The sequence below is a fragment of the Ranitomeya imitator genome, chromosome 3 (assembly GCF_032444005.1).
Source record: "Ranitomeya imitator isolate aRanImi1 chromosome 3, aRanImi1.pri, whole genome shotgun sequence".
NCBI classification, from domain to species: domain Eukaryota; kingdom Metazoa; phylum Chordata; class Amphibia; order Anura; family Dendrobatidae; genus Ranitomeya; species Ranitomeya imitator.
The window spans coordinates 321121910-321266088 of NC_091284.1; the positions used below are offsets into that span (position 1 = coordinate 321121910).

At 45.8% G+C, this 144179-nt stretch overlaps 1 protein-coding gene across 2 annotated transcripts; it reads right to left on the reverse strand.

Moving 5' to 3' along the window:
* Positions 1 to 13010: 13010 nt before the first annotated feature.
* PTAFR (platelet activating factor receptor) lies at positions 13011 to 107025 on the reverse strand. Of its 2 annotated transcripts, none has more exons than XM_069756648.1 (3): positions 107005 to 107025; positions 16770 to 16892; positions 13011 to 14780 (listed from the first exon to the last, which is right to left on the reverse strand). In XM_069756648.1, the coding sequence occupies exon 3, from the start codon at positions 14732 to 14734 to the stop codon at positions 13679 to 13681; it is 1056 nt and encodes a 351-aa protein (XP_069612749.1). In that variant the 5' UTR covers positions 14735 to 14780; positions 16770 to 16892; positions 107005 to 107025; the 3' UTR covers positions 13011 to 13678. The 2 variants fall into 2 exon arrangements, with proteins under 2 accessions (XP_069612749.1, XP_069612748.1); XM_069756647.1 differs by lacking the exon at positions 107005 to 107025 and adding an exon at positions 106718 to 106992.
* Positions 107026 to 144179: the final 37154 nt, after the last annotated feature.

Genomic DNA, 144179 nt, shown 5'->3' on the forward strand with positions numbered 1-144179 from the left:
ACCCAGTTGCGGTGTTGAGCGCTATTAGTCTAAACGGACTTCCACCCCGTGTCTTGGGACTGAGTTCGGTGACTCTTAGCTCGCGCTCTTTAGTGCGGTATTGCGGTCCTGTGACTTAACAGGGTTCGCTTCCACCGCCATATTGCGCTGCCATTTACTAGCAGCAGGTTTTCACCTGCACGGTGGACCTCGGACTGCGAACGCACCTATTAATATTTCATCTTATACTTGGTGCGTTCCGCCAGTCCTAACAGGGTGAGCTGACCAGGTGCCCCCTATATAGGGATATATCCCTATATCCGTCGCTGTGCGTTTTTTCGCCGGACAGAAAAACGTTCCTCTGTATGTGCTTTCCGTCTGGCGGAAACAGCTTTTTTAACGCATCCGGCAAAAAAACGGATGAAACGTGTAGTCATCAGGCGCAATCCGGCATTAATACCACTCTATGAGAAAAAATGGATCCAGCAGAAAAAAACTGATCGTTTTTTTCAAAACTCGCCGGATTGTGCCTGATGGCAAAAACCTGATGTGTGAAATTAGCCAGATAGATCTATGGATAGAAACATCAATGTATCTATAGACATATCTATAGATAGATATCTCCATAGATAGGCCGATGATGATAAATGAACATAAAGGAAAAAACGGGGAAAAAAATGGCGTGGGCTCCCGCGCAATTTTCTGCGCCAGAGGGGGAAAGCCGACGGCCGGGGGCCAATATTTGTAGCCTGGGAAGGGGTTAATACCCATGGCCCCTCCCAGACTATGAAAATCAGCCCGCAGCTGTCTGCGTAGCCTTTACTGGCTATTAAACTAGGGGGACCCCCAAAAAAATGACGTGGGGTCCCCCTATATTTTATAGCCAGAAATGCTACGCAGACAGGTGCGGGCTGATATTCATAGCCTAGAGAGGGGCCATGGATATTGCCCCCCCCCCCCCCCGGCTACAAATACCAGTCCGCAGCCGCCCCAGAAATGGCGCATCTGTAAGATGCGCCAATTCCGGCACTTAGCCCCTCTCTTCCCACTCCTGTGTAGCGGTGGGATATGGGGTAATAGGGGGTTAATGTCACCTTGCTATTGTAAGGTGACATTAAGCCGGGTTAATTATGGAGAGGCGTCAATAAGACGCCTATCCATTATTAATCCTAGTGTAGTGAAAGAGTTAAAAAATAAATAAATAAAGACACAGCCAGGAAAAAGTATTTTAATATTCTTCATTTAACCATACTTACCATACTTCAGCGCCTGCAAAAAACATAAAATAATAAACCGTATACTACCTGTCCGCCATAGTCCAATTAATAATGAGTGTCCCACGACGATCTCCCCTATAGAACAGTGACATCGGGTGATGCCACTGCTCTATAGGACCTTCAGTGACACACTGACAGGAGACAATGGCTCCTGCAGTGCATCATTGAGAGGTTACTAGAGTTCAGAGTCTCACTTTATGGCAAAAGCTGCATGGGAACTTTCTCACACAGCAATGCCAAAAGTGAGACTAGGGACTATTTTTTTACAGCGGCAGAGGAATACAGCGCGGAAGGATACCTTCCTCCCATCATTTACTGTATGTCTATATGTATGTATTGTATGTAATGTATGAGTGTACTGTATGTAGTATGTATGTTGTTTGTATGTAGTATGTATGTTGTATGTACTGTATGTAGTATGCATGTAGAATGTTGTAAGTATGTATGTGTATGTATGTATGTATGTAGTATGTTGTATGTATGTAGTATATATGTTGCATGTAGCATGCATGTAGTATGTAGTATTTTTTTTTATTATTACATTCAGCACATTAGCCGGATGATGGGACTACTACTGTCCCATCATTGGCTAATGTGTCAATCACTGTCATTGTAGCAGGCATAGCTCAATGGGACTTGTAGTCCCATCGGACGATGCCTGTACACAGACACAAAGACCCCTAAGAGGCCCGTACAGATCCCCGGCAGGCCCGCACAGACCCCCGAGAGGCCCGTACAGGCCCCGACAGGCCCGCACAGACCCCCGAGAGGCCCGTACAGACCCCCGGCAGGCCCGCACAGACCCTTCGAGAGGCCCGTACAGGCCCCCGGCAGGCCCGCACAGACCCCGGCAGGCTCGCACAGACACCCGAGAGACCCGTACAGGCTGCGGCAGGCCCACACAGACCCCCAAGAGGCCCGCACAGACACCGCCCGCACACACAGGCACGCACAATCTCCGCCCACGCACCGCCCACACTCTTCCCCCCTCCAGAACAGGATGTGCAAGGAAAGAAAGGGTTTATTTTAATTCCAATATTTGTGTCCCATTGACTTGCATTGGTTTCCGGTATTGGAATTAGCGATACCCGATATTTTTGGGTATCGGTCCGATCCAATCCGATCCGATATTTCCCGTTATCGGAAGGTATCGCTCAACACTAGTAATGAGTCTAAAGAGCATGATGAACTGTCAAGAAATATATATAAGGCAAAAGTGCATCTACATACTAAATGAATATTGGCCCTCCAACCTAAGGGTACCGTCACACAGTGGCATTTTGATCGCTACGACGGCACGATTCGTGACGTTCCAGCGATATACTTACGATCTCGCTGTGTCTGACACGCTACTGCGATCAGGGACCCCGCTGAGAATCGTACGTCGTAGCAGATCGTTTGAAACTTTCTTTCGTCGTCAAGTGTCCCGCTGTGGCGGCATGATCGCATCGTGTAACAAAGGTGTGCACGATATTGTATACGATGTGCGCATAGTAACCAACAGCTTCTACATCGCAAACACGTCATGAAATTATCGCTCCAGCATCGTGCATTGCGAAGTGTGACCGCAGTCTACGACGCTGGAGCGATAATGGTGCGATGCTGGAGCGCCCTAATAGAGGATATAGGTGTACACTGTGGAAATCTTGAATGAGTAGCCTCTATCCTGTTTGTGACCTATCATTATCTACATATGTACACAACTTCTGTGGGTTTCCATTATAAACCACTGCTCTTGAGATAGACATCCTGTCTTCGGGCTATGGATATGTATATTGATACACAATGCCTGTGGTGTTTGGGTGACAAACCATTTTTCTTTGAATGGACAACTTGTAGCCAGCCCAAATGGAGTTGAACCTGTCCTACACAAGAACTTTCTTCCAGGAAGGTGATGATTACTGCAGCCAATGGCAGTGTTCACATTGCCGGAAGATGATTGGACATTTGCCACAGAAGATACTGGAAGCAAGGGTGAAGTCATGGCTTGTATGTGGGTGTGGATGTGTATTGGTTTAATAAATATGTAAGGATCAGTTATGTATCTTCTCTTTCCCACATCCCAGTTTCCTCTACCCTCTCCTATTACCTCTTCCCTTTAATTGTACCCTTGTCCCTTAGTTAGACTTACCTTATGTATGTGATTGTAAATACCTTGTTTGTAATAAACCCCCTTTTAAAGATCCAGTAGTTCTTGTTAATTAGTATTAACTGGCACCCCAAAACTCAGCAGATTCTACAGAGCCCCACATGAAGACCCATCCTTTTCCCCCTTAACCCCTTAAGCCCCGAGGGTGGTTTGCACGTTAATGACCGGGCCAATTTTTACAATTCTGACCACTGTCCCTTTATGAGGTTATAACTCTGGAACGCTTCAACGGATCTTGGCGATTCTGACATTGTTTTCTCGTGACATATTGTACTTCATTTTAGTAGTAACATTTATTCGATATAACTTGCGTTTATTTGTGAAAAAAACGGAAATTTGGCGAAAATTTAGAAAGTTTCGCAATTTTCCAACTTTAAATTTTTATGCCCTTAAATCACAGAGATATCTCACGCAAAATACTTAATAAGTAACATTTCCCACATGTCTACTTTACATCAGCACAATTTTGGAACCAAAATTTTTTTTTGTTAGGGAGTTATAAGGGTTAAAAGTTGACCAGCAATTTCTCATTTTTACAACACCATTTTTTTTTAGGGACCACATCTCATTTGATGTCATTTTGAGGGGTCTTTATGATAGAAAATACCCAAGTGTGAGACCATTCTAAAAACTGCACCCCTCAAGGTGCTCAAAACCACATTCAAGAAGTTTATTAACCCTTCAGGGGTTTCACAGGAATTTTTGGAATGTTTAAATAAGAATGAATATTTAACTTTTTTTCACACAAAATTTATTTCAGCTCCAATTTGTTTTATTTTACCAAGGGTAACAGGATAAAATGGATGCCAAACATTGTTGTACAATCTGTACTGAGTACGCTGATAGCCCATATGTGGGAGTAAACCACTGTTTGGGCGCATGGCAGAGCTCGGAAGGGAAGGAGCGCCATTTGACTTTTAAATGCAAAATTGACAGGAATTGAGATGGGACACCATGTTGCGTTTGGAGAGCCACTGATGTGCCTAAACATTGAAACCCCCCCACAAGTGACACCATTTTGGAAAGTAGACACCCTAAGGAACTTATCTAGATGTGTGGTGACCACTTTGACCCACCAATTGCTTCACAGAAGTTTATAATGCAGAGCCGTAAAAATAAAAAATCATATTTTTTCACAAAAATGATCTTTTCGCCCCCAATTTTTTATTTTCCCAAGAGTAAGAGAAGAAATTGGACCTCAAAAATTGTTGGCCAATTTGTCCTGAGTACGCTGATACCCCATATATGGGTGTAAACCATTGTTTGGGCGTATGGCAGAGCTCGGAAGGGAAGGAGCGCCATTTGACTTTTCAATGCAAAATTGACTGGAATTGAGATGGGACGCCATGTTGCGTTTGGAGAGCCCCTGATGTGCCTAAACATTGGAACCCCTCACAAGTGACACCATTTTGAAAAGTAGACCCCTTAAGGAACTTATCTAGATGTGTGGTGAGCACTTTGACCCAACAAGTGCTTCACAGAAGTTTATAATGCAGAGCCGTAAAAATAAAAAATCTTATTTTTTCACAAAAATGATCTTTTCGCCCCCAATTTTTTATTTTCCCAAGGGTAAGAGAAGAAATTAGACCACAAAAGTTGTTGTGCAATTTGTCCTGAGTGCGACGATACCCCATATGTGGGGGTAAACCACTTTTTGGGTGCATAGCAGAGCTCGGAAGGGAAGGAGCGCCATTTGACTTTTCAATGCAAAATTGACTGGAATTAAGTTGGGACGCCATGTTGGTTTGGAGAGCCCCTGATGTGCCTAAACATTAAAACCCCCCACAAGTGACACCATTTTGGAAACTAGACCCCTTAAGGAACTTATCTAGATGTGTTTTGAGAGCTTTGTGTTTCACTACAGTTTATAACGCAGAGCCGTTAAAATAATTTTTTTTTTTTTTTCGCAAAAATTATTTTTTAGCCCCCAGTTTTGTATTTTCACAAGGGTAACAGAATAAATTGGACCCCAAAAGTTGTTGTTCAATTTGTCCTGAGTACGCTGATACCCCGTATGTGGGGGGGAACCACTGTTTGGGCGCATGGCAGAGCTCGGAAGGGAAGGAGCGCCATTTGGAATGCAGACTTAGATGGATTGGTCTGCAGGCGTCACGTTGCATTTGCAGAGCCCCTGATGTACCCAAACAGTAGAAACCACCCACAAGTGACCCCATATTGAAACTAGACCTCCCATGGAACTTATCTAGATGTGTTGTGAAAACTTTGAACCCCCAAGTGTTTCACTACAGTTTACAACGCAGAGCCGTGAAAATAAAAAATCCTTTTTTTTCCCACAAAAATGATTTTTAGCCCCCCAAATTTTTATTTTCCCAAGGATAACAAGAGAACTTGGACCCAAAAAGTTGTTGTCCAATTTGTCTCGAGTACGATGATACCCCATATGTTGGGGTAAACCCCTGTTTGGGCGCACGGGAGAGCTCGGAAGTGAAGGAGCACTGTTTTACTTTTTCAATGCAGAATTGGCTGGAATTGAGATCGGACGCCATGTCGCGTTTGGAGAGCCCCTGATGTGTCTAAACAGTGGAAACCCCCAATTATAACTGAAACCCTAATCCAAACGCACCCCTAACCCTAATCCCAACTGTAACCCTAACCACACACCTAACCCTGACACACCCCTAATTCTAATCCCAACCCTAATCCCAACCGTAAATGTAATACAAACCCTAACCCTAACCCTAGCCCTAACCCTAGCCCTAACCCTAACCCTAATGGGAAAATGGAAATAAATACATTTTTTTTAATTTTATTATTTTTCCCTAAGGCTAGGTTCACATTGCATTAGGGAAATCCGTTTAGCACTAGCGGATTGCGCTAACGCAATGTCTTTTTAGGTGTCGTGTTTAGTGGTCGCGTTAACGTCCCCGCTCTGGAAGATCGGGGATCGGACCTCGGGCGCGCCGCGGATGCTGCAAGCAGCGTCTGAGGCGCGCCACAAAAGAACGGCACCTTGCTAGCGCGAGCCGAAAATGGCACGCTCTAGCGATGCGCTACACCCGAAAATCACATTGCTGTCAATGGTTGTGCTAACGGACCCGTTGCACGGCGTTAATTGTGACATTTTCGCCGTGCAACGCTGTCCGTTAGCGTTAACCCATTAACGCAATGTGAACCTAGCCTAACTAAGGGGGTGATGAAGGGGGGTTTGATTTACTTTTATAGCGAGTTTTTTATATCGGATTTTTATGATTGGCAGCCGTCACACACTAAAAGACGCTTTTTATAGCAAAAAAGTTTTTGCGTCTCCACATTTTGAGACCTATAATTTTTCCATATTTTGGTCCACAGAGTCATGTGAGGTCTTGTTTTTTGCGGGACGAGTTGACGTTTTTATCGGTTACATTTTCGGACATGTGACAGTTTTTGATCGCTTTTTATTCCGATTTTTTGTGAGGCAGAATGACCAAAAACCAGCTATTCATGAATTTCTTTTGGGGGAGGCGTTTATACCGTTCCGCGTTTGGTAAAATTGATGAAGCAGTTTTATTCTTCGGGTCAGTACGATTACAGCGATACCTCATTTATATCATTTTTTTTATGTTTTGGCGCTTTTATACGATAAAAGCTATTTTATAGAAAAAATAATTATTTTGGCATCACTTTATTCTCAGGACTATAACTTTTTTATTTTTTTGGTTATGATGCTATATGGTGGCTCGTTTTTTGCGGGACAAGATGACGTTTTCAGAGGTACCATGGTTATTTATATCCGTCTTTTTGATCGCGTGTTATTCCACTTTTTGTTCAGCGTTATGATAATAAAGCGTTGTTTTTTGGCTCGTTTTTTTTTTTTTTTTCTTACGGTGTTCACTGAAGGGGTTAACTAGTGGGCCAGTTTTATAGGTCGGGTCGTTACGGACGCGGCGATACTAAATATGTGTACTTTTATTGTTTTTTTGTTTTTTTTTTATGTAAAGAAATGTATTTATGGGAATAATATTTTTTTTTTTCTGCTTTATTTAGGAATTTTTTTTTTATTTTTTTTTACAAGTGTGGAAATTTTTTTTTTTACTTTTTCACTTTGTCCCAGGGGGGGACATCACAGATCACCGATCTGACAGTGTGCACAGCACTCTGTTAGATCGGTGATCTGACATACAGCCGGGCAGGATTAGAGCTGCAGCTGCAGCCTGATCCTGACCCGGAAGTGCTCCCTGCAGGACCCGGATGCAGCCCGGCGGCCATTTTGGATCCGGGGACTGCAGGGAGAAGACGCTCGGTACACGGTGAGCACATCACCGTGTACCGATCGTCTCAGGGAAGCCCGCAGGGAGCCCCCTCCCTGCGCGATGCTTCCCTGCACCGCCGGCACACCGCGATCATCTTTGATCGCGGTGTGCCGGGGGTTAATGTGCCGGGAGCGGTCCGTGACCGCTCCTGGCACATAGTGCCGGATGTCAGCTGCGATAGGCAGCTGACACCCGGCCGCGATCGGCCGCGCTCCCCCCGTGAGCGCGGCCGATCGCATATGACGTACTATCCCGTCCATGGGAATTAAGTCCCAGGTCACCTGGACGGGATAGTACGTCATATGGGATTAAGGGGTTAAGGCCGCTCCAGAGCCCGAGCATATCATAAACTCAAAACTGAAAATAAAGATTAAACAACAACCACAAGGTGGATTTCATCAACTCAGGCATCATTTTAATCAGCATAATGGCGCCGATCTGACACTGTCTGAAGGTTACTGTGTGCAATCCCTTTAAGCCAGAGTCATCAAGCAGTTGCAGGGGAAACAGTGGTCTCTTATGGTTGGTGATTAGTACTGCAGGCAATAATATTGTCAATTCTACATTACTAACAAAATAGGAGCTGCAAATTACATGCAAACGGTTAATGGTAGGTGACACATCCTCCATCACCTCCATCACATATAAAAGTTTTTTTTTTGGGTATTTGGGTTTTCATTGCTTATTTTTTGTATAATACATTATTTTTTTTCTACAGTATTTGAGTTCCACGAGATGACTTGAACATGTGATTTTTTTTAACTTACCTGTGCAGTGCAGTATATTATTCCTGTCTGTTAAAATTTTTCTCAAGAAATAATTTTGGCATTTACTCAGGTCAAAAAATTGGGGTGCTGGTGAAACTGACTGTCAAAGTCTCAGTAACAAGAATCCCAAAAAATTCACCGCACTCTCAAATAGATACTATGCAAAATACAACGTGGTTTATTTAGCGAAAATCCAAGCAGAAAACATGGTGCCACACAAAATATAAGGTTCAAGATGACGTAATAACACTGTATTACCCAACGTTTCGACCCTCCCGGGATTTACTCATGGGGTTACTTGGTTGTATGAGATCTATAGTATAGAATAAGTGGAAATAAGGCAAGGAGTGCCACTTTTGTCCTACACCACGCCACGAATGCAGACATATTCCCATATGAATTACCAATTCTCTTAAGGAGCTTATGTCATGCTACTGCAGCGCCCCAGGGTCCTGGTCGTTGCAGTAATGTCATTCTCCTCTAGGGGGAGTGATGTTACGTCTGAAGGCACTAAATGAAATCACTTTACCAGGTATCACAAACCATTCAGCACACTTCACACTCCAGTCCACCAGGGGGAGCTATGCTCCTATTTAGTAGGGCACTCTTCACAATTAGGTAAAACTGGTGGTCTGGATAGGAAGTTAGGCAGAGGTGAGCTGGGCTTCACCCAGTGAGCAGCTATCTGAGCTCCGCTCAGGTAGTGGGTCCCTGACAGGGGTGGGATCCTGTCAGAGGCCTGGACAGAAGGCCACAGAGCTGCGCCTGCCCCACGTGTGGCAGCATCCTAAGAAAGAGACATTGAAGGAGAATTGTATTGTAGAGGGTGAGAAACAAAGTCATAGCAAAAAGAGAGGAAACCAGAAGGAGTTCTGCCCTGTAAAAGGCTGCCTCCTTTCTGAGGCGCAGGATCTGGTAGCCGGAACACCGAGGGAGTAATCGTCTCCAAGCCTGGCTCTAGAGACCGGCAGGACAGCTAATTCCATATTAGTTGCCCGACCCTTACCCAGGAGGCACGGTGGCCCCTATGGGAGGCCGGGGCGTGCTAGAGTCCCTGTAAAAAGCCTCAAGCCACCAGTCATACGGGTTGTTCCTATCCATCTGGGGGACAGAGAGAGAGAAAGACCCAACCTCTAGAACACCAACATCAGTTGTGAGGACCTTATGAGACGCTCAGCAGTAAGGTACTACATATTCCAGGCGCTAGAGGAAGGCTACTGATTTCCAACTGGATAAGGGGACTCTGGATTTGCCTTCAGACCGGCCGGACTCTGCCTGCCCTGTGATCTGGTGCTCTGGACTGTGGATACTGAAGCCTTCAGTAAAAAGTAAAGAGACTGCAATTTTGTGTCCTCGTTCTTCACTGTGCCTCACACCATCCACCATCTACACTTCTGGGAAGCCCTGGGGACATACTTCACCTGTGGAAAGGTATACGATCTAGCTGCCATACCATCACCCCAGCGGACCCCTACGCAGCGTCGGTCACCTTGACCGAATACCACAGGTGGCGTCACGAACATTTCCCCTTTAAAGACCTTTCCCCTTTTATCAACGGACCTCCCGAGGGCCACGGACCGGGTCAGCCACCGTGACATCCCCCTTTAAGAACCAAAGGGCCCGGTACCGAGTACCTCACTGCCCTACGGGAGTGCTCCACTACCAATGCAGATTTACCTTAATAAGGATTACAATCTTTACTGAGGGATATTAATTACGCCACCAATGCAGTTTTATCTACACATGGACTGCCACTTATGTTGAAGAACTTACACTGTACCTAAGCACCAGGGGCACCCACGATAAGGGTCTCTGCCTTATTTCCACTTATTCTATACTATAGATCTCATACAACCAATTAACCCATGAGTAAGACCCGGGAGGGTCGAAGCGTTGTGTACTACAGTGTTATTACGTCATCTTGAACCTTATATTTTGTGTGGCACCATTTTTTCTGCTTCGATTTTTGCTAAATAAACCACGTTGTATTTTGCATACTATCTATTTGAGAGTGTGGTGAATTTTTTTGATTCTTGTTAAAATTCTGCTGACATGCAGACCCACTGTTAGGCCTATAGTTGCCATACCAACCAATTGACAAGTCACGATCATGTCGTTGGGGTGGGGCGATGGGGTGACAGAGCCAAGGCAGAACTTCCTTCCTCTTTCAACGACTTTGATGCCACTGCTGATTATGGCTGCTAAAGCATAGCATAGAAGTTTCAAGCAAAAAAATTACTTTAAACTTACTTTTTATTTCCACAAGTATAATCACAGAAATGGCTCACTTAAATGAGTGTTTAACACAGATGGAATCAAGGGGAATAAGAGGGCACCACCATAAGTAACCTGGGATCTGCCTGTCACATGCAGAAAGAAATGCAAATATATGTAGAACTCGGATGAGTGGAATAAAAAAAAAAAAGGAAATGCACTCGGACCAATGCTATTCAGTGAGGCAGTGCAGATCTGTGTTTTTTTAAATCTTTCAGCTGTATTTAGCGTGAAAAAAAAATTGCAGCATGCTGTGATTTCATGCGAAAATCGGACAATGGAAGAAAAAAAATCACATGTCAGTGTGGCATTCGAGTTTTATGGCATTCGAGTTTTATGGATACATTGCAATTCTGTAACATAGGAACTTTAAATGCTCCTTTAAATGATTAACAGCTGCTGAGTGAAGAAGAGAATGGGACAGATTTACATGCTTGTGTGACCTCAGCCAAAGAATGGAGACAAGCGTGTTCAACTAGATTACTTCTTTTCACTTTTTTCTTCTTTAATGGAACTAGTATATGAAAACAATATTACATCAGTAGGCTTCAAATTTTATTCCTGCATTGCAACTATAAAAACATCTAGCATAAAAATTGTAACAAATACGTAATGTTGCCATGGTCTCCTACAGAATTGCTGCATATATTAAAGCACTTAAAGGGAACCTGTCAGCAGGATTGTGTTCAGTAACCTACAGACAGTGTCACGTCGCAGCCGTTTTGTATTCAGTAATCCTACAGAGTGTCAGGTTGGAGCCGTTATACTGATTATAATGATACCTTGGTTGTTTAATCTTTATTTTCAGTTTTGAGTTAATGATATGCTCGTGCCCCGGGGCGGCCTGTGAGGGGTCTTCATGTGGTGCACTGATTAGGTATTCATCTGTATGGCTTCTGACAGTTCACCAATCCTTCAGTGACTTGCCCCCTATTTTACATAATGAACAGCATGATCGCATATCTATTGTGCATATAATTATATTGTTTGATCATATTCTTATATTCATAAAAAAAACTGTTTGAAAATGGTGGCGGCGGTGCCTGCTCAGTACCAGCTATCTGTGATCCAATATCTGCTACTGCGCAGGGCCAGTGGAGCCATCTTACTAGAGAAAGAAAGATTCCTCCTTCAATATAGCGCCGCTTGCACAGTAGCATCTATCGGCGATCACCAATGGCTGCTAATGCGCAGGCGCCATCTTGGAGGAGGACATTTTTTTATCTAGCAAGATGGTGCCTGCCCAATAGCAGAGATACCCAATCACTGCTAATGTGCAAACGCCGGTTGTGCCATCTTGGAGGATGAAATTTTTTTCTTGCCTGTGATCACCAACAGCTGCTAGTGCGCCGGGGTCGGCGGTGCCATCTTGGAGGAGGAAATTTTTTTTCTTGCCTGTGATCACCGACAGCTGCTAGTGCGCAGGGGTCGGCGGTGCCATCTTGGAGGAGGAAAATTTTTTTCTCTAACATGGTGGTGCCGTCAGCGCCTGAGCAATAGCAGCTATTGGATCACCGGCCAGCGTCATTTTCAAACGGATTTTTATTTTTTTTAAGACTATAAGAACAAGATCAAACAAAATAATTATATGCACAATAGATATGCGATTATGCTGCACCGCTGGTGCTACCACCAGTGCCTGTCTGCAGAAGGTTTTTTTTCCAAGCTATGTCTAATATTCATTATGTATACTAGGGGGCAGGTCAGTGAAGGATCAGTGGCATGTCAGCAGTCTGCATTATGAATACCTAATCAGCACCACAAGAAGCCCCCACACAGATCACGGGCATGTCATTAACTCAAAACTGCAGATAAAGATTAAACAACCACAAGACAGATTTCATCACCCAGGTATCATTGTAATCAGTATAACAGTGCCAACCTGACACTGTCTGTAGGTTACTGTGCACAATCCTGCTGACAGGTTCCCTTTAAAGATGTTGTCCATTACAAAAATACATACATATACTAAATAAATTAAGTTATATTATTTAGTAATGCAATTCAATTCTGTCAGGTCCCCTGTTTGTCTCGTATGTACTCCAGTTCACAGTGTGGGAGCTCCACTTCTTACCCTGTACTGAACACAGAAGAGCATTTTTGTGTTTTCATGTGACTAGTGTTTTATGTGATGAGGACTGGTTGACTACTCAGTTCAGTAGCCAAGCCAGCCCCCTTCATTGTTGCAAATGATATATAGACCGATATTTAGGCTGACTTAGCTATTGAAATGATCATTTACATCACCAAAAGTTCTCTCGTGTAAAGCACCAGATTATAATCTAGAGAGGGGGACATTTGGAATAATCATATATTTATAAACAGGACAATCCCTTTAATGTTTCATCCTATAATCCACAAAAAATACAATTTGAGCATTTGTAATACCAGCTACTATAGAGTTCATAGTCTTCATTTTCAGTTAAGAAAAGCTTTTTCATAAGATGAATCTATTTATACAGATCCCCACATGCAAAGGAAGAAAAAAGTCCCAGTTTTTACCCGATAACAATAGTTACTCATTTTTAAATGTAGTTCTCGATAAAGTAATCAATTTTGGAAAAAAATAATTTCCTCATGTTCTTCAGGTATCCATAGGTGCTATACTCATTTTCTGGGCTTCTTCCATCACTGGGGGCTTATCTCCTCCTGAAGACACAGATAAATAATGGTGTATGGAAAATAAGACAGCTCTCAAAATAGCTACATTTAGTAAATTATGCTCGGTCAACATACAAATAAGAATAGATTTGAAACTTTAGTTGCGAAATGTTGAGACCTATACATTTAAAAATACTTAAAAAGCACAATCTATTTGCATACATTTAACTATAACTCTTAGTTAAAGTTTAATAATAGTATTCCTTATACATTTACCTATTTGATTGATGGCTAAAAACCTCAAATACTGTTGCAGTTTTTGAGTAAGTCAAATGTCTGCACTAGACGTATCTAAATAGTTTTTAAATCATAATCCTCATTCTAGAGAACAATTGAAGCAGACTGCTGGTCTTTGAGAGGAAAGGTACCATCTATGTGTGTTTCTGTTGTATTTCTAGAAAACTTACGAGTTCTTCTCATGCTCTGGAGGCTTTCAGAGAGGTGCTTCCTGAATTTTTTGGTGAGGAAGCAGTAGATGATGGGGTCAAGCATGCAGTTGGTGCTCATGATGCACAGAGTTACTTGATGGGCATCATTCAAGGTTTGCAGAAATCCACAGTCATTTTCATGCCACAATCCTAAAACGGTCAAGGTCCAGGGTCCATGAACAATGTGATGTGGGACAAAGCAAATCACAAAAACACCTAGAACAGTGGCCACCATATACACAGCACGGCGCTTCATTTCTGCACTCTGTCGGGCTTGCACTGACTGGATGACTAAAGTCTTAAAAATCACTAAATTGCACACTAAAATAAGGAGGAATATAAGAAAGAAGGCAGCAATCAAAACAAAGTTAATGGCAGCCACAGGAGTCCTGTTTTTAGTACTGTATTCTTCAAAGCAGCGGGTGCTGTTCTGACCATCATTGTTTACTGTCTGGTTGGTCCCAGGAATTATAAGGAAGTACAAAGAGGCGGAAAATATGAGTATCCAAACACATGCTGAGATACATTTTGCTCTGAATCTGGCAGTGGACTGGGCAGTCTCTACAGGCCTTGTAACCGCTTGATATCTGTTGTAACTGATGACTCCAAGAAAAGCAATAGAACAGTACGTGTTAATAAAAAAGAAACAGCCTGCCACATTGCAGAGAAAGTCTGGCATTATCCAGTTCCCTCTATTTTTGTAATATACAATCCAGAGCGGCAGTGTCACCAAAAACAGGAGGTCAGCGACTGTTAAATTTATCATAAATATTTTAATTTCACTCAGTCTGTTAGTTGGGTAAACTTTAGCAAAAACCCATAGCACGTAGCTGTTGGCAATGAATCCAATTACAAAAATAAGGCTGTATGATACTGTAAAAAGTGAGTATCTGAAATCTGAATCCACTCTGCATTGGTCCTGAGCACTTATGTTTTCTTGTGGAGACATGTCGCTTATATTTAGATTCAAAAACTTCAATAGGACTTGTGTTCACCTTAAAAGGAAAAAAAACAGAAATAATGAATTAACAGTGATAATTATAGTGTATGTAGAGATAGTAACAAAAAAATCTGAAAATATGTACAATAAATTGGCAACATTGTTTGTCTCAAATCAATGTCTTAACTACTTGATTTCTATAGTAAATCAATGACGAGAAGTTGGTGACCTCAATGACGTCACCACTTGCATAATATTTCCCAACATTGCTTGTTCATGATGATTAAAGAATATTAACTTCAGGCAGAGATATTAGCGATAGTGATATCTGGAGGAATTCTGGCAAATAAGTGGCAGCCCTGTTACTTCTTTCAAGCGCCCTGCAGAAGATTGCTCAGAACATATCTATCAGGTGCTGTACAGCAAAGTGGTCTTGTAGTAACACAGTGCCCAGTGTATAATGAAAAGTACATTATTGCATCAGTTTTCTCAAAACTATTATTTTCAAATAATTATTTTAATTTTTTTTTATAAATAGAAAAGAGAAGAAATTCCCAGAATTTCTTGTTTGATTTTTTTTAAATTCACCTTTGTCTTCAATTTATCAAAATGACCTAATTTTTCCTCCTTTTGGCAGATTGTCTGCTTATTGCTGAAAAATGTCTATGGTTGGCTTCATGTGTGATTAAAGGGGACCTCTCATGTGACCAAATGCTATTAACCCGCTGATATAGGGTTAATCTGCAGGTTAATATCATTACAATGCTATCTGGTCACCTTACTGAAAAGTATAGCTACCTGGAGAAAATGAACTTTACTCCTCCCTCCAGCATTCAGTCATAGAGGCATTCATGGAATAGAACATATTGTCAACTATTAAGCATGGGGGTGAATCAGTCATGCTTTAGTGTTGTGTTGCAGCCAGTGGAAATAAGAAAATATCACTGGTAGCAGGAAGAATGGATGCAAACATAACAACATTTGTAAAAAAGCTGAAGTTGAAAAGAGGATGGCTTCAACAAATAATATTAATGATAATAAACACTCAAAATACTAAACGCAAGTCAAAATTCACAATAATCATAGTCCCCTTATGTGATCATCATTGAAAATCAGGGGCTAGACCTGAAAATAGCAGTGAATGCAAGACAACCCAGAAATCTCACAGAACTGGAAACCTTTTCCAAGGAATAATGAATGAAAATACCTCAAATAAGAATTGAAAGACTGTTGGCTGGATACAAAATGTATTTACAACCTGTGATTCTTGCAAAAACAGATACTAATAGGTACTAACCATATAGGATACCCATTTTTCTTTGTGTAATTTTTTACATGTAAAAGATGAAAATATGTATATTGTTTTCCCAAAATACAAAGGAAATGTGTAATCTTTCACTTTAGGCCTTCTAGAAATCATTTCATCTTCAACTTGCTTAAGTGTTCACAATAACAGTCATTTTGACAAGGGGTGACCAAACTTTTACATGTCACTGAGTGTAGGGAAAGGTTAAGTAAAATCTCTCCAGAAGACCACTTTTCTAAGAATACCCAAGATTTAGACCAGATGATTAAGTGACATCTTTTCAATTAAAACCTTTTTTGGGAACAAATAAAATACGTACAATTTAGATATATTGAAGAATGAGTCTGGATTTTAAAAAAGCAATTTCTATTTTTGAGAAATTCTGTTATAAAAATCTATAAAATTCAAGCAAAGAATTAGTGTAAAAATGGATCTATCAAAGCATAGATACTTGTAGCAACTTCTAGATGGCATAATATGGAGACTGAAATTAATTGCAGACATAGTTGGAGCAGTCTTAATTGCCCAATAAGCTACAGAAGCAATTATATACAAATAAAAGAAGCCAAACAATATATTGCAATTTCATATATTTTAACAACGGCAATTAAAACTGCACATTTATTTAACAAAATACCCTACTAATATATTGTCATAACTGTTAGTACCAGAACTATATATCACATGCTTTTTTTCCTAATACATCACAAAATGCGGTGATGACAATGAAAGTATTACCTTATCTGTGATTGACTTCCAGTTTACTAAAACTGTCTTCGGTTAACTGTTGTCTCTGCTGTACTGATATAAGACGACTCTATTCTTTTTCTGATCATGCCACTGGCAGCTGTCTGCAAACAACTAAAATGAAAATGTATTAGGAAACAGAAGAGAACAGGAAGCCTGATACTTCTAGTTAAAAGAAAAAAATAAATAAAAACAGAAGTGGTAGGACGGCATAAAAATTTCACAAATCCGGGTTTTTGTAAGAGTAGGCGAAAACAAAAGCAACATCACCATGATCAAGTTATGAAAATAATTTTCTGGAGCGTTTATAAAGTCATACAGTAGCAAAAGGCATGTTCAAAAATGTGAACTCTGAAGAAGCTCACAAGGGAGAATTTATCATAGGGGGAATTTTTAAAGTCAGTTTTGCTTATCAAATATGTTCGATGAATTTGATGCATTTTAAATATCAGATTTCTGTCTATGTATTTTACTCAACTATTTATACCCCCCTACTAGAGTGAGTTTTTTAACAGTTTTAAACAACTAGAAGTCATATGTCTCAGGGTTCATTCGACATCAGTTTTCACATGAGTTTTATCCATGTTTTTCATGGATAGTACTCGTACCTGTAATAGTATATAAGGCTGTTCACATGTCTGTGTATTTTTGCGGACCAGTGGTCCGCACAAAATCATTTGAGCATGTTAGATTTTGATCCTATGTCCAAACATAGCAGAATAAAATGTCAGATTGACTTTTTACCACTATGTGAGGCGCTGTCTTTTGATCTCTCAGATTTTTATCCTACTTTTGGATCAAACTTGCCAATGCAAGTCGGACAGCATTTGTACACCATAATTGTGGTGTCCGTTATACACTCACTGTTTGATAGGAGAAATCTGAAAAACCTACATTTTTTTCTCAAATGAGAAAATCTTATGAAGTTCCTACCAAATTCTGATGAAAATCTGATCAAAACTATTGAAACTCATACTGTTTTTTCTGCATACAAGAAAAGTCACTAACGTTTGAATGTTCCCCTTACATCTTTTTTGCATACCTAATCATACCTAACCACTCTCCCTTCTTTATAGTGGCAAAATCAGAGCAAAAGTTTGAAGTTTGTGCACAAAAAAAAACTAATTCTCCAACTTCTCCATTCTGTGAGGCCGAAAACCAACTGCACTCAGATGTCATCAGCAGTGCCGCCGTCATGGCATTACTGCCCTTAATGGAGTTTGGGGCCCGGTGATCAGAAGCAATTTTTTTTCACTGAAAGCTGCATAATGGGGACAGGATGGAGACACATGAGACCAAAATGGGAGAACATATGGGGCCAGGATGGGAAAACATATGGGGCCAGGAGGGGAGATCATATGAGGGCAAGGTGGAGACACAAGAGGCCAGGATGGAAGAACATATTGAGGCAAGGATGGGAAAATATAAGGATCAAGATGTAGACACATGGGGCTAGGAATGAGACACAATGGGCCAGTAATCAGACACATGGGGCCAGGATCTTATTACAGGAAGGGGCCAGAATGTAGGACATTAGTGGTTAATCAAGGAATATTATTTCTGTTGTGATGCATTTTATATTTGAGGATACAGTTTTCAATGTGAGTGAGATACTGTTACTGTGCAGGGATACACTATGTAGCTTTATTTCTTCATCTGCGTAGTGTAGAAGTTGGTGAAAAAATGGGGCATGTCCTCTGAAAGCTGTACTCTATATAATTGTGTGTTATTTTCTGCAGAGACGAGATCTGTTATGATCTGGTGGTTTAGGAACAACATGAGACAAGCTCTGAAGGAGGTGGTATCTGTACTGACCGCAAACCCTGAACCTAGCAGCGCAACTAAAAATAGCCGTGGGGGGTACCTGACGCTCCCTAGACCCCTCGGCACAGCCTAAGATCTAACTTCCCCTAAAGATGGAAACAGGAAACCTATCTTGCCTCAGAGAAAATCCCCAAAGGAAAGATAGCCCCCCACAAATATTGACGGTGAGAGGAGGGGAAAATAACATACGCAGAAATGAAATCAGATTTTAGCATAGGAGGCCAGTCTAGCTTGATAGATAGGACAGGAAAGGATACTGTGCGGTCAGTATAAAAACTACAAAACAATCCACACAGAGTTTACAAAATCTCCACACCTGACTAAAGGTGTGGAGGGTAAATCTGCTTCCCAGAGCTTCCAGCTAACAGAAATAATCCATACTGACAAGCTGGACAAATATAGAATGCACAGAACAATAAGTCCACAACATGTGGACTGAAATGAGCAAAGCCAGAACTTATCTTTGCAGAACTGGTCAGGAAACCAGGAGAATCCTAGCAGAGATGTGAATCCAGCCAGGAAACATTGACAAGTGGCACAGGCTGAAGAAAGAGCCAGACTTAAATAGCGGAGCAGAAGAGACGATAAGTGGAGGCAGCTGATGACAGCTAACTCCAAGGAGCAGCCATACCACTAGAAACCACAAGAGGGAGCCCAAGAGCAGAACTCACAAAAGTACCACTTACAACCACCGGAGGGAGCCCAAGAGCGGAATTCACAACAATACCCCCCCTTGAGGAAGGGTCACCGAACCCTCACCAGAGCCCCCAGGCCGATCAGGACGAGCCAAGTGAAAAGCACGAACCAAATCGGTAGCATGGACATCGGAGGCAACAACCCAAGAATTATCCTCCTGGCCATAACCCTTCCACTTGACAAGATACTGAAGCCTCCGCCTCGAAAAACGAGAATCCAAAATCTTCTCAACCTCATATTACAACTCTCCCTCAACCAACTCCGGGGCAGGAGGGTCAACCGAGGGAACAACGGGCATCACATATCTCCGCAACAAAGATCTATGGAAAACATCATGACTGGCAAAAGAGGCAGGAAGAGCCAAACGAAAAGACACCGGATTAATAATTTCAGAAATTTTATAAGGACCAATAAACCGAGACTTAAACTTAGGAGAAGAAACCTTCATAGGAACATGATGAGAAGACAACCAAACCAAATCCCCCACACGAAGCCGGGGACCAACACGCCGACAGCGGTTAGCAAAACGTTGAGCCCTTTCCTGAGACAGCATCAAATTGTCCACCACATGAGTCCAAATCTGCTGCAGCCTGTCCACCACAGAATTAATACCAGGACAATCAGAAGCCTCAACCTGCCCTGAAGAAAAACGAGGATGAAAACCAAAATTACAAAAGAAAGGAGAAACCAAAGTAGCCGAACTAGCCCGATTATTAAGGGCAAACTCGGCCAACGGCAAGAAAGACACCCAATCATCCTGATCAGCAGACACAAAGCATCTCAAATAGGTCTCCAAGGTCTGATTAGTTCGCTCAGTTTGGCCATTAGTCTGAGGATGAAACGCCGAAGAAAAAGACAAATCAATGCCCATCCTAGCACAAAAGGCCCGCCAAAATCTAGAGACAAACTGAGAACCTCTGTCAGACACAATATTCTCCGGAATGCCATGCAGACGAACCACATGCTGAAAAAACAATGGAACCAGATCTGAGGAGGAAGGCAACTTAGGCAAAGGTACCAGATGGACCATTTTAGAGAACCGGTCACAAACAACCCAGATAACAGACATCTTCTGGGAAACAGGAAGATCCGAAATAAAATCCATGGAAATATGCATCCAGGGCCTCTCAGGGACTGGCAAAGGCAAAAGCAACCCACTAGCGCAGGAACAGCAAGGCTTGGCCCGGGCGCAAGTCCCACAGGACTGCACGAAAGCACGCACATCGCGAGACAAGGAAGGCCACCAAAAGGACCTAGCAACCAAATCTCTGGTACCAAAAATCCCAGGATGACCAGCCAACACTGAACAATGAACCTCAGAAATTACCTTACTTGTCCATCTATCAGGAACAAACAGCTTCCCCACTGGACAGCGGTCAGGCCTATCAGCCTGAAATTCCTGAAGCACCCGCCGCAAATCAGGGGAGATAGCAGAAAGAATCACCCCCTCCTTAAGAATGCCAACCGGCTCCAGGACTCCAGGAGAATCAGGCGAAAAACTCATAGAGAGGGCATCAGCCTTAATATTCTTAGATCCCGGAAGATACGAGACCACAAAATCAAAACGGGAGAAAAACAGGGACCATCGAGCCTGTCTAGGATTCAGCCGCTTGGCCGACTCGAGGTAAATCAGATTCTTATGATCGGTCAGGACCACAACACGGTGTTTAGCTCCCTCAAGCCAATGTCGCCACTCCTGAAACGCCCACTTCATAGCCAAAAACTCCCGATTGCCGACATCATAATTGCGTTCTGCAGGCGAAAACTTTCTGGAAAAAAAAGCACACGGTTTCATCAAAGAACCATCAGACTCCCTCTGAGACAAAACGGCCCCTGCCCCAATCTCAGAAGCGTCGACCTCAACCTGAAAAGGAAGAGAAACATCCGGTTGACGCAACACAGGGGCAGAAGTAAATCGGCGTTTAAGCTCCTGAAAGGCCTCAACAGCCTCAGAGGACCAATTCGTCACATCAGCGCCTTTCTTCGTCAAATCAGTAAGGGGTTTAACCACACTGGAAAAGTTGGCAATGAAACGGCGATAGAAATTAGCAAAGCCCAAAAATTTTTGAAGACCCTTCACAGATGTGGGTTGGATCCAGTCATGAATAGCTTGGACCTTAAGAGGATCCATTTCTATAGACGAGGGAGAAAAAATAAAACCCAAAAAAGAGACCTTCTGAACTCCGAATAGGCACTTAAACCCCTTCACAAATAAAGCATTATCACGAAGGATCTGGAACACCATCCTGACCTGCTTCACATGAGACTCCCAATCATTGGAAAAAATCAAAATATCATCCAAATACAGGTCCTTCTCAAAAAATTAGCATATAGTGTTAAATTTAATTATTTACCATAATGTAATGATTACAATTAAACTTTCATACATTATAGATTCATTATCCACCAACTGAAATTTGTCAGGTCTTTTATTGTTTTAATACTGATGATTTTGGCATACAACTCCTGATAACCCAAAAAACCTGTCTCAATAAATTAGCATATTTCACCCATCCAATCAAATAAAAGTGTTTTTTAATAACAAACAAAAAAACCAACAAATAATAATGTTCAGTTATGCACTCAATACTTGGTCGGGAATCCTTTGGCAGAAATGACTGCTTCAATGCGGCGTGGCATGGAGGCAATCAGCCTGTGACACTGCTGAGATGTTATGGAGGCCCAGGATGCTTCAATAGCGGCCTTAAGCTCATCCAGAGTGTTGGGTCTTGCGTCTCTCAACTTTCTCTTCACAATATCCCACAGATTCTCTATGGGGTTCAGGTCAGGAGAGTTGGCAGGCCAATTGAGCACAGTAATACCATGGTCAGTAAACCATTTACCAGTGGTTTTGGCACTGTGAGCAGGTGCCAGGTCGTGCTGAAAAATGAAATCTTCATCTCCATAAAGCATTTCAGCCGATGGAAGCATGAAGTGCTCCAAAATCTCCTGATAGCTAGCTGCATTGACCCTGCCCTTGATGAAACACAGTGGACCAACACCAGCAGCTGACATGGCACCCCACACCATCACTGACTGTGGGTACTTGACACTGGACTTCAGGCATTTTGGCATTTCCTTCTCCCCAGTCTTCCTCCAGACTATGGCACCTTGATTTCCGAATGACATGCAAAATTTGCTTTCATCAGAAAAAAGTACTTGGGACCACTTAGCAACAGTCCAGTGCTGCTTCTCTGTAGCTCAAAAGTGGCTTTACCTAGGGAATGCGGCACCTGTAGCCCATTTCCTGCACACGCCTGTGCACGGTGGCTCTGGATGTTTCCACACCAGACTCAGTCCACTGCTTCCTCAGGTTCCCCAAGGTCTGGAATCGGTCCTTCTCCACAATCTTCCTCAGGGTCCGGTCTCCTCTTCTCGTTGTACAGCGTTTTCTGCCACATTGTTTCCTTCCAACAGACTTACCATTGAGGTGCCTTGATACAGCACTCTGGGAACAGCCTATTTGTTGAGAAATTTCTTTCTGGGTCTTACCCTCTTGCTTGAGGGTGTCAATGATGGCCTTCTTGACATCTGTCAGGTCGCTAGTCTTACCCATGATGGGGGTTTTGAGTAATGAACCAGGCAGGGAGTTTATAAAAGCCTCAGGTATCTTTTCCATGTGTTTAGAGTTAATTAGTTGATTCAGAAGATTAGGGTAATAGGTCGTTTAGAGAACCTTTTCTTGATATGCTAATTTATTGAGACAGGTTTTTTGGGTTATCAGGAGTTGTATGCCAAAATCATCAGTATTAAAACAATAAAAGACCTGACAAATTTCAGTTGGTGGATAATGAATCTATAATATATGAAAGTTTAATTGTAATCATTACATTATGGTAAATAATGAAATTTAACACTATATGCTAATTTTTTGAGAAGGACCTGTATACGACCATGAATTTATCAAGATAATTGCGGAAAATATCATGCATGAAAGACTGGAACACCGATGGAGCATTAGAGAGCCCAAATGGCATCACAAGGTATTCAAAATGGCCTTCGGGCGTATTAAATGCAGTTTTCCATTCGTCACCCTGTTTAATACGAACAAGATTATATGCCCCTCGGAGGTCAATCTTAGTAAACCAACTAGCCCCCTTAATCTGAGCAAACAAATCAGTAAGCAAAGGCAAGGGGTATTGGAATTTGACCGTGATCTTATTAAGAAGACGATAATCAATACAGGGTCTCAAGGAGCCATCCTTCTTAGCAACAAAAAAGAAACCCGCTCCCAATGGTGACGAAGAGGGCCGAATATGCCCTTTCTCCAAAGATTCCTTAACATAGCTCCGCATGGCGGCATGCTCTGGCACAGACAGATTGAAAAGTCGGCCCTTAGGGAACTTACAACCAGGAATCAAGTTAATAGCACAATCACAGTCCCTATGTGGAGGAAGGGAACTGGACTTGGGCTCATCAAATACATCCTGGAAATCCGACAAAAACTCAGGGACCTCAGAAGAGGGGGAAGAGGAAATTGACATCAAAGGAACGTCACTACGTACTCCTCGACAACCCCAACTAGTAACAGACATAGTTTTCCAATCCAGCACCGGATTATGTTCCTGTAACCATGGAAATCCCAGTACAACAATATCATGCAGGTTATGCAACACCAGAAAATGGCAATCTTCCTGATGTGCAGGAGCCATGTACATGGTCATCTGTGTCCAGTACTGAGGTTTATCCTTGGTCAAGGGTGTAGCATCAATGCCCCTCAAAGGAATAGGGCTCTGCAAAGGCTGCAAGGAAAAACCACAGCGCCTGGCGAATTCTAAGTCCATTAAGTTCAGGGCAGCGCCTGAATCCACAAATGCCATGACAGAAAAGGATGACAATGAGCAAATCAGGGTCACAGATAAGAGAAATTTAGGCTGTATAGTACTAATGGTAACAGACCTAGCGACTCTCTTAGTACGCTTAGGGTAATCAGAGATAACATGAGCCGAATCACCACAGTAAAAACACAGCCTATTCTGACGTCTGAATTCCTGCCGTTCTATTCTAGTCAAAATCCTATCACATTGCATAGGTTCAGGACTATGCTCAGAGGATACTGCCATATGGTGCACAGCTTTGCGCTCGCGCAGACGCCGATCAATCTGAATGGCTAGAGACATAGATTCGCTCAAACCGGCAGGCGTAGGAAAGCCCACCATAACATCTTTAAGGGTTTCAGAAAGACCTTTTCTGAAAATAGCAGCCAGAGCCTCTTCATTCCATTTAGTGAGCACAGACCATTTTCTAAATTTCTGGCAGTATAATTCTGCCGCTTCCTGACCTTGACACAAGGCCAACAGGGTTTTTTTCTGCATGATCCACAGAATTAGGTTCGTCATACAATAATCCGAGCGCTTGAAAAAATGCATCTACATTCAATAATGGCGGATCCCCTGTTTCTAGAGAAAAAGCCCAGTCTTGAGGGTCACCACGCAGCAAGGATATGATGATTTTCACCTGCTGAATGGGATCAACAGAAGAACGGGGTTTCAAAGCAAAAAACAATTTGCAGTTATTTTTAAAGTTCAAAAACTTGGATCTGTCCCCAAAAAACAAATCAGGAGTAGGAATTCTGGGCTCTAAAGCAAGAGTCTGGACAACATAGTCCTGGATACTCTGTACTCTTGCAGCAAGTTGATCCACACAAGAAAACAAACCCTGAACATCCATGCCAAAACAATATCAAGAGGAAAAAAACACAAACCAAAGCACAGAAAAAAAAATGGTTCAGAACTTTTATTTTCCTTCTTTTGAGATGCATTTAATTCATTTTTGGCTACTTGTACTGTTATGATCTGGTGGTTTAGGAACAACATGAGACAAGCTCTGAAGGAGGTGGTATCTGTACTGACCGCAAACCCTGAACCTAGCAGCGCAACTAAAAATAGCCGTGGGGGGTACCTGACGCTCCCCAGACCCCTCGGCACAGCCTAAGATCTAACTTCCCCTAAAGATGGAAACAGGAAACCTATCTTGCCTCAGAGAAAATCCCCAAAGGAAAGATAGCCCCCCACAAATATTGACGGTGAGAGGAGGGGAAAATAACATACGCAGAAATGAAATCAGATTTTAGCATAGGAGGCCAGTCTAGCTTGATAGATAGGACAGGAAAGGATACTGTGCGGTCAGTATAAAAACTACAAAACAATCCACACAGAGTTTACAAAATCTCCACACCTGACTAAAGGTGTGGAGGGTAAATCTGCTTCCCAGAGCTTCCAGCTAACAGAAATAATCCATACTGACAAGCTGGACAAATATAGAATGCACAGAACAATAAGTCCACAACATGTGGACTGAAATGAGCAAAGCCAGAACTTATCTTTGCAGAACTGGTCAGGAAACCAGGAGAATCCTAGCAGAGATGTGAATCCAGCCAGGAAGCATTGTATCTTAAATAACCAGATGTCTATTTTCAGCAAGCCAGGAAGAATAATCTGTTTTCTATATGTTGACTTTTGAATTTATGTGTTTTTTTCTGGATGGTCAAGAAAACAGACTTTTGCTTGTGTAAGCCTGTAATATTGACTTTTAAGTTGACGTTTGTTGTAACACATTGTGCTCTTATCCTGGATGGCTAGTGATGTTTTTTGATATGCTGATTACACATTGTTCAGGCCAGCCTGTTTGTTGGCTTTGAAAATAGAGGAGGAAAAACTATAAAAATAGATTACATCAAACAATATGAGTTGGTCTTATTAGCATTCTTACCCTTTACCTGTAAATACTGAATGAAGCACAAGTGTTAACTACAAAAAAGAGGTCATATGGCTCTGCGTGAGAGCCAGAAATTCAGCCAAGACATTCAGACATCCAAACATCCAGAGACTTTCTACAGGTCAGCAGTCAAGACATCATGGCTCCATCATGAGGGACATAGATTTGTCATTCTACAGGATGCCAGCTTAGAGGACCATGGCCCTGGCTGAAAGAACACAGATCTGCTCCATTGACCATTGCTGAACCATGAATACATTTGTGAAAGCTGGAATGGGACCCGCAGGTTGCCTGGCTTCATGGAGATGTTTGGAGAAGCCAGGTTGTGACCTTCTGGTCAACTGGTCTTGTACCTGAATGGACTGTCATCTTCCTAAGCATGTCATTACCTTCTCTCTGCATGTCATAGGTGGGGTTGTCGGCCCTGGAAGCTGAAGCCAAGTTGTGACCCTCTGATCAACTTTCCTTGTATCTGAATGGACTGTCATCTTCCTAAACTTATCGTTATCTCCTCTCTGTGCATCCCACAGGTGGGGTAGTCGGCCCTGGAAGCTCTGAAGTAACAGATGCTCTTATCCTGGTGAGTCAGCAGAAGAGTAAGACTCTAATGTGAACCATGGTGGGTATTTTGCTTGGATTGTTCTAAAGTATTGCCACACTGTTTTACCCTCACCCTGTGTTCTTTGAGTAGCGTTATGCTCATGGTAAAAGCAAGCGGGCATTCGGTGGGATGATTCCTGGTCAATGCGGTTTTGGCTAGTGGACCAGGGTGCCAACTGACCCCCCGTGTCTCCACAACTGTACCCTGGCACTATATATACCAAGCTCCTTTGTATAAAGTCACTGTTGATCCCTGTACACTATACATTATTGTGAAGATCTGAGGTTGTGGATTGTAATGATCACCTAGGGAGGTTAATGATGCAACTATTTTTTATTACATACGTCCATGGGTTTTACATAAAATCCAGGTAGATATCCAAAATACAATGTCCCCAGTCCACAAGATCCCCTCCCCGGGGAGGATAGTCCCATTGCCCCCATACCAGGTGATACTGTCTTCCACTGTCTTTTAGTCTGTAGTCACAGTCCAGGCTACTCCAGATGAAAAATAACACAACCGACACCCATGTATCGAGGACCAACAATCCTTAAGAAAGTTTGTGAAATCCAGACAACAGATCCCTGAACTGTAGCAGGGGGATCCTGCCAAGCCGGCAACTGATCTCCAAAACTCCATAGGCCATTTGTCCACCTCAGCCTTGATCCTCGCCTATCAACATCACTCCATCAACATTTCCTTGTCAGTTCTCAAATCCCAAGCTGTGATGAAAATGTATGTCACGATAATGTAAAAACCATTGCTGAGGGATTTTTGCACTTCTAACCATGGTCTCAAAGGTAGGGCAGCTGTAAAACTCCCCTCTCTTTCCCCCCCTGAATACAACAAACCAGCCCTATGGCAGACACTGGGTAATTTGAAGCTAGTGTGTGAGCAGGGTGTGGCTTTAAACTGCAGGTGACCAATCCTGCAAAGCCACCTGTGATTCCTCCCTTCTCAGCCAGGAATTTCTTTGTCTCCAGGGTCTGAAAACGTAAAGATCTCTGAGACCTCAGTGAATATCATTAACCCCTTCACCCCAAAGCCTGTTTTCACCTAAGTGACAGGGACAATTTTTACAATTCTGACCACTGTCACTTTATGAGGTCATAACTCTGAAACGCTTCAACGGATCCTGGTGATTCTGACACTGTTTTCTCGTGACATATTGTACTTCATGATAGTGGTAAAACTTCTTCGATATGACTTGCATTTATTTGTGAAAAAAACAAAAATTTGTCGGAAATTATGAAAATTTAGCAATTTTCAAACTCTTAGTTTTTATGCCCTTAAATTAGAGAGTTATATCACGTAATATAGTTAATAAACAACATTTCCCACATGTCTGCTTTACATCAGCACAATTTTGGAAACATAATTTTTTTTTGTTAGGACGTTATAAGGGTTAAAAGTTGACCAGCGATTTCTCATTTTTGCAACAAAATTTGCAAAACCATTTTTTTACGGACCACCTCACACTTGAAGTGACTTTGAGGGGTCTACATGACAGAAAATGCCCAAAAGTGACACCATTCTAAAAACTGCACCCCTCAAGGTACTCAAAACCACATTCAAAAAGTTTATTAACCCTTCAGGTGCTTCACAGGAATTTTTTGAATGTTTAAAAAAATTGAACATTTAACTTTTTTTTCACAAAATTTTTACTTCAGGTCCAATTTGTTTCATTTTACCAAGGGTAACAGGAGAAATTGGACCACAAAAGTCGTTGTACAATTTGTCCTGAGTACGCCGATACCCCATATGTGGGGGTAAACCACTGTTTGGGCACATGGCAGAGCTCGGAAGAGAAGGAGCGCCATTTGACTTTTCAATGCAAGATTTGCTGGAATTGAGATCGGAGCCCATGTCACGATTGGAGAGCCCCTGATGTGCCTAAACAGTGGAAACCCCCACAAGTGACACCATTTTGGAAAGTAGACCCCCTAAGGAACTAATCTAGATATGTGGTGACGAGCACTTTGAACCTCCAAGTGCTTCACAGAAGTTTATAATGTAGAGCCGTAAAAAAAATTTATATTAATTTTCACAAAAAATGATCTTTTTGCCCCAAATTTTTTATTTTCCCAAGGGTAAAAGGATAAACTGGACCCCAAAAGTTGTTGTGCAATTTGTCCTGAGTACGTCGATACTTCATATATGGGGATAAACCACTGTTTGAGCGCATGGCAGAGCTCGGAAGGGAAGGAGTGCCATTTGACTTTTCAATGCAAAATTGGCTGGAATTGAGATCGGACGCCATGTCGCATTTGGAGAGCCCCTGACGTGCCTTAACAGTGGAAACCTGTCATGATCCCAATGGCAGGGAATCACAAAATGACAAGCACAAAAAAGAAAACAAACTCTAGGGTGATGGAAACTGAGCTGACCGCAATCCTGAACCTCAACACACAACTAGCTGTAGCCGGGGAACGTGCCTACGATGATTCTAGACGTCTCGCGCCAGCCGAAGAACTAACTTTCCCTATTAGAAGAAACACAGACCTCTCTTGCCTCCAGAGAAACACCCCACAGAAATAGCAGCCCCCCACATGTAATGACGGTGAAATGAGAGGAAAGCACATACGTAGTTATGAAAACAGATTCAGCAAAATGAGGCCCGCTAAAGCTAGATAGCAGAGGATACAAAAGTGAACTGCGCGGTCAGCGAAAAACCCTACAAAAAAACATCCTGAAATTACTTGAACTCATGTTCCAACTCATGGAACATGAGGAGTAATATCAGCCCACTAGAGCAACCAGCAAAAAGGAATCACATATCTGCAAGCTGGACTAAGACAAAAATTAAATAAAACGTGGAACAGGAAAATCAAAAACTTAGCTTGTCCTGAAGAATACAGAAGCGGGAAGCAGAGGTAACAAGACACACTGATTACATTGATAGCCGGCGAGGGAAAGACAAGAAAGCCAGGTTAAATAGGAAACTCCCATATCCTGATAGAACAGGTGGACACCAGAGACCGCAGAGAACACAAGTCACCCAGTACCATCTGTAACCACCAGAGGGAGCCCAAAAACAGAATCCACAACAGAAACCCCCCACAAGTGACCCCATTTTGGAAAGAAAACCCCCTAAGGAACTTATCTAGATGTGTGGTGAGCACTTTTAACCCCCAATTGTTTCACTAAAGTTTAGAATGTAGCATTGTGAAAATTAAAAAATCATTTTTTCTTTCCACAAAATGATGTTTTAGCCCGCAATTTTTTTTCCCCAAGGGTAACAGGAGAAATTGGACCACAAATGTTATTGTCCAATTTGTCCTGAGTACGCTGATACCCCACATGTGGGGGGGAACCACCGTTTGAGTGCATGGCAGAGCTCGGAAGGGAAGGAGCACCGTTTGAAATGCAGACTTAGATGGAATGGACTGCAGGTGTCATGTTGCATTTGCAGAGCCCCTGATGTACCTAAGCAGTAGAAACCCACCACAAGTGACCCCATATTGGAAACTAGACCCCCCAAGGAACTTATCTAGATGTGTTGTGAGAGCTTTGAACCAACAAGTGTTTCACTACAGTTTATAACGCAGAGCCGTGAAAATAAAAAATATTTTTTTTCCCACTAAAATGATATTTTATCCCCTATGTTTTTATTTTCCCAAGGGTAACAGGACAAATTGGACCCCAAAAGTTGTTGTCCAACTTGTCCTGAGAACGCTGATACCCCATATGTTGGGGGGAACCACTGTTTGGATGCACGGCAGAGCTCGAAAGGGAAGGAGCGCCATTTGAAATGCAGACTTAGATGGATTGGTCTGCAGGCGTCATGTTGCATTTGCAGAGCCCCTGATGTACCTAAACAGTAGAAACCCCCCACAAGTGACCCCATATTGGAAACTAGACCCCCAAAGGAACTTATCTAGATGTGTTGTGAGAGCTTTGAACCAACAAGTGTTTCACTACAGTTTATAACGCAGAGCCGTGAAAATAAAAAATATTTTTTTTTCCACGAAAATGATATTTTATCCCCTATGTTTTTATTTTCCCAAGGGTAACAGGACAAATTGGACCCCAAAAGTTGTTGTCCAACTTGTCCTGAGAACGCTGATACCCCATATGTTGGGGGGAACCACTGTTTGGGCACACAGGAGAACTCGGAAGGGAAGGAGCCCTGTTTTACTTTTTCAAAGCAGAATTGGCTGGAATTGAGATCGGACGCCATGTCGCGTTTGGAGAGCCCCTGATGTGCCTAAACAGTGGAAACCCCCAATTATAACTGAAACCCTAACCCCAACCCTAACCCTAGCCCTAACCTAGCCCTAACCCTAGCCCTAGCCCTAACCCTAGCCCTAACCCTAGCCCTAACCCTAGCCCTAACCCTAGCCCTAGCCCTAACCCTAGCCCTAACCCTAGCCCTAACCCTAGCACTAATGGGAAAATGGAAATAAATACATTTTTTTACATTTTATTATTGTTCCCTAACTAAGGGGGTGATGAAGGGGGGTTTGATTTACTTTTATAGCGTTTTTTTGGCGGATTTTTATGATTGGCAGCTGTCACACACTAAAAGACGCTTTTTATTGCAAAAAATAGTTTTTGCATCACCACATTTTGAGAGCTATAATTTATACATATTTTGGCCCACAGAGTCATATGAGGTCTTGTTTTTTGCGGGACGAGTTGACATTTTTATTGGTAACATTTTCGGGCAGATGACATTTTTGGATCGCTTTTTATTCCGATTTTTGGGAGGCGGAATGAACAAAAACCAGCTATTCCTGAATTTCTTTTAGGGGGGGCGTTTATACCGTTCCACGTGTGGTAAAATGGATAAAGCAGTTTTATTCTTCGGGTCAGTACGATTACAGCGATACCTCATTTATGTAATTTTTTTTATGTTTTAGCGCTTTTACACACTAAAAACTATTTTATATAAAAAAATAATTGTTTTTGCATCGCATTATTCTGAGAGCTATAACTTTTTTATTTTTCTGCTGATGATGCTGTATGGTGGCTTTTTTTTTGCGGGACAAGATGACGTTTTCAGCGGTACCATGGTTATTTATATCCGTCGTTTTGATCGCGTGTTATTCCACTTTTTGTTCGCCTGTATGATAATAAAGCGTTGTTTTTTGCCTTGTTTTTTTTTTTTTTTTTTGCGGTGTTCACTGAAGGGGTTAACTAGTGGGATAGTTTTATAGAGCGGGTCGTTACGGACGCGGCGATACCAAATATGTGTACATTTATTGTTTTTTTTTTTTTTTACATAAATAAATGGATTTATTGGGAAATGTTTTTTTTTTTTTTATTTGGGGATTTTTTCTTTTTTTCTTTTACACATTCTATTTTTTTTTTTTTTTTTACTTTCTAACATTGTCCCAGGGTGGGACATCTTTGTATTTGATCAGATCGTTGATCTGACACTGTGCATAGCACACTGTCAGATCAACGATCTGACAGGCAGCTTAGCTGGCTTTCCAGCGCCTGCTCTCAGCAGGCGCCGGCTAGCCAGGTCACTTCATGACCCGGAAGGAGTCCGGCGGCCATCTTGGATCCGGGGACTCCTTCTGGGTCACCGGAGCAACGCGATCTCATTGCGTTGCTCCGGTGGGAGAGCGCAGGGAGCCTCCGTCCCTGCGTGATCCCCCTCTATGCCGCTGTCACTACTGACAGCGGCATCAGAGGGGTTAAATGCCCGCGATCGGCGATAGCGCTGATCGTGGGCATTGCTGCGTGGTGTCAGCTGTCATATACAGCTGACACCCGCACCCGATCACCGCGGCGCTCAGCGCGAGACCACGGTGATCGGTGCGCCGTACTAGTACTGCTGCTGGCACTAATGCAGTGCCGGCAGCGCAGTACTAGTTCGGCGCATGTCACGAAGGGGTTAACCAGCCCTTTAGTGAAGTCCCGAGGTTGGAGTATATAAGCACAGTCACAAGAAAGAAGTCAGTCGACCGGCACTGAGCGAGCTCTCCCGAAATTAGACCCCGACGATACACTCCTCGGAGACCAGACGGAGAAAGCTTCTTCAGAAGATGGGGAGGTGCATGCACTGGGAACAGCTGAATCACCGGTAAATGAAGGAATGAATGAAAGCAGCACTCACCCGTAGTCTTCAACGGTATGATAGTCCTTTAATGACCATGGCACAGCGTTCCAAGCTAGGAACCAGACAGGCTACGACTTGAGGAGGGAGCGGTGAGGGAGCGTGCAGAGACGAGACAGACGACGGCCGTTTCGCGAACAATCGCTTCAACGGGTCCAGTGGACCTAATCTGACCTGAGGGTATGGGGGCGCCAGAGAGCTGCAAGTTCAAGTAGAACTGTAAAGCGGGATATACATAAATCCCCGCAGTTCGTGGTATATTGAAGAGCAGTGGGATACCTAAAATAAGCCCCTGCTGTAAACTAAGAGGTCAGTAGCCTTGTGTGTGTTTTTTCATCACATTGTAGCAGTGGAGGGGTAACTAAGATAAGCCCCCCTGTACATGTGATAGCCGTCTATTGGCTAAAAGTCACCCTGATCCGTGACGCAGGGGTGACGGTCACGGTGTGAATCGTGACATATTGGTGACAAGGCGGTGAGATCTTAGAGCATTAGTGATTTGGTTTGAGCAATCATTCCTCTCACTAAAAACTTCCAAAGTTCTTGCGAGGACTCTGCGCAAATAAGTTTGGAGAACGAACTCAGTGTTTATTAGTCCTGAGACAATTGTGTGTACTGGTAATTATCCCCTTCCTTTCTCTTTGTTTTTCTGTCCTATCTTTTATTTGGCAACCATGGTTGTGCTGGGAGAAACCTTTTATAAGCAGCAGACCAAAGACACCCTTATTGCCGTATGCAGGTCACAGCATATTGACTTTGCAGGCAAAAACAAAGCCCAACTGGTCACAGATCTGGTGCAATGGGAAGACGGTCTAGACCAAGCCAGGCCACAGAGCCCAGTGGCCGCAGAAGCCAGCACAAGCGAACATGGTGCTGCAGCAAAGGTCCAACCACTGAATGCCGGCCCTATTAGCAATCAGGGCAAATTGGACCCCCACCTGCTGGCGGTCTTGGAACTACTCCCCGCCGATGACCGTGATGGACGTCTGCAGCTGATCCAGCAATACCAGGAGCGAGCCGAGCGGGAGGCTGAGAGAGCCGAGCGCCAAGCCCAGCGAGAACATGAACGGGAGATGCTCCGGCAGGGGGTGATGCCCTCCACCGCCCGGAGCCGTGAGCCCAGCAGCGCTCAGATACCGAAGCCCCGGCCCAATCACTTTCCTGTTATGGAAAAGGACGGGGACTTGGACACTTTTCTGCGGGCCTTTGAGAAAGCCTGCAGGCAGTACCAGCTGCCTACAGAAGAATGGGCATGATACCTGACTCCAGGGCTGAGAGGCAAAGCTCTGAAGGCGTTTGCTGCCATGCCTCAAGACGAAGATGGTGACTATGAGGCCATCAAGCAGGCCCTGATAACAAAGTACCAGCTTACACCTGAGGTTTACCTTAGAAAGGTCCGGAATCTCCAACGTGGCCCACACGACAGTTACAGTGATGTGATGCATGGACTCAGGACCCACTTTAACCAGTGGATCCAAGGATTGTCAGTGACCACCTTTGAGCAGCTGGGAGACCTGATGATCAAAGACCAGTTCTTACATCTTTGCCCAGCTGAGGTGCAACAGTTCGTGATGGACAGAGAACCCAAAGACGTGACAAAAGCAGCACAGATTGCCGACGCCTATGAGGCCAACAGTAGATCGGAAGTGCGGAAGCCAGTCACCACCAGCTGGAGAGGGGGTAAGCCTGCAACCAACACCAGTACCTCTGCCAGCCAGCACACCAGAGGTCCTGTCCCCGTGGCCATCAGCACCAGACCGTCCACTGAACCTTGCCAGTGTTTCTTCTGCAAGCGGACTGGCCATATAAGTCCCTACTGTCCAGACAAGCAGAAGAAACCCCCAGCCAAAGCCCCAGGGTCTAACGCAGCAGTTCTTTTGGTGGGTGGGGTGGCTGGGAGGGTGTGTGACAACGTACAGCACGTCACTGTGGGAGGCCATGTTGCTACAGGCCTCAAGGACACCGGGGCTGAACGAACCATCATCCGACCCAAACTGGCGGCCCCTGAAGAAATCATTCCAGGGAAAACCCTAACTGTCACTGGGATTGGGGGCATCAGCTGTCCCTTGCCAATGGCCCGGGTTAATATTGATTGGGGTGCCGGGAGCGGGGTGAAGGAAGTGGGGCTATCTGATAATTTGCCCACTGATGTTTTGTTGGGGACTGATTTGGGGAGGATGGTTGCATACTACGTCCCTGACATCCCTCCCCCATCTGCTAATAAGGGAAACGTTAACCCTGATGATGATGATGATGGGAAATCGCATGTGATACCTGACCATGCTTTATCTTGTAATTATGCATCTAATAACCATTTTTTCCCTAGGATTGATGGTGAAAATGTTGTACCTGTGCCAACTGAACCTGATAATAATTTTTCTGCAAAGGTTAATGTGTCCATAGGTACAGGAGTGCTCAACCACGTCGCTCTGCGGAGTGAGACGGCTGAGAAACCCCTAGCAGGGGCAAGTGTCGGTGCTACAGGAAATGGGGAGATGCATGAGAACCGTGAGAAAGATGATGCCATGAGATTGACCAGTGCCACCGAGGAAGGTTACTGGCCCATAAGTAGCACTGCCCCTGGAGTGTTGGGGGTGGATGGGGAGGTAGAGCCCATAGCAGCGTCGGCTGATGGGTCAGTAGAAATCCCCGGGGAGACAGCCTACGTAGCTGCTGTCACCCGCAGTCAGAGTGCCCGGAACACAGATAACTGTCTGCCTTCCGGACCCTCCTCAGTCATCATTGTGACTGAACCAGAGGTGGACCCAGAGCAGGTCCAAGAGGGTTCCCGTGGGGAAGGAACCCTGACATCGCTTCTGGCTTCCCCTAGTCAGGAGTTTCAGGCCACTCTGTGTGCAGTTGCGAGCCTAGAAAGTTTGAGACAACTCGCCAAGAAGCCCACCTCCGGGACTGAGAAGGAGAGGGTGTTCTGGGAACGAGGAAGGTTGTACCGGGAGACAGTACCCGGAAAATCGCAAAAGGGGTGGTTGAGGGAAAGACAGCTGGTCATCCCGCAGCAATTTCGGGGTGAGATGTTATGGATTGACCATGAGATCCCACTAGCTGGACACTTGGGGATCAGCAAAACTAAGGCCCGGCTGTCCCAACACTTCTATTGGCCTAAGATGGGGACAGATGTGTCAAACTACTGCCTCTCCTGTATCACCTGTCAAAAAGTGGGCAAGGTGGGGCCTACTCTAAAGACTCCCCTGATCCTCTTGCCAGTGATAGAGGAGCCTTTCAAGGGGATTGCGGTGGACATTGTGGGCCCGCTGGCCGTCCCCAGCAGCTCTGGAAAGCAATACATCCTTACTGTGGTAGACTACGCTACCCGGTACCCAGAGGCAGTAGCTCTGTCATCAACTAGGGCAGATAATGTGGCGGATGCCCTGTTGGCTATCTTTTCATGTGTAGGATTTCCCAGGGAGATGCTTAATGATCAAGGGACCCAATTCATGTCTCACCTAATGGAGGCTCTCTGTAAGAGTATGCAGGTGAAGCACCTGGTATCAAGTGCGTATCACCCACAGACCAATGGCTTGTGTGAACGCTTCAATGGTACCCTCAAACAGATGCTACACATGCTGGTTGAGACCTAAGGGCCCAACTGGGAGTGGTACCCCCCACACGTGCTATTTGCTTACCGAGAGGTTCCGCAGGTCTCAACGGGGTTCTCCCCCTTCGAGCTCCTGTATGGCAGGCGAGTCCAGGGACCCCTTGGGTTGGTAAGGGAATCCTGGGAAGAGGAGCCGAACCCTTCTGAAGTGTCCATAGTGGAGTATGTCATGCGCTTCCGTGACAAGATGCAGAGCTTGACGCAGTTGGTGCATGACAACATAACACAGGCTCAGGCTGACCAGAAGCACTGGTATGACCAGAACCCCCAGGAGCGGACCTACCACGTGGGTCAAAATGTTAGGTGCTGGTCCCCATGCCAACGAATAAGCTTCAGGCAGCCTGGGAGGGCCCGTACGTCGTTCACCAACAGCTCAACCCGGTCACCTACGTGGTCACGCTTGACCACGCACGGGGTAGGCGAAAGGCCTTTCACATCAACATGATGACGGCTCATCACAAATGTGAACGTTTCGTCCTACCGGTCTGCAGGTTACCCGAAGACGGGGAGGAAGACACCCTCCTGGACATGCTGGCCCAAGCAAAGGCCGGTGGGTCCATTGAGGACGGGGAGGTAAGCACCTCACTAACCGAACCCCAGCGGTCGCAGTTGCGGACCAAGCTGGAACCCTTCCGGGCCATTTACTCCAACCGACCTGGAAGGACTGAGTTAGCAGTCCACAAGGTGGACACCGGGAATCATGCCCCACTACGGCAAACACCCTATCGAATCTCCGACCAGGTGCAGCAGGTTATGCGCTAAGAGATCGATGAGATGTTACAGCTGGGGGTGATTCGACGGTCAAAGAGTGCATGGGCCGCGCCTGTAGTTTTCGTTCCAAAGAAGGACCGGACCACCCGGTTCTGCATGGACTACAGGGGACTCAATGCCATCACAGCTTCTGACGCGCACACAATGCCGCGCATCGAAGAGCTGCTTGAGAGGTTAGCTGGTGCAAAATACCTGACAATAATGGATCTGAGTCGAGGATACTGGCAGATTCCCCTGAGCCCCGAGGCGCAGGAGAAGTTCACCTTTATCACACCCTTTGGACTGTACGAGTCCACGGTCATGCCCTTCGGCAAGAAGAATGCTCCTGCCACTTTCCAGCAGATGGTCAACCTCCTGCTTCAGGGACTGGAGAAGTACGCAGTGGCGTACTTGGATAACATTGCCATCTTCAGTTCCTCCTGGAAGGAACACCTGCAGCATCTCGAAGAGGTGCTCAGGCGAATTCACCGAGCTGGACTGACTATCAAGCTGGGAAAGTGCCAGATGGGCATGAGTGAGGTCCACTACCTGGGGCACTGGGTAGGTGGGGGCACCCTAAAGCCAGAGCCTGAGAAAGTGGGAGCGATCATGAACTGGCCCACCCCCAGGACCAATAAACAGGTGACGTCCTTCCTGGGCACTGCAGGGTACTATAGGCACTTCGTACAGCACTATAGTAGCCTGGCAAAACCTTTGAGTGACCTCACCAGGAAGAAGCTACCCCACATCGTTATCTGGACCGATGGCTGTGAGGGGGCCTTCCAGGCATTGAAAACAGCACTGTGCAATGCCCCAAAGTTGAAAGCAGTCAACAGCAGTCGACCGTTCTTGGTACAGACTGACACCAGTGAGTTTGGCCTCGGTGCTGTGCTCAGCCAGGTTGACTCGGAGGACCAAGAGCATCCCGTGTTGTACCTGAGCCTGAAACTTTTGCCAAGGGAAGTGGCCTACTCCACCATCGAGAAGGAGTGCCTGGCCATCGTCTGGGCCCTGCAGCGCTTGCAGCCCTACCTATACGGTCGCACCTTCACCATGGTGACCGACCACAACCCTCTGCGCTGGCTAAACGCCATGTGTGGAACCAACGACAGGTTGCTACGCTGGAGCCTTGCCCTTCAAGAGTTTGACTTCACCATTGAACACAAAACGGACAGGGAGCATGGGAATGCAGATGGACTGTCCCGCCAGGGTGAAGCTACTAAGGTGCGCATAAAGGCATACCATGGGGTTCTGCCTCCCTAGCGCAGACCAAAGGGGGAGGTGTGAGGAAAATGTATGTCACGATAATGTAAAAACCATAGCTGAGGGATTTTTGCATTTCTGACCATGGTCCCAAAAGCATGGCAGCTGTAAAACCCCCCTCTCTTTCTCCCCCTGAATACAACAAACCAGCCCTATGGCAGACACTGGGTTATTTGAAGCTAGTGTGTGAGCAGGGTGTGGCTTTACACTGCAGGTGACCAATCCTGCAAAGCCACCTGTGGTTCCTCCCTTCTCAGTCAGGAATTTCTTTTTCTCCAGGGTCTGAAAATTGTAAAGATCTCTGAGACCTCAGTGAATATCGTTAACCAGCCCTTTAGTGATGTTCTGAGGCTGGAGTTTATAAGCCCCCACACTTAACCCAGCAGTCAGTCTGAGTTTTTGTCCAAGGAGCTGTACTATGCACTGGGATAATTGGGAGCTCTGCCTGCAGCATGGTTTTGCCTGACATGAACTGAGAACATGTGAGTTGTACCTTTCTTCTTTATTCCATGTTATTTTATAATTGCTTGTACATATTTTCAATTGTCTCATGTTGTAACATCTTTTATACCTTTTTATAAACACTGCCTTAATCTTTAACGGAGTAAAATATTTAAAATACTAGATTCGTTCTTCCTGCTCTAAAACGTACCCTAAGTCTTCTGAAGGGAATTACGCTACTGTTTTGGGTTACCTTCGGACCCGTTTAATCAAAGCTGGTGGCAGCATACAGTGTGCTGTGCCTTTGGGAGTCATTATAGCGACTGCGGCGTTGATAATTATTGTTCCTGCCTGAGTGGGAGTAGTTAAAATGCCTCGTTGCAGTGTGCCCAATAGCCAGTACATAGCAGGCAGCCTTTCTGGCGACTAATTACTCTAGGTGCAGTACCTAATCTGACCTGAGGGTAAGGGGGCGCCAGAGAGCTGCAAGTTCAAGCGGAACTGTAAAGCGGGATATACATAAATCCCTGCAGTTCGTGGTATATTGAAGAGCAGTGGGATACCTAAAATAAGCCCCTGCTGTAAACTAAGAGGTCAATAGCCTTGTGTGTGTTTTTTCATCACATTGTAGCAGTGGAGGGGTAACTAAGATAAGCCCCCCTGCACATGTGATAGCCGTCTATTGGCCTGAAGTCACCCCGATCCGTGACGTAGGGGTGACGGTCACGGTGTGAATCGTGACCCAAGCCGACCCTGAAATTGAGCCCGTCACTTGGGAAACACTCCCTTCTCAAAGCTAACTGTGTATTGATGGGAGTGTCTCACTCAGGCTGTGCTCCATCACCTGGGATTGCATGTGAGACCCCCTGTAGTGATGGCTACCCCTGGGTCTACTATCCCCATCCACACAATGGGCCTAGTTGTAGGGAGCACAATGGCTTGAGGCACTGAGATACTGGTGAGCTTAATAGAATGATTGCTTTACATTTACCTTTAGCAATCTCCTGTCTGGCCTTAAGTATATATAAGATCCAGCCTGCAAGTCTTCCTCTGCTTGATGTCACTGAATGGAAACATTGGGTTCTGAGGATGATCTGACAAGCAAGCAAATCTCCAATAAAATACAACAATAATATCTATGTAACTGGTTCTCCGTGCTGGAAAAAGTCTGCATCCCATAGAGCCGTGGACTCCACTCTACATGCATAAATAATAATAATAAATAATAATAATAATTGGTCCAATAGTCTTTAGTCTGTGGCCAGCTCTTCACAACTATATACAAAGCTCCTGTGTATAATGTCACTGGAGATCACTGTATTACCTGTATACTATACACTATACACAAAGCTCCTGTATACAAAGTCACTGGTGGGTAACTGTATTACATGTACACTTACACTATACACTGTATACTATGTACAGAGCTCCTGTGTATAATGGCACCTATGGTAATAGTAGTATTGTGCTTTTTTAAAATAATGATCAGTATTGAGGTATTCGGTCACTATGGGGTGGTAATATGTGATCTGCTCATGGTGGGGCAGTATTTGTTCCCTGTTTGTGGTATTATTCCATCATTATGTGGTAGTAATATGTGGTCTAGCCATAGTGTGATGATATTTGTGCTGTCACGAAACCCCAGTGTACCTGCCGCAAGGCGGGCAGCTCGCCGCAGTAAGGGAGACACAAGCAGAGCGGCGGAGAACTCACCGGGCAGCAAGCAGGACCTGAACCACGTGACTGAAAGAGAGTGGCCAAGGGTGGAGACAGGCGTCGGATGGCACTAGAGAGAAGTCAAATGTGCTGAGGTCAAAATCGGGAGGTCAATGAGGTGAAAGCCGGAGATCAGGGAGCTGAACCAAGCAAAGAAGTACTGAAAGAGACGCGAGGTGACAAAGTCAGGACAGGGCAAGAGGTCAGAACCAAGGAAAGCAGTCAAACGCAGAATGCACACACACACACACCAGGGGGTCAGACAAACAGACAGAATGAAAATATAACTGACAGGGAATCCAGGTTCAGAGTGGGTATAAATATCCCTCCCAGATCCAAAAGGAGGCCAAATACAATTAACTCTGAGAGAGCAGGGCATGAACCCTGTGCAAACCATGACAGTACCCCCTCTTAACGGGGGCCACTGGACCCCCAGGCTTCTCTGGGTATCTGGCATGAAAGGCCTGCACCAGTCGATCAGCATGCACCGAACTGCCGGGTCCCATGAGTGATCCTCAAGAGAGTACTCTTTCCAGTGTATCAGATACTGGAGCTTCCGACACACCCTCCGAGAGTCAATGATGCTCCCCATCACCCGACCAGATGGGAAGAAAATGTGCGGTCAGTTATATTGTCATGAACCCTGGGTATACCTGCTGCAAGGCGGACGGCTCGCCGCAGTAAGGGAATAAATATCCCTCCCAGATCCAAAAGGAGGCCAAATACAATTAACTTGGAGAGGGCAGGGCGTGAACCCTGTCCAAACCATGACATGTGCCTTGTATATGATATTATTCGGTCACTATTGGGTGGTAATATGTGATCTGGTCATGGTGTGACGTTATTTGTCCCTTGTATGTGATATTATTGGTCATTTTAAAAAATGTATGTGACACATTCCCTTAAAGAAAAATAAAGAAAAAGATATACCTAAAGAGAGTATTGAATATTTTAAGACTTTAATAGGTTAGATTAGAGTAGGGCCCTGCCAAAAGAGTCTACCTTGTCGTGTTAACAGGCTTAAAAAATCTTTCAGCCAAAACGAAAGCTGATGGCCATGTACTGTATGTAATATGGTGTTCAATGGGAACTGTCAATGTGCGATTGTTGAGGACGTGGTGCAGAAGTGGAGTTTTTCCAAGAATGGGTGGTGGGACTGTGGCAGCTTTGAGTGGTGGTGGCGGAGCTGGGATGGAGCCTGGTTGGAGTCTCATGGAGGCATGAAAATTTTGCCAGTATGGGGCCCTGAAATTCCTGGTGGCATCTCTGGTCATCAGAGTGCAGTCTGATGGTTTTAACGGACTCATTGACTTTCACATGGCCATCTGTGATCCAAATATTGGATCAAACTTGGACATGTAGCAGTTTTTTTTAAAAAAGACTGACATCATCCGAAGAAAAAATCTGATATGCACGGCCCTATAGACTAACCGAGTGCGATCGAATGTTTTGTCGTAACACACTAGGACCGATATTACTAGTGTCTACACGAGGCCTAATACTCTAGTATTGCAGTACATCCAATAAAACCTGACATGTGCATAACCCCATAGACTAACGTTGGCCCGAATGCGATACGATGCTTTGTTGTATCGCACTTGGACCGTAATAGTGTGTCTGTACGAGCACTGAGACTGTAGTATTGCAGTACCTAGCATACTCTGACAATTGGATGTTGAAGTCTCTTAAGAAGACGAACAAAGTAAAAATAAAAAATAAAAAGTATTAAAAATATACAAAAAAATCTAATTCTAATCACCCCTCCTTTTTCCCCATTAAAAATAGAAATTAAAAATAAAAAAAGCATATCAACACATCCATTAAAGCCCGATCTAGCAAAATATAAAATTAGTCAACCCAATATGTAAACGCCGTAAAGAGAAAAAAAACTTGAAACGTCAGAAATGTGTTTTGTTCAGTTACCACATCTCTCTAGAAAAATACAGTAAGAAGCGAGCTATACATCATATGTACCCCAAAATGGTATAAATGAAAACATCAACTTTCAATGCACAAAAACAAGCCCTTATACAAGTGGTTCTCACAAAATTAGAATATCATCAAAAAGTTAAATTATTTAAATTCTTCAATACAAAAAGTAAAACTCATATATTATATAAAGTCATTACAAACAGAGTAATCCAGTTCAAGTGTTTATTTCTGTTTATGTGTGGCATGGAGGCAATCAGCCTGTGGCACTGCTGATTTGTTATGGAAGCCCAGTTTGGTTTGATAGCAACCTTCAGCTCGTCTTCATTGTTGTGTCTGGTATTTTATCTTCCTCTTGACAATACCCCATATACTTTCTATGGGGTTAAGGTAAGGCGTTTTTGCTGGCCAGTCAAGCACAGTGATACTGTTGTTTTTAAACCAGGTATTGGTACTTTTGGCAGTGTGGACAGGAGCCAAATCCTGCAGGAAATGCTCTATAAATTTCCTGATAGACGGCTGTGCTGACTTTGGTCTTGATAAAACACAGTGGACCTACACCAGCAGATGTAATGGCTCCCCAAACCATCACTGTTTGTAGAAACTTCACACTAGACTTCAAGCAGCTTGGATTGTGTTCCTCTCCACTCTTCCTCCAGACTCTGGAACCTTCATTTCCAAATGAAATGCAAAATTTACTTTCATCTGAAAACAACACCTTAGACCACTGAGAGACAGTCCAGTTCTTTTTCTCCTTGGCCCAGGTAAGATGCTTCTGGTGTTGTCTATTGGTCATGAGTGGCTTGACACAAGGAATGCGACACTTGTAGCCCATGTCCTGGATACATCTGTGTGTGGTGGCTCTTGAAGCAATGACTCCAGCAGCAGTCCTCTCCTTGTAAATCTCTCCCAAATTTTTGAATGGCCTATTCTTAACAATCCTATCAAGGCTGCGGTTATCCTGGCTGCTTGTGCACCTTTTTCAACCACACTATTTCCTTCCATTCAACTTTCCAATAATATGCTTTGATACAGAAATATAAAGGTCCCGAGTTTTGGAAAATGGAAACACTAACTCCCAACTTTTTTTGTTACAAACTTCAGAATTTTTAATAAAATCAATATGTAAATAAAACGAAATGCAAGTTAGGTATTGCCATAATTGTACTGATCTAGAGAATAATTTTTACAGGTCATTTTGAATGCCGTAAAATCAAAACCCAGAAAAACAATGGTGGTATTGAATTTTTTATACATTTCATCACAATTTTTTTAGTACATTTTACGGCAAAATGAATTGATTCATTCAAAACTATAACTTGTCCCACAAAAAAATATATAAATTATATAGCTATGCTGATGGAAAAATAATAAAAAAGTTATGTATCTTGGAATAAGGAAAGAAAAAGAATCAAAAATTCAAAAGAGAAAAATCACCCCTTCATACCCCTTAGTCTGATTTCACCTTCATAACCAAGCCAAATTTTAAAATTCTGACCAGTGTCACTTTATGTGGTAATAACTCTGGAAAGCTTCAACAGATTCCCCTGATTCTGAGACTGTTTTTATGCGACATAATGTACGTCATGATAGTGGTAAAATGTGTTCAATATGACTTGCATTTATTTGTGACAAAATCAGAAATTTTGAGAAAATGTAAAAATTTTTAATTTTTATGCCCTTAAATTAGAGAGTTTAACCCCTTAACCCCTCCCTGCCATCCAATGAACTATTCCGTCCATGTGACCTGGGACTTACTTCCCATGGATGGAACAGTATGTCATAGGCGATCAGCCGCGCTCACTGGGGAAGTGCGGCTGATCGCAGCCGGGTGTCAGCTGATTCTCACAGCTGACACCCGGCACTAAGTGCCAGGAGCGGTTGTGGATCGCTCCCAGCACTTTAACCCCAGGAACACTGTGATCAAACAAGATCGCAGCATTCCAGTGGCATAGAGAAGCATCACGCAGGGAGGGGGCTCCCTGCGTGCTTCCCTCAGACCCTCAGAACAAAGCGATGTGATTGCGTTGTTCTGAGATTCTCCCTGCCTGCAGGCTCTGGATCCAAGATGGCCGTGGGGTCCTTCCGGGTCCTGCAGGGAGGTGGCTTATCAATGCCTGCTGAGAGCAGGACCTGAGAAGCCTCCTTCACTGCTTGTCAGATCGCTGATCTGACACAGGCTGTGCAAAGTGTCAGATCAGTGATCTGACTTTATACAGTGATGTCCCACCCTGGGACAATGTAAAAAAGTAAAAAAAATATATACTGTGTAAAAATATATTTTTTTAAATTCCTAAATGAAGAAAATAAATAAATATTGTTCCAATAAATACATTTCTTTGTGTAAATTAAAAAAACAATAAAAGTACACATATTTAGTATCACTACATCCGCAATGACCCAACAGGGTAAACCGTCTCACTAGTTAACCCTTTCAGTGAACACCGTAAAAAAATAAATAAAAACGAGGCAAAAAATAATGCTTTATCATCATACCGCCAAACAAAAAGTAGAATAACACGCAATCAAAACGATGGATATAAATATACATGGTACCGCTGAAAATGTCATCTTGCCCGACAAAAAAGAGCTGCCATACAGCATCATCAGCAAAAAAATAAAAAAGTTATAGCCCGCAGAATAAAGCAATGCAAAAATAATTATTTTTTATCTAAAAAACTTTTTATTGTATAAAAATGCCAAAACATTAAAAAAATATAAATGAGGTATCACTATAATCGTACTGACCTGAAGAATAAAACTGCTTTATCAATTTTACCACACACGGAACGATATAAACGCCCCACTCAAAAGAAATTCATGAATTGCTAGTTTTTCTAAATTCTGCCTCCCAAAAATCGTAATAAAAAGCGATCAAAAAATGTCATGTGCCCGAAAATGGTACCTATAAAAACGTCAACGACCTCATGACTCTGTGGGCCAAAATCTGGAAAAATTATAGCTCTCAAAATGTGGTGATGCAAAAACTATTTTTTTTGCAATAAAAAGCGTCTTTTAGCGTGTAGCAGCTGCCAAACATAAAAACCAGCTATAAATAGTAAATCAAACCCCTTTTTATCACCCCCTTAGTTAGGGAAAAATAATGAAATAAAAAAAAATATTTATTTCCATTTTCCCACTAGAGTTAGGGTTAGGGTTAGGGTTGGGGCTAAAGTTAGAGTTGGGGCTAAAGATAGGGTTAGGGTTGAAGCTAAAGTTAGGGTTAGGGTTGGGGCTAAAGGTAGGTTTAAGGTTATGGTTGTGGCTAAAGTTAGGGTTAGGGTTTTGGCTAAAGTTAGGGTTAGGGTTAAGGCTAAAGTTAGGGTTAGGGTTTGGATTAGGGTTAGGGGTGTGTTGGGGTTAGGGTTGGAGCTACAATTGGGGGTTTCCACTGTTTAGGAACATCTGGGGCTTTCCAAACGCGACATGGCATCCGATCTCAATTCCAGCCAATTCTGCGTTGAAAAAGTCAAACGGTGCTCCTTCCCTTCCGAGCTCTGCTGTGTGCCCAAACAGTGATTTACCCCCTATATATAGGTAACAAAAAAAATAATCAACACCTACAAATAATGGCAACGCCAGAAAGAACCATATCATAAAAAGATATAACTTTATTGGACATAATACAGAAAAATATATTAAAATACAAAGGTATACTGCAGGTGAGGGTCACATAAACAGGAAAAGAAAAGGTGGATAACGCCTGGAAAGAGTCTGTGTATAAACCACAGCTGACCTGTCATACAACAAATACAAAGATACAACAAGTTGGAAACAAAGTAAAAGAGACCTTATGTCTAATAGGCCTGTATACGTATGGGAAATTTAAGCCAAAACATACACCAGTAAAGGCCGACAGGGGTCCTGTGAGTAGTTAAGATAGCATATAACAAGTGACAACAAAGTTACATTGTATACATATTTACCAGGTCAGGTGCAGGATAACCAGGCGTCCACCACACCCGACACGCGTATATAGGGTATCAGCGTACTTGGGACAAATTAGACAACAATTTTTGGGGTCTAATTTCTCCTGTTACCCTTGTTAAAATAAAAAATTGGGGCAAAAAGTGAATTTTTGTGAAAAAATATTTATTTTTACGGCTCTACGTTATAAACTTCTGTGAAGCACTTGGAGGTTCAAAGTGCTTACCACACATCTTGATAAGTTCCTTAGGGGGACTAGTTTCCAAAATGCGGTCACTTTTGGGGGGTTTCCACTGTTTAGGCACATCAGGGCTCGCCAAACGCGACATGGTATCCGATCTCAATTCCAGCCAATTTTAGCTTGAAAAAATTCAAATGGCGCTCTTTCCCTTCCGAGCTCTGCCATGCGCCCAAACAGTGGTTCTTCCTCACGTATGGGGTATCAGCGTACTCAGGACAAATTGGACAACAACTTTTGGGTTCCAATTTCTCCTATTACCATTGGTAAAATTAACAAAGGAGCTGAAATACATTTTTTTGTGAAAAAAAGTTAAATGTTCATTTTTTGTAAACATTACAAAAATTCCTATGAAGCACCTGAAGGGTTAATAAACTTCTTGAATGTGGCTTTGAGCACCTTGAGGGGTGCAGGTTTTAGAATGGTGACACTTTTGGGTATTTTCTATCATATAGACCCCTCAAAGTGACTTCAAATGTGATGTGGTCTTTAAAGTGAATCTGTCACCCCAAAAATGGCCTATAAACTAAGGCCATCGGCATCAGGGGCTTATCTACAGCATTCTGTAATGCTGTAGATAAGCTCCCAATGTATCCTGAAAGATAAGAAAAAAAGGTTATATTATACTCACCCAGAGGCAGTCCCTCTGCGGTCCGGTCTGAGGGGCGTCGCAGTCCGGCGCCTCCCATCTTCATACGATCACATTCTCTTCTTGTCTTCTTGCCGCAGCTCAGCGTACTTTGTCTGCCCTTGAGGGTAGAGCAAAATACTGCAGTGCGCAGGCGCCGGGCCTCTCTGACCTTTCCCGGCGCCTGCGCACTGCAGTACTTTGCTCTGCCCTCAACAGGGCAGACAAAGTACGCTTGCACAGGAGCAGCAGCAAGAAGACAAGAAGAGGACATGATCGTATGAAGATGGGAGGCGCCAGACCCAGAACGCGACACCCATCAAACCGGACCGCAGCGGGACCGCCCCTGGGTGAGTATAATCTAACCTCTTTTTCTCATCTTTCAGGTTACATCCGGGGCTTATCTACAGCATTACAGAATTCTGTAGGTAAGCCCCTGATGCCGGTGGCCTTAGTTTATAGGCCATTTTTGGGGTGACAGATTCCCTTTAAAAAAAAATGGTATTGTAAAAATGAGAAATCGCTGGTCAACTTTTAACCCTTATAACTTCCTAAGAAATAAAAATGTTGGTTCCAAAATTGTGCTGATGTAAAGTAGACATGTGGGAAATGTTACTTGTTAAGTAGTTTGTGTGACATATTAAGGGCAGATCAAAGTACTGCAGTGCGCAGGTGCCGAGCCTCTCTGACCTTTCCCAGAGCCTGCGCACTGCTGTACTTTGCTCTGCCCAAAACAGGGCAGAAAAAGTACGCCTGCGCCGCAGCCGCGGCAGGAATACAAGAAGAGTACGTGTGTGGTGAATTCTGCTCTTGGGCTCCCTCTGGTGGTTATGAGTGGTAGTGCTGCTGTCTTTGGATCGCAGCATTTATCAGGTGTGTTCACTTTTTGCAATTTGGACTCAGCTATTTAGTCCTGCTTGATCCTTTAGTCAGTGCCAGTTGTCCATTGTTTTTGGAGGATTCATATCCCTTACTGGTCTCTCCTGTTTGCTGTGCTTTTCAACAAAGATAAGTCCTGGCTTTCTTTCTGCTGTCCACATGCTGTGGGCCTTATAGTTCAGTGCATTTTCATGTTTTGTCTTGTCCAGCTTGTCTGTGAAAGGATTTTTTTGCAGCCAAGCGGTATCTCTGGAGATGCAGATATACCCTCTATGTCTTTAGTCAGATGTGGAGTTTTGTATTTTCTGTGGTGGATATTTTCTTGTGTTTTAATACTGACTGCATAGTTCTCTGTCCTATTCTTTCTTTTTAGCACGAAGGCCTCCTTTGCTAATCCTGATTTCAGTCTGCGTTTGTCATTTCCCTCTCCTCTTACAGTCAATATTTGTGGGGGGCTGTCTATCCTTTGGGGATTTTCTCTGAGGCAAGATAGTTTTCCGTTTCTATCTTTAGGGGAAGTTAGTCCTTAGGCTGTGTCGAGGTGTCTAGGGAGTGTTAGGTACATCCCACAGCTATTTCTAGTTGCGCTGCTAAGTTCAGTGTCTGCGGTCAGTACAGGTACCACCTTCTCCAGAGTACGTCACATGCTGCTCCTAGGCCACCAGATCATAACAGACGTGATCGTATGAAGATAGGAGGCATCAGACCGGACTGCCCCCCCAGATGAGTATAATATAACCTCTTTTTCTCATCTTTCAGGATACATCGGGGGCTTATCTACAGCATTGTAGAATGCTGTAGATAAGCCCCTGATGCCAGTGGGCTTACCTCATATACGATTTTGGGAGTGACAAACCACCCTTGGGGGTTAAGGGGTTAATGATCAGAGGTATTTTTTATTTTGCATTTTCATTTTTTGCTCCCTTTCTTCCCAGAGCTATAACTTTATTTTTTTGGTCAAAATGGCCAAATGAGGGCTTGTTTTTTTGTGGGACAAGATGTACTTTTGAACAACACCATTGGTTTTACAATGTCTTGTACTTGAAAACGGGAAAAAAATTCCAAGTGCTGTTAAATTGCAAAAAAAAGTGCAATCTCACAGTTGTTTTTTTTTTATTACCATTTTCACTAAATGCTAAAACTAACCCGCCATTATGATTCTGCATGTCATTATGAGACACCAAACATGTTTAGGTTCCTTTTTATTTAAGTGTTAAAAAAAATTTGTTAAAGAAAAAATAAATTGTGCTATTTTCCGATACCCGCAGCGTCTCCATTTTTCGTGATCTCGGGTTGGGTGAGGGCTTATTTGTTGCATGACGATCTGATGTTTTTAGTTATACCATTTTGGTGCAGATACGATCTTTTGATCGCCTGTTATTGCATTTTAATGCAATGTTGCGGCGACCAAAAAAACATATCTGTCGTTTTGACTTTTTTTCTCGTTACTCTGTTTAACAATCGGGTTAATTCTTTTTTTTTATATTGATAGATAGGGCGATTCTGAACTCGGTGATACCAAATATGTGTAGGTTTGATTTTTTTTATTGTTTTATTTTGAATGGGGCGAAAGGGGGGTGATTTGAACTTTTACATATATATGTTCCAAATTATTATGCACAAAGAGTTTAGGAGTGATAAGGTTAGAATTTTGTTGTTTGTCCTTTAAACTCATTGATGGTGATGTGTGTCAGGGCTCTTTATAACACTGAAAGCAATTGCAGATACCTGTGCAAATTAGTTTGGCCGGTGTGTCCAAATAAAGGCAAGACTACTTAAGAAGGCTGTTCCACATTATTAAGCAGCCTACATTTTTGGCCAAAATGGGAAAAAAAAAGGATGTGTCGGCTGCTGAGAAGCAACAAATTGTGGAGTATTTAAGTCAAGGCATGACTACAATCAACATTGCCAAGACATTTCATCGTGATCATCGCACAATCAAGAAGTATGTAGCTGATTCCCAGCACACACGTGTGCGTGCTTATAAGGAAAAATTGAGGACTCTTTCCAACAGGCAATTGCGTAAGGTTAAAAGAGCAGCTGCAAAAATGCCTTGTCATAGCAGCAGACAAGTTTTTGAAGCTGCTGGTGCCTCCAACGTCCCCAGAACACCAAGATGCAAGGTCCTTCAGAGGTTTGCAGCTGTGCGTAAGCCATCCTGTCGACCACCTCTATCCACTGCACACAAGCAGAAACGGCTCCAGTGGGCCAAACGATACATGAAGACTGACTTCCAAACTGTTTTGTTCACTGATGAGTGCCGTGCAATGCTCGATGGTCCAGATGGATAGAGTGGAGGATGGCTGGTTGATAGACACCCCATGAAAACACGGCTAAGGCGCCAACAAGGAGGAGGTGGAGTAATGTTTTGGGCTGGAATCATGGGGAGATAGATTGTCGCCCCTTTATGATCCCTGAAGGGGTAAAGATGAACTCCATAATCTATGTGGAGTTTCTAAAACAACACTTCCTGCCATGGTTCAAGAGGAAGAACCATGCTTTCCGCAGCAAGATCATTTTCATGCATGATAATGCACCGTCTCATGCTGCAAAAAACACATCTGCATCTCTGGCTGCTATGGGCATAAAAGAGGCTAGGAAAATATTCAGAAAAGTTCCCAGGCTCGAGGGCATATGAGGACATCCAGCAGAGGGCGCATCACCGCGAATGAAGGTAACCAGGGGCGGATTATAAGAGGGTCAATCTGGGCGGTAGCCCAGGGCCCAGTGGTGTGGGGGGGCCCTGGGCTACCGCACAGATTGCCCGCCGGCCGCCGCCATCATCAGGGCATTATGCGTATCATATGACAGCACAGTGACACAGTGGCACCCCCGGCCGTGACCCACCAGCCGCCTGCCCGCCCCTGTCAGATTGGTGTTGCCGGCGCCGCGGTGGCGACGCGCCGACGCGTTCCCTCCTCCTCCTGAGTCCTGATTTATGTGCCGGGCCCGTGCGGCCGGCCGCCGTGCCCCTGCGTGCCATCACTCTCACTGCCATGCCGTGCCGGGGAGCCACCCCGGACCCGGTGGGCAGAGAGAGGGGGCCCGCATCGGGCCCCGTCTCATCTGCTCACCGGGCCCCTAGCGGCGCTGCCTGCGGCGGTTTCCTATTGCCGTGCGGGCGCCCGGCAATAGTTAACAACAGCCGTCGGCCGCAGGCGCAGCGCAGCACACACGTCGCCGGCGTCTGACGTCATTGTCAGTCGCTGGCGAGTGCGCGCTGCTGGAGGGAGCTCACCGCCTGGATCGCTGGTAAGGTGAGGACTGGGGAATTTTTTTTTTTTTTATAACCTGGAGCTATAATTATAACGGTGGAGGCGGAGCGGAGGAGTCAGACACTGGGGATGGGGGGGCCAGGGGCAGACTGCTGGGAGCAGGAGGACACAGACTGGGGCAGTCTGATTTCTGGACACACTGGGTCTGGGGGGGCAATGATGCTGGAGGAGGACACAGTCGGGACTGGGGCCTCAAATGATTGCATTTGCTATTGCTGGACACACTGGGGGGCAATGCAGGAGACACTGGGGGGGAATGCAGGAGACACTGGGGGGGCAATGCAGGAGACACTGGGGGGGCATGCAGGAGACACTGGGGGGCAATGCAGGAGACACTGGGGGGCAATGCAGGAGACACTGGGGGGGCATGCAGGAGACACTGGGGGGGCAATGCAGGAGACACTGGGGGGGCAATGTAGGAGACACTGGGGGGGAATGCAGGAGACACTGGGGGGGGCAATGCAGGAGTCACTGGGGGGCAATGCTGGAGGACAGTTTGCATTTGCTGGAGACACTGGGGGGGCAATGCAGGAGACACTGGGGGGGAATGCAGGAGACACTGGGGGGACAATGCAGGAGACACTGGGGGGGCAATGCTGGAGGACAGTTTGCATTTGCTGGAGACACTGGGGGGGCAATGCAGGAGACATTGGGGGAGAATGCAGGAGACACTGGGGGGACAATGCAGGAGAAACTGGGGGGCAATGCAGGAGACACTGGGGGGGCAATGCAGGAGACACTGGGGGGGCAATGCAGGAGACACTGGGGGGCAATGCAGGAGACACTGGGGGGGCAATGCAGGAGACACTGGGGGGGAATGCAGGAGACACTGGGGGGGAAATGCTCGAGGACACAGTCTGGGGACTGGCTGGGCAGATGATTGCTGGACACACTGGGGCAATGATGCTGGAGGAGGACACAGTCGGGACTGGGGGCCTCAAATGATTGCATTTGCTATTGCTGGACACACTGGGGGGCAATGCAGGAGACACTGGGGGGGCAATGCAGGAGACACTGGGGGGGCAATGCAGGAGACACTGGGGGGCAATGCAGGAGACACTGGGGGGGCATGCAGGAGACACTGGGGGGGCATGCAGGAGACACTGGGGGGGGCAATGCAGGAGACACTGGGGGGGCAATGCAGGAGACACTGGGGGGAATGCAGGAGACACTGGGGGGGCAATGCAGGAGTCACTGGGGGGGCAATGCTGGAGGACAGTTTGCATTTGCTGGAGACACTGGGGGGGCAATGCAGGAGACACTGGGGGGGAATGCAGGAGACACTGGGGGGACAATGCAGGAGACACTGGGGGGGCAATGCAGGAGACACTGGGGGGGCAATGCAGGAGACACTGGGGGGGCAATGCAGGAGACACTGGGGGGGCAATGCAGGAGACACTGGGGGGGCAATGCAGGAGACACTGGGGGGGAATGCAGGAGACACTGGGGGGAATGCAGGAGACACTGGGGGGGAATGCAGGAGACACTGGGGGGGAATGCAGGAGACACTGGGAGGGCAATGCAGGAGACACTGGGGGGAATGCAGGAGACACTGGGGGGGCAATGCAGGAGACACTGGGGGGGCAATGCAGGAGACACTGGCGGGGCAATGCAAGAGACACTGGCGGGGCAATGCAGGAGACACTGGGGGGGCAATGCAGGAGTCACTGGGGGGGCAATGCTGGAGGACAGTTTGCATTTGCTGGAGACACTGGGGGGGCAATGCAGGAGACACTGGGGGGGAATGCAGGAGACACTGGGGGGACAATGCAGGAGACACTGGGGGGCAATGCAGGAGACATTGGGGGGGCAATGCAAGAGACACTGGGGGGGCAATGCAGGAGACACTGGGGGGGCAATGCAGGAGACACTGGGGGGGCAATGCAGGAGACACTGGGGGGGAATGCAGGAGACACTGGGGGGGAAATGCTCGAGGACACAGTCTGGGGACTGGCTGGGCAGATGATTGCTGGACACACTGGGGCAATGATGCTGGAGGAGGACACAGTCGGGACTGGGGGCCTCAAATGATTGCATTTGCTATTGCTGGACACACTGGGGGGCAATGCAGGAGACACTGGGGGGGAATGCAGGAGACACTGGGGGGGAATGCAGGAGACACTGGGAGGGCAATGCAGGAGACACTGGCGGGGCAATGCAGGAGACACTGGCGGGGCAATGCGGGGGGCAATGCAGGAGACACTGGGGGGGCAATGCGGGGGGCAATGCAGGAGACACTGGGGGGGCAATGCTGGAGGACACAGTTTGCATTTGCTGGACACACTGGGGCAATGCAGGAGACACTGGGGGGCAATGCAGGAGACACTGGGGCAATGCTGGAGGACACAGTCTGGGGCAGATGATTGCTGGACACACTGCAATGCAGGAGACACTGGGGCAATGCTGGAGGACACAGTCTGGGGCAGATAATTGCTGGAGACACTGACTGGGGCAATGCTGGAGGACACAGTCTGGGGCAGATGATTGCTGGAGACACTGACTGGGGCAATGCTGGAGGACACAGTCTGGGGCAGATGATTGCTGGAGACACTGACTGGGGGGGCAATGCAGGAGACACTGGGGGGGCAATGCAGGAGACACTGGGGGGGAATGCAGGAGACACTGGGGGGAATGCAGGAGACACTGGGGGGGAATGCAGGAGACACTGGGGGGGAATGCAGGAGACACTGGGAGGGCAATGCAGGAGACACTGGGGGGAATGCAGGAGACACTGGGGGGGCAATGCAGGAGACACTGGGGGGGCAATGCAGGAGACACTGGCGGGGCAATGCAAGAGACACTGGCGGGGCAATGCAGGAGACACTGGGGGGGCAATGCAGGAGTCACTGGGGGGGCAATGCTGGAGGACAGTTTGCATTTGCTGGAGACACTGGGGGGGCAATGCAGGAGACACTGGGGGGGAATGCAGGAGACACTGGGGGGACAATGCAGGAGACACTGGGGGGCAATGCAGGAGACACTGGGGGGGCAATGCAAGAGACACTGGGGGGGCAATGCAGGAGACACTGGGGGGGCAATGCAGGAGACACTGGGGGGGCAATGCAGGAGACACTGGGGGGGGAATGCAGGAGACACTGGGGGGGAAATGCTCGAGGACACAGTCTGGGGACTGGCTGGGCAGATGATTGCTGGACACACTGGGGCAATGATGCTGGAGGAGGACACAGTCGGGACTGGGGGCCTCAAATGATTGCATTTGCTATTGCTGGACACACTGGGGGGCAATGCAGGAGACACTGGGGGGGAATGCAGGAGACACTGGGGGGGAATGCAGGAGACACTGGGAGGGCAATGCAGGAGACACTGGCGGGGCAATGCAGGAGACACTGGCGGGGCAATGCGGGGGGCAATGCAGGAGACACTGGGGGGGCAATGCGGGGGGCAATGCAGGAGACACTGGGGGGGCAATGCTGGAGGACACAGTTTGCATTTGCTGGACACACTGGGGCAATGCAGGAGACACTGGGGGGGCAATGCAGGAGACACTGGGGCAATGCTGGAGGACACAGTCTGGGGCAGATGATTGCTGGACACACTGCAATGCAGGAGACACTGGGGCAATGCTGGAGGACACAGTCTGGGGCAGATAATTGCTGGAGACACTGACTGGGGCAATGCTGGAGGACACAGTCTGGGGCAGATGATTGCTGGAGACACTGACTGGGGCAATGCTGGAGGACACAGTCTGGGGCAGATGATTGCTGGACACACTGGGGCAGACTGCTGGACATACTGGGGCATATTGCTGGACAGGACACACTGGGGGCAATGCTGGACATACTGGGGCAGATTGCTGGATACACTGTGTGTAGGTAATATGCTGGACACACTGGGGGTAATATGCTGGCCACACTGGGGCAGATTGTTGAACACACTGTCATGGGACAGGATGGAGACAGATGGGGCAGGATGTGGAGATCATATGGTGTAGAATGGATACTCAAGAGGGCAGGATGCGCGCACATATTGCAGGAGCCAGGAATGAGATACACGGGGCCAGGGTGGGGAATATTATTTCCGTAGGGGCTAATTAAGGGATATTATTACTGCAGTGATGTATTTATTTTATTTATTGAGTATACTGTTTTAAATGGGGGGCGGTCCTGTTACTGTGCAGAGTGACACTATATCGCCTTTTTTTCTTCGTGTTGTAATGTAGAAGTTGTGAAAAATTAAGTAATGTGTTCTACAAGCGGAGCTCGAGATAACTGTGTTATTTCCTGCAGAAACGAGTCCTGGCTGGAAGAAATGGTGGCGGTCTGTGCTGGATGAAAGATGAAGGACTTCACCTAGAGACGTCACTGGTGAGTCAGTGTTACCTATACACTGACACTATACACTGTATACTATATACAGAGGTCCTGTGTATAATGTCACCAGTGATCACTGTATTACCTATACATTATATACAGAGCTCCTGTGTATAATACCACCAGTGATCTCTGTATTACCTCTACACAGACACTGCATACTAAGTACAGATCTCCTGTGAATACTGGCACTTATGGTGATAGTATTGTGGTTTTTTTTATTACTGATCAGTATTGTAGTATTCAGTCACTATTTGGTGGTAATATGTGGTCTGGAAATGGTGTTGTGGTATTTGTCCCTTGTATGTGCTATTTGGTCACCAAGCGGTGGTAATATGTGGTCTTGACATGGTGCGGTGGTATTTGTTCCTTGTATGTGATATTATTCGATCACTGTGGTTGTAATTTGTGGTCTGGTCATGGTACGGTGGTATTTGTTCCTTGTATGTGATATTATTGGTCAAAATATACCTAAATTGTATTGCAGATTTTAACAAATATTTAATAGGTTACAGTAGAGTAGGGCCCGGCCATTTTTCTGGAATAATCTGGTTCGGGTATATCATGACCCCTGTCACATGACCCCCGTCACATGACCCCCGTCACATCACCAGGGGGGCCCACAGTGTCTGAACAGCCCGGGGCCCTGGCTACCCTTAATCCACCCCTGAAGGTAACTACAGGTCATTGACCTACTTTCCATTCATTCGCTGGGGTTTTACAGGCACGAGCACAGCTGCATTATAGCAGAGCTCCTGCCTGTAAAATAATTTAACCCCTTCAGATGGATTTACATTGTGGGACCGAAGGTATGAGATATTGTTGGTTTATTATTTTTAATTTGTTACAGGTCGAGGGTCTTCAGGTGGATTGAGAGTGGAATAAAATATTACCACAACCTGTGTGTTTATTTCATTAAAATACTTTGCAATATTGTGTGGGTGTTTTTTTAACCATTTAATGCAATTGGATTAATAATGGACAGGTGTCATAATTGACACCTCTCCATTATTAATCTGGCTTAATGTCACCTTACAATAGCAAGGTGACATTAACCCTTCATTACCCCATATCTCACCGCTACACGGGAATGGGAAGAGAGTGGCCAAGTGCCAGAATAGGTGCATCTTCCAGATGTGCCTTTTCTGGGGTGGCTGGGGCAGATGTTTTTAGCCAGGGGGGGGGCAATAACCATGGACCCTCTCCAGGCTATTAATATCTGCCCTCAGTCACTGGCTTTACTACTCTGGCGGAGAAAATTGTGCGGGAGCCCACGCCAATTTTTTTCCGCCATTTAACCCTTTTATAGCTAGACAGCCCAAATTTTGCACATACACACTACTAACATTAGTAGTGTGGAATATGCAAAAAAAATGGGGATATGAGATGGTTTACTGTATGTAAACAATGTCTCATATCGTGTCGGGTTTAGGAAGGAGATAGCAAAAGCCGGCAATTGAATTACCGGCTTTTAAGCTATCTCGCGCTGGATGAAATATTAATATATATATATATATATATATATATATGTGTGTCTCACTGACAAATATATATATATATATATATATATATATATAGACAGTACATATGTTTTTATGTTTTTGGGAGCACATGGATCCATTGTATGTCCGTATGTCGGTTTTGCAAGCCTGCGAGAAAATCTCGCAGTACGGATGCCACACGGATTACATACGGATGCCATGAGTAAAATGCGCTGACACACCCTGCCTACGGAGGAGATACGGACCACTATTTTGGGGACTTTTCTGCGTATTACGGCCGTAAATTACGGACCGTATTTTTATACGCTGAGTGTGATGCCGGCCATAGAGAGAGAGAGAGAGTCCAAGAAGTCAAAGGCAGCACACCATTGCAAATGAGTTCAAAAAGTGTTCAAGTTTAATAGTCCATCATGGTGACGTTTCAGGTCATGGAGAGCCTTTCTCAAGCTCGAGAAAGGCTCTCCATGAGCGGAAACATCACCATGATGGGCTATTAAACGTGAACACTTTTTGAACTCATTTGCAATGGTGTGCTGCCTTTGACTTCTTGGACTCTCATTATAAGGTTTGGTACATGCCTGAGGGGCTTTGCACCCAGAATTTGTTTTTTCTGTGCTGCTCTCACTTTTTGCTATAATCTATATATATAATTGCCTAAGGGTTTTTCCGTCTGTCTGTCTGCCTGTCTGTCTGTCCTGGAAATCCCGCGTCTCTTATTGTTGAGGCCGCCAGCAACGGGCACAGCGACAATGATGTCATAAAGGACGTAGAAATCCCACGTTTCTGATTCAGTGACGGGCATAGTATCAACGTAGATGTCATAATGGTTGCCATGGCGACGATGATGTCATAAAGGTTGCCTCGACCAATCAGCGACGGGCACAGTCTTCCGCGAGTTCTGGAATCATCATTGTCCATATACTACGGGGACATGCATATTCTAGAATACCCGATGCGTTAGAATCGGGTCACAATCTAGATATATCTAAATATTTTTAAAAGTTTTTGTTTAACTTTTGATTGCTTCAATAGTCTCCATGGGATGCTATAAGCTGCTGTAATCCGATCGGCTCTGCTGCATACAGGCGATGATCAGATCGCCTGTATGTAGCAGAGATGCTCACTTACTATGAGTGCCGACCACTGGGTGGCGCTCATAACAATCCAGTAGTGACAGCCATAGAGGTCTGCTGGAGACCTCTGGTTGTCATGACAATCCATCAGAGATTGATAGCAACATTTAACTAGTTAACAGCCGCGGGTGGATCGCAATTCCACCCACGGCTGTTAGAAGCACATGTCAGCTATTCCAAACAGCTGACATGTGCCGGAAAAGATGTGGGCACAGTGCCAGAGCCTACATCAAAGGGAGGGAGTCCGACATAGGCATACTATCACAGTACTATTACACCCGATGTCAGAAAGGGGTTAACTTATAGATAATAGCTCCCATATGTCTACTTTACATCAGTAAAATGTTTTAAACTTTTTTTGTTAGAAAATGAGAAGAGTCAAAAGTTGAAGGATCAAAAGTTGACCAACAATTTCTCATTTTTGCAAAAAAAAATTACAAAACCCTTTTTTTAGGGACCACATCACATTTGCAGTGAGGAATTTATAGGACAGAAAATGCCTACAAATGACACCATTCTAAAAACTGCACCCCTCAAGGTGCTCAAAACCACATTCTAGAAGTTTATTAACCCTTCAGGTGATTCACAGGAACTGAAACAATGTGAAAGGAAAAAATTATTATTTCACAAAAATGTTACTTTAGACCCATATTTTTCTATTTTTACAAGGGTATCAGGAGAAAATGGACACCAAAATTTGTTGTGTAGTTTCTCCTGAGCATGTCGATGCCCCATATGTGGGGGAGAACTACTGTCTGAGTGTGCGGCAAGGCTCAGAAGGAAGCAGCGCCATTTCACTTTTTCAATGTAAAATTTGTTGGAATAATTGGCAGATGCCATGTTGCATTTGGAGAGTCTGTGATGTGCCTAAACAGGGTGTGATGAGCACCTTGAACCCACAGGTGCTTCACAGAATTTTTACAATTGTTGATCTTTGAAAATTAAAAAAAAAAATTCACACAAACATGTTGTTTTAGCCTCATTTTTGCAAGGATTGCAAAAGAAAATGGAGCACAAAATGAGTTGTGCAATTTCTCCTGAGTACATTGATACCCCGTATGTAGTCAAAAACTTCTTTGGTGGCACAGTGGAGAGCCCAGAAGGGAAGAAGTGCCATATCAGAGTTCAGATTTTGCTGGACTGGATTGAGGCTGCCATGTCACATTGGCAGAGTCCCTGAAGTGCCAGAACAGCAGGACCCCCCATAAGTGACCCCATTTCACAGGCTACACCTCTCAATGAATTCACTTAGGGGTGCAGTGATCATGCGGACACAACAGGTGGGTCACAGAATTTTATACCATTGTGCAGTCAAGAAAAAATAGTTACATTTTTACCATCAAAATTTTGTTTTAGCCCCAAGTTTTACATTTTCAAAATGAAAAATTGGTAAAATGGAACCAAAATGTGTCCCACAATCTCCGCTGAATCTAGAAATATCCAATATGTGGCTGTGCGGTACTGATTAGCCACACAGTGACACTTGGGAGGGTGTTCTGCCCATCTTAATGTGCAGAGAGTTAATTATCATGTTATTCAAGTTGTGGCCACTGGAGGTCATCAGTTGCCTACTTTTCATGTTGTTTACCAACCTTTCCCTCCTAAGAGCAATGTCTTATGGGTTAGTTCCGCCCACATTCTTCTTGTGAAGACAAGCTTCAGTAGCCATTTTTCCTCAGATCTGCAGAGAGGCACACGTGCTCCTGTCTCGCTTACTTTCTTACCCCTGTCCTAACGGATCTCGGTACGTTTATAAAGGTTTAATGCATCTTATGTTTGTGTTAGTATTTAAGCCTTATGCAGCTCCTATAGCCAGATATAGTTAGGCAGATGTGCTTTGCAGCTTGCAGTTAGGTTAATGTGTACTCTGCATTTAGATAGATGCATTCTTGTATAGAATAGGGCAGTGCTGTTAGAATTACTGTGTAATGCACTCTGTATTATTCTTGCTGTTATGTCCCAGTTCTTTATGTGATTGCACCCTGTATGTGCATATACTGAAATGCTGTTATTCTTTACAGTTTTTCACCAGTCATCCACTATGATCAGTCATCCACTATGATTATTCACTGAACATCCACTTTGTACATCAACATCATTCACTATTCGATCATCTACTATGAATACTGTCCACCATTGTTGTTCAACGTTATAGTTTTGGTTATCATCACCCTAATAAGTAAGACTTAAGCATCAACACAGTCTGTTTACTGGGATGTGGATGAAGGTTTAGCCGTATGTTGGAATCCACACAGCATCCTACGTGGAGGAAGACAGAACAGTGAAAAACGAGACCGCCAGTCGCAGGCGGTGATTGTAAAGTAAGAACAGATTAGCTGCCTTCAGTGAAACTGATAGCCGGTCGCAGGCTGTAGTTGTTCAGACTCTACGGAACTGCTAACACCCACACTGCTCCGCATTCGGGTATCACAGCAGCCGCCATACAGCCTCGGGACTATACTGCAGCCCGCCAAGAGAAGCTACATCATTCCCGCCACGCGGAAGCTCACCGCACCTAGACTCAGTTTCCCGCCAAAACACTCAGCAGTATGCAGCTAAGCGCACAATGTCTCGAAACAGCACATCCTCACTGAAGACGAGGTCACGAGCAAGCTCTAACAGGTCATCATTAGCAGAGCTGGCTGCTGTCGCTCGTGCTGAAGCTGAAGCAGCCAAAGCGAGGTCCTCCTTTGCCGAGAAAGAAATGCATCTAAAGCTGAGACAAGCAGAGCATGAGGCAGAAAAGGTACGTTTGCAGGCAGAACAAACTGCACGCCTGCAAGCCGAAACCGTACGTTTGCGGGCAGAGCATGAAGCAGAAAATGCACGTTTGCAGGCTGAAACCGCACGTTTGCGGGCAGAGCAAGAAGCAGAAGGTGCGCGCCTTCAAGTGTCTCTAGAAAGACTTATGGTAGACAAAGAGGCAGCAGCTGCAATAGCTAAGGCAGAGTACTTGGAAGCCATGAAGGATCCTGATTATGAGAGACGCAGCAACGTTCTTGGAACAGATCTAGAGCAGCAAGATCCAGCTCAGCGCGTCACAGAGTACGTTCATCGACACTCCAGCATGGACAACACCCTCGACAGACTACAACGATCAGCCTACGCCGATTATCATCGATCCAACCCCGAACTTCACTACTACAAACAAGAAGACGTCCAACACAGAGGAGTCGACCACAGCTACCGTTCCACTGAGAAGAAGGTACAGCTCCCACCTCACCTTAAAGAGACATCTTCTTCACCAGAAAGGTACTATGCAGACTGTCCGAAGCCAAGAGCGTCTCACAGGTATGGTGACGCACCACACACTAGACATGGCTATAACATACCGGCTCGTACCAACACTGATCAAGCCACCATAGACTTGGCAAAGTTCTTTGCCCGCCGAGAACTGGTAACAAAAGGACTTGTAAAGTTCACTGACAAAGCCGAAAACTACAGGTCGTGGCGAGCTTCGTTCCAGAACGCCATTCAGGGACTGGACCTTTCTAGTAGTGAGGAGTTAGATCTCCTGGTAAAGTGGCTTGGAACTGAATCGGTCGAGCATGCTAAAAGACTAAGAGACATTAACATAGAATACCCACACATAGGTTTACGTAAAGTGTGGGAAAGACTTGACGAATGCTATGGGTCTGTAGAAGTAATAGAGAATGCTTTATCCAAAAGAATTGATGATTTCCCTAAGATAGGGCCCAAGGGTTATCAAAGACTTAGAGAATTGAATGATTTATTGAGAGTTACAGGTCGCCCAGAAGGAAGGTCACTTGGCTGGATTGGCATTCTTAGACATTGCTAGGGGTGTCAATCCAATAGTACAAAAACTTCCTTACAATCTTCAAGAAAGGTGGATTATACATGGTTCACGGTATAAACAAATTCATAACGTACCATTCCCTCCTTTTACTGTATTTGTTGAGTTTGTCACCCAGCAAGCCAAGATCAGAAATGACCCTAGTTTTGATTTCACTCTGTCATGTTCCACTACCCCTGGTGTCAAACCCAGTAAGACACCCGTGGCAGTCCATAAAACTGATATTGATTCCACAGGTCCTCCACACAAGACAACTAAGCCCCCTACGGAAGAGAGCAAACCTCAGGATGTCAGTAAGCAGTGTCCTCTACACAGGAAACCACATCCTCTACTAAAGTGCAGAGCCTTCAGGGAGAAGACTTTAGAGGATCGCAAAGGTTTCCTCAAGGAAAACAACATCTGCTTCAAATGCTGTGCTATGACCTCTCACTTCGCCAGGAACTGTGGAGCTAGCGTGAAATGTGCAGAATGCAGCAGCACGGATCACAATACAGCCTTGCATCCTGGACCACCTCCAGGAGTGTTGTCACAAGCAGAGGAGCACGATGAGAAACAGAAGAACACCGACGAAGACACCCCTGCGGTCACCTCTCAATGTACGGAGATCTGTAAGGGACTCAAGGGAGGAAGATCCTGCTCAAAAATCTGCCTTGTCCGAGTCTATCCAACAGGCCACAGAGACAAAGCGCTCAAGATATATGCAATCCTAGATGACCAAAGTAATAGGTCTTTAGCCAGGTCCATCTTCTTTGACAACTTCAGCATTGTAGGCCCCGGTTCTCCCTACTCCCTTAGGACATGTTCAGGTACCGTCGAGATGGCGGGGAGGAAAGCAACCGGATACAAAGTGGAGTCCATGGATGGCCAGACCTGTCTGTCACTACCGACCATCCTGGAGTGCAACCAGATTCCTGACAACAGGTCTGAGATACCGTCACCAGAGGTGGCAACGTATCACCCCCACCTGAAGCGTATAGCCCACCTGATACCTAAGTTGGAACCAGAAGCGCCAATAGCTTTACTTCTGGGAAGAGATATACTACAAGTCCACAAGACTAGAGAATATATCAACGGCTCACTGAATGCTCCATACGCGCAGAGGCAAGACCTTGGATGGGTCATTGTAGGAGATGTCTGTCTAGGAGGAGCACACAAGCCGGTCTCAGTCAACAGTATGCTTACCAGCACACTAGAAAATGGACGTCCATCTCTCTTCCAGCCGTGTCACAATAGTCTGCTGGTAAAGGAACTACCGAGCAGCACTCCCCTACTTTGCCCTTTCTCAGTTCCTATCAACGAAGACCACGCCTGTGAAGGTGAACAAGACCACATAGGATGTACAGTCTTCCACAGGACGAAGGAAGACAACAAGGTAGCGATGTCTATAGAAGACAAGATATTCCTGGACATCATGGACGAACAAATAGTCAAGGATACGGCGAATAGTTGGGTCGCACCTCTACCATTTCGACCTCAGAGGAGACGCCTACCCAACAACAAGGAATTGGTCTACAGCAGATTCATCTCCCTAAGACACAAGCTTCAGAAGTCACCTGAGACGAAGGAACATTTCTTTACCTTCATGGGAAAGATATTCCAGAACAACCACGCAGAGATTGCACCTGCACTTCGACACGGAGAGGAGTGTTGGTACCTGCCCATCTTCGGAGTGTACCATCCTAAGAAGCCAGGTCAAATTAGAGTGGTATTTGACACAAGTGCCAAATGCGAAGACGTGTCATTGAATGATGTCTTACTGTCGGGCCCAGACCTCAACAACAGACTTCTGGAAGTATTACTCTGTTTCCGTAGAGATTCAGTGGCATTTATGGCCGACATACAACAGATGTTCCACTGTTTTCTCATCAAAGAGGAACACAGAAACTACCTGAGGTTCTTCTGGTACCGTGACAACGACCCGGACGAAGACATCGCAGAGTACCGGATGCGGGTACACATCTTTGGGAACAGTCCTTCCCCAGCAGTCGCAATCTACGGCCTCCGACATTCTGCCAAAAAGGGTGAAGAAGAGTATGGCTCGGACGTCAGGTCCTTTGTGGAAAAGGATTTTTACGTGGATGACTGTTTGAAGGCCACACCGACAAGTGAGGCCGCAATCAGTCTACTAAAGAGGACTCGTGACATGCTCGCTCAGTCTAACCTAAGGTTACACAAGATTTCTTCCAACAGCCGAGAGTTGATGGAAGCCTTTCCCTCTGAAGACTATTCCAGCAATCTAAAGGATTTAGACCTCAGCATCGACCCCCTTCCTATGCAGCGGAGCCTTGGATTGCTGTGGGACCTGAAGACAGATACCTTCACCTTTCAGATCAGCAAGGATGAGAAACCCTTCACGCGCAGAGGAGTTCTTTCCTTCGTGAATAGTTTATACGACCCCTTGGGGTTCGTAGCTCCAGTAACCATCCAAGGAAAGTTGATGCTCAGGGACTTCACCCAAGACACTACTGATTGGGATGATCCACTTCCAGCGGGAAAGGCTGACCTGTGGGCAGAGTGGAGGAAGTCTCTTGAAGCCCTGACCAACCTTCGTGTGAAACGACCGTATGCTCCTGTGCCATCCACAGAGGTCAAAACGCAAACACTTTGAATTTTCTGTGATGCATCAGTCAAAGCGATTGCAGCAGTAGCGTACCTCAAATCCACAGACGTAAGCGGACAATGCCATATCGGGTTCGTTATGAGCCGGACGAAATTGGCGCCACTTCGTGAACACATGATACCCAGACTGGAACTCTGTGCTGCTGTCCTCGCAGTTGAGTTGGCCGAGCTGGTCTCGGATGCGATGGGCCTGAAGATCGGGGATGCAGAGTTCTACACCGATAGCAAGGTGGTACTGGGGTACATCTGTAACGAGACACGACGCTTCTACGTCTACGTCAGCAACCGGGTACTTCGGGTAAGAAGATCCACCGACCCTAATCAGTGGCACTACGTACCTACTCACCACAATCCTGCGGACCACGCGACTAGATCCGTTGCACCCAGTCATCTGAAGGACACTTCATGGTTCACAGGTCCTACCTCTTTGTACCGTTCGATGTCCCACATCAGCAGGCCTGAAACTTTCGAACTAGTGGGTCCAGACACAGATGAAGAGATCCGACCTCAAGTGTCTGCTCTACATACAGAGATTTCAAGCTGGCACCTCGAATCTCACCGGTTCAGCAGGTTCTCCACATGGAAGTCACTTGTTCGAGTTATAGCTTGTCTATTTCATGTAACCCAGTCCTACAAGACAGCACTTTCTAGTGATTCTGGAGATCCATCCATCCTTACTCCTGCAATGTTACTCACACAGAAAACCTGTGTCCCGAAAGCTCCACTCGGAGAATTCAATGACAAAGACCTCTACAGACGACAATGGAGGCAAGTACAAAGCGTGTCCAACGTCTTCTGGAATAGATGGAGGAAACAGTATCTCTCCACTCTGCAAAGCAGGACAAAGTGGCAGAAAGACCGCCCAAACATTCAATCTGGCGATGTTGTACTCGTCAAAGACAGTCAGTCACATCGGAACGAGTGGCCACTCGGCCTAGTCATTAAGACCCTGCCCAGTAAAGATGGGAAAGTGCGGAAAGTAGAGGTCAGAGTGTGCAAGCTTGGAGAAAACAAACTGTTCCTCAGACCCGTTACCGAGCTTGTATTATTATTTTCCCCAAAATAACCTAATTGTGGCATCTGTTGACGCCAAGCGGGGAGTGTTCTGCCCGTCTTAATGTGCAGAGAGTTAATTATCATGTTATTCAAGTTGTGGCCACTGGAGGTCATCAGTTGCCTACTTTTCATGTTGTTTACCAACCTTTCCCTCCTAAGAGCAATGTCTTATGGGTTAGTTCCGCCCACATTCTTCTTGTGAAGACAAGCTTCAGTAGCCATTTTTCCTCAGATCTGCAGAGAGGCACACGTGCTCCTGTCTCGCTTACTTTCTTACCCCTGTCCTAACGGATCTCGGTACGTTTATAAAGGTTTAATGCATCTTATGTTTGTGTTAGTATTTAAGCCTTATGCAGCTCCTATAGCCAGATATAGTTAGGCAGATGTGCTTTGCAGCTTGCAGTTAGGTTAATGTGTACTCTGCATTTAGATAGATGCATTCTTGTATAGAATAGGGCAGTGCTGTTAGAATTACTGTGTAATGCACTCTGTATAATTCTTGCTGTTATGTCCCAGTTATTTGTGATTGCACCCTGTATGTGCATATACTGAAATGCTGTTATTCTTTACAGTTTTTCACCAGTCATCCACTATGATCAGTCATCCACTATGATTATTCACTGAACATCCACTTTGTACATCAACATCATTCACTATTCGATCATCTACTATGAATACTGTCCACCATTGTTGTTCAACGTTATAGTTTTGGTTATCATCACCCTAATAAATAAGACTTAAGCATCAACACAGTCTGTTTACTGGGATGTGGATGAAGGTTTAGCCGTATGTTGGAATCCACACAGCATCCTACGTGGAGGAAGACAGAACAGAGGGACAGAGCGCTATTTGCCTCCTGGAGCACAGATTTTCCTAGAATAGTTTGAGGATTCCATATACAGAGCCCCTAAATGTTAGAAGAGCAGAAACCCCCTTCAAGTGACCCCATTTTGGAAATTATACCCCTCTGGGAAATTATCTACAGGTATAGTGACAATTTTGACTCCAAGAGTGTTTTCCAGAAACAAGCAGTAGTGGATGTTGTTTAATGAAAATTATAAACTGACATTGTAGTGCCCAGTATGTTGTAGTCACCAGTACATTGCAGCACCCAGTATGTGGTAGTGCCCAGTTCATACTTCTAAACAGGGCCGCCTTCAGGGCATTACAGCCGTGACTGGCGTATGGGGCCCGGTGAGCAGAGGGGGCCCGCATCGGGCCCCGTCTCATCTGCTCACCGGGCCCCCCCTGCAGGCGCTGCGGCACACTATTGACGTGCGGGCCCGCTCCCGCACGTCAATAGTTAACAGCCGCCAGCCAGTCTGAGGCTGGCAGCTGAATAGGGCTGCAGTGCGCACTCGCCGGCGTCACCGGCGTCTGACATCATTGTCAGCTGCCGGGCCCGGCGAGTGCGTCTGTGTGGAGCCTGGAGGGATCTTCGCCTGGCGCAGGAGCAAGGCCAGGTAAGAACTCGTGTTTTTTTTTTTTCTTTGAGAGCGGCGATCCAGGGGGGCCCGGGGGGGCAGAATGCTGGACACACAGGGGCAGAAATGCTGGACACAGTGGGGCAGAATGCTGGACACAGTGGGGCAGAATGATGGACACACAGTGGAGCAGAATGCTGGACACAGTGGGGCAGAATGCTGGACACAGGGGCAGAAATGCTGGACACAGTGGGGCAGAATGCTGGACACACAGGGGCAGAAATGCTGGACACAGTGGGGCAGAATGCTGGACACAGTGGGGCAGAATGCTGGACACAGTGGGGCAGAATGCTGGACACAGTGGGACAGAATGCTGGATACGGGGCATGATTGGAGACACGGGGCAGAATGAAAGACATGGGGGCATGACTGGAGACAGATGGGGGAGGATTGGAGACAGATGAGGCAGAATGGAGACACAGGGGGCATAAATGGAGACAAGTGGCAGAATTGCAGACACGGGGGCATGGTTGGAGACATAGGGGGCAGAATGGAGACATGGGGCATGATTGGAGACACTGGGGGCAGAATTGGAGACAGATCGTGCAGGATCATGGGGCAGGATGGATATGATGGAGACAGATGGGACCGGATGGAGAGATCACATGGGGCGATCATATGGGGCAGGATGGGGAGATCATATGGGGCAGAATGGATACTCATGAGGGCAGGATGGGAGAACATATGGCTGACGCCAGGAATGAGTCACACGGTGGCCAGGATGGGGAATATTATTACCATAGGGGCTAATTTAGGGATATTATTACTGCAGTGATGTATTTATTTTATTTTTTGAGTATACTGTTTTTAAATGAGGGGGCGGTCCTGTTACTGTATAGAGTGATACTATGTTGCCTCTTTTTCTTCATGTGGTGTAATGTAGAAGTTGTGAAAAATTAAGTAATGTATTCTACAAGCGGAGCTCGAGATAACTGTGTTATTTCCTGCAGAGACAAGTCCTGGCTGGATGAAATGATGGCGGTCTGTGCTGGATGAAAGATGAAGGTCTTCACCTAGAGACGTCACTGGTGAGTCAGTGTGTTACCTATACACTGACACTATACACTGTATACTATATACAGAGCTCCTGTGTGTAATTTCACTAGTGATCACTGTATTATCTGTACACAGACACTGCATACTAAGTACAGGTCTCCTGTGTATAATGGCACTTATGGTGATAGTATGGTGCTTTTTTTTAATTACTGATCAGAATTGTAGTATTCAGTCACTATGTGGTGGTAATATGTGGTCTGGACATGGTGTTGCGGTATTTGTTCCTTGTATGTGATATTATTCGATCACTGTGGTGGTAATATGTCATCTGGTCATGGTGTAGCGGTATTTGTTCCTTGTATGTGATATTATTGGTCATTTTAAAAATTGAAAAATAAATAAAAATATACCTAAATTGTATTGCATATTTTAACAAATATTTAATAGGTTACAGTAGAGTAGGGCCCGGCCAAAAGTGTCTACCGTGTTATGGTGGCGGCTTAAAAAATCTTTTGGCCAAAACAAAAGCTGCTGGCTATATGTGTGATCTGGTGATGGGAACTGTTAATGTGCGGTAGGTGAGAAGTGGAGTTTTTCCAAAAGAGAGCGGTGGGACTGTGGACAGCTCGAGGGGTGGAGCGTGGAGGCGGGGCTGGGGTGGAACCTGGGCGGAGTCTCAAGGGGGCCCCGAAAATTTTGCCAGTATGGGGCCCCGAAATTTCTAGTGGCAGCCCTGCTTCTAAAGACATGCACCCATAAATTATGTGGACTCTAATCGCTACAGAAATGCCAAACATGGTAGGGATTCACTTTTTTTGTAGATTGCGTTGAAGCTTTTATTGGGAACGTTTCACTTTACATTTGGGATAACATTCTTCCTGTGCTCTATGCTGAGCACTTACTTTGGGGCTTACATCTAAATCTCTGAGTGACATGATTCAGATGAAACCTCCGAAGGATCTATTCACTGTAATGAGCAGAGTTACTCCGGACTCCACCTGGCCTCTGTTCAGCGCAGTTCTTCTTTTCAGAACTGCACAAAACTGGCGTTCCGCATTTTTATGCATGCCTAGAAAAAAATGGCACTGCTGGATGACAAGCCCTACAGAGCCCACACTGCCTCAATCTGCCTCATTATTGGGAATCTTTTGCCGGGAATTCTTGTCTTAGGATAGGACGTCACATTGTTGGTTCACTAGTGCTTTCAGAAACATTAACACCTACACCTCGAACACCAAGCCTAATCCCCCCTCCACCATGACTTCGCTTTTTCCCAGTCATGTTGCTCAGATGGTGTGCTAGGAGCACACTATTAGCAACTAAAAATTAGAGTTTTTACTCTGCACCACCTATACACGCAGCTTAGTTTCAGCGGCACAAAATGAGGTGAAATATGGCGTGATGAATCACATTACTCACAGAAGAAAGAATTGTTTCAGTGTGGATGAGGCCTGTATGATAAAGAATAGAGTTGAGCGACCTTGACCTTTTTAGAGTCGAGCCGGGTTTCGCGAAACCCGACTATCTCAAAAGTCGGGTCGAGTGAAATCGCCCGATTATGACGTAAAGTCGGGATCGACCGAAACCCGAAACCCAATGCAAGTCAATGGGGCAGCATAGTCGGCAGTGAGTGAGGGCCAGGAAAACACCTAGAGTGCCCATTTTAATGTCAAAACCATCCATTCTTCTTAATGAAGCTTGTCAAGCGTAATTTACCTTATAATAATTGGAAGGCATTTGAAATTGGGGGTCATTTGGCTAAAGTTGTGGTGGGTAGGGCTGGTTCAAGTAATTAGTGGGCCCAGGAAATCTGGACCACGTCACGGCAGTGGAGCAGGGAGAGGTAAGTATTTCAACTTTGCAAGTGCTGTGAACCTGAGCAAGCAGGGGGGGCCCACTCGTTGGCATTGGCACTGGCACAGGGCCCCTCAAAGTACAGCGGTGTGTTTGCACGGTGGGGGCGCCTCCCACCGGCAGCAACACTTTTGCGTACCATGAGAGGCCCTGTGCCAGTGACGTCGCCAACTAGTATTCCTCCCCCCACCTGATGAAGGAACCTGCACTTTCATCTGCACCTTCCTGTTTGTCCCCATGTAAGGTGGTATGGTATGCGGGAAGGGGGACCTGACTTTCAGCAGGGTCACAATCTTGCAGTGTAGCGTGCACGGGAAATGTTGCGTTATGGGTCAATGTACCAGCAGACTCATCTATCACTGGCTGGGCAATGGGCAGGATGAGGAGGAAACACAGATATAGGCCCAAAGAATAAAGTGGGCTAAATGCAGTTCAAAATTGGTAACACAGGACTAATCAGGGGGCATTGCAGTGGAGGACAACTGGAATGAGAGGCTGACACAGAGAGTAGGCCCAAATCAGTAAGTAGTCGAAATGCAGTTCAAAATTGGCAACAGTAGTAAACAGGCGGCACAGCTTTGTTCAGTGGAGGAGAACAGCAAGGAGTGGCAGACACCGATAGTAGGCCCCAACCCAACTAGTAGGCCAAATGCAGTCTAACATTAACAACTACTTAACAAGCGCCTGAAAACGGAATTTCAGGACAGGAAACCAGGAGAACAGCAAGGAGCGGCAGACACCGATAGTAGGCCCCAAACCAACTAGTACGCCAAATGCAGTTGTTCCGTTTAACCACAATTTAATGAGAGCCTGAAGATAGAAGTTCAGGAAAGGCAACCTGGAGAACACCTTGGAGTGGAACACACCATCTCTCTACACCCCATACCCAATTTGTAGGCCTAATGCAGCGTAGTTTCCAACAACTACTAAACGAGAGCATGATGATCGAAGCATTGGCGAGGAAACCTGGGGAACACCTTGGAGTGGAAAACACCATCTCTCTACAGTGGAACACACCATCTCTCTACACCCCATACCCAATTTGTAGGCCTAATGCAGCGTAGTTTCCAACAACTACTAAACGAGAGCCGGAAGATCGAAGCAATGGAGAGGAAACCTGGGGAACACCTTGGAGTGTAACACACCATCTCTCTACACCCCATACCCAATTTGTAGGCCTAATGCAGCGTAGTTTCCAACAACTACTAAACGAGAGCCGGAAGATCGAAGCTCAGGAAAGGCAACCAGGAGAACACCTTGGAGTGGAACACACCATCTCTCTACACCCCATACCCAATTTGTAGGCCCAATGCAGCGTAGTTTCCAACAACTACTAAACGAGAGCCGGAAGATCGAAGCAATGGAGAGGAAACCTGGGGAACACCTTGGAGTGTAACACACCATCTCTCTACACCCCATACCCAATTTGTAGGCCTAATGCAGCGTAGTTTCCAACAACTACTAAACGAGAGCCGGAAGATCGAAGCAATGGAGAGGAAACCTGGGGAACACCTTGGAGTGTAACACACCATCTCTCTACACCCCATACCCAATTTGTAGGCCTAATGCAGCGTAGTTTCCAACAACTACTAAACGAGAGCCGGAAGATCGAAGCTCAGGAAAGGCAACCTGGGGAACACCTTGGAGTGGAACACACCATCTCTCTACACCCCATACCCAATTTGTAGGCCTAATGCAGCGTAGTTTCCAACAACTACTAAACGAGAGCCAGAAGATCGAAGCAATGGAGAGGAAACCTGGGGAACACCTTGGAGTGTAACACACCATCTCTCTACACCCCATACCCAATTTGTAGGCCTAATGCAGCGTAGTTTCCAACAACTACTAAACAAGAGCCGGAAGATCGAAGCAATGGAGAGGAAACCTGGGGAACACCTTGGAGTGTAACACACCATCTCTCTACACCCCATACCCAATTTGTAGGCCTAATGCAGCGTAGTTTCCAACAACTACTAAACGAGAGCCGGAAGATCGAAGCAATGGAGAGGAAACCTGGGGAACACCTTGGAGTGTAACACACCATCTCTCTACACCCCATACCCAATTTGTAGGCCTAATGCAGCGTAGTTTCCAACAACTACTAAACGAGAGCCGGAAGATCGAAGCAATGGAGAGGAAACCTGGGGAACACCTTGGAGTGTAACACACCATCTCTCTACACCCCATACCCAATTTGTAGGCCTAATGCAGCGTAGTTTCCAACAACTACTAAACGAGAGCATGAAGATCGAAGCAATGGAGAGGAAACCTGGGGAACACCTTGGAGTGGAACACACCATCTCTCTACACCCCATACCCAATTTGTAGGCCTAATGCAGCGTAGTTTCCAACAACTACTAAACGAGAGCATGATGATCGAAGCATTGGCGAGGAAACCTGGGGAACACCTTGGAGTGGAACACACCATCTCTCTACAGTGGAACACACCATCTCTCTACACCCCATACCCAATTTGTAGGCCTAATGCAGCGTAGTTTCCAACAACTACTAAACGAGAGCCGGAAGATCGAAGCTCAGGAAAGGCAACCTGGGGAACACCTTGGAGTGGAACACACCATCTCTCTACACCCCATACCCAATTTGTAGGCCCAATGCAGCGTAGTTTCCAACAACTACTAAACGAGAGCCGGAAGATCGAAGCTCAGGAAAGGCAACCTGGGGAACACCTTGGAGTGTAACAAACCCTCTCTCTACACCACGGAAGGGCTGATTCTTAGGAAGGAAGGCTGTCGGAAAGAAGCAGGGCGCGTCCGAGGGTGATTATATTCTTATTAGGTATATACTCACCCTCGGACGCGCCCTGCTTCTTTATTTGTAATGAATGTTTATTTGCAATGTGGTTTTGACTTACTCTATTTTTTTGGTAAATAATGATTTTATTATTTTCATTGTTTTGCATCTTCTTGGCAATAATATAAAGAAGACGCGACAGGACAACACTCGGTGGATGCCATATCTGTGTTTAAAATTGAAAAAACCTTTCAGTTAACTACTTGCAGGAGAAAGTTATTGTAGCTGGTGGCCATTTTTAGTACTGTACCAGATTTTTGTTGTATGTGTTTGTTTTTAATGTTAAAATGTCTGCATTTGATATCTCTCCAGTATTTTCTTTTTTATAAGCAAAATACTTATTTTTATATTTTCTAATGTTGGTTCCAGGGGTACACGGGCAGCAGTGGTGTGGTCAGTGGAGGCCTAGTGGAAGGAGTGACCGCAGACAGGCATCGAAGGCCTAAAATAATAACACATGGCTGTAGGCAATTTTAAATTGGTTCCAGGGGTACACGGGCAGCAGTGGTGTGGTCAGTGGAGGCCTAGTGGAAGGAGTGACCGCAGACAGGCATCGAAGGCCTAAAATAATAACACATGGCTGTAGGCAATTTTAAATTGGTTCCAGGGGTACACGGGCAGCAGTGGTGTGGTCAGTGGAGGCCTAGTGGAAGGAGTCACCGCAGACAGGCATCGAAGGCCTAAAATAATAACACATGGCTGTAGGCAATTTTAAATTGGTTCCAGGGGTACACGGGCAGCAGTGGTGTGGTCAGTGGAGGCCTAGTGGAAGGAGTGACCGCAGACAGGCATCGAAGGCCTAAAATAATAACACATGGCTGTAGGCAATTTTAAATTGGTTCCAGGGGTACACGGGCAGCAGTGGTGTGGTCAGTGGAGGCCTAGTGGAAGGAGTGACCGCAGACAGGCATCGAAGGCCTAAAATAATAACACATGGCTGTAGGCAATTTTAAATTGGTTACAGGGGTACACGGGCAGCAGTGGTGTGGTCAGTGGAGGCCTAGTGGAAGGAGTGACCGCAGACAGGCATCGAAGGCCTAAAATAATAACACATGGCTGTAGGCAATTTTAAATTGGTTACAGGGGTACACGGGCAGCAGTGGTGTGGTCAGTGGAGGCCTAGTGGAAGGAGTGACCACAGACAGGCATCGAAGGCCTAACATAACAAAAATGTCAATACAATGGTATTGTCAGTGGCAGGCATTGAAGGATGTCAGCGCATAGACTAAACATTGGTGGAGCTGTGAGATAATTTTGCAAGTGGTAGAGCACTGTTTGAGCTGGGGTGGGGGGAAACTGTCTTGTGGCCGGCGGTACAGGCCCAGGGCCCCTCATATTACAACGGTGTGTCTGACGTTGGGTGCGCACCACCACCGCCAGAGACACTTTATTGTACTAGGAGGGACCCAGTGGCAGTGCCGTCGACCAAAAGCGGGCTCACCCACCTCTTCAGACAAACTGCACTCTCACGGGTGCTGTCGCCAAGTGTCGATACCACGGCCCCGTGTGGGGAGTTTGGCCATTTAGTGAGGTGTAAACATGTCGTATGCTGGACAATCAGGTGCAGAAAATTACGAGATTGGAAAAGGCATTCAGAATAGTCCACAGGCAAGACCTTTTCATAGGAAAGCTAGGTGTCAGCCGGGCAAGGTGGGGCAAAAGATTTCGAAATCCAGTTGTGGTTCATTTTAATGAAGGTTAGATCATCTACATTTTGGGTAGCCAGACGAGTCCTTTTTTCTGTTAGTATTGAACCTGCAGCACTGAATACTCTTTCTGATAGGACACTAGCTGCCGGGCAAGCAAGCTCCTGCAATGCATATTCTGCCAATTCTGGCCAGGTGTCTAATTTTGATGCCCAGTAATCAAATGGGAATGACGGTTGAGGGAGAACATCGATAAGGGATGAAAAATAGTTTGTAACCATACTGGACAAATGTTGTCTCCTGTCACTTTGAATTGATGCTGCAGTACCTGTCCTGTCTGCGGTCATAGCAAAATCACTCCACAACCTGGTCAGAAAACCCCTCTAGCCAACGCCACTTCTGATTTCTGCCCCTCTAACTCCTCTGGTCTGCTGGCCCCTGCAGCTCGTGTGAGAACGATCACGGGCGCTGTGTGTAGGGAATGCCAGAAGCAAACAGTCAACAAGAGTTGATTGTTTGGTTGCTAATATTAGTTCCAAGTTCTCATGTGGCATTATATTTTGCAATTTGCCTTTATAGCGAGGATCAAGGAGGCAGGCCAACCAGTAATCGTCATCATTCATCATTTTAGTTATGTGTGTGTCCCTTTTGAGGATACGTAAGGCATAATCCGCCATGTGGGCCAAAGTTCCAGTTCTCAAATCTGCGGTTGTGCTTGGTTGAGGGGCAGTTTCAGGCAAATCCACGTCACTTGTGTCCCTCAAAAAACCAGAACCCGGCCTTGCCGCGCCACCAATTTCCAGTGGCCCCGGAAAAGCTTCCTCATTAAAAATATAATCATCCCCATCATCCTCCTCGTCCTCCTCCTCCTCTTCGCCCGCTACCTCGTCCTGTACACTGCCCTGGCCAGACAATGGCTGACTGTCATCAAGGCTTTCCTCTTCCTCAGCTGCAGACGCCTGATCCTTTATGTGCGTCAAACTTTGCATCAGCAGATGCATTAGGGGGATGCTCATGCTTATTATGGCGTTGTCTGCACTAACCAGCCGTGTGCATTCCTCAAAACACTGAAGGACTTGACACATGTCTTGAATCTTCGACCACTGCACACCTGACAACTCCATGTCTGCCATCCTACTGCCTGCCCATGTATGTGTATCCTCCCACAAAAACATAACAGCCCGCCTCTGTTCACACAGTCTCTGAAGCATGTGCAGTGTTGAGTTCCACCTTGTTGCAACGTCTATGATTAGGCGATGCTGGGGAAGGTTCAAAGAACGCTGATAGGTCTGCATACGGCTGGAGTGTACGGGCGAACGGCGGATATGTGAGCAAAGTCCACGCACTTTGAGGAGCAGGTCGGATAACCCCGGATAACTTTTCAGGAAGCACTGCACCACCAGGTTTAAGGTGTGAGCCAGGCAAGGAATGTGTTTCAGTTGGGAAAGGGAGATGGCAGCCATGAAATTCCTTCCGTTATCACTCACTACCTTGCCTGCCTCAAGATCTACAGTGCCCAGCCACGACTGCGTTTCTTTCTGCAAGAACTCGGACAGAACTTCCGCGGTGTGTCTGTTGTCGCCCAAACACTTCATAGCCAATACAGCCTGCTGACGTTTGCCAGTAGCTGCCCCATAATGGGAGACCTGGTGTGCAACAGTGGCAGCTGCGGATGGAGTGGTTGTGCGACTGCGGTCTGTGGACGAGCTCTCGCTTCTGCAGGAGGACGAAGAGGAGGAGGAGGGGGTGCGAACGGCTACAGCCAATTGTTTCCTAGACCGTGGGCTAGGCAGAGCTGTCCCAAACTTGCTGTCCCCTGTGGACCCTGCATCCACCACATTTACCCAGTGTGCCGTGATGGACACGTAACGTCCCTGGCCATGCCTACTGGTCCATGCATCTGTTGTCAGGTGCACCTTTGTGCTCACAGATTGCCTGAGTGCATGGACGATGCGCTCTTTAACATGCTGGTGGAGGGCTGGGATGGCTTTTCTGGAAAAAAAGTGTCGACTGGGTAGCTCGTAGCGTGGTACAGCGTAGTCCATCAGGGCTTTGAAAGCTTCGCTTTCAACTAACCGGTAGGGCATCATCTCTAACGAGATTAGTCTAGCTATGTGTGCGTTCAAACCCTGTGTACGCGGATGCGAGGCTAAGTACTTCCTTTTTCTAACCATAGTCTCATGTAGGGTGAGCTGGACTGGAGAGCTGGAGATCGTGGAACTAGCGGGGGTGCCGGTGGACATGGCAGACTGAGAGACGGTGGGAGATGGTATTGTTGCCACCGGTGCCCTAGATGCAGTGTTTCCTACTACGAAACTGGTGATTCCCTGACCCTGACGGCTTTGGCCTGGCAAAGAAACCTGCACAGATACTGCAGGTGGTGCGGAAAATGGTGGCCCTACACTGCCGGAAGGGATGTTGCGTTGCTGACTAGCTTCATTGGCCGAGGGTGCTACAACCTTAAGGGACGTTTGGTAGTTAGTCCAGGCTTGCAAATGCATGGTGGTTAAATGTCTATGCATGCAACTTGTATTGAGACTTTTCAGATTCTGTCCTCTGCTTAAGGTAGTTGAACATTTTTGACAGATGACTTTGCGCTGATCAATTGGATGTTGTTTAAAAAAATGCCAGACTGCACTCTTTCTAGCATCGGATACCTTTTCAGGCATTGCAGACTGAGCTTTAACCGGATGGCCACGCTGTCCTCCAACAGGTTTTAGCTTTGCCACGCGTTTTGGGCAAGATACGGGCCCAGCAGATGGAACCTGTTGCGATGTTGATGCCTGCTGCGGCCCCTCCTCCTCCGCTTCAGAACTGCTGCCGCCTGCACCCTGTTCCCCCAATGGCTGCCAATCGGGGTCAAGAACTGGGTCATCTATTACCTCTTCTTGTAGCTCGTGTGCAACTTCGTCTGTGTCACCGTGTCGGTCGGTGGTATAGCGTTCGTGATGGGGCAACATAGTCTCATCAGGGTCTGATTCTTGATCAGCACCCTGCGAGGGCAATGTTGTGGTCTGAGTCAAAGGACCAGCATAGTAGTCTGGCTGTGGCTGTGCATCAGTGCACTCCATGTCAGATTCAACTTGTAATGGGCATGGACTGTTAACTGCTTCACTTTCTAAGCCAGGGACGGTATGTGTAAAGAGCTCCATGGAGTAACCCGTTGTGTCGCCTGCTGCATTCTTCTCTGTTGTTGTTTTTGCTGAAGAGGACAAGGAAGCGACTTGTCCCTGACCGTGAACATCCACTAACGACGCGCTGCTTTGACATTTACCAGTTTCACGAGAGGAGGCAAAAGAGCTAGAGGCTGAGTCAGCAAGATAAGCCAAAACTTGCTCTTGCTGCTCCGGCTTTAAAAGCGGTTTTCCTACTCCCAGAAAAGGGAGCGTTCGAGGCCTTGTGTAGCCAGACGACGAACCTGGCTCCACAGCTCCAGACTTAGGTGCAATATTTTTTTTCCCACGACCAGCTGATGCTCCACCACTACCACTACCCTCATTACCAGCTGACAATGAACGCCCCCGGCCACGACCTCTTCCACCATACTTCCTCATTGTTTTAAGAACGTAAACAAACTAACGGTATTTGTTGCTGTCACACAAATTACACGGTGAGCTATAACTTCAGTATGATTTAGCTACCCCTTTACAGGTGAGTGAGACCACAACGAAAATCAGGCACAATGTTACACACTCTGTTGTTGGTGGCAACAAATGAGAGAGATGCCACACACGCAGGACTGTCACTGAAGCACAAATGTAAATATTAATCTCCCACTGATTTGATTTTTTTTTTTTTTTTCAGGGAGACTTTAGGAAAAAAAAAAAATAGAATAAAATGATTTTTTCAGGAAGAATTTCGAAACCAAAGAAAATAAAATGATTTTTTGAGGGAGAATTTAGAAAACAAATAAAACAAAAAAAGGCTTTCTATGGCCCACTGAGTGAGAGATGACGCACACAGGAGTCAGGAGTGGCAAACAAGCCCAGAGGCCAATATTTATCTCCCACTGATTGATGTAGTGATTTTTTCAGGTAGATTTTGGAACCCAAATCAAGCTAAAAAAAATAATAGGCTTTCTATGGCCCACAATTGGAGAGAGAGAGAGAGATGGCACACCCAGGAGTCAAGACTGGCACACAAGCAGAAAGGGCAATATTAATCTCCCACTGATTTGTTTTTGTTTGTTTTTTTTCAGGGAGACTTTAGGAAAAAAAAAATAGAATAAAATGATTTTTTCAGGAAGAATTTAGAAACCAAATAAAATAAAATGATTTTTTCAGGGAGAATTTAGAAAACAAATAAAACAAAAAAAGGCTTTCTATGGCCCACTGAGTGAGAGATGACGCACACAGGAGTCAGGAGTGGCACACAAGCCCAGAGGCCAATATTTATCTCCCACTGATTGATGTAGTGATTTTTTCAGGTAGATTTTGGAACCCAAATCAAGCTAAAAAAATAATAGGCTTTCTATGGCCCACAATTGGAGAGAGAGAGAGAGATGGCACACCCAGGAGTCAAGACTGGCACACAAGCAGAAAGGGCAATATTAATCTCCCACTGATTTGTTTTTTTTTTTTCAGGGAGACTTTAGGAAAAAAAAAAATAGAATAAAATGATTTTTTCAGGAAGAATTTAGAAACCAAATAAAATAAAATGATTTTTTCAGGGAGAATTTAGAAAACAAATAAAACAAAAAAAGGCTTTCTATGGCCCACTGAGTGAGAGATGACGCACACAGGAGTCAGGAGTGGCACACAAGCCCAGAGGCCAATATTTATCTCCCACTTTTTTTTTTTTGTTCCAGGGAAAATTTATAAACCCAATAAAAAAAATAATAAATAGGCTTTCTATGGCCCACTATCTGAGAGACAGAGAGAGATGGCACGCTTAGGACTGGCACACAAGCCCAAAGGCCAATATTAATCTCCCTTTTTTTTTTAAGGGAGAATTTATAAAACCAAAAAAAAATAAATAAATAGGCTTTCTATGGCCCACTATTTGTGAGAGAGATGGCACGCTCAGGACTGGCACACAAGCCCAGAGGCCAATATTAATCTCCCACTTTTTTTTTTTTTTTCCAGGGAAAATTTATAAACCCAATAAAAAAAAAATAAATAAATAGGCTTTCTATGGCCCACTATCTGAGAGAGAGAGATGGCACGCTTAGGACTGGCACACAAGCCCAAAGGCCAATATTAATCTCCCACTGATTGATTTATTGATTTTTTCAGGTAGAATTTAGAACCCAAATAAAGCAAAAAAAAAAAGGGCTTTCTATGGCCCACTGAGTGAGTGATGATGCACACAGGAGTCAGGAGTGGCACACAAGCCCTGAGGCCAATATTTTTCTCCCACTGATTGATGTAGTGATTTTTTCAGGTAGATTTTAGAACCAAAATCTAGCAAAAAAGTAAATAGGCTTTCTATGGCCCACTGAGTGAGTGATGATGCACACAGGAGTCAAGAGTGGCACACAAGCCCTGAGGCCAATATTTTTCTCCCACTGATTGATGTAGTGATTTTTTCAGGTAGATTTTATAACCCAAATCAAGCAAAAAAATAAATAGGCTTTCTATGGCCCACTGAGTGAGAGATGACACAGACAGGGATGGCACTCTAGCAGAAATGTCAATCTTAATCTCCCACAAAAAAAAAAAAAAAACAGGGAGTGTCCTTCAATTACTATCTCCCTGCAGTAATCTCAGCCAGGTATGGCAGGCAGCAATAAGGAGTGGACTGATGCACAAATTAAATAAAAAGTGTGTACAAACCAAAAAGATAGCTGTGCAGAAAGGAAGGAACAAGAGGATTTGTGCTTTGAAAAAAGCAGTTGGTTTGCACAGCGGCGTACACACAGCAATGCAGCTATCAGGGAGCCTTCTAGGGCAGCCCAATGAGCTACAGCGCTGAGGGGGAAAAAAAAAAAAATGTAGCTTCCACTGTCCCTGCACACCGAAGGTGGTGTTGGGCAGTGGAAATCGCTACAGCACAAGCGGTTTGGTGGTTAATGGACCCTGCCTAACGCTATCCCTGCTTCTGACGAAGCGGCAGCAACCTCTCCCTAAGCTCAGATCAGCAGCAGTAACATGGCGGTCGGCGGGAACTCCCCTTTATAGCCCCTGTGACGCCGCAGACAGCAAGCCAATCACTGCAATGCCCTTCTCTAAGATGGTGGGGACCAGGACCTATGTCATCACGCTGCCCACACTCTGCGTTTACCTTCATTGGCTGAGAAATGGCGCTTTTCGCGTCATTGAAACGCGACTTTGGCGCGAAAGTCGCGTACCGCATGGCCGACCCCGCACAGGGGTCGGATCGGGTTTCATGAAACCCGACTTTGCCAAAAGTCGGCGACTTTTGAAAATGAACGACCCGTTTCGCTCAACCCTAATAAAGAATATCTGCTCAAAAATAATTTCAAAGTGAGATGTCCCCTACTGTAATATGTTAGTAACAGAAGAATTTTTGGGGGGCCTGTCGATGAGGTCTGTATAACATTGACTGCACGCTCCAAACAATTTATAAGTGAGATGTCCCCTACTGTATTATGCTAGTAACAGAATAAAGAATTGTTTAAGTGTGGATGAGGGCTAGATGACAAAGAAGATATGTTCCAAATAATTTTTTAATTAGCTGTCCCCTGCTGTATGACATTAGTAACCGACTAAATTTTTGGGAGCCTGTGGCTGAGGCCTGTATGACATTGACTAGATGATACAAACAATTTCTAAGTGAGATCTCCCCTTTTGTATCACATTAGTAGCAAAAAAATATTTTTAGTGTGGATGAGGCCTGTATAAACCAGAAGATTATACATGAGAAAAGAGGTGTACTCTGCTCAAGGAAGGTGCAGGCTGCACTTGGGTAGGCCCAAAGTACTGACTTAACCTCTTAATGACCCAAGCTTTTTTCGGTTTTGCGTTTTCGTTTTTAGCTCCCTTTCTTCCCAGAGCCATAACTTTTTTTTCCGTCAATATGGCTATGTGAGGGTTTATTTTTTGCGGAGCGAGTTGTACTTTTAAATAACACCATTGGTTTTACCATGTCTTTTACTAGAAAGCAGAAAAAAATTCCAAGTGCGTTGAAATTGCAAACAAAATGCAATCCCACACTTGTTTTTTGTTTGGCTTTTTTGCTAGGTTCACTAAATGCTACAAACTGACCTGCCATTATGATTTTCCAGATCATTACGAGTTCATAGACACCTAACATGTCAAGGTTGTTTTTTATCTGAGGGGTGAAACAAATTTCCAAACTTTGCTAAAAAAAATAATAATTGCCAATTTTCCGATACCCGTAACGCCTTGATTTTTCATGATGTCGAGTTGGGTGAAGTCTTATTTTCTGCATGCCAAGCTGACGTTTTTAATTATACAATTTTGGTGCAGATACGTTCTTTTGATTACCCGTTATTGCATTTTAATGTAATGTCACGGGGACCAAAAAAGGTAATTCTGGAGTTTTGAATTTTTGTTCTCGCTACGCTGTTTAACGATCAGGTTAATCCTTTTTTTTAATGCATGTAGAGGAGCTGCAGAGACACCATCACGTGTTTCTCAACGCAGGCAGTGAATAGCCAGGCCTTTCCCCGGGAAGGAACAACCAAGGGAAGGGCAGCATCCAATAAAGGAAAACCACCTATGCCTATGCATGGTATCCATCAACAGACAGCTGTTTCGGGGGTTTTGCCCCTCATCAGTGTGGAGTAGGAAACTGGCTATCAGGAGCAGTGCTTAGTAGAAAGTCTATAAAGGCACGGATGATTGACCTCGTGGAGACCAAAACATCCAACACCGCGGAGACACCATCACGTGTTTCTCAACGCAGTGATCCAGAACACTGCCCCCAAATATGCAAATGCACGTAGAGGAGCTGCGGAGACACCATCACGTGTTTCTCAACACAGGCAGTGAATAGCCAGGCCTTTCCCCGGGAAGGAACAACCAAGGGAAGGGCAGCATCCAATAAAGGAAACATCCAATAAAGGAAAACCACCTATGCCAAGCATGGTATCCATCCACAGACAGCTGTTTCGGGGTTTTTGCCCCTCATCAGTGTGGAGTAGGAAACTGGCTATCAGGAGCATTGCCTAATAGAAAGTCTATAAAGGCACGGATGATTGACCTCGTGGAGACCAAAACATCCAACACCGCGGAGACACCATCACGTGTTTCTCAATGCAGTGATCCAGAACACTGCCCCCAAATATGCAAATGCATGTAGAGGAGCTGCGGAGACACCATCACGTGTTTCTCAACGCAGGCAGTGAATAGCCAGGCCTATCCCCGGGAAGGAACAACCAAGGGAAGGGCAGCATCCAATAAAGGAAAACCACCTATGCCAAGCATGGTCTCCATCCACAGACAGCTGTTTCGGGGTTTTTGTCCCTCATCAGTGTGGAGTAGGAAACTGGCTATCAGGAGCATTGCCTAGTAGACTAGTAGAAAGTCTATAAAGGCACGGATGATTGACCTCGTGGAGACCAAAACATCCAACACCGCGGAGACACCATCACGTGTTTCTCAATGCAGTGATCCAGAACACTGCCCCCAAATATGCAAATGCATGTAGAGGAGCTGCGGAGACACCATCACGTGTTTCTCAACACAGGCAGTGAATAGCCAGGCCTTTCCCCGGGAAGGAACAACCAAGGGAAGGGCAGCATCCAATAAAGGAAAACATCCAATAAAGGAAAACCACCTATGCCAAGCATGGTATCCATCCACAGACAGCTGTTTCTTTTTTTTTTCCCCTTAGATGGGAAAATCCACGGTCCAGAAATCCAAGACCAAAGAAAAATCCCAAACAGCTGCGTCAAATCCAAAACACAAAAGCTGTTCCCATCATCATCGGAAAATTTCAGTTTACTACAACATCAGAAAAAACAAGTCAAGACATATTTACAAGGTATCTCCACTTCTTCACCTTCCAAATCCCTTCGGCATCCACCTCCCCCTTCTTCTTTTATCCCATAGAAAACACACATACATCTTCCCCAAAATCACTTTTAGACTATTCTTTACTACAATTTCCTTTCTCTTAAAAACATACACATTCCTCACATCCCATAATACTTACTTTATACATGCAACTATTAACCACAACACTCTCTCCTTCACTCCATCACACATTCCCAAGCCAAACATGAACAACTCGAATGATAACAAGCTCACACCAAACAATTCTTTACACAACGGTCCCATTCTTCCAATCACCTCCCTAGCATAATGACAATTCCAAAACACATGTATTACACTTTCCCTTCCACCACACCCACCTCTCGGACACATATCACTTCTCCCCAACCCACGATTCTTCTGAAATTCTCTAACTGGTAACACTCCATGCAAAGACTGCCACACAATCTCACTCTGCCTATTCGTCATACCGTCCAACCGCACTTTCTTCCATACTTTTTCTATATCATTCCCTCTAACCATGTTTATTCCACACTCTGTCTCTCTACATTCAATCATCCTATACAAAGCCTTCTTATGACTCAACAACCTAACATCCACATCACACAACTCATACTTCACCAAAAATTTATAAACCCACACATACCATCTAGGCACGTCAAAAGCAACTGGATACCTCAGATCCCTCTCTCGCCACCTCAAACGAAATAAATAAGCCCCAAACAAAAACCTACACAGACAAGAAAACTTCCCATCCATCCTAATCACCCTCAACACAAAAATCACAATATTTACACCAAAAAACACCTCAAGGTTTGGAAAACCCAACCCACCTTTTTCTAAACGTTTCACCAAAACCTCCCTCCTAGGCCTCTCCATTCTAGAATTCCACAAAAACACAAACAGAATCCTATTTAACCCTCTCATACACATATACCCCGGCGGAAAGACCACTGCAATATATAAGAAAATAGGCAAAATCACACTTTTAATAACTAAGATTTTTCCAAAAAACGAAAGACTTCTCATCTTCCAAAAACATAACTTCCGCTCAACCTTTCCTGTCGCATCATCCCAACTTTCTTTCCCATCCAAACTCTCTGAAAATTTCACACCCAAAACCTTAATAGACCCAGTCACCTCATTCACTCCTACATCCTTGCTTAAAACCCCTCCCCCAAAAACCTTACACTCACTCTTCTCCCAATTCACCTTAAATGCTGACGCACCACAAAAAATAGACGCTAATAACTTCACCCGCCTCACAGAGTACTCTGAATCACACAACACACACACGTCATCCATATAAGCACTAACCTTCCATTCCCTCCCTCCACCTCCTGGCACTTGTACACCTCTAATCACTTTATCTTTCCTCAACATACAAAGCAACGGTTCAATCGCACAAATAAAAACCACAGGAGACAAAGGACAACCTTGTCGCACACCTGAAAAAACATTCACTCTTCTACCCACAGAACCATTCATCAAAACACAACTATAAATGTCTTTATATAAGCTCCTGACCCTCCGAACAAAATCAGGCGGAAACCCCATTCTCAATAATACCCGGAACAAAAAACTATGTGCTAACCGATCATACGCCTTTTCAAAGTCCAAACTCAAAACAAATACACTCTTCTTCCAACTCATACAGTCCCACAAACAATCTCTCAACATACACACACACACTCATGTATACGTCTCCCAGGCACTGCACAACACTGTTCATCCCCAATCACACTCTCTATCACATCACGCATCCTATTCGCCATTACTTTCGCATAGATCTTATAATCGCAATTCAACAACGTTATCCGTCTCCAATTTTTTAAACTCTTCAAATCTCCTTTTTTAGGTATTAACACAACCATCCCTGCACGCATACTCTCAGCCACCTCCATACTAGACCACATATACAGTTAGGGCCAGAAATATTTGGACAGTGACACAAGTTTTGTTATTTTAGCTGTTTACAAAAACATGTTCAGAAATACAATTATATATATAATATGGGCTGAAAGTGCACACTCCCAGCTGCAATATGATAGTTTCCACATCCAAATCGGAGAAAGGGTTTAGGAATCATAGCTCTGTAATGCATAGCGTCCTCTTTTTCAAGGGACCAAAAGTAATTGGACAATGGACTCTAAGGGCTGCAATTAACTCTGAAGGCGTCTCCCTCGTTAACCTGTAATCAATGAAGTAGTTAAAAGGCCAGAGGTGGATTCCAGGTGTGTGGTTTTGCATTTGGAAGCTGTTGCTGTGAGCAGACAACATGCGGTCAAAGGAACTCTCAATTGAGGTGAAGCAGAACATCCTGAGGCTGAAAAAAAAAGAAAAAATCCATCAGAGAGATAGCAGACATGCTTGGAGTAGCAAAATCAACAGTTGGGTACATTCTGAGAAAAAAGGAATTGACTGGTGCGCTTGGGAACTCAAAAAGGTCTGGGCGTCCACGGATGACAACAGTGGTGGATGATCGCCGCATACTTAATTTGGTGAAGAAGAACCCGTTCACAACATCAACTGAAGTCCAGAACACTCTCAGTGAAGTAGGTGTATCTGTCTCTAAGTCAACAGTAAAGAGAAGACTCCATGACAGTAAATACAAAGGGTTCACATCTAGATGCAAACCATTCATCAATACCAAAAATAGACAGGCCAGAGTTAAATTTGCAGAAAAACACCTCAAGAAGCCAGCTCAGTTCTGGAAAAGTATTCTATGGACAGATGAGACAAAGATCAACCTGTACCAGAATGATGGGAAGAAAAAAGTTTGGAGAAGAAAGGGAACGGCACATGATCCAAGGCACACCACATCCTCTGTAAAACATGGTGGAGGCAACGTGATGGCATGGGCATGCATGGATTTCAATGGCACTGGGTCACTTGTGTTTATTGATGACATAAGAGCAGACAAGAGTAGCCGGATGAATTCTGAAGTGTACCGGGATATACTTTCAGCCCAGATTCAGCCAAATGCTGCAAAGTTGATTGGACGGCGCTTCATAGTACAGATGGACAATGACCCCAAGCATACAGCCAAAGCTACCCAGGAGTTCATGAGTGCCAAAAAGTGGAACATTCTGCAATGGCCAAGTCAATCTCCAGATCTAAACCCAATTGAGCATGCATTTCACTTGCTGAAATCCAGACTTAAGACGGAAAGACCCACAAACAAGCAAGACCTGAAGGCTGCGGCTGTAAAGGCCTGGCAAAGCATTAAGAAGGAGGAAACCCAGCGTTTGGTGATGTCCATGGGTTCCAGACTTAAGGCAGTGATTGCCTCCAAAGGATTTGCAACAAAATATTGAAAATAAAAATATTTTGTTTGGGTTATGTTTATTTGTCCAATTACTTTTGACCTCCTAAAATGTGGAGTGTTTGTAAAGAAATGTGTACAATTCCTACATTTTCTATCAGATATTTTTGTTCAACCCTTCAAATTAAACGTTACAATCTGCACTTGAATTCTGTTGTAGAGGTTTCATTTCAAATCCAATGTGGTGGCATGCAGAGCCCAACTCGCGAAAATTGTGTCACTGTCCAAATATTTCTGGCCCTAACTGTACTTACACACATCCACAAAATCCTTACCAATCACATGCCACATCACCCTATAAAACTCTATAGGAAGACCATCCTCTCCTGGAGTCTTATTTAACGCCATGCTATTCATTACCTTCCATACCTCATCACCTGTCACCTCACCCATCACTCTCTCTCTCTCCATCTCACTCAATTTATTTTCTAATACACTTAGTACATCCTCCTCCGAAGCCTCATCCCTCCACTTCACTGCATACAGCTCCTCATAAAACTTAGCCACATGTTCACACATATCCTCCCCACTTACCTCTCTTCCATCCACTGCATTCAAAACACCCATACTCTGCTTTTTCCCAAAAACCTTTTTAAATAAAAACCTCGAACACATTTCATCTTGCTCCATTCTATCAATTTTTGCCCTAAAAATAATACTCTTCCCTTTCTCTTCCAAAAACTCTTTAATTTCTTTTTTAACCTTTTTTATCCCCTCCTCCACCTCCATTCCTCCTTCCCTCAATTTCTACAATAAACATAAACGGGCATTCAACTTAACAAACTTTCCCCTCTTAATTGCCGCAAATTCATATCCCACACTTTTAAAAAACTTTTTTCTGCCTCTTATCCCAATCCCACCACTCACAAACATTCCCAAAACTTTCCTTACTTTTACACCACTGTTCATACTTTCTCACATACTCCTTCCTCACAGCTTCATTTTCCAACAATTTCACATTTAATTTCCACAAACCCTTTCCAAACACACCACTAACATTAATATCTAACTCGCACAACACACAAACATGGTCCGAAAAAACGACCCTATCCTGCTTATATCCAACAGGAATAATATTTTTAGAAATAAAACAATAATCCAACCTGGACTGTGCTCTTCCACTATCAGAAAAAAAGGTATCTAACAAAGGGTTAACCTTACACACACGCTGCATATCACTCAAATCAAAGTCAGTAACTAACTCCAGCAAAACTTTTCCAGACACATCAACATTCACTCCCCCCACATCACAATTCATATCACCCACAATCACCACAGGCACTCTTCCTGGAACAAAAAGCTTCACTTTTTCAAATAATAACTTACACTCATTTTTTTCTACTGGCGCATAAATATTGATAACACAAAACTTAACATTTTTATATTCAAAATTTGCTAAGATACATCTCCCCACCTCCACCACCAAATAATTATTCAAAACAACCTCCTGCCCCTTAACTAAAATACCCACACCATCATTTCTATTATTTGCACTACCAGACCATACAGACGCACCATAAGACCACTCATCCCCTTTCACACCATCCACAATCCCACATTCTTGCAAACAAAAAATAAATGCACTCTGCATAGCTAAAAAATCCAAAATTGCTGCTCTCCTCCTCACTTTCATAAAAACTCTCACATTTTGAGAAACTATAGAAAAACCCATACTGCAAAAACAAAAAACACAATGCAAAAATTACCACAAAATTACACACATTACACAAAAAGCCCTTGACAAAGGTCAAGACTCACAGAAAGGAGAGAAAAAAAAAACAACGAGATCCACTGAGCTTTCATTTTACCCAGTATCACCATTGTCCTCCTCTGCCATTCGGACTGAATAGCAAGTCTCTGAACCACTAACCCCTTCGTGCTCACTCCATTTTTTTTTAGCTGGCCCAATTTTCCTCTTAGGCCGGGGACACACACAACGTATAAATAAACGTTTCGTTTTTGACGGACGAGAATCGCACCAATGTTACCAAAACAGTGATCCGTGTGCAGTGCGAGGATGCGATTTTCTCGCATCAAATGATCCGTGTGACATCCGTGTGACATCCGTATGGCATCCGTATGGTGAGATTTTCTCACACACTTGCAAAATGAGCAAATAATGGCTGAGCCTTTCCTGTCACCTGCCCAATGCCTGAGAATTTCTCGCAAGTCACACTGATGGTCCGTGTGCTGTGCTATTTTTTCTCACCCCCATAGACTTTCATTGGCGATTCTCGGCCGAGAAACGCTGACAATCGCAGCATGCTGCGATTTCACTCGGATCCTGAATACGGCCGAGAAAATATCGGATGATGGGAGCTGCCCCATAGATAAACATTGGGACGAGTGCTATGCGATTTTTTATCGCATTGCACTCGTCCGTATTACGGTCTAGTGTGACCCCGGCCTTAGGCATACTACTGCATGCCTCATCACTTTCCCCATCCTCCTCCCTCTGACACTTATTCCCACCCCTGTCCTCATCTGAAGAAAGCCCTCCAATATTGTGAGGATCTGAGGGGTGCACAGGGCTCTCAGCTTCAGAAATGCGCACGTTTTCCTCCGTTGCATCCATTGCTTCCTCAAGAGAAAACATTTCAGGCACAGTAGAGTCATCATCTTCTTCCTCATCTTCTTCCTGATCTTCTTCCTTATTAAACCCCTTCTCTACTTTTTTTGCCTCCAACCAAAACTCCTTATCTTCCTTCTGTGCATCACTCATAGCACCACGGGGTGCTAGCACAATGTCATCTGGAGTCACAGAGCGTCTTTCCCTCTCCCTCTCCCTCCTTTCCTCTCTCTCCATTCTTTCAGATTCCTTTCTGATAATCGCCAACCTCCTCCTTCTCTCCTCCTCCTCTCTCCATTCACTCTCTGAGCGTCTAGGCGCTCTCCGCGGACAATCCTTATACATGTGGTCACTACTACCACACACGTCACAGGTCTTAGCCATCGGGCAATCACCAGCCATATGCCCCTCCTTCTTGCAGTTTCGGCAACACTGCCCCTTCTGGCAGTCTGCCTGGACATGTCCAAAAGAGAAACATCTCCTGCAAAACAGAGGCTGCCCAGGGTACATGAGGAAACCCCTATGCCCTGCCACAGAGAAGTTCGCCGGAGGGTGTCTGAACCCACCCACACTGCCAGGATCTCTTCTGAACCTTACACGATACTTGTATCGACAATTGAAGATTCCTAAGCAGTTCACTTGCTTCTCTCCCTTTGAAACAAAGTCACAGTACTGTGAGAGAAAGCTCTCCAACAATGCAGGTTCAGTAAAGGGGTTATAGACAGTGATAGTCACCTGCCTTTCCTGAAGACCAAACAGTGGTTCACATTTGACTCCCTTCAAACAGGGATCTCCGGCATGATTCCGAAACCACTCATAGACATTCAGGCAATAATGCTCCGACATAAAAGTAACATCGTAGTTACCTTGATTAGGGAACTCATTGATACTATAGATGTTCTCCAGTTTTCCTCCAGCCTTTTCCTCAATAAGGTCACGAACGATAAAGACCACGCTGTTCCTTGCCCGGATAGATGGCTCCAACGTCACTCGGATGGTGTTCTTCACATAACTCATATTCAAAGCTGTCGGTATAAACTACCACAGAAAAAAAACAGAATTCTCTGCAAAAGAGTCTGGATTCCTCCAGAAAACCTCACTCCTGACAGCTGTTTCGGGGTTTTTGCCCCTCATCAGTGTGGAGTAGGAAACTGGCTATCAGGAGCATTGCCTAGTAGACTAGTAGAAAGTCTATAAAGGCACGGATGATTGACCTCGTGGAGACCAAAACATCCAACACTGCGGAGACACCACCACGTGTTTCTCAATGCAGTGATCCAGAACACTGCCCCCAAATATGCAAATGCATGTAGAGGAGCTGCGGAGACACCATCACGTGTTTCTCAACGCAGGCAGTGAATAGCCAGGCTTTTCCCCGGGAAGGAACAACCAAGGGAAGGGCAGCATCCAATAAAGGAAAACCACCTATGCCAAGCATGGTATCCATCTACAGACATCTGTTTCAGGGTTTTTTGCCCCTCATCAGTGTGGAGTAGGAAACTGGCTATCAGGAGCATTGCCTAGTAGACTAGTAGAAAGTCTATAAAGGCACGGATGATTGACCTCGTGGAGACCAAAACATCCAACACCGTGGAGACACCATTCACGTGTTTCTCAACGCAGTGATCCAGAACACTGCCCCCAAATATGCAAATGCATGTAGAGGAGCTGCGGAGACACCATCACGTGTTTCTCAACACAGGCAGTGAATAGCCAGGCCTATCCCCGGGAAGGAACAACCAAGGGAAGGGCAGCATCCAATAAAGGAAAACATCCAATAAAGGAAAACCACCTATGCCAAGCATAGTATCCATCCACAGACAGCTGTTTTGGGGTTTTTGTCCCTCATCAGTGTGGAGTAGGAAACTGGCTATCAGGAGCATTGCCTAGTACACTAGTAGAAAGTCTATAAAGGCACGGATGATTGACCTCGTGGAGACCAAAACATCCAACACCGTGGAGACATCATCACGTGTTTCTCAATGCAGTGATCCAGAACACTGCCCCCAAATATGCAAATGCATGTAGACGAGCTGCGGAGACACCATCACGTGTTTCTCAACACAGGCAGTGAATAGCCATGCCTTTCCCCGGGAAGGAACAACCAAGGGAAGGGCAGCATCCAATAAAGGAAAACATCCAATAAAGGAAAACCACCTATGCCAAGTATGGTATCCATCCACAGACAGCTGTTTCAGGGTTTTTGCCCCCCATCAGTGTGGAGTAGGAAACTGGCTATCAGGAGCATTGCCTAACAGAAAGTCTATAAAGGCACGGATGATTGACCTCGTGGAGACCAAAACATCCAACACCGCGGAGACACCATCACGTGTTTCTCAACGCAGTGATCCAGAACACTGCACCCAAATATGCAAATGCATGTAGAGGAGCTGCGGAGACACCATCACGTGTTTCTCAACGCAGGCAGTGAATAGCCAGGCCTATCCCCGGGAAGGAACAACCAAGGGAAGGGCAGCATCCAATAAAGGAAAACCACCTATGCCAAGCATGGTATCCATCCACAGACAGCTGTTTCGGGGTTTTTGTCCCTCATCAGTGTGGAGTAGGAAACTGGCTATCAGGAGCATTGCCTAGTAGAAAGTCTATAAAGGCACGGATGATTGACCTCGTGGAGACCAAAACATCCAACACTGCGGAGACACCATCACGTGTTTCTCAATGCAGTGATCCAGAACACTGCCCCCAAATATGCAAATGCATGTAGACGAGCTGCGGAGACACCATCACGTGTTTCTCAACGCAGGCAGTGAATAGCCAGGCTTTTCCCCGGGAAGGAACAACCAAGGGAAGGGCAGCATCCAATAAAGGAAAACCACCTATGCCAAGCATGGTATCCATCCACAGACAGCTGTTTCGGGGTTTTTGTCCCTCATCAGTGTGGAGTAGGAAACTGGCTATCAGGAGCATTGCCTAGTAGACTAGTAGAAAGTCTATAAAGGCACGGATGATTGACCTCGTGGAGACCAAAACATCCAACACTGCGGAGACACCACCACGTGTTTCTCAATGCAGTGATCCAGAACACTGCCCCCAAATATGCAAATGCATGTAGAGGAGCTGCGGAGACACCATCACGTGTTTCTCAACGCAGGCAGTGAATAGCCAGGCTTTTCCCCGGGAAGGAACAACCAAGGGAAGGGCAGCATCCAATAAAGGAAAACCACCTATGCCAAGCATGGTATCCATCCACAGACATCTGTTTCAGGGTTTTTTGCCCCTCATCAGTGTGGAGTAGGAAACTGGCTATCAGGAGCATTGCCTAGTAGACTAGTAGAAAGTCTATAAAGGCACGGATGATTGACCTCGTGGAGACCAAAACATCCAACACCGTGGAGACACCATTCACGTGTTTCTCAACGCAGTGATCCAGAACACTGCCCCCAAATATGCAAATGCATGTAGAGGAGCTGCGGAGACACCATCACGTGTTTCTCAACGCAGGCAGTGAATAGCCAGGCCTTTCCTCGGGAAGGAACAACCAAGGGAAGGGCAGCATCCAATAAAGGAAACATCCAATAAAGGAAAACCACCTATGCCAGGCATAGAAATCCAACGTTTCTGATTCAGCGACGGGCACAGTATCGACGTAGATGTCATAATGGTTGCCATGGCGACGATGATGTCATAAAGGTTGCCTCGACCAATCAACGATGGGCACAATCTGGTATTATCCTTCAAAAATAAAAATCTGATTAATAAGCAGACAAACTACAAGAGCAACTAATGTACCATATAGGAAATACGGCAGCTGTCAGTCACATTACCTGTCTATTATGTGTATGTGTGAGCTAATATATACTGCCAGGGGGGAGGGCTTCCTGTTGGCTGGGGATTTATCAGGCTGCCAATTTAGCTTAATACTGAGGTAAAAATACTGAGCAAATAAAGTGTGAACACGGTCTAATACAGGAGGAGATGACACACAGATATATGCTATATACAGGAGGAGATGACACACAGGTATATACTATATACAGGAGAGATGACACAGGTATATACTGTATACAGGAGGAGATGACACACAGGTATGTACTATATACAGGAGGAGATGACTTACAGGTATATACTATATACAGGAGGAGATGTGTTGTGAATTCTGTTGTCGGGCTCCCTCCTGTGGTCATGAATGGTACTTCGGCTGGTTCTATCCATGGACTTCCTCTCGTGGCTGTGCGTGTTTCTAAGTTTCCTTCCACAGGTGACGAGGTTAATTCGTTAGCTGGCTGCTCTATTTTACTCCACTTAGATCTTTGCTCCATGCCACCTGTCAATGTTCCAGTATTGGTCTTGTTCACTCCTGGATCATTCTTGTGACCTGTCTTCCCAGCAGAAGCTAAGTGCCTGCTTGTATTTCTCTGGTTTGCTATTTTTCTGTCCAGCTTGCTATTTTGTTTGTTGTTTTGCTTGCTGGAAGCTCTGGGACGCAGAGGGAGCGCCTCCGAACCGTGAGTCGGTGCGGAGGGTCTTTTAGCGCCCTCTGCGTGGTCTTTTTGTAGGTTTTTGTGCTGACCGCAAAGCTACCTTTCCTATCCTCAGTCTGTTCAGTAAGTCGGGCCTCACTTTGCTAAATCTATTTAATCTCTGTGTTTGTATTTTCATCTTTACTCACAGTCATTATATGTGGGGGGCTGCCTTTTCCTTTGAGGAATTTCTCTGAGGCAAGGTAGGCTTTATTTTTCTATCTTTAGGGCTAGCTGGTTCCTTAGGCTGTGCCGAGTTGCATAGGGAGCGTTAGGAGCAATCCACGGCTATTTCTAGTGTGATTGATAGGATTAGGGATTGCGGTCAGCAGAGTTTCCACGTCCCAGAGCTCGTTCTATATTATCAGTAACTATCAGGTCATTCCGTGCGCTCTTAACCACCAGGTCCATTATTGTCCTGACCACCAGGTCATAACAGAGATGACACACGTATCTACTATATACAGGAGGAGATGACATACAGGTATCTATATATATAATTGTCTAAGGGTTTTTCCGTCTGTCTGTCTGTCTGTCTTTCTGTCTGTCTGTTTGTCTGTCTGTCTGTCTTTCTGTCTGTCTGTCCTGGAAATCCCGGCTCTCTGATTGGTCGAGGCCGCCAGGCCTCGACCAATCAGCAACGGGCACAGCGACGATGATGTCATAAAGGACATAGAAATCCCGCATCTGATTGGTCGAGGCCGCCAGGCCTCGACCAATCAGCAACGGGCACAACGACGATGATGTCATAAAGGACGTAGACATCTCACGTTTCTGATTCAGCGACGGGCACAGTATCGACGTAGATGTCATAATGGTTGCCATGGCGACGATGATGTCATAAAGGTTGCCTCGGCCAATCAGCGACGGACACAGTCTGCCGCGAATTCTGGAATCATCATTGTCCATATACTACGGGGACATGCATATTCTAGAATACCCGATGCGTTAGAATCGGGCCACAATCTAGTCTATATATATAATTGTCTAAGGGTTTTTCCGTCTGTCTGTCTGTCTGTCCTGGAAATCCCGCGTCTCTGATTGGTCGATGCCACCAGGCCTCGACCAATCAGTGACGGGCACAGCATGGCGACGATGATGTCATAAAGGTTGCCTCGACCAATCAGCGACGGGCACAGTCTGCTGCGAATTCGCCTCGACCAATCAGCGACGAGCACAGTATCGACGTAGATGTCATAATGGTTGCCATGGCGACGATGATGTCATAAAGGTTGCCTCGACCAATCAGCGATGGGCACAGTCTGCCGCGAATTCTGGAATCATCATTATTTATATACTACGGGGACATGCATATTCTAGAATACCCGATGCGTTAGAATCGGGCCACAATCTAGTCTATATATATATTTTTTTTTTTCAGATTTTTAAAATTTTTTTTTAACTTTTTGCATATTTCAATAGTCTGCATGGGAGACTAGATGCTGCCACAACCCGATTGGCTCTGCTACACAGAGGCGATGATCAGATCGCCTCTATGTAGTAGAATTACTCACTTGCTATGAGCGCCGACGGCCGGGTGGCGCTGAAAGCAAGCCAGCAGTGACAACCATAGGTCTCCAGGAGACCTCTGGTTGTCATGACAACAAACCGGTGACATGCGATCATTTGACAAGGGTCACCGGTGGGCGGATTACCGAGTTAATTGCCGCTGGCAGCATTTAACGGGTTAATAGCCGCAGGTGGATTGCGATTCCACCTGCGGCTGTTCCAAGCACACGTCAGCTGTTCCAAACAACTGACATGTTCCGGGAAAGATGTGGGTTCACCGCCGGAGCCCACATCAAAGGGAGGGAGTCTGACATTTGCATAAATATATGCCCAATGTCGGAAAGGGGTTAATAGTATTCATAATGATAGTAAGGAAATGATGAGGAGATATCAAAAGCTATTGAAAAAAAAGACACGTACCTGGTGGACAAAGACGTCTCTTGATAATTATATTCAACAAAAAATTGTCCCCGTGGTCTTAGGGTACAATTGTACCCCACTTCTGGGTTGGATAATGCGGAGCTTTAATGGGTGACCACTGCATCAGTATGTTCCCTGTCCTTTATGGAAATTATTAATGCCAAAAATACTCTTATTTTAGAGGAAATTGATATTGAATTGACCCAATTACAGAAAGATTTGGCCCCAAAAATGTCCTCTGATCAACTGGAAAAGTTCTATCAAGAAATGGGTCAGGAACTTGAGAAGTGGGAACAGCAAATCAGCGCTGCTAAAATAATCAAATATCAAAGGGATATAAAGGATTATGCCCAAAAGAAAATCTTCAGATGGCAAAACAGAACCGAAGATATTAATATAAGAACTTCCTCTAGAAGTCCATCTGTTACATTCGTTTCATCTCTCTCAAGGACCCTCTCTCAAGTTGAAGCTGAACCCCAAAAGTTGTTGTCCAATTTGTCCTGAGTATGCTGATACCCCATGTGTGGGGGGGACCACTGTTTGGGCGCACGGCAGAGCTCGGAAGGGACGGAGCTGTTTTGGAATGCAGACTTTGATAGAATGGTCTGCGGGCGTTATGTTGCGTTTGCAGAGCCCCTGATGTACCTAAACAGTACCCCCACAAGTGACCACATATTGGAGACTAGCCCCCCAAGGAACTTATCTAGATGTGTGGTGAGAACTTTGAATGCCCAAGTGCTTCACAGAAGTTTATAATGCTGAGTCGTGAAAATAAAAAATATTTTCTTTTTTACAAAAAAGATTTTTGAGCCCCCAAGCTTTTATTTTCACAAGGGTAACAGGAGAAATTGGACAACAAAAGTTGTTGTCCAATGTGTCCTGAGTACGCTGATACCCCATATGTTGGGGTAAACCCCTGTTTGGGCGCACGGGAGAGCTTAGAAGGGAAGGAGCACTGTTTTGCTTTTTCAACGCAGAATTGGCTGGAATTGAGATCGGACGCCATGTTGCGTTTGGAGAGCCCCTGATGTGCCTAAACAGTGGAAACCCCCCAATTATAACTGAAACCCTAATCCAAACACACCCCTAACCTTAATCTCAATTATAAGCCTAACCACACCCCTAACCCTGACATACCCCTAACCCTAATCCCAACCCTATTCCCAACCATAAATGTAATCCAAACCCTAACCCTAATTTTATCCCCAACCCTAACCCGAACTTTAGCCCCAACCCTAACCTTAACTTTGGCCCCAACCCTAACTGTAGCCCTAACCCTAGCCCCAACCCTAACCCTAGCCCTAACCCTAACCCTAGCCCTAACCCTAATGGGAAAATGGAAATAAATACGTTTTTTAAATTTTTCTATAACTAAGGGGGTGATGAAGGGGGGTTTGATTTACTATTTATAGTGGGTTTTCTAGCGGATTTTTATGATTGGCAGCCGTCACACACTAAAAGACGCTTTTTATTGCAAAAAATATTTTTTGCGTTACCACATTTTGAGAGCTATAATTTTTCCATATTTTGGGCCACAGAGTCATATGAGGTCTTGTGTTTTGCGGGACGAGTTGATGTTTTTATTGGTAACATTTTTGGGCACTTGACATTTCTTGATCGCTTTTTATTTATTTATTTTTTTAATGGTGTTCACTGAAGGGGTTAACTAGTGGCACAGTTTTATAGGTTGGATCGTTACGGATGCGACGATACTAAATATGTGTACTTTTATTGTTTTTTTTAATTTAGATAAAGCAGTGTATTTATTATTATTTTTTTAGGAATTTTTTTGTTTTTTTTTACATATGTAAAAAATTTTTTTTACGTTTTTACTTTGCCCCGGGGGGGGGGGGGGGGGACATCACAGTAAAGTGACAGATCGCTGATCTGACGTCCACATCAGGGAGGCTTCCCGGCGCCTGCTCTGAGCAGGCACTGTGAAGCCACCTCCCTGCAAGACCCGGATGCAGCGGCCATTTTTGATCCGGGCCTGCTGCCCTGCGTTGCTCCGTGGGTCTCAGGGAAGCACACAGGGAGCCCCCTCCCTGCACGATGCTTCCCTATACCGCCAGAACACAGCGATCATGTTTGATCGCAGTGTGCCGGGGGTTAATGTGCCAGGGGCGGTCCGTGACCGCTCCTGGCACATAGTGCCGGGTGTCAGCTGCGATAGTCAGCTGACACCCGGCCGCGATCAGCCGCGCTCCCCCCGTGAGCGCGGCTAATTGCGCTGGACATACTATTCCTTCCTTGGGAAGTAGGGCCCACTCCACATGGACGGAATAGTATTTCCAATGGCAAAAAGGGGTTGAAATGTATGTAAACTTTTGACTTTGCAGTAAGTAATACATGCTCTCTCCTTATTCTGGTATTTGGCAAAAATTAATAATTATGGTAATCATAATTGACCTAAAACGGGAATTTTTTTTCTGATTTCATTTCAGATATTGAGAAAAACATGCATGTGTCTTTTTATATAGTGTATGTAAACTTCTGATTCCAACCGTATACACATACAGTACAGACCAAAAGTTTGGACACACCTCATTTAAAGATTTTTCTGTATTTTCATGACTATGAAAATTGTACATTCACACTGAAGGTATCAAAGCTATGAATTAACACGTGTGGAATTATATACTTAACAAAAAAGTGTGAAACAACTGAAATTATGTCTTATATTCTAGGTTCTTCAAAGTAGCCACCTTTTGCTTTGATGACTGCTTTGCATACTCTTTGCATTCTGAGCTTCAAGAGGTAGTCACCGGGAATGGTTTTCACTTCACAGACGTGCCATGTCAGGTTTAATAAGTGGGATTTCTTGCCTTATAAATGGGGTTGGAACCATGAGTTGTGTTGTGCAGAAGTCTGGTGGATACACAGCTGATAGTCCTACTGAATAGACTGTTAGAATTTGTATTATGGCAAGAAAAAAGCAGCTAAGTAAAAAAAAACCGAGTGGCCATTATTATTTTAAGAAATGAAGGTCAGTCAGTATGAAAAAAATTGGGAAAACTTTGAAAGTGTCCCCAAGTGCAGTTGCAAAAACCATCAAGCGCTACAAAGAAACTGGCTCACATGAGGACCGCCCCAGGAAAGGAAGACCAAGTGTCTGCTTCTGAGGATATTGCAGGTCAACAGCAGATCAGATTGGATACCAGGTCAATGCAACACAGAGTTCTATCAGCAGACACATCTCAACAACAACGTTTAAGAACAGACTTTGTGCCCTAGGCCTTCATGGTAAAATAGATGCTAGGAAACCACTGCTAAGTACAGGAAACAAGCAGAAGACTTGTTAGGGCTAAAGAACACAAGGAATGGATATGAGACAAGTGGAAATCTGTGCTTTGGTCTGATGAGTCAAAATTTGAGATCTTTGGTTCAAAGTGTGTGTCTTTGTGCGACGCAGAAAAGGTGAACGGATGGATTCTACATGCCTGGTTCCCACCGTGAAGCATGGAGGAGGAGGTGTTATGGTGTGGGGGTGCTTTGCTGGTGACACTGTTAGGGATTTATTCAAAATTGAAGGCATACTGAACCAGCATGGCTACCACAGCATCTTGCAGCAGCATGCTATTTCATCCGTTTGCGTTTAGTTGGACCATCATTTATTTTTCAACAGGACAATGACCCCAAACACACCTCCAGGCTGTGTAAGGGTTATTTGACCAAGAACGAGAGTGATGGGGTGCTATGCCAGATGACCTGGCCTCCACAGTCACCAGACCTGAACTGTATCGAGATGGTTTGGGGTGAGCTGGACCGCAGAGTGAAGGCAAAACGGCCAAGAAGTGCTAAGCATCTCTGGGAACTCCTTCAAGACTGTTGGAAGACCATTCCCGGTGACTACCTCTTGAAGCTCATCAAGAGAATGCCAAGAGTGTGCAAAGCAGTCATCAAAGCAAAAGGTGGCTACTTTGAAGAACCTAGAATATAAGACATATTTCCAGTTGTTTCACACTTTTTTGTTAAGTATATAATTCCACATGTGTCAATTCATAGTTTTGATGCCTTCAGTGTGAATGTACAATTTTCATAGTCATGAAAGTACAGAAAAATCTTTAAATGAGAAGGTGTGTCCAAACTTTTGGTCTTTACTGTTTATTCAACTTTTACGTTTTAAAAATTACAAAAAGGAAAATGAGTTGATTCAAAGGTTTGAGCACCCTGCATGGCTACTACCTTGTAGCACCTCCTCTTAAAGTATCACAGCTTTTAAATGCTTCTTCCAGTTCTGTAAGATTCCTGTGTTGTCTTGCCACAGATTTTCAGTGATGTTTGTGGATGGCTTTGTACGTCATGGTTAGGGTTTTGTACTGGAGACTCTGTATTGTAGTATCATGTGTGTCCCCATACATTAGTTTTCATTGTTTATGGCCACAGTATTTATTAATGTTTTTTAAAGATTTATAATAATATTGCTCATTGATTTATTTTATACGGGCAGATTCTTTTGTATTGCTATTTATGTAGTAAGCAATATATCTAGTACATTGCAAATTAAGGCACTTTATAAGCACTTAGTCACTTTATATACTTTCGGCACTTGTACACGCTGACGGGCAGAATCCCTTGCGTCTGGCCTCCTGCCCAGCGGCGGCCCTGTATTGCGGTGTGTGGGCGAGGTGCTGGCCCACTCACGTGATCGGGGCTTGTCGTTCTGGGCAGAGGTTTCAGACGCAGGGAGGAGGCTTGTTTGCGGTTCATGCATGCACTTTTTCCTTTTTGGATTATCACATGATGGGATCATTACTTAAACTGACCTGAGATCCTGATCAAGCCACGCCCCCTGAGGAAGCGGTATTAATCACACGCGAAACGCGCGTTGGGGTTAAATGACCAGGATCCAGACAGGACATTTGCACTAATTATCCCCTTTATTTAAACATGTATTTTGTATGAACTACACAGAGATATATAGCGTTTCTACCAACACTAATTGGATTGTACTACTGTGTTAGGTCACTTTGTATAAGCACTTATATGGTGGCAATTTACATGCTGTCCATTTGTAAAAATCTCCATTTTCTGTAGTATTTACATTTGTCCCGTTTTGTGAACCTGGGTCATTGATTGTATCTATGGACGCAGTCAATGTTATTGTAAACCATTTACTATATACTACTTGGTAATATTATGTACATTTTATGTGAAAATTAGTGACAGAATTTTCAATAAATAATGTGATTTTGTAATTTATTGGCTACTTTTGACTCTTGTTTCTCCTGTTTCAAAGTATTGCTTTTTGAGTCGCCATTTAACTGTATATGGTATAATTTACAACTGATATTTATTTGTTTAAATAAAAAAGAACCTATACATGTTTGGTACCTGCATACTTGAAGTGACCTGGAGAATCATATTGTCAGGTCAGTTTTAGCATTTAGTGAACATGATAAATACCGTAATAATAATAAAAAAAAACAATTGTGGAATTGCACTTTTTTCACATTTTCAACACACTTTGAACTTTTGTTCCCCTTTTTCCAGCACACTTTATGATAAAATCAATGGTGTCCTTCAAAAATACAACTGGTCCTGCTAAAAATAAGCCCTCATAGGGCTTTATTTATGGAAAAATAAAAAAAGTTATGCTCTGGGAAGAAGGGGAACAAAAAGGTCATGATGGGGTTTAGCACTGTCTTATAGAAAAGTTCTAAAACTTCCTAATGTTTTATTTCTCAGTTTAGAACCCTTTTTTAAATACTTGCAATCTTTGTGTAGGAAGATGGCACACAGTACATGGCAAGTTCAGCTCTTAGCTGAGGTGTGAATACGACTGTATGCAGTCTGGGCTCTGATCTGTGAACCAAAAGGTGCAGCTTCTGCTGATGTACATACAGTGTTTAGATCGTTTTGCAGCCTTCTCCATCACTAACAGCAAAAACATAATGAGGAACTAAACCAAAGTACATTGGAAAGTTGCACAATGTTTCATTTATATAGTAACTAGAGTTTATCAGCCACAAATAGGAAAATACCTTTAACCCCTTAAAGAGAACCTCCAGTCACAACATGTGACATTTTTTATAATTCAGTTGAGCTTTTCATTTCTTTCAGCTCTGTGGGCGACACAGTGGGCTAAAAGGACATGTCCACATTTTAGGTGGCAGTAAATTCACCATCCTGTATCTCCACAATAAAGTGGAGAAAATAACAACGAAAACAAATCTTTTATCTACATTTCTGCTACTACTGTATATGCAGAGATGTACAGTTTATAAGGTGAATCATTGCGAAAGGTCTTCTTTAACCCCTTAAGCCCTGAGGGTGGTTTGCACGTTAATGACCGGGCCAATTTTTACAATTCTGACCATTGTCCCTTTATGAGGTTATAACTCTGGAACACTTCAACGGATCCTGGAGATTCTGACATTGTTTTCTCGTGACATATTGCACTTCATGACAGTGGTAACATTTCTTTGATATTACCTGGGTTTATTTGTTAAAAAATTGGAAATTTGGCGAAAATGTCGCAATTTTCCAACTTTGAATTTTTATGCCCTTAAATCACAGAGATATGTCACACAAAATACTTAATAAGTAACATTTCCCACATGTCTACTTTACATCAGCACAATTTTGGAAACAACTTTTTTTTGGTTAGGGAGTTGTAAGGGTTAAAATTTGACCAGCAATTTCTCATTTTTACAACACCATTTTTTTTTAGGGACCACATCACATTTGAAGTCATTTTGAGGGATCTATATGATAGAAAATAACCAAGTGTGACACTATTCTAAAAACTGCACCCCACAAGGAGCTCAAAACCACATTCAAGAAGTTTATTAACCCTTCTGGTGCTTCACAGGAATTTTTGGAATGTTTAAAAAAAAATGAACATTTAATTTTTTTTCACAAAAAATTTACTTCAGCTCCAATTGGTTTTATTTTACAAAAGGTATCAGGAGAAAATGAACCCCAAATGTTGTTGTACAATTTGTCCTGAGTACCCCGATACCCCATATGTGGGGGTAAACCACTGTTTGTGCACATGGCAGAGCTTGGAAGGGAAGGAGCGCCATTTGACTTTTCAATGCAAAATTGGCTGGAATTGAGATGGTACGCCATGTTGCTTTTTGGAGAGCAACTAATGTGCCTAAACATTGAAACCCCCCACAAGTGACACCATTTTAGAAAATAGACCCCCTAAGGAACTTACTAAATTTGTGGTGAGCACCTTGACCCACCAAGTGCTTCACAGAAGTTTATGTAGAGCCGTAAAAATAAATTATATTTTTTTTCACAAAAATGAAATTTTCGCCCCCAATTTTTTACTTTCCCAAGGGTACCAGAAGAAATTGTACCCCAAAAGTTGTTGGGCAATTTGTCCTGAGTACGCTGATACCCCATAAGTGGGGGTAAACCACTGTTTGGATGCATGGCAGAGCTCGGAAGGGAAGGAGGGGCGTTTGACTTTTCAATGCAAAATTGGCTGGAATTAAGATGGGATGCCATGTTGCGTTGGGGAGCCCCTGATGTGCTTAAACATTGAAACTCCCCACAAATGACACCATTTTGGAAAGTAGACCCCCCTAAGGAACTTATCTAGATGTGTTGTGAGAGCTTTGAACCCCCAAGTGTTTCACTACAGTTTATGACGCAGAGCCGTGAAAATAAAAATTCTTTTTTTTTTCCACAAATATATTTTTTAGCCCCCAGTTTTGTATTTTCCCAAGGGTAACAGGAGAAACTGCACTCCAAACATTGTTGTGCAATTTGTCCTGAGTACGCTGATACCCCATATGTGGAAGGGTAACCACCGTTTGGGCGCATGGCAGAGCTCGTAAGGGAAGGAGCGCCATTTGGAATGCAGACTTAGATGGAATGGTCTGCAGGCATCACATTGCGTTTGCAGAGCCCCTAATGTAACTAAACAGTAGAACCCCCCCACAAGTGACCCCATATTGGAAACTAGACCCCCCAAGGAACTTATCTAGATGTGTCGTGAGAACTTTGAACCCCCAAGTGTTTCACTACAGTTAATAACGCAGAGCCGTGAAAATAAAAAATCATTTTTTTCCCACAAAAATTATGTTTAACACCCAGTTTTGTATTTTCCCAAGGGTAACAGGAGAAATTAGTCCCCAAAAGTTGTTGTCCAATTTGTCCTGAGTACGCTGATACCCCATATGTGGGGGGAGAACCACCGTCTGGGCGCATGGCAGAGCTCGGAAGGGAAGGAGCGCCATTTGGAATGCAGATTTAGATGGATTGATCTGCAGGCGTCACGTTGCATTTGCAGAGCCCCCAATGTACCTTGACAGTAGAAACCCCTGACATGTGACCCCATATTGGAACCTAGACCCCCCAAGGAACTTATGTAGATGTGTTGTGAGAACTTTGAACCTCCGAGTATTTGACTACAGTTTATAACGAGGAGCTGTGAAAATAAAAAATCATTTTTTCCTACAAAAATGTTTTTTTTTGCCCCCAAAATTTTTATTTTCCCAAGGGTAACAAGAGAAATTGGACCACAAAAGTTGTTGTCCAATTTGTCCTGAGTACACTGACACCCCATATGTTGGGGTAAACCCCTGTTTGGGCGCATGGGAGAGCCCGGAAGGGAAGGAGCACTGTTTTAGTTTTTCAACGCAGAATTGGCTGGAATTGAGATCGGACACCATGTCACGTTTGGAGAGCCCCTGATGTGCCTAAACAATGGAAACCCCCAATTCTAACTGAAATCCTAACCCAAACACACCCCTAATCACAACCACACCCCTAACCCCAACCTTAAACACACCCCTAACTCCAACACACCCCTAACCCTAATCCCAACCATAACCCTAACCACACCCCTAACCCTGACACACCCCTAACCCTAATCCCAACCATAAATGTAATCCAAACCCTAACCCTAGCCCCAACCCTAACCCTAACCCTTACCCTAGCCCTAGCCCTAACCCTAACCCTAACACTAGCCCTAACCCTAATGGGAAAATGGAAATAAATACATTTTTTAATTTTTTTTTAATTTTCCCTAACTAAGGAGGTGATGAAGGGGGGTTTGATTTACTTTTATAGCGGCTTTTTTAGCGGATTTTTATGATTGGCATCTGTCACACACTAAAAGACTCTTTTTATTGCAAAAAATATTTTTTTGCGATACCACATTTTGAGAGCTATAATTTTTCCATATTTTGGTCCACAGAGTCATGTGAGGTCTTGTTTTTTGCGGGACGAGTTGACGTTTTTATTGGTAACATTTTCGGGCACGTGACATTTTTTGATCGCTTTTTTTCCGATTTTTGTGAGGCAGTATGACCAAATACCAGCTATTCATGAATTTCTTTTTTTTTTTTTTTGGGGGGGGGGGGGGCGTTTATACCGTTCTGCATTTGATAAAATGAATAAAGCAGTTTTATTCTTCGGGTCAGTACGATTACAGCAATACCTCATTTAGATTATTAAATAAACGGCAATTATTGTTTTTTTTTTTAATGAAGTTCACTTTATAGTATAAAATATTTTATATTTCCATGGTTTGATCTTTTACAGATGTGTCAATACTGAATGTTTTTTTTAAATCTCTTTCTTATTAGAGTAAGGAAGATTCTTTATGTCTGTGATATCTTAATTATAAAAAAAGTGCCTGAGTTTGATAGTTCATTTCTGTGTTGGTGCAAAAGGGCCCATATTTACTCTGGGAGGCCTTTGTTTAGCTATTTGCGATATTGCTTGAACCTAATACATTCTTTAGTCTGTGATTCTATATAATAAACTAGGCAGTTTTTTGTTGAATGATGGAATGTTGCCTTTGTCTGTAAATGTGTAATTAAGTGTGTTCTGCTAACGCTGTTCTGTATTTGGTATTTTACCACAGTATTTGTAAGCCAATACCGTGAGAGGAAAATCAGAGGAAAAGTATAGTAGGAACTCATGCACCACTTCTATATTTCTCACCCACTCCTGGTTATGGCTTACAGATACTGAGGTAAAATACTGACCAAATACTGAACTTGTGAACAAAACCTTAATTTAAAAAAAAAAAATCCCCTGTGGGCACATGCACAATCTCCTCAGCAATAACGGCACCATTCTCTTCAGCCCATGTGCCATCCCCCTACTCAGCACGTCCGCAGCCTGATGGGACGGCGCGCGGCCTGGTGGGACTGCATGCAGCATGATGGGATGGCGCACGTGCAGAGGAGAGTGGCCGTCGTGCTAGCGATAAGGGAGATGGCAAGCGACCTGAGGAGAGTGATGGTGATTGTAGTTTTGAAAAGATGTCATGTGTGCCCACCGGGAGGGCTCTGCGTGCCATAGGTTCACCGCCACTGCCCTACATTATCCCAGGAGATTCCTACTGTGGTCCTATGTCCTACATAAAAGCCGGCAGACGCTATATCCTTTGTTCGGAGGCAATATGTAGATATAGCCTTAACCATTTCTTCTATTGACATTAATCTACTTTACAATTATCTACTTCCTTCACACCCTGATCCACATCAAACATTCCTTTGTAGAGATTTATATTCAAGTTATAATTAGCAAAGAGAAAAAAATGTAAAAGAAAAAATAATAGATATTAGGGAAATAATATTCTCAAGTTTATGGTCAATGTTATAAACGCTGAGAATTGTATATAATTTAAACCCTAGTTCAGTCTAATCAGGGGTCATGTTATATACAGCTGTGGCAAAAATTAGAGACCACTGCAACATGTTTAGCTTGTCTGATTTTTCTCTTTATAGGTATATTTTTTAGTAAAATGTAAATTGTTCTTTTATTCTATAAACTACTGACATGTCTCCGAATTTCCAAGCAATACATTTTGGGTTTTTTTTCTGACAAAGAAAAATGGTCAAAATAAAAAAAACAGTGCTGTCAGACCTCAAATAATACAAAGAAAACAAGTTCATAATCATTTAGAAACAACAATACTAATGTTTTACCTCAGGAAGAGTTCAGAAATCAATATTTTGTGGAATAACCATGATTTTTACTCGCAGCTTTCATGCGTCTTGGCATGCATTCCACCAGTCTTTTACACTGCTTCTGGAGCAAAAATGTAAGCAGTTCTTCTTTGTTTGATGGCTTGTGACTATCCATCATCCTCTTGATTACATTCCTGAGGTTTTCAATGGGCTCAGGTCTGGAGATTGGGCTGCCTATGACAGGGTTTTGATGTGGTGGTCTTTTAATTTTTCCAGAGCTGTATATTCATAGAGTATCATCTTACCTCAAAGAAGAAATCTGTAAGTGATGAGATTGTAGAGGCAGAAGGATATATACTCATTATGAGATAAGTGTCCTTTCATTGAGAGTTCATAAACATGCAGGTAGGGCAAAGAACACCTCAGTGACTCACATTCATTACAGGAAATGTGTTTCCTTTACAAAACAGAATTGTTTCCAGAAAATATGCCTGACATATAACAGCAGATTTAACTTATAAATTATGCTTATTCAGGATCGGTATGTTTCTGAATATTACCAGAAAGTAAATATCTACAGATGGAAAAAAAACATTCAACATTAGATAGCTTATTCCCTCCCCTTCTTACAAGAGCCATTTTTTTTTTATTTTTCTATTGAAATAGCCATTCAGCATATCGGGATTTGTATAAATTTTTGGCTTGTGTCTCCATGTTTTTATTATTTACAAATTTCCAGAGGCAAATAAACTGTTAGAATCTGTTTAGTTTGTGACTATCCACCATTTTCTGGTTGTCTTTTCCCTTATGTGCTGGGTTTGTCTTGGGTCAGGTGATTGTATCACTCATTATTAACCAGCACCTGCCTCCCAGTCCTTGCTGGACAACAGTGTTAGGCCGGCTTCACACTTGCGAGTTTTAGGGACGTAAGAGCGCAGAAACTACGTCCGTAAAACTCGCAAAAAAAAAGGCACAATTATTCTCTATGCCCCTGCTCCTATCTGCCGTATTAAACTGATCAGTATTATACGGCTTTCTACGGCCGTAGAAAATCGCAGCATGCTGCGTTTGTCACCGTATTGCGCAAATAAAACGTCAATGAAAGTCTATGGAAGCCCCAAAAATACGGATCACACACGGACCAGCAGTGTGACTTGCGAGAAATACGCAGCGGTGTTAGCGAGAAAAGCCGGCAATTCAGTGCTGTGTACAGTAAAATCACACTGACAGCTTCCAGTAGAATAGGTAGAATAAATGTGTACACATAGAATAGGTAACATAGTAACATAGTTAGTAAGGCCGAAAAAAGACATTTGTCCATCCAGTTCAGCCTATATTCCATCATAATAAATCCCCAGATCTACGTCCTTCTACAGAACCTAATTGTATGATACAATATTGTTCTGCTCCAGGAAGACATCCAGGCCTCTCTTGAACCCCTCGACTGAGTTCGCCATCACCACCTCCTCAGGCAAGCAATTCCAGATTCTCACTGCCCTAACAGTAAAGAATCCTCTTCTATGTTGGTGGAAAAACCTTCTCTCCTCCAGACGCAAAGAATGCCCCCTTGTGCCCGTCACCTTCCTTGGTATAAACAGATCCTCAGCGAGATATTTGTATTGTCCCCTTATATACTTAAACATGGTTATTAGATCGCCCCTCAGTCGTCTTTTTTCTAGACTAAATAATCCTAATTTCGCTAATCTATCTGGGTATTGTAGTTCTCCCATCCCCTTTATTAATTTTGTTGCCCTCCTTTGTATTCTCTCTAGTTCCATTATATCCTTCCTGAGCACCGGTGCCCAAAACTGGACACAGTACTCCATGTGCGGTCTAACTAGGGATTTGTACAGAGGCAGTATAATGCTCTCATCATGTGTATCCAGACCTCTTTTAATGCACCCCATGATCCTGTTTGCCTTGGCAGCTGCTGCCTGGCACTGGCTGCTCCAGGTAAGTTTATCATTAACTAGGATCCCCAAGTCCTTCTCCCTGTCAGATTTACCCAGTGGTTTCCCATTCAGTGTGTAATGGTGACATTGATTCCTTCTTCCCATGTGTATAACCTTACATTTATCATTGTTAAACCTCATCTGCCACCTTTCAGCCCAAGTTTCCAACTTATCCAGATCCATCTGTAGCAGAATACTATCTTCTCTTGTATTAACTGCTTTACATAGTTTTGTATCATCTGCAAATATAGATATTTTACTGTGTAAACCTTCTACCAGATCATTAATGAATATGTTGAAGAGAACAGGTCCCAATACTGACCCCTGCGGTACCCCACTGGTCACAGCGACCCAGTTAGAGACTATACCATTTATAACCACCCTCTGCTTTCTATCACTAAGCCAGTTACTAACCCATTTACACACAATTTCCCCCAGACCAAGCATTCTCATTTTGTGTACCAACCTCTTGTGCGGCACGGTATCAAACGCTTTGGAAAAATCGAGATATACCACGTCCAATGACTCACCGTGGTCCAGCCTATAGCTTACCTCTTCATAAAAACTGATTAGATTGGTTTGACAGGAGCGATTTCTCATAAACCCATGCTGATATGGAGTAAAACAGTTATTCTCATTGAGATAATCCAGTGAGACACACATATATATATATTAATATTTCTTCCAGCGCTAGACAGCTTTAAAGCCGGTAATTCAATTACCGGCTTTTGCTTTCCCCTTCCTAAACCCGACATGATATGAGACCTGGTTTACATACAGTAAACCATCTCATATCACCATTTTTTTGGCATATTCCACACTACTAATGTCAGTAGTGTGTCTATGCAAAATTTGGCCGTTCTAGCTAGTAAATTAAGGGGTTAAATGGCGGAAAAAATTGGCGTGGGCTCCCGCACAATTTTCTCCGCCAGAGTAGTAAAGCCAGTGACTGAGAGCAGATATTAATAGCCTGGAGAGGGTCCACGGTTATTGGCCCCCCCTGGCTAAAAACACCTGCCCCCAGCCACCCCAGAAAAGGCACATCTGGAAGATGCGCCTATTCTGGCACTTGGCCACTCTCTTCCCATTCCCGTGTAGCGGTGGGATATGGGGTAATGAAGGGTTAATGCCACCTTGCTACTGTAAGGTGACATTAAGCCAAATTAATAATGGAGAGGCGTCAATTATGACACCTATCCATTATTAATCCAATACTAGTAAAGGGTTAAAAAAATACACAAACACATTAAAAAATATTTTAATGAAATAAAAACAAAAGTTGTTTTAATATTTTATTGAACGCCCAATCCAATCACTGAAGACCCTCGTTCTGTAACAAAAAAAACATAATAAGCCAACAATATCCTTACCTTCCGCAGATCTGTAAAGTCCAACGATGTAAATCCATCTGAAGGGGTTAAAATATTTTGCAGACACGAGTTTTGCTAATGCAGCTGCTCATGTCTGCAAAACACCGGAGAATGTAGGTAAAGTAGGTCATTGACCTATATTTACCTGCATTTGCGGTGAGGCGCCCTCTGCTGGCTGTTCCTAGATCGTGGGAACTTTCCCACGATCTAGGAACAACCAGCAGAGGGCGCCTCACTGCAAATGCAGGTAAATATAGGTCACGCCAATTTTTTCCGCCATTTAACCCATTAATTTACTAGCTAGAACGGCCAAATTTTGCATAGACACACTACTAACATTAGTAGTGTGGAATATGCAAAAAAATTGGGGATATGAGATGGTTTACTGTATGTAAACCAGGTCTCATATCATGTCAGGTTTTAGGAAGGAGAAAGCAAAAGCCGGTAATTGAATTACCGGCTTTCTGCTATATCGCGCTGGATGAAATATTAATATATATACATATATGTGTCTACTGATATAGACAGTATATATGTTTTTTTTTTTTTTTTACACATGGATCCCTTGTATAGCCGTATGTCGGTTTTGCAAGCCTGCGATAAAAACACGCAGTACGGATGACATACGGATTACATACGGAGGATGCCATGCGCAAAAAACGCTGAAACACCCTGCCTACGGAGGAGCTACGGACCACTATTTTCGGGACTTTTCAGCGTATTACGACCGTAATATACGGACCGTATTTTCATACGCTGAGTGTGAAGCCGGCCTTAATCTGCTTTAGCTCTAGTTTGGTGCTTTGCTTTATCTTCTGTGTGTGTGTAATTTGTGCAGTACTGGGAGTTCTGGTTCAGCTAGTCTTAGTTTCTGTCTTCTGTTTGTATCTGCAGCCTTCCCTGTGTTTACTATTAGGAGGTGACCCGTTTTTGCACCCAGTCCTTAGATCTTTCAGGGAACCCCTTACCCCAATCTGTAGGTCTTCGCTTGAGATTAACCTAAGATCGTTGGTCGGTCTATTCACAAGGAATGGGTCGCCCACTCCATCGTAGGGTATCAGCCTAGTGATAGTGCAGGGTCAGTGTGAAGGAAACCCCGGTTCCTCACACGTCACCAATCCGTGACGTCACTACACAGGCACAGCTCTCCGGTGCCCCTTTTGTCTCTCAGGTCAATAAGGGAACTGCACCTAGAGCAAATGGCCGCCGGGGAGACTGCCCTGTTACCCACGCTGGGTATTCTAAGATTCGCAATCAGAGTAAAAGGATCAGCCCAAAATTAATTTATGATTTATTTGTCTTAAGGGCGCACTAGGTAATTACAAGTAATATACAGACAAAATATATCAAGAATTACAGTCAGAGTAAAATATAACAATCACAATACAGGGCTTAAAGGTATACAGCTGGAGGTCAATTTACCAGGTTGAAGGTCGCTTGTGGAAGCCGGGGGCTCAGCATTCCGCAGGTCCAAGACTTAGTTGCCGGGCAGCCCCCAGAAAGCGTGTGCTTGCTCCCCTCTGGCTGGCATACCCTGTTCCTTAGTTTATAATCATCTTCTTCTGTTGTGTGAGTGCCACTCTCCAAGTGTCCTCAGCTCTTAAACCTTTTAATCCCCCCTGTAACTGGGTGGGCTAGCAATCTCCACCCCTCAGTTTAACTGCGAAATCTGTGCCCAATATCTAATATATGGAATAACTGCTTTCAGGGTGGTCGGATCAGTACACGGGCAGTACCAGCACATGAGGTTTGTTCTGCCAGTCATAAAGGGATCAAACCTGGACCCATTCGGTCGCTGTGGGAGGCTGATCTCCATATCTCAGGTTTCAGAACTCCCACGGACCCGGGAGTTGCACTGTCAGATGCGCAATTTCTTCAGGGCCATGAGGATATTATTTATGAGCCTGTGCCTCGGGCGACGTGTCCATAATTCATAATTTCATGGCAGAGACGGTCCGGCTGGGCACATAATAGACTTAGGCTCCTGGAGCCACCTGACATGCATGCTTTAATTGATCCCTCAGGCATCTCCATGCCCCCTGCTGGTGTGGCTTCCTCATTAAGCTTTGAAGTACCTTCTGCCTACACTGAGCTTAATTCCATTACCATGCTAAAAGGAACCTTATTCATGAGAATAGGTGGGGGCCAGGAGCACTCATCTCTGCAGACCTGTGACCAGAAGACAAAATGGAGTCACGCCAATCTCTGTTAGTATGTCCGTCCAAGATGGCGGCAGCTCCCTCATCACACCTCCCTGCTTTAGAGGGCGCTAGGGGGCATCAAATTCCTGTGTTCGCCCATGCGCCCTTTTGCACCTTCTCCTTTCCGGGACAACCCATCAGCATTACCATGGTCGCTGCCTCTTCCTCTGCGTCTCTCTGAGGCTGTCTTTGCCTCCTCCCCTCTCTCTCTCTCTCTCTGAGGCTGTCTCTGTCTCCTCTGTCTCTCTCTGAGGCTGTCTTTGCCTCCTCCCTCTCTGAGGCTGTCTCTGGCTCCTCCTCTGTCTCTCTCTGAGGCTGTCTTTGCCCCCTCCTCTCTCTCCGAGGCTGACTCTGCCCCCTCCTCTCTCTCTGTGGCTGTCTCTGCCGCCTCCTCTGTCTCTCTCTGAGGCTGTCTCTGCCTCCTCCTCTCTCTCTGAGGCTGTCTCTGCCTCCTCCTCTGTCTCTCTCTGAGGCTGTCTCTGCCCCTCCTCTGTCTCTCTCTGAGGCTGTCTCTGCCCCCTCCTCTCTCTCTGAGGCTGTCTCTGTCCCCTCCTCTGTCTCTCTGAGGCTGTCTCTGCCCGCCTCCTCTCTCTCTGAGGCTGTCTCTGACTCCTCCTCTGTCTCTCTCTGCGGCTGTCTCTACCCCCTCCTCTCTCTCCGAGGCTGTCTCTGCCCCCTCCTCTATCTCTGAGGCTGTCTCTGCCTCCTCCTCTGTCTCACTCTGAGGCTGTCTCTGCCCTTCCTCTCTCTCTGAGGCTGTCTCTGCCTCCTCCTCTGTCTCTCTCTGAGGCTGTCTCTGCCCCCTCCATTCTCCGAGGCTGTCTCTGCCCCCTCCTCTCTCTCTCTCTGAGGCTGTCTCTGCCCCCTCCTCTCGCTCTCTGAGGCTGTTTCTGCCTCCTCCTCTCTCTCTGAGGCTGTCTCTGCACCCTCCTCTGTCTCTCTCTGAGGCTGTCTCTGCCCCCTCCTCTCTCTCTCAGAGGCAGTCTCTGCCTCCTCCTCTGTCTCTCTCTGAGGCTGTCTCTGCCCCCTCCTCTCTCTCTCAGAGGCAGTCTCTGCTTCCTCCTCTGTCTCTCTCTGAGGCTGTCTCTGCACCCTCCTCTGTCTCTCTCTGAGGCTGTCTCTGCCCCCTCCTCTGTCTCTCTGAGGCTGTCTCTGCCCCCTCCTCTCACTCTCTGAAGCTGTCTCTGCCTCCTCCTCTGTCTCTCTGAGGCTGTCTCTACCCCCTCCTCTCTCTCCGAGGCTGTCTCTGCCCCCTCCTTTCTCTCTAAGGCTATCTCTGACTCCTCCTCTGTCTCCCTCTGAGGCTGTCGCTGCCCCCTCCTCTCTCTCTCTGAGGCTGTCTCTGCCTCCTCTTCTGTCTCTCTCTGAGGCTGTCTCTGCCCCCTCCTCTCTCTCCGTGGCTGTCTCTGCTCCCTCCTCTCTCTCTGAGGCTGTCTCTGCCCCTTCTCTCTCTCTGAGGCTGTCTCTGCCCCCTCCTCTCTCTCCGAGGCTGTCTCTGCCCCCTCCTCTCTCTCTCTCTGAGGCTGTCTCTACCCCCTCCTCTCTCTCTCTGAGGCTGTCTCTGCCCCTCCTCTCTCTTTGAGGCTGTCTCTGCCCCCTCCTCTCTCTCTGAGGCTGTCTCTGCCCCCTCCTCTCTCTCTCAGAGGCGGTCTCTGCCTCCTCCTCTGTCTCTCTCTGAGGCTGTCTCTGCACCCTCCTCTGTCTCTCTCTGAGGCTGTCTCTGCGCCCTCCTCTGTCTCTCTGAGGCTGTCTCTGCCCCCTCCTTTCTCTCTGAGGCTGTCTCTGCCTCCTCCTCTGTCTCCCTCTGAGGCTGTCTCTGCCCCCTCCTCTCTCTCTCTGAGGCTGTCTCTGCCTCCTCTTCTGTCTCTCTCTGAGGCTGTCTCTGCCCCCTCCTCTCTCTCCGAGGCTGTCTCTGCTCCCTCCTCTCTCTCTGAGGCTGTCTCTGCCCTTTCTCTCTCTCTGAGGCTGTCTCTGCCCCCTCCTCTCTCTCTGAGGCTGTCTCTGCCCCCTCCTCTCTCTCTCTCTGAGGCTGTCTCTGCCCCCTCCTCTCTCTCTCTGAGGCTGTCTCTGCCCCTCCTCTCTCTTTGAGGCTGTCTCTGCCCCGTCCTCTCTCTCTGAGGCTCTCTCTGCCCCCTCCTCTCTCTTGGAGGCTGTCTCTGCCCCCTCCTCTCTCTCTCTCTGAGGCTGTCTCTGCCTCCTCTTCTCTCTCTCTGAGGCGGTCTCTGCCTCCTCTTCTGTCTCTCTCTGAGGCTGTCTCTGCCCCCTCCTCTCTCTCCGAGGCTGTCTCTGCTCCCTCCTCTCTCTCTGAGGCTGTCTCTGCCCCTTCTCTCTCTCTGAGGCTGTCTCTGCCCCCTCCTCTCTCTCCGAGGCTGTCTCTGCCCCCTCCTCTCTCTCTCTCTGAGGCTGTCTCTGCCCCCTCCTCTCTCTCTCTGAGGCTGTCTCTGCCCCTCCTCTCTCTTTGAGGCTGTCTCTGCCCCCTCCTCTCTCTCTGAGGCTGTCTCTGCCCCCTCCTCTCTCTCTCAGAGGTGGTCTCTGCCTCCTCCTCTGTCTCTCTCTGAGGCTGTCTCTGCACCCTCCTCTGTCTCTCTCTGAGGCTGTCTCTGCCCCCTCCTCTGTCTCTCTGAGGCTGTCTCTGCCCCCTCCTCTCATCTCTGAAGCTGTCTCTGCCTCCTCCTCTGTCTCTCTCTGAGGCTGTCTCTACCCCCTCCTCTCTCTCCGAGGCTGTCTCTGCCCCCTCCTTTCTCTCTGAGACTGTCTCTGCCTCCTCCTCTGTCTCCCTCTGAGGCTGTCTCTGCCCCCTCCTCTCTCTCTCTGAGGCTGTCTCTGCCTCCTCTTCTGTCTCTCTCTGAGGCTGTCTCTGCCCCCTCCTCTCTCTCCGAGGCTGTCTCTGCTCCCTCCTCTCTCTCTGAGGCTGTCTCTGCCCTTTCTCTCTCTCTGAGGCTGTCTCTGCCCCCTCCTCTCTCTCTGAGGCTGTCTCTGCCCCCTCCTCTCTCTCTCTGAGGCTGTCTCTGCCCCCTCCTCTCTCTCTCTGAGGCTGTCTCTGCCCCTCCTCTGTCTCTCTCTGAGGCTGTCTCTGCCCCCTCCTCTCTCTCTCTGAGGCTGTCTCTGCCCCCTCCTCTCTCTCTCTGAGGCTGTCTCTGCCTCCTCCTCTCTCTCTGAGGCTGTCTCTGCACCCTCCTCTGTCTCTCTCTGAGGCTGTCTCTGCCCCCTCCTCTCTCTCTCAGAGGCAGTCTCTGCCTCCTCCTCTGTCTCTCTCTGAGGCTGTCTCTGCCCCCTCCTCTCTCTCTCAGAGGCAGTCTCTGCTTCCTCCTCTGTCTCTCTCTGAGGCTGTCTCTGCACCCTCCTCTGTCTCTCTCTGAGGCTGTCTCTGCCCCCTCCTCTGTCTCTCTGAGGCTGTCTCTGCCCCCTCCTCTCACTCTCTGAAGCTGTCTCTGCCTCCTCCTCTGTCTCTCTGAGGCTGTCTCTACCCCCTCCTCTCTCTCCGAGGCTGTCTCTGCCCCCTCCTTTCTCTCTGAGGCTATCTCTGACTCCTCCTCTGTCTCCCTCTGAGGCTGTCTCTGCCCCCTCCTCTCTCTCTCTGAGGCTGTCTCTGCCTCCTCTTCTGTCTCTCTCTGAGGCTGTCTCTGCCCCCTCCTCTCTCTCCGAGGCTGTCTCTGCTCCCTCCTCTCTCTCTGAGGCTGTCTCTGCCCCTTCTCTCTCTCTGAGGCTGTCTCTGCCCCCTCCTCTCTCTCCGAGGCTGTCTCTGCCCCCTCCTCTCTCTCTCTCTGAGTCTGTCTCTACCCCCTCCTCTCTCTCTCTGAGGCTGTCTCTGCCCCTCCTCTCTCTTTGAGGCTGTCTCTGCCCCTTCCTCTCTCTCTGAGGCTGTCTCTGCCCCCTCCTCTCTCTCTCAGAGGCAGTCTCTGCCTCCTCCTCTGTCTCTCTCTGAGGCTGTCTCTGCACCCTCCTCTGTCTCTCTCTGAGGCTGTCTCTGCGCCCTCCTCTGTCTCTCTGAGGCTGTCTCTGCCCCCTCCTTTCTCTCTGAGGTTGTCTCTGCCTCCTCCTCTGTCTCCCTCTGAGGCTGTCTCTGCCCCCTCCTCTCTCTCTCTGAGGCTGTCTCTGCCTCCTCTTCTGTCTCTCTCTGAGGCTGTCTCTGCCCCCTCCTTTCTCTCCGAGGCTGTCTCTGCTCCCTCCTCTCTCTCTGAGGCTGTCTCTGCCCTTTCTCTCTCTCTGAGGCTGTCTCTGCCCCCTCCTCTCTCTCTCTCTGAGGCTGTCTCTGCCCCCTCCTCTCTCTCTCTGAGGCTGTCTCTGCCCCTCCTCTCTCTCGGAGGCTGTCTCTGCCCCCTCCTCTCTCTCTCTCTGAGGCTGTCTCTGCCTCCTCCTCTCTCTCTCTGAGGCGGTCTCTGCCTCCTCTTCTGTCTCTCTCTGAGGCTGTCTCTGCCCCCTCCTCTCTCTCCGAGGCTGTCTCTGCTCCCTCCTCTCTCTCTGAGGCTGTCTCTGCCCCTTCTCTCTCTCTGAGGCTGTCTCTGCCCCCTCCTCTCTCTCCGAGGCTGTCTCTGCCCCCTCCTCTCTCTCTCTCTGAGGCTGTCTCTGCCCCCTCCTCTCTCTCTCTCTGAGGCTGTCTCTGCCCCTCCTCTCTCTTTGAGGCTGTCTCTGCCCCCTCCTCTCTCTCTGAGGCTGTCTCTGCCCCCTCCTCTCTCTCTCAGAGGCGGTCTCTGCCTCCTCCTCTGTCTCTCTCTGAGGCTGTCTCTGCACCCTCCTCTGTCTCTCTCTGAGGCTGTCTCTGCCCCCTCCTCTGTCTCTCTGAGGCTGTCTCTGCCCCCTCCTCTCATCTCTGAAGCTGTCTCTGCCTCCTCCTCTGTCTCTCTCTGAGGCTGTCTCTACCCCCTCCTCTCTCTCCGAGGCTGTCTCTGCCCCCTCCTTTCTCTCTGAGGCTGTCTCTGCCTCCTCCTCTGTCTCCCTCTGAGGCTGTCTCTGCCCCCTCCTCTCTCTCTCTGAGGCTGTCTCTGCCTCCTCTTCTGTCTCTCTCTGAGGCTGTCTCTGCCCCCTCCTCTCTCTCCGAGGATGTCTCTGCTCCCTCCTCTCTCTCTGAGGCTGTCTCTGCCCTTTCTCTCTCTCTGAGGCTGTCTCTGCCCCCTCCTCTCTCTCTGAGGCTGTCTCTGCCCCCTCCTCTCTCTCTCTGAGGCTGTCTCTGCCCCCTCCTCTCTCTCTCTGAGGCTGTCTCTGCCCCTCCTCTCTCTTTGAGGCTGTCTCTGCCCCCTCCTCTCTCTCTGAGGCTGTCTCTGCCCCCTCCTCTCTCTCAGAGGCTGTCTCTGCCCCCTCCTCTCTCTCTCTCTGAGGCTGTCTCTGTCTCCTCCTCTGTCTCTGAACGGATAGGGTACCACTAACTGTCGGTCCCTGGGCCACGCCTCCATTGAACCCCACTGGACCATTACCCGGTAGAGCCATCCCTGGTCCCAGACCACCCGCTCGCGGTCTGACTCCCCGAGAGGCTGTGCCGCCTGCTCCTTGAGAGCTTTCAGGCTAGCGTCAGCTTCCAACGCTGCCTGAAATCCCTGACTCGATGTGGCGAAAATGGACGACCCTGCCACATCCGCTGTCAGCTCCCCGGGATCTGTCTCCTGGCCGCTGTCTGACTCGGCAGCCACTTGGTCAGAGAGGGGGAAGCCTGTTGTGAATTCTGTGGCTGAATTCACTCCTGTGGTCACAAGTGGTACTGCAGCTTCTGAGCTTCCTCCCTCAGGTGTTCTGGTGAGCTCGTTAACTGCTTCATTACTTAACTCCGCCTGATGCTGCTATCCTTGCTCCTTGTCAATGTTTCAGTGTTGGATCTGAGCTTCTCCTGATTGTTCCTGTGACCTGCTGCTCTGTATAGCTAAGTGCTTTTTGCTTTTTTGTTGCTTTTTTTTCTGTCCAGCTTGTCTTTTGTTTTGCTGGAAGCTCTGAGACGCAAAGGGTGTACCGCCGTGCCGTTAGTTCGGCACGGTGGTTTTTTTTTGCCCCCTTTGCGTGGTTTTGCTTTAGGGTCTTTTGTAGACTGCAAAGTTCGCTTTACTGTCCTCGCTCTGTCCTAGAATATCGGGCCCCACTTTGCTGAATCTATTTCATCCCTACGTTTTGTCTTTTCATCTTACTCACAGTCATTATATGTGGGGGGCTGCCTTTTCCTTTGGGGAATTTCTCTGGGGCAAGTCAGGCCTATTTTTCTATCTTCAGGCTAGCTAGTTTCTTAGGCTGTGCCGAGTTGCCTAGGTAGTTGTTAGGCGCAATCCACAGCCGCTTTTAGTTGTGTTTAGGATAGGATCAGGTGTGCAGTCTACAGAGTTTCCACGTCTCAGAGCTCGTTCTTGTATTTTTGGGTATTTGTCAGATCACTGTGTGCGCTCTGATCGCTTAGCACACTGTGTTTCTGGATTGCCTTCATAACACCTGTCATTAGCAAACATAACAGTACAAGGAGCCCAACTAATGATTCTCAATAGAGGGAAAGAAAAAGTTCTGACATCATTTTTTTTTTTTCTCAGCTCTGTGTTCACTTTTTTTTTTTTCCCCTAGACATTTGGGTGATTCTGGACACAGGTGTGGACATGGATATTCAGGGTCTGTGCTCTTCAATGGATAATCTCGTTATAAATGTACAAAAAATTCAAGATACTATTGATCAGAAATCTATGTTAGAACCAAGAATTCCTATTCCTGATTTGTTTTTTGGAGATAGAACTAAGTTTCTAAGTTTCAAAAATAATTGTAAGCTATTTCTGGCCTTGAAACCTCATTCTTCTGGTAATCCTATTCAACAGGTTTTGATTATTATTTCTTTTTTGCGCGGCGACCCTCAAGACTGGGCATTTTCTCTTGCGCCAGGAGACCCTGCATTGAGTAATGTCGATGCGTTTTTCCTGGCGCTCGGATTGCTGTACGATGAGCCTAATTCAGTGGATCAGGCTGAGAAAAATTTGCTGGCTTTGTGCCAGGGTCAGGATGATATAGAAGTATATTGTCAGAAATTTAGGAAATGGTCAGTACTCACTCAGTGGAATGAATCTGCGCTGGCAGCTTTGTTCAGAAAGGGTCTCTCTGAGGCTCTTAAGGATGTCATGGTGGGATTTCCTATGCCTGCTGGTTTGAATGAGTCTTTGTCTTTGGCCATTCAGATCGGTCGACGCTTGCGCGAGCGTAAATCTGTGCACCATTTGGCGGTACTGCCTGAGGTTAAACCTGAGCCTATGCAGTGCGATAGGACTATGACTAGAGTTGAACGGCAGGAATACAGACGTCTGAATGGTCTGTGTTTCTACTGTGGTGATTCCACTCATGCTATTTCTGATTGTCCTAAGCGCACTAAGCGGTCCGCTAGGTCTGCCGTCATTGGTACTGTACAGTCCAAATTCCTTCTGTCCATTACCTTGATATGCTCTTTGTCGTCGTTTTCTGTCATGGCGTTTGTGGATTCGGGCGCTGCCCTGAATCTGATGGATTTGGATTATGCTAAACGTTGTGGGTTTTTCTTGGAGCCTTTGCGGTGTCCTATTCCATTGAGAGGAATTGATGCTACACCTTTGGCCAAGAATAAACCTCAATACTGGGCCCAGCTGACCATGTGCATGGCTCCTGCACATCAGGAAGTTATTCGCTTTCTGGTGTTGCATAATCTGCATGATGTGGTCGTGTTGGGGTTGCCATGGCTACAAACCCATATTCCAGTATTGGATTGGAATTCCATGTCGGTATCCAGCTGGGGTTGTCAGGGGGTACATGGTGATGTTCCATTTTTGTCGATTTCGTCATCCACCCCTTCTGAGGTCCCAGAGTTCTTGTCTGATTATCAGGATGTATTTGAAGAGCCCAAGTCCGATGCTCTACCTCCGCATAGGGATTGTGATTGTGCTATAAATTTGATTCCTGGTAGTAAATTCCCTAAAGGTCGATTATTTAATTTATCCGTGCCCGAACACGCCGCTATGCGCAGTTATGTGAAGGAATCCCTGGAGAAGGGACATATTCGCCCATCGTCATCACCACTGGGAGCAGGGTTCTTCTTTATAGCCAAGAAGGATGGTTCGCTGAGACCGTGTATTGATTACCGCCTTCTTAATAAGATCACTGTTAAATTTCAGTATCCCTTGCCATTGTTATCTGACTTGTTTGCTCGGATTAAGGGGGCTAGTTGGTTCACTAAGATAGATCTTCGTGGTGCGTATAATCTGGTGAGAATCAGGCAAGGAGATGAATGGAAAACTGCATTCAATACGCCCGAGGGTCATTTTGAGTATCTAGTGATGCCGTTCGGACTTGCCAATGCTCCATCTGTGTTTCAGTCTTTTATGCATGACATCTTCCGTGAGTATCTGGATAAATTCCTGATTGTTTACTTCGATGACATTTTGATCTTCTCAGATGATTGGGAGTCTCATGTGAAGCAGGTCAGAATGGTTTTTCAGGTCCTGCGTGCTAACTCTTTGTTTGTGAAGGGATCAAAGTGTCTCTTCGGTGTGCAGAAAGTTTCATTTTTGGGGTTCATCTTTACCCCTTCTACTATCGAGATGGATCCAGTTAAGGTCCAAGCCATCCAGGATTGGATTCAGCCGACATCTCTGAAAAGTCTGCAAAAGTTCCTGGGCTTTGCTAATTTTTATCGTCGCTTCATCGCTAATTTTTCTAGCATTGCCAAACCATTGACCGATTTGACCAAGAAGGTTGCTGATTTGGTTAATTGGTCTTCTGCTGCTGTGGAAGCTTTTCAGGAGTTGAAGCGTCGTTTTTGTTCTGCCCCTGTGTTGTGTCAGCCAGATGTTTCTCTTCCGTTCCAGGTCGAGGTTGATGCTTCTGAGATTGGAGCAGGGGCGGTTTTGTCACAGAGAGGTTCTGATTGCTCAGTGATGAAACCATGTGCTTTCTTTTCCAGGAAGTTTTCGCCCGCTGAGCGTAATTATAATGTGGGCAATCGAGAGTTGCTGGCCATGAAGTGGGCATTCGAGGAGTGGCGTCATTGGCTTGAAGGAGCTAAGCATCGCGTGGTGGTATTGACTGATCATAAGAACTTGACTTATCTCGAGTCTGCCAAGCGCTTGAATCCTAGACAGGCCCGTTGGTCGTTATTTTTTGCCCGCTTCGACTTTGTGATTTCGTACCTTCCGGGCTCTAAAAATGTGAAGGCGGATGCTCTGTCTAGGAGTTTTGTGCCCGACTCTCCGGGTTTATCTGAGCCAGCGGGTATCCTCAAGGAAGGAGTCATTGTGTCTGCCATCTCCCCTGATTTGCGGCGGGTGCTGCAAAAATTTCAGGCGAATAAACCTGATCGTTGTCCAGCAGAGAAACTGTTCGTCCCTGATAGGTGGACTAATAAACTTATCTCTGAACTTCATTGTTCGGTGTTGGCTGGTCATCCTGGAATCAGTGGTACCAGAGAGTTAGTGGCTAGATCCTTCTGGTGGCCATCTCTGTCACGGGATGTACGTACTTTTGTGCAGTCCTGTGGGATTTGTGCTAGGGCTAAGCCCTGCTGTTCTCGTGCCAGTGGGTTGCTTTTGCCCTTGCCGGTCCCAAAGAGGCCTTGGACACATATTTCGATGGATTTCATTTCTGACCTTCCCGTTTCTCAAAAGATGTCAGTCATTTGGGTGGTCTGTGATCGCTTTTCTAAAATGGTCCATCTGGTGCCCTTGGCTAAATTGCCTTCCTCCTCTGATTTGGTACATTTGTTCTTTCAGCATGTGGTTCGGTTGCATGGCATTCCTGAGAATATTGTTTCTGACAGAGGTTCCCAGTTTGTTTCAAGGTTTTGGCGAGCCTTTTGTGGTAGGATGGGCATTGACCTATCCTTTTCCTCGGCTTTCCATCCTCAGACTAATGGCCAGACCGAACGAACCAATCAGACCTTGGAAACATATCTGAGATGTTTTGTTTCTGCAGACCAGGATGATTGGGTGTCCTTTTTGCCGTTGGCTGAGTTCGCCCTTAATAATCGGGCCAGCTCGGCTACCTTGGTTTCTCCATTTTTTTGCAATTCTGGGTTCCATCCTCGTTTCTCTTCAGGACAGGTTGAGTCTTCGGACTGTCCTGGTGTGGATTCTGTGGTGGATAGGTTGCAGCAGATCTGGACTCAGGTAGTGGACAATTTGATCTTGTCCCAGGAGAAAGCTCAACTTTTCGCTAATCGCAGACGCCGTGTGGGTCCCCGACTTCGTGTTGGGGATCTGGTTTGGTTATCTTCTCGTCATATTCCTATGAAGGTTTCCTCTCCTAAATTTAAACCTCGTTTTATTGGTCCGTATAGGATTTCTGAGGTTCTCAATCCTGTGTCTTTTCGTTTGACCCTCCCAGACTCCTTTTCCATACATAATGTATTCCATAGGTCGTTGTTGCGGAGATACGTGGCACCTATGGTTCCATCTGTTGAGCCTCCTGCCCCGGTTTTGGTGGAGGGGGAATTGGAGTATATTGTGGAGAAGATTTTGGATTCTCGTGTTTCTAGACGGAAACTCCAGTATCTGGTTAAATGGAAGGGTTATGCTCAGGAAGATAATTCCTGGGTTTTTGCCTCTGATGTTCATGCTTCCGATCTTGTTCGTGCCTTTCATGCGGCTCATCCTGGTCGGCCTGGGGGCTCTGGTGAGGGTTTGGTGACCCCTCCTCAAGGGGGGGGTACTGTTGTGAATTCTGTGGCTGAATTCACTCCTGTGGTCACAAGTGGTACTGCAGCTTCTGAGCTTCCTCCCTCAGGTGTTCTGGTGAGCTCGTTAACTGCTTCATTACTTAACTCCGCCTGATGCTGCTATCCTTGCTCCTTGTCAATGTTTCAGTGTTGGATCTGAGCTTCTCCTGATTGTTCCTGTGACCTGCTGCTCTGTATAGCTAAGTGCTTTTTGCTTTTTTGTTGCTTTTTTTTCTGTCCAGCTTGTCTTTTGTTTTGCTGGAAGCTCTGAGACGCAAAGGGTGTACCGCCGTGCCGTTAGTTCGGCACGGTGGGTTTTTTTTGCCCCCTTTGCGTGGTTTTGCTTTAGGGTCTTTTGTAGACTGCAAAGTTCGCTTTACTGTCCTCGCTCTGTCCTAGAATATCGGGCCCCACTTTGCTGAATCTATTTCATCCCTACGTTTTGTCTTTTCATCTTACTCACAGTCATTATATGTGGGGGGCTGCCTTTTCCTTTGGGGAATTTCTCTGGGGCAAGTCAGGCCTATTTTTCTATCTTCAGGCTAGCTAGTTTCTTAGGCTGTGCCGAGTTGCCTAGGTAGTTGTTAGGCGCAATCCACAGCCGCTTTTAGTTGTGTTTAGGATAGGATCAGGTGTGCAGTCTACAGAGTTTCCACGTCTCAGAGCTCGTTCTTGTATTTTTGGGTATTTGTCAGATCACTGTGTGCGCTCTGATCGCTTAGCACACTGTGTTTCTGGATTGCCTTCATAACACCTGTCATTAGCAAACATAACAGAAGCCGTTGGACCTCTGCAAGGCTCATTGGGCTCCGGCGCTCCCACTCCTGGTGACAGCGGCCACGACCGCTGTGCCCACGGGTAGGGCCTGCTCCCCCCGACCCCTGACCAAGTCGCCGGGTCAGGCAGACTTCCCTGCCCTCCTGACATCCCGGGTTTGGGGAACTCCTGCCCTGGGGTCTTACCTGGTGGCTCCTCTCCTGGGACACCCCCTCCCCCCATGGCCTGTTCCTCTTCCTGCAGGGGCCCTAGACTCAGCAGGCTGGATTTACTTAGGGCCCTACACTGCCCATAGCAGCCCCTCCCTCCACCTCTGAGCTCTCCCCTACAGTCTCCTCACCTGTCCTCACTGTGAGCCCTGTGTGTGGGGTGTCAGTGCATGGATTACCATCAGGCTTCACTCCCTCCTCCACTGTTGGAGGCACATTCAACATATCAACATCGGCATTCACATTAGAGTCATGACATTCTTGGGGAGCCGAACTTGGGGGTTCAGTGGCCACATACTGAGACACTAGCCTCCCCAAATCGGTTCCAAGTAATACATTGGCAGGAATATTTGACGTTACTCCCACCTCCCGCATTCCCCTCCCGGCGCCCCAGTCCAAAAACACCTTGGCGACAGGCAGCGCCGATTCCACGCCTCCAATTCCGGAGACAGAGAGGGTTTTCCTCGGTACCAAGTCTTGAGGGGACACCACCTCAGGACGTACCAGAGTTCGTTCAGCGCCTGTGTCCCGCAGTCCCATGACCGCTGAGCGGCCGATGGTGACAGGTTGGTAATTGTCCAGGGACCTCCCACCACCCCCTCCCACACATAAAACAGTGGACGGTTTTGGGGACAGGGATGGGGCCTTAAGACGCTGGGGACATACAGCCTTGAAGTGTCCCAGCTGGTTGCAGTGATGACAACGTCTGGGTTCTGCACCTGGCCTGGAGAGGGCAGCAGGGGGGTACACCCCATGCACTCTGGGTTCTGGGGAAACAGGGGCAATATTGGGCCTACCCCCTCTCCAGGTGCTGCTGGCAGGCTTCTTCGGCTCAGGCGCCCGGTTATTGGCATACTCGTCTACCAGGGCGGCTGTAGCAGAAGCCCCTTTCGGGTTCCGGTCACTGAGGAACTGCTGGAGGTCCTCTGGGCAGTTCCAGAAGAACCATGACGAACAGTTCCTGGACCTCCTGGTGGGTGGTGAGCGCTAGATCCGAGGTCCAGTGCTCTGCAGCTCTCAGCAACGCCCACATGTGGTCGGTCCAGGTGTCCTTTGGGCCCCGCTGCAGGCTCCGGAACTTCTTGCGGTAGGACTCTGGGGTGAGGTTGTAGTGCTGGATCAGGGTCCTCTTGATGCTGCTGTAGGCCTGCTCCACCCTGGCAGGTAAGTCCCCCAAAACTTCCAGGGACTCAAACGGGGGGTCAGGTACCTTGCCCACTGAACCGGGGCCAGATGATGTTGAAGGCAGGTCCTTTCAAAGGCCAGCAAGAAGGAATCCAGGTCTCCATCCTTCTCAAGCAGAGGGAAGTCCTCGGCCCGGACTTTGGAAGCCCTGGACTCTGGTGGTGCTGGGGTGTCCAGGGGGAGTCCGTGTTGAGCCATCTCCAGTCAGTGCTGGTGCTCCGCTGCTCTCTCTGCCGCTGCTTGCTCCGCTGCTTCACGGCGTTCTGCACGCTCTTGCTCCGCCGCTTCACGGCGTTCTGCACGCTCGGCCTCCGCTGCTTTCTCTGCAGCTGCCATGAGTCTCATATAGGCATCTTCATTACCCGCCTCGAGACGTGCCACTGCCGCTGCAACAAGGGCCTCTGATGTGGACAGGCTAGGGCGGGTAGGTGGTGGGTAGTCCCTTGCCGGACTGAGGACGGGTGGCTGGCTTCTTGGGGAGTCCGGGCTGTGCTCCCCCTCGCCTTCAACGGTACCGTCCACCACCACCTTCTCATAGACCACAGCACTGACCTGCGCCCTCACTGCACTCCTGGTGCCATCTGCCATCTTTGGAACCTCTGGTTACTGACACAGCTGTAACCCTGACCTTGCACACAACTTATTATATCTACACTCTGACAGTCTAGTTCTGGGCTGACCTTAAGACCCCAGCAGTGAAAGTTACCGATGGTAGTCTTTAGTGTCTGGGAGTAGGGGTCCTGTTATGGACCTGGTGGTTAGGAGCACCCGGCACGACCTGATAGTTAAACTGACACAGGACAAGCTCTGGGATGTGGGAGCTCTGCTGACCGCAACCCCTAATCCTATCACAACAACTAGAAATAGCCGTGGAGCGTTCCTGACTGTCCCTAGACGCCTCTTTACAGCCTAAGAGCTAGCTAGCCCTAGAGATAGAAAATAAAGCCTACCTTGCCTCAGAGAAATTCCCCAAAGGAAAAGGCAGCCCCCCACATATATTGACTGTGAGTAAAGATGAAAGTCACAAACGCAGAAATGAAACAGGTTTCAGCAAAGGGAGGCCAGACCTACTAAACAGACAGAGGATAGGAAAGGTATCTTTGCGGTCAGCACAAAAAACTACAAAAGACCACGCAGAGTGTGCAAAAAGACCTCCGCACCGACTAACGGTGCGGAGATGCCACTCTGCATCCCAGAGCTTCCAGCTAGTAAGGCAAAATCATAATATCCAGCTGGACAAGGCAACAATTAGCAAATAATAACTGGCAGGAACTTAGCTTCTGCTGGAGTAGACAGGTCACCAGAAAGATCCAAGAGCGAACTGAACAAATGCAGGAACATTGACAGCTGGCATGGAGTAACGATCTGAGTGGAGTTAAATAGAGCAGCCAACCAAAGGATAAATCACGTCACCTGTGGAAGGAACCTCAGAAGCAGCAGCTCCACTCACAGCCACCAGAGGGAGTCCATGGACAGAACTCGCCGAAGTATCATTCACGACCACAGGAGGGAGTTCGACAACAGAATTCACAACAGTACCCCCCCTTGAGGAGGGGTCACCAAACCCTCACCAGAGCCCCCAGGCCGATCAGGATGAGCCAAATGAAAGGCACGAACTAGATCGGCAGCATGAACATCAGAGGCAAAAACCCAGGAATTATCTTCCTGACCATAGCCCTTCCACTTGACCAGGTACTGGAGTTTCCGTCTCGAAACACGAGAATCCAAAATCTTCTCCACCACATACTCCAACTCCCCCTCGACCAACACCGGGGCAGGAGGATCAACGGAGGGAACCATAGGCGCCACGTATCTCCGCAACAACGACCTATGGAATACATTATGGATGGCAAAAGAAGCTGGAAGGTCTAAACGAAATGACACAGGATTAAGAACTTCAGAAATCTTATATGGCCCAATGAAACGAGGCTTAAACTTAGGAGAGGAAACCTTCATAGGAACATGACGAGATGACAACCAAACCAAATCCCCAACACGAAGTCGGGGACCAACACAGCGCCGGCGGTTAGCGAAACGTTGAGCCTTCTCCTGGGACAATATCAAATTGTTCACCACATGAGTCCAAAACTGCTGCAACCTGTCCACCACAGTATCCACACCAGGACAGTCCGAAGGCTCAACCTGCCCTGAAGAGAAACGAGGATGGAAACCAGAATTACAGAAAAAAGGAGAAACCAAAGTAGCCGAGCTGGCCCGATTATTAAGGGCGAACTTAGCCAAAGGCAAGAAGGACACCCAATCATCCTGGTCTGCAGAAACAAAGCATCTCAGATATGTTTCCAAAGTCTGATTAGTTCGTTCGGTTTGGCCATTAGTCTGAGGATGGAAAGCCGAAGAAAAAGACAAATCAATGCCCATCTTAGCACAAAAGGACCGCCAAAACCTCAAAATAAACTGGGAACCTCTGTCCGAGACGATGTTCTCCGGAATGCCATGCAAACGAACCACATGCTGGAAAAACAATGGCACCAAATCAGAGGAGGAAGGCAATTTAGACAAGGGTACCAAATGGACCATCTTAGAGAAGTGATCACAAACCACCCAAACGACCGACATCCTTTGAGAAACAGGGAGATCAGAAATAAAATCCATGGAAATATGCATCCAGGGCCTCTTCGGGACCGGCAAGGGCAAAAGCAACCCACTGGCACGAGAACAGCAGGGCTTAGCCCGAGCACAAGTCCCACAGGACTGCACAAAAGAACGCAAATCCCGTGACAAAGAAGGCCACCAAAAGGATCTAGCCACCAAATCTCTGGTACCAAAGATTCCAGGATGACCAGCCAACACCGAACAATGAACCTCAGAGATAACTCTACTAGCCCATCTATCAGGGACAAACAGTTTCTCCGTTGGACAACGGTCAGGTCTATCAGCCTGAAACTTCTGCAGCACGCGCTGCAAATCAGGGGAGATGGCAGACAAAATTACCCCCTCTTTAAGAATACCCGCCGGCTCTGGAACACCCGGAGAGTCAGGCACAAAACTCCTTGACAGGGCATCAGCCTTCACATTCTTAGATCCCGGAAGGTATGAAACCACAAAATCAAAACGGGAGAAAAAGAGCAACCATCGAGCCTGTCTAGGATTCAACCGTTTGGCAGACTCGAGATAAGTCAAATTCTTGTGATCCGTCAAGACCACCACGCGATGTTTAGCTCCTTCAAGCCAATGTCGCCACTCCTCGAATGCCCACTTCATGGCCAACAACTCTCGATTGCCAACATCATAATTGCGCTCAGCAGGCGAGAATTTTCTAGAAAAGAAGGCACATGGTTTCATCACAGAGCCATCAGAACTTCTTTGCGACAAAACAGCCCCTGCTCCAATCTCAGAAGCATCAACCTCGACCTGAAACGGGAGCGAAACATCTGGCTGGCACAACACAGGGGCAGAAGAAAAACGATGCTTCAACTCCTGAAAAGCCTCTACAGCCGCAGAGGACCAATTGACCACATCAGCACCTTTCTTGGTCAAATCAGTCAACGGTTTAGCAATACTAGAAAAATTAGCGATGAAGCGACGGTAAAAATTAGCAAAGCCCAGGAACTTCTGCAGGCTCTTCACAGATGTCGGCTGAGTCCAATCATAAATGGCCTGAACTTTAACAGGGTCCATCTCGATAGTAGAAGGGGAAAAAATGAACCCCAAAAATGAAACCTTCTGAACTCCAAAGAGACACTTTGACCCCTTCACAAACAAGGAATTCGCACGAAGGACCTGGAACACCATTCTGACCTGCTTCACATGAGACTCCCAATCATCCGAAAAGACCAAAATGTCATCCAAATATACAATCATGAATCTATCAAGGTACTCTCGGAAGATGTCATGCATAAAGGACTGAAACACAGATGGAGCATTAGAAAGCCCGAATGGCATAACCAGGTACTCAAAATGGCCCTCGGGCGTATTAAATGCTGTTTTCCATTCATCGCCCTGTTTAATTCGCACAAGATTATACGCCCCTTGAAGATCTATCTTGGTGAACCAACTAGCCCCCTTAATCCAAGCAAACAAATCAGACAGCAGCGGCAAAGGATACTGAAATTTGACTGTAATCTTATTGAGAAGGTGGTAATCAATACAAGGTCTCAAAGAGCCATCCTTCTTGGCCACAAAAAAGAACCCTGCTCCCAATGGTGACAACGACGGGCGAATATGACCCTTCTCCAAGGATTCCTTTATATAACTCCGCATAGCGGCGTGCTCTGGCACAGATAAATTAAACAGTCGGCCCTTAGGAAACTTACTACCAGGAATCAAATTAATAGCACAATCGCAATCCCTATGAGGAGGTAGGGCACCGGATTTGGGCTCTTCAAATACATCCCGGTAATCTGACAAAAACTCAGGGACCTCAGAAGGAGTGGAAGGCGAAATTGACAACAATGGAACATCACCATGTACCCCCTGACAACCCCAGCCGGACACAGACATAGATCTCCAATCCAACACTGGATTATGGACCTGTAGCCATGGCAACCCCAAAACGACCACATCATGCAGATTATGCAACACCAAAAAGCAAATATCCTCCTGATGTGCAGGAGCCATGCACATGGTCAATTGAGTCCAGTACTGAGGCTTATTCTTGGCCAAAGGCGTAGCATCAATTCCTCTCAATGGAATGGATGGACAAATGTCTTTTTTCGGCCTTACTAACTATATGAATAGGATACTGCAAGGGCTCCAAGAAAAAACCACAGCCCTGGCAAACTCCAAGTCCATCAAATTCAGGGCAGCGCCTGAATCCACAAATGCCATAACAGAATAGGACGACAGAGAGCAAATCAGAGTAACGGACAAAAGAAATTTAGACTGTACCGTACCAATGGTGGCAGACCTAGCGAACCGCTTAGTGCGCTTAGGACAATCGGAGATAGCATGAGTGGATTCACCACAGTAAAAAAACAGCCCATTCCGACGTCTGTGTTCTTGCTGTTCAGCTCTGGTCAAAGTCCTATCACACTGCATAGGCTCAGGCCTATGCTCAGAGAATACCGCCAAATGGTGCACAGCTTTGCGCTCACGCAAGCGCCGATCGATCTGAATGGCCAAGGACATAGACTCATTCAGACCAGCAGGCGTGGGAAATCCCACCATGACATCCTTAAGGGCTTCAGAAAGACCCTTTCTGAAAATTGCCGCCAGGGCACACTCATTCCACTGAGTAAGCACAGACCACTTTCTAAACTTCTGACAGTACACCTCCGCTTCATCCTGACCCTGACACAAAGCCAGCAAGATTTTCTCTGCCTGATCCACTGAATTTGGTTCATCATAAAGCAATCCAAGCGCCAGAAAAAACACATCAACATCACGCAATGCAGGATCTCCTGGCGCAAGGGAAAATGCCCAGTCTTGAGGGTTACCACGCAACAAAGAAATAATGATTTTTACTTGTTGAACGGGGTCACCAGAGGAGCGGGGTTTCAAAGCTAGAAACAGTTTACAATTATTTTTGAAATTCAAGAACTTAGATCTATCCCCGGAAAATAAATCAGGAATAGGAATTCTAGGCTCTAACATCGGATTCTGAACCACAAAATCTTGAATGTTTTGTACCCTTGCAGTGAGATGATCCACACAAGAGGACAGACCTTGAATGTCCATATCTACACCTGTGTCCTGAACCACCCAAAGGTTTAGGGGAAAAGAAAGACAAAACACAGTGCAAAGAAAAAAAAATGGTCTCAGAACTTCTCTTATCCCTCTATTGAGATGCATTAATACTTTGGGCCAGCTGTACTGTTATGGACCTGGTGGTTAGGAGCACCCGGCACGACCTGATAGTTAAACTGACACAGGACAAGCTCTGGGATGTGGGAGCTCTGCTGACCGCAACCCCTAATCCTATCACAACAACTAGAAATAGCCGTGGAGCGTTCCTTACTCTCCCTAGACGCCTCTTCACAGCCTAAGAGCTAGCTAGCCCTAGAGATGGAAAATAAAGCCTACCTTGCCTCAGAGAAATTCCCCAAAGGAAAAGGCAGCCCCCCACATATATTGACTGTGAGTAAAGATGAAAGTCACAAACGCAGAAATGAAACAGGTTTCAGCAAAGGGAGGCCAGACTTACTAAACAGACAGAGGATAGGAAAGGTATCTTTGCGGTCAGCACAAAAAACTACAAAAGACCACGCAGAGTGTGCAAAAAGACCTCCGCACCGACTAACGGTGCGGAGATGCCACTCTGCATCCCAGAGCTTCCAGCTAGTAAGGCAAAATCATGATATCCAGCTGGACAAGGCAACAATTAGCAAATAATAACTGGCAGGAACTTAGCTTCTGCTGGAGTAGACAGGTCACCAGAAAGATCCAAGAGCGAACTGAACAAATGCAGGAACATTGACAGCTGGCATGGAGTAACGATCTGAGTGGAGTTAAATAGAGCAGCCAACCAAAGGATAAATCACGTCACCTGTGGAAGGAACCTCAGAAGCAGCAGCTCCACTCACAGCCACCAGAGGGAGTCCATGGACAGAACTCGCCGAAGTACCTTTCACGACCACAGGAGGGAGTTCGACAACAGAATTCACAATAGGGTCCCACGCACACTATTACTCTGATCCCACATGCTGCCACCAATGTGAAGGAAACCCCGGTTCCTCCCACGTCACCAATCTGTGATGTCACTACACAGGCACAGCTCTCCGGCGCCCCCTTTTTCTCTCAGGTCAATAAGGGAACTGCACCTAAAGCAAATGGCCGCCGGGGAGACTGCCCTGTTACCCACGCTGGGTATTCTAAGATTCACAATCAGAGTAAAAGGATCAGCCCAAAATTAATTTATGATTTAATTGCCTTAAGGGCGCACTAGGTAATTACAAGTAATATACAGACAAAATATATCAAGAATTACAGTCAGAGTAAAATATAACAATCACAATACAGGGCTTAAAGGTATACAGCTGGAGTTTAATTTACCAGGTTGAAGGTCGCTTGTGGAAGCTGGGGGGCTCAGCGTTCCGCAGGTCCAAGACTTAGTTGCTGGGCAGCCCCCAGAAAGCGTGTGCTTGCTCCCCTCTGGCTGGCATACCCTGTTCCTTAGTTTATCATCATCTTCTTCTGTTGTGTGAGTGCCACTCTCCAACTGTCCTCAGCTCTTAAACCTTCTTAAACCCCTGTAACTGGGTGGGCTAGCAATCTCCACCTCTCAGCTTAACTGCAAAATCTGTGCCCAATATCTAATATCCACTCTCAGGGTGGTCGGATCAGTACACGGGCGGTACCAGCACATGAGGTTTGTTCTGCCAGTCGTAAAGGGATCAAACCTGGACCCATTCGGTCACTGTGGGAGGCTGATCTCCATATCTCAGGTTTCAGAACTCCCACGGACCCGGGAGTTGCACGGTCAGATGCGCAATTTCTTTAGGGCCATGAGGATATTTTTTATGAGCCTGTACCTCGGACGACGCGTCTATAATTCATAATTTCATGGCGGAGACGGTCCGGCTGGGCAGATAATAGACTTAGGCTCCTGGAGCCACCTGACATGCATGCTTTAATTGATCCCTCAGGCATCTCCATGCCCCCTGCTGGTGTGGCTTCCTCATTAAGCTTTGAAGTACCTTCTGCCTACACTGAGCTTAATTCCATTACCATGCTAAAAGGAACCTTAAGGTACCTTCACACTCAGCGACGCTGCAGCGATACCGACAACGATGTCGATCGCTGCAGCGTCGCTGTTTGGTCGCTGGAGAGCTGTCACACAGACAGCTCTCCAGCGACCAACGATCCCGCAGGGCCGCGCTTAGTAACCCGATGTTTACCCTGGTTACCAGCGTAAACGTTAAAAAAACAAACACTACATACTTACCTTCAGCTGTCTGTCTCCGGCACTCTGCTTTCCTCTGCACTGTCAGCGCCGGTCAGCCGGAAAGCAGAGCGGTGACGTCACCGCTGTGCTTTCCGGCTGGCCGGCGCTGACACAGGATGCAGGAGGAGTGCAGAGAAGCAGAGCGCCGGGGACAGACAGCTGAAGGTAAGTATGTAGTGTTTGTTTTTTTAACGTTTACGCTGGTAACCAGGGTAAACATCGGGTTACTAAGCGCGGCCCTGCGCTTAGTAACCCGATGTTTACCCTGGTTACCAGTGAAGACATCGCTGGATCGGCGTCACACACGCCGATCCAGCGATGTCAGCGGGAGATCCAGCGACGAAATAAAGTGCTGGACTTTCTTCAGCGACCAACGATCAGGCCCCTGCTGGGAAATAACGATTTCCTTAACGATATCGTTGTTACATGACAAAAAGCAACGATATCGTTAACGATATCGTTATGTGTGACGGTACCTTTATTCATGAGAATAGGTGGGGGCCAGGAGCACGCATCTCTGCAGACCTGTGACCAGGATACAAAATGGAGTCACGCCAATCTCTGTTAGTATGCCCGTCCAAGATGGCGGCGGCTCCCTCATCACAGTCAGTTACCCTAGTCCTGTGTTGCAGTTCCGTAATGGTTTGTCCAGCTACACATATATAAAAAAAATTAAAAATCCTCTTCCGGATTCCTTCAATATGAACAGCGTCCAAGAACTTGCTCAACGCTTGCAAGGGTTAACTTTGGAAGTAGCCAACCTGCAACAGCACGTGAGTAATTACCTTGGAGCAGGCTCTGAAGTACCAGAGGTAGGATTACCTGAGTTTTTTTCTGGTAAATGGCAGGATTTTTTACTTTTAAAAATGCATGTTTACTATATTTTCAGCTTAGACCTAGATCCTCAGGGAGTGAATTACAGCGTGTTGGGATTATTATGTCTTTATTGCGAAATGAACCCCAAATCTGGGCATTTTCATTACATCCTGATGATCCTTGTTTGACATTAGTAGATGCAATTTTTACTGCTATGGGGTTGTTATATGATGATCCTGATCGGGTCACATCAGCTGAGGCAGAGCTCAGAGGGCTTAAGCAGCGTTCTGTTGATGCTGAGAGCTATTGCACCCTGTTCAGATGATGGTCCGCAGAGGTCAGGTGGAATGACCCAGCGCTTAAGAGTCAGATTTTAGCAGGTTTGAGTGAAAGAGTTAAAGATTTGCTCATTGCATATCCTGCACCTGATACTTTGGAAACTGCTATGCAGTTAGCTATCCCTGTGGATAGAAGATTGAGAAACAGGCAGAATGAAGAGAAGACTCTTATAATGCTGGACCCAGTCTCTCAAGATAGCCCCATCGACAGCGGTGCAACTTGGGGCAATGTTCTCTCTTTCCGTCACTCGAATCTTCAGGGGCGCCGGGCGCCACCCCCTCCGCACTGTTTTCCCATGAAATCCGGCGCCTGAGCTGTATAGTACTGTCTGTGCGGCCGCCCTGCCTATGAATCCTAGCCCCGAACTGTGCATAATGCATAACACACTGCGGGGCTGGGATTCCCAAGGTGGGTGACCGCACTGGCCGCACAGGCGCAGTCTGCAAGCCTGGATGTGACGTCAGACGGCCAGAGCTCACTGCGCCTGCACCAGACAGTACTACACAGCGCAGGTGCTGGATTTCATGGGAAAACAGCGCAGAGGGGGCGGCGCCCCTGAAGATTTGAGTGACGGCAGTGTGGCGTTTCAAGCAGGGGGGTGAGGACCTGCCTCCCTGGCTAAAGACAGGTATTTTGGAGAAGTTATAAAACACTTTATTTTGGGAATAAATGCACCAAAAACTAAAAGAGCCACATTGTTAGAATGCAGCATTACTGCTGCACAAGGTGGCTCTTTTAGTTTATAACAGCTGGAGGGGGTGACAGTGACCCTTTAATTTGATTGATCAACAATTCCTTGACAAGTATAAGATTGAGTCTCTACCTTTAACATGCCCTTTTCCTGTAGTGGCGATTGACAACACTCCTCTAGAACATGGGCGCGTTTCTCGAAAGGTCACCGGGTTTCCACTCACTGTGAGTATGGAACACCAGGAATCTTTACATTTGTTTGTACTTGATAAATTGCCTTTTCCAGTTGTCCTGGGGTTACCCTGGTTAAAGATGCACAATCCTGTACTGGATTGGTGGTCAAGTACGATAAGATCTGGGGTCAGGAGTGTTATGGGAAATGTTGTGATGTACACATTGCTGCTGTTGTGAAAAATTAGCTACCTGAAGCCATTCAGGAATTCTGGAAAGTATTTTCAGAGGTAGTCACAAGCTCTACCACCTCATAGAGATTATGATTGCACTATTGAGTTCGTCCCAGGTGCTACTCTCCCTAAGAGTCGTTCATTTAATCTGACGATTCCTGAGAGGGAGGCCTTAAAGGAATACCTGCAGACTAGTCTTGCTGCAGGTCATATAAGACCCTCTAAATCCACTGTGGTTGTGGGATTCTTTTTTGTAAAAAAAAAAAAGATGGGGGTCTTAGGCCTTGTCTGGATTTCATGGATATTAATAAGATCACTGTGCGCAATCCTTACCCCTTGCCTCTAATTTCCGGATTTGTTTAACCAATTAGTTGGAGCCAGACCCAGATGGTTCTCTAAGATCGATCTCCGTGAGGCATATAATTTGCTGCTGGTGAAAGAAGGCAATGAATGGAAGACAGCCTTTAATACCCCAAAAGGTCATTTTGAGTGTCTAGTTATGCCTTTTGGCCTTACAAATTCTCCGACGTTCTTTCAAAATTTCATTAACAACATTCTGAGGCCGTTGATCGGTAGGAGTGTTATTGCTTATTTGGATGATATTTTGATCTACTCGCCCGATCTGGAGTCGCATTGGCAGAGAGTCCGCGAGGTTCTGCAGATTCTGAGAGAAAACACACTCTTTGCTAAACTGGAGAAATGTGAGTTTGCAGTACAGAAAATTAGTTATTTTGGGTACTTTATATCCAGTGATGGTTTTGAGATGGACCCGGTGAAGGTTCAGGCGGTATTGGAGTGGCCTAGACCTGAATGCTTGAAGTCGATTCAGAGATTCTTGGGGTTTGCTAATTAATATAGAAAATTCATAAAGAATTTTTCTGTTATCGCAAAACCTCTTACTGATCTGACTAAGAAGGGTTCCAATACTGTCCAATAGTCCCCTGAGGCTGTCACGGCTTTTGAGCATCTCAAGGAGAGGTTTAGCTCTGCTCCTGTTTTGATCCAGACAGATGAGACTAAGCCCTTTCTGGTAGAGGTGGATGCCTCATCAGTAGGAGTGGGGACTGTTCTATCTCAGGAAGGAGAGGATGGGTGCATCCCTGTACATTCTTTTCTAAGAAATATTCGGAGGCGGAGCTCAACTACGATGTTAGGAACCGAGAATTGCTGGCTATTAAGCTTGTGTTTGGGCATTGGTGACATTTTTTGGAGGGCGCCAGACATCCTATACAAGTCTTTACTGATCATAAGAATCTGATTGATCTACCTGGATGCTGCTAAATGTTTGAATGCCCGTCAAGCTAGGTGGGCATTGTTTTTTGCCCGGTTCCATTTCTCTGTGACATATATCCCTGGCACAAAGAAGGTTAAAGCTGATGCTTTTTCTTGTAATTTCTCCCCAGCGGTTAATACGGAAACGGAGGAATTTATTCTGCAGAGAGGGGTGGTGGTGGCAGCATTAGGTTCTGAGTTGGAAAATAGCATTCTTAAAGCCCAGGATGCGGCACCAACTAACACTTCAAATAGGAAATTATTTGTGCCTAAAGCCCTGAGGAGAGCTTTGTTTATGGAATGTCATGAGTCTCGTTTGGCAGGTCATCCAGGGATTGCCGAAACAAGAAAGACATTTGGTCGGAGTTTCTGGTGGTGTCTAAGAGAAATTGTCAAGTGGGTGCTTCAGTGTACCGTGTGCGCTAGGTCAAAGGCTTCTCATGCTCCGGCGGCAGGGTTGCTTTGCCCATTAGAGGTTCCTAGTTCTCCATGGACGCATCTTGCAATGGATTTTATTACCGACTTGCTGGTCTCTGAGGGTTTTTCTTTCATCTGGGTTGTTGTGGACCGGTTTAGTAAGATGTGTCATCTGGTCCCGTTCAATAAATTACCCTTCGCTAAGACACTTGCCAGGGCATTTGTGAATCACCTTTAAGGCCCAATTAGGCCTGGTTCTCACAGTGTTAAATGAATTACAAGAATAAAAATATGTAAGTTGTTCTGTGGAATACAAAAAAGTCCCTATAATGGTATGTTAACAGAAAAATAATCAAGAATAATGAGCAAAAAATGCATGCTTCTTCGGGGAGTAATTAAAGTATTAATTATACTTTAGAAACAGCATGGGAAAATTTACTACTGATAAGATCAGTAAAATGCTAATAAAATAGTCAACTTTTGGCATAGAATTCTGTGACATTTCCAGTAAATTGCTTCTGCATTTCTAATATTCTTGCAAACACTTTCACTACAAAGAATATGCTCCAAATAACAATATCCTTCTTTCTCAGCTTCCAAGTATGCAGCAGTGAAAAAAGGAGACTTTTGAGCCTACTCATTGACATGGATAGTAAAGAGTGTCTTCAGAGGGAAAGAACAATATTTAGAATTGAGAGTCCTCAGTGGTTGATAACTTTTAATGACTAACTGAAAAGGTGGTAACAAATTGCAAGCTTTCGAGACTACTCAGGCCTCTTCATCAGGCATAGACTAAAGCAAATTCTGAAGAATCACATATTTATGCGCAACACAGCACAGAAAAAAAAACATAGATAAGACAGGTGACATGAAGCAGAATTACCATGAGTGATAAACAGTTATGTCCATAATTATTGGACCAGTTCTTAGTTAAGGAATATTTTGTTATCCTCTGATTGGAGTCTGGTTCTGTTGTGATGACCCCACATGGTCTGAGGGGCAAATTCCTTAATTGATGTAAAAAGTCATAAATCCATGCGACACATTCATTCCTGCACTAAGAGTGTCAAAGATCATCATCAGTTTATATTCCCAAACTCTTCTGTCTCTGAGATTTGAAGTTATCTTTTAATACAAGTAATTTCATGTCCATAATGTTATGATTGGGGAGACAAAAATGTATTGCCACAGGTAGATCCATTCTTTTTTCTCTTATTGTATGGCGATGAGAGTTCATTCTTGTTCTCAGTTTCTGTCCTGTCTCCCGTACATACAGACCCCCAGTTGGACATTTAGTACATACAATTAAGTACACTATATTAGAAGTGACACAGCTGAAAGTACCTGGGATCTTGTAGTCCTGCTGTGAGTTGGGGATCTTTATCTTGTCCGTGGTCATTATAAATGGACAAGTTTTACATTTTTTCTGATTGCAAGGAAAGGTTCCTGCAGCTGTTGGAGAGGACAGGAAGCTTTTGACAATGATACATCTTAGATTTGGAAGCTACCTAAAACACAGTAGTGGGGGTCTGGAAAAATGGATTGCAAGCGGGCATCTTTTTGTACTAAAGGTTGTAATTTCCATACAGCTCCCTGTTAGGGGCCGAGTTCCCGCTTCTGCACAAGGGGAATGTCGGGCCATCTCCGCTGCGGTCTCCCATTCTTCTCCTGCCGCAGTGGAGTCTGCTCAGCAGAGATGTTGGTCCCAGCGTCTTGCTCAGTCTGACTTTGTGCAAAGGGTTACTGCTGCTTTTCCAGCTTCTGCCATTGTGGCCAGTACCGGGCAGCGGCGAGCAGACGTTTTTGGGACTAAGTCCTACTTGTCCCCTTCTGAGCATGCCCAGGGTAAGATCTCGCGTTGAAGATCAAGGGTCACATGCTCAGATACTGCAGCAAATCCCATTGGTCCTCTAGCAAGGTCCTGAAGGTGCTCAACTTCTGTGGCAGCCTCCCATTGGTTCTTCTGGGAAGGTCCTGTACTTGCTGCAGCTATAAAAGGATCGCATGACCGCACAGCCATGCGCTAGTGTACATTTGAAAACGTGTGTGTGTTGATGAGAGCAAGTTGTTCTTTTAACATCCCCTCCCTTGTGTATGACTACTCGCATAAGGTGGATGTCTGTTGTCTAGCGCCCGAATAAGCTATCAACATTAAACCTACGATACAGCGTCTATTGCTGTGACCGCCAGTGCGGCGCCGTGTGCTATTAGAGCTCTTCTCTTACCCAAGTCTGGGTGGTTGGTAGCGTCTGCCAGTGCGACACTGCTCGCACTCTTGTGCATAATTTTACTATTATTAGTTATAGTCTGACACCCAGTAGCGGTGTCGAGCGCAAGTGGTCTAGACGAACTCTATTCCTGAGTCTTGGGATTGAGTTCTGTGACTCCTTGCTTGCGCTCTTGGTGCAGTACTGCAACCCTGTGACGTAACAGAGTTCGCTTTCACCGCTATATAGTGCCGCCATTTGCCAGCAGCAGGTTCTCTCCTGCACGTTGGACCCCGGGCTGCGAACGCACCAAATTTCATCTCACTATTTACTCGTTGCGTTCCGCCAGTTCTAACAGAACACTAGCGCCAGGGTCTGGCTAGTAAATGGCGGACGATCAGCGTCTACAGCGGTACATCCAGCAGCTGGAGGGTAGGTTGGCATATCTAGAACGTACAGCCTCAGCTGTGGATGTTACCGCAGTCGCTGTTCAGGCTGCAAGTGTAGCTGCAGCCAGTTTGTCCTCTGCCACCTCTGCTTCGACTTTATCCCATCTTCCGCTTCAAGACAAGTTTGCTGGTGACAGTAAGCTATGTCGGGGATTCGTGAGTCAGTGCTCCATGCATCTAGAGCTTCTGGCTGCACGTTTTCCTACGGAACGGGCGAAAGAGGGTTTTATTTTATCCCTTTTGTTGGGCAGGGCGTCGGAGTGGGCAACGCCGCTGTGGGAGCGTGATGATCGTGTGGTGCAGAGTGCTCCTCTCTTCCTGGACTCTCTGAAACAGGTCTTTTTAGGACCTCGTGTCACCCACGATATGGCACTCCAACTGTTGGCAATAACACAGGGTTCATCCATGGTCAGCCAGTTTGCCGTTCAATTCCGGACTCTGGTCTCAGAGCTGGAGTGGCCAGATAAAGTCCTTATTCGGATGTTCTGGAAAGGACTGGCAGACCATGTGAAGGATGCCTTGGCCACCAGGGAGATTCCCGCCACACTGGAGGAGCTTATTACAATATCTACCCGCATCGACCTCCGTTTTAGCGAGCGGAGGTTAGAGCGGACTCAGTGTAGGCAGAGGTTCCGGCTGGCTCCCACCTTCACCAGACCTCTAGAATCTTCCGTTCAGGTGTCTGACTCCCATGAGGCCATGGAGGTTTCTCGAGCGGGACCTAAGTCCCGGGCCACTCGAGTACTCGTGGTTTGTAATGTTTGCCAACAGTTAGGACATTATGCTAATAAATGTCCACAGCGGTCGGGAAAACGATTGCGTTTAGTACCCATTAGAGGGGGTTCACTAGACACAGCGGCGTTTTCCTCCAAGCTGTCCTTTAAAGGGACAATCACTTTAGGCTCATCCACTCTAAGGCCGGGGACACACACAACGTATAAAAAAAGTTCCGTTTTTGACGGACGAGAATCGCACCAATGTTACCAAAACAGTGATCCGTGTGCAGTGCGAGGATGCAATTTTCTCGCATAAAATGATCCGTGTGACATCCGTGTGACATCCGTATGGCATCTGTATGGCGAGATTTTCTCGCAGGCTTGCAAAATGGACAGATAACGGATTTTACACCAGAAAACATTTAAATCATCACCAAGGACATTATTTAAAGGCCCTTAACCAGGTTCCACCCACCAATCTATGCAGTAGAGTCCCTGCTTGTGTTGGTGCACTTCGGATTGATGAGCAACATGTCTGATCTACTTACTTTTACCACCACAGAGCGTGTGCTTTACAACTGGGTACTTTCCCAACGTTTTGGCCAGCCATACCCAGTTATTGTAGATCCGAGGAGGCTGAGACGGATGTGGGTACATCCACTTCTAAAGCAACGGATCAATAAAGGCCATTTCAGCCGTCTGTATGTTGCTCTGAGGACTAATCCGGACAAGTTCTTCAACTATTGTCGGATGAGGATTCAAACCTTTGACATTTTGTTGGAGATTTTGCGTCCAGGGATCACGAAGAAGGACACCAGGATGCGCAAATCAATTTCAGCTGAGGAGCGCCTTATCTTTACCTTGCGGTATGCCTTAATAATAATTGTCCCAATTTTCTAATCATTTTTTGGTCAAGCCCCCTTATTCAAATTAGATACTTAAATGGTTAAGTAACTTCAACATCATTTTGCCTTCTTTTCTAACATTTAATTTTGCCAAAGATCAAAGCCATAGCATGTCCTTAATGTTTTAATAATCATGTTTTTTTTATTTTATTTTGGTTTTGGCCCATATAACCCTGTATTGTGATCATTTTATATTTTCCAACAATATTCTTTTGTCTTTTAGCTTCCTTGCCACTGGCCTATCATATTCGGCCCTGCATTTAGAGTTTTTATTGGGCAAATCTACAATTTCTGGGATTGTGCGGGATACATGCAAGGAAATCTGGGGAAGACTCCATCAAGAGGTGATGCCTGAACCCAAAATTGCAGACTGGTTACGTATTGCTCAAGGATTTCAGGACACGTGCCAGTTTCCGCACTGTATTGGGGCACTTGACGGAAAGCACATCCGTGTGTGTAAGCCGCCAGGTTCAGGGACCCAATTCTATAATTATAAACAGTTTTTCTCTGTAGTGCTGTTGGCCCTAGTCGACAGCAACTACAGGTTTATAATTGTAGATATTGGGGCCTATGGGAGAACTGGAGACTCTAGAGTCTTCAGTTCTTCCATTATGGGTCGGCGGCTGCGCAACAATGAATTGGATCTCCCACCCCCAAGTCACATACCAGGGGCTAATTTGGATGCGGTGCCTTACATGATGGTAGCAGATGAGGCGTTTCAATTATCAAGGAACGTCATGAGGCCCTATCCACGGAGAGGCCTGGACTACCGGCACAGAATCTTTAATTTTCGTCTTTCCCGTGCCCGCCGTCTGGTCGAGTGTTCATTCGGCATTCTCAGTGCAAAATGGCGGGTACTTCAGTCTGCAATCCAACTGAGTGAAGGCAATGTAAATGGCGTGATTAAAGCATGTGTTGTTCTTCACAACTTTACAAGAGACCATGATTGCCCATCATCTGTTTCAGATGACATTGATTATGCAAATACTGTCTTGACAACTACACGTGTTCGTCCTTCACGTCGTCAGCCCTCTGGCCTAAAAGTTCGTGATGTTTTAACCAATTTTTTTATGTCACCAGAGGGATCTACGGTTTGGCAAGACAATGCTGTTTTGCCTTAATTTTTAGTTAGATTCTAAGTTAATAAATCACATAATTTGCTTCATAAATTTGTGTATTATGTATCTGATGTGGAAATTATTTAAGTGTGTAAAGTTGACAAATCATGTATGTAGCTGGACCAATACATAACACTCTGATTTATGAACAAATTTTTAATGCTCAGCGCATATATATATATATGTATTAAAAAAACATATTTTAATTCTCATATGTAATTTGAGCCAAATAAACAACACAGTTTAACATGCCAAGGTAACAAAAAACTTAGGCCACAAAAAAGCCCAAATGACAGGCCAAAAATATAAACCAAAACATTACAGGTTATGGTAGGTTGGGGGTGGTGATGGTGATGGCGGGTGTCCAGCATGTGCGGAACTTTGCCTGGGTGGTTGACCAACCACACTGTCAACCTGTGTTATTGCAGATCTAAATTGAGGGTGTTGTGGCAAGTTGCGATCATGTGTATGAGATAACACTTGATGTGGAGGGTAGAAGGGCATCAAGTCCTGGGTACTGGATTGACCCATTTGGTCAGAGCCCCCAATATGGCCATGTCAAGCAGACACATGTTGGGACCAGCCTCCAAACATGTGTCTGTTCAAGTGGTCATATTGGGCATTTGCTGATAAATCATAAATTGCCCTGTTTTGGGGTTGTTGTGTGCATTGTGCAGGCTGTTGTTGGGGAGCTATAGGTTGCGGGGGTGGTGCTGACACAGTTTCTGATTGGTCCTGTGGAAGGTCTTGCACCGCCAGAAGGTTGGTAGCTGACATTTGCCACCGTTCAAGATAATTAAAAATATTAGTGGGGTTGTTTGGGGGTGTGGCCGCATCTATCAAAATTTGTATGCAACCTTTGGTCCGCAGCCTGAGCGAGCGTGGAATGGGCTGTAAATAGTGGGCAAGACTGCAGAAGTACGCTTCCTCCCCATCATCATGGGCAGCTCGTGACAAATAGTCCAACACCCCTGTATCCACTTGCCTCCTGGTGCCAATGTTCAAAGCCACCCTTCTGCGCCGACCACGGTTTGGTCTTGTAGTAGGCTGTGGTGATGTATCCAGAGCCAATGTTGGACTGCTGCTCTGGGCTCCTTCATCAACCTCAGGATTTGCCTCCTGTGTAGCAGAAGATGCTGCTGCTGGTTGTGGTGGTGGTGGTGGGTGGTTGCTGCCTGTTGCTTGCCCAGATGGTCCAGCCATTTCTGCATCTTCACCAACAGGGTCAATCAACAACTCTGAGTCAGATCCAGTCTCCCTTTCTGTCAGATTGGACTCTGTTCTGTATTTCACAAAATATTATTTATATTAAAACATACATACATATTCACGTAATAAGATGTCTACAATATTTGGAGACATGCATGCACTTACGGTCGGAGCTCCATCACCGGTGCCAGAAAATTAAGCCGATCATAATAAAGGTATTTCCTTTTTTTGGGGGCTGCATCACCACTCCGCCCATGAACTTGACGCTCACGCCGGTATTGGTCCCGGCTAAAGTTGAGCGACCTTGACCTTTTTAGAGTCGAGCCGTGTTTCGCGAAACCCGACTATCTTAGAAGTCGAGTCGAGTGGAATCGGCCGATTATCGCGAAAAGTCGGGTATCGCCCGAAACACGAAACCCAATGCAAGTCAATGGGGGAGCATAGTCGGCAGTGAGTGGAGGCCAGGAAAACACCTACACTGCCCATTTTAATGGCAAAAACATCCATTCTTGTTAAAGAAGCTTGTCAATCGTAATTTACCTTATAATAATTGGAAGGCATTTGAAATTGGGGGTCATTTGGCTAAAGTTGTGGGAGGTAGGGCTGGTTCAAGTAATTAGTGGGCCCAGTAAATCTGGACCACGTCACGGCAGTGGAGCAGGGAGAGGTAAGTATTTCAACTTTGCAAGTGCTGTGATCCTGAGCAAGCAGGGGGGGCCCACTCGTTGGCATTGGCACTGGCACAGGGCCCCTCAAAGTACAGCGGTGTGT

Coding starts and splice junctions, on each gene's coding strand:
- PTAFR (XM_069756648.1), bottom strand. CDS start 14,734: ATGTCTCCACAAGAAAACATAAGTGCTCAGGACCAATGCAGAGTGGAT.